General features: G+C 48.0%; 2 protein-coding genes and 1 pseudogene across 3 annotated transcripts; 2 read left to right on the top strand and 1 right to left on the bottom strand.

Annotated features, from left to right (window-relative positions):
* Window positions 1-42,391: 42,391 nt before the first annotated feature.
* On the top strand, window positions 42,392-42,451 carry LOC133757232 (U6 spliceosomal RNA; annotated as a pseudogene).
* A 13,384-nt stretch (window positions 42,452-55,835) lies between these two features.
* Window positions 55,836-93,309, bottom strand: RIOK1 (RIO kinase 1). 2 transcript variants are annotated; one of them, XM_062184343.1, is made up of 17 exons: window positions 93,084-93,309; window positions 87,043-87,250; window positions 85,172-85,262; window positions 83,374-83,443; window positions 82,226-82,268; window positions 76,886-76,978; window positions 75,963-76,075; window positions 75,782-75,862; window positions 73,744-73,830; window positions 73,241-73,378; window positions 72,809-72,912; window positions 72,169-72,275; window positions 67,719-67,784; window positions 66,412-66,531; window positions 65,017-65,070; window positions 63,281-63,433; window positions 55,836-62,836 (listed from the first exon to the last, which is right to left on the bottom strand). In XM_062184343.1, the coding sequence occupies exons 1-17, from the start codon at window positions 93,149-93,151 to the stop codon at window positions 62,726-62,728; spliced, it is 1,707 nt and encodes a 568-aa protein (XP_062040327.1). In that variant the 5' UTR covers window positions 93,152-93,309; the 3' UTR covers window positions 55,836-62,725. The 2 variants fall into 2 exon arrangements, with proteins under 2 accessions (XP_062040327.1, XP_062040328.1); XM_062184344.1 differs by lacking the exon at window positions 93,084-93,309 and having other exon boundaries at window positions 87,162-87,250.
* Window positions 93,310-106,913: 13,604 nt separating this feature from the next.
* On the top strand, window positions 106,914-139,833 carry CAGE1 (cancer antigen 1). The gene is made up of 12 exons (XM_062187099.1): window positions 106,914-106,933; window positions 107,215-107,350; window positions 111,969-113,027; window positions 118,017-118,166; window positions 122,269-122,379; window positions 124,574-124,654; window positions 124,883-124,990; window positions 127,305-127,409; window positions 128,668-128,738; window positions 134,985-135,053; window positions 138,173-138,238; window positions 139,830-139,833. Exons 1-12 carry the CDS (start codon window positions 106,914-106,916, stop codon window positions 139,831-139,833), a joined length of 1,980 nt encoding a protein of 659 aa, XP_062043083.1.
* The last annotated feature ends 3,295 nt before the right edge of the window (window positions 139,834-143,128 follow it).

Raw genomic sequence — 143,128 nt, 5'->3', positions numbered from 1 at the left:
TTTTAAATTTTTCTTTTCCCAACAAGGGACACCTGGGAACTAGGGTCACAATTACTCTAGTCTATTGGGACTAATGCTAATATTGACCTTGCTGCTGTCCATAGGCTTGCCCAACATGGCCCTGAAAGATTGAAGCTGGTCACATTTTTTTTTTAAAAAAAAAGACATGGAGTTGGGGCCGGCGCTGTGGCATAGTGGGTAAAGCCATCACCTGCAGTGCTGGCATCCCATATGGGTGCCAGTTCGAGTCCTAGCTGCTCCACTTTCGATCCAGCTCTGTGCTATGGCCTGGGAAAGCAGTAGAAGATGATCCAAGTTCTTGGGCCCCTGCACCCACTTGGGAAGCCTGGAAGAAGCTCCTGGTTCCTGGCTTCGGATCAGCACAGCTCCGACCATTGCGGCCAATTGGGGAGTGAACCAGAAATGGAAGACCTCTCTCTCTCTCTCTCTCTCTCTCTCTCTCTCTCTCTGCCTCTCCTTCTCTCTCTGTGTAACTTTGACTTTCAAGTAAAATAAATAAATCTTTTTAAAAAAAAAGACATTAAGTAATGTGAGAGGCACCATTTAAATTTTTCTAAACTTGTTCATTTGAGAGGCAGAGAGACAGAGACAGGAGAGCTTCCAGCGGCCAGCGCTGTCACGTGAAGCTGGGTCCAGGTCTCCCATGTGGTAGCAGGAACTCCACTGCCTGAGCCTTCCAGGGTCTGCGTTAGCAGGAAGCTGGAGTCAAGAGCTGGAAGCTGGGATGCAGCCCAAGCTCTCTGGCGTGAGACATGGCTGTGGCACTGGGCAACTTGACCACCAGGTCCAATGCCTGCCCCAGCCATCGCACTGTAATGGTTCTTTCCTTATCCATATCTCTGTGAGGAAATAATGCCTGTGATCACTTCTGCTTCTTCTAGAGCAGAACTTCTCAGCCTCTGTGCTGTCGACACTTTAGGCCGGTAACTCAGTTGTGGAGGCTGTCCTGGGGACCTGGGGTTTTCCATAGGACCTCTGGCCTCTATCTGCCACAGATGTACTGTGACAACCAAAGAGTTTGGACTGTTTTTCTCCCTGTGCTCACCTTTTGAGCCTTCATCTTCACCTTCCCAGGCTGTCTGCTGAAGGCTGGTGCTGGGTGCTGCAAGCAGGGAGCCCAGATGTGGATCCGCAGGGTCTGAGAGTCTCAGACACGGATTCTGGGGGTGGGAAAACAAGACTTTGATGTGTTAATGGAGAAGACCAGTTATGAATGCTCTTTGCCACCTGGGATGCCTGCATCCCATATCACAGTCCTTGGGTTTGAGCCCTGGCTCCACCTCTGATCTTGCTTCCTGCTAATGTGCACCTTGGACGGCAGCAGGCGATGTCTCAAGTAGTTAAGTTCCTGCTGCCCATGTCTTGACCCACACTGAGTTCCTGGCTCCTGGCTTTAGCCTGGTCCAGCCCAAGATGTTGAGGGCATTTGGGAAGTGAACTAGAGAATGGACGATCTCTCTCACACACAACACACACACACACTCTATCTTTTAAATAAGATAAAGTTTTAAAAAATATAGTGCTGGGGCCTGCGCTGTGGCGCAGCAGGTTAACACTCTAGCCTGAAGCACCAGCATCCCATATGGGCACCGGTTCGAGACCCGACTGCTCCACTTCCTATCAAGCTCTCTGCTGTGGCCTGGGAAAGCAGTAGAAGATGGCCCAAGTCCTTGGGCCCCTGCACCCGTGTGGGAGACCTGGAGGAAGCTCCTGGCCTGGCTTCAGATCAGTGCATCTCCGGCCGTTGCGGCCAATTGGGGCATGAACCATCAAATGGAAGACCCCTCTCTCTCTCTCTGCCTCTCTTCTGTCTGTGTAACTCTGCCTTTCAAATAAATAAATAAATCTTTAAAAAATATATAGTGCTGACTAGAGCTGCTAGCTTGCCTTTATTTCACATTTATGTGGGTCTTACATGTGTACCCACGATGTGAGTGTGTGTGTGTGTGTCAGGAAATTATTATTCCTATTTTTTGAAAGTCAATGACAGGGAAGATTGCCCACGGCAGGTCCTAGCTGACCCTTGCCCATGAAGTCTGGTGACTCAGTCATAGCAATGGCTAACTTTTACTGAGTCATTGCTACATCTCAAGCTGGGCCAAGGCTTTCCCGCACCATCTCCTAACAGGGGCATACTGTCATCATCTCCATCTTACAAGGGACGAAACAGGCTCAGCTTGGCCTCGTTCCTGCTTCTTATAAAGTAGTGAAATATGGATTCAAACCCAGGCAGTATATCCACAAGGTTTTCAGTGGTCAGGGGATGTGTGTATATAGAAACACACACTATTTATAAATTTATATCACTTTTCAGCTTGTGATAAAATACATATAAAATTTTACTGTCTCAACTACTTTTTTGAAGATTTATTTATCCACTTGAAAGGCGGAGTGACAGAAAGAAAGAGAGATTTTCCTATCTACTGGTTCACTCGCCAAATGATGACAAAAGTCAAGTCTAAGCCAGGATGAAACCAGGAGCCAGGAACTCCACCCTGGTCTCCCACGTGGGTGCAGGGGCCCAGCACTTGGGCGGTCATTCGCTGCCTTCCCAAGTACATTGGTAGAAAGCTGGATTGGACACGGATCAGCCAGGTTTCTCAAACCAGCATCCTCACATGGAATGCTGTCATGGTAAGCAGTGGCTCAACCTGCTGTACCACAATGCCAGCCCCCATCTCAGTCACTGTTAAGTGGACTATTCAGAGGTATTAAATCCATCCCTAGCTGTGTTACCCCAGCCGTCCATCCACAGAACTCTCCTCGTCTTGCAAAATTGAAACTCTGTACTCATCAAACACTAACTCCCCGTTTCTCCCCTAATCCTAGTCCCTGTTTCTGTTTTGTGAATCTGACTACTGCAGGGGCCTCAGGGCAGTGGGATCCTCCAGCCCTCGCCTTCTGTGTCTGGCTTGCTAAGCCCAACGTCCTCAAGTTTCTCCACACTGTAGCATGTACCTGAACGTACGTAAATCTCATTTTGTTGGCCCATTCACCTGCCAATGGATGCTTGGGTTGCTTCCACCTTTTGACTGTTGTGAACTAAGCTGCTCAGAACATGGGTATGCCATCTCTTCAAGACCCTGCTTTCAACTCTTTTGAGTTAAATACCCAGGAGTGGACTTGCTGATCCTATGTCTTACATTTTTAAAAAAAGTTATTTATCTAGTTTCATTTTACTTGAAAGGCAGAGACAGACGGGAAGATATTGCACCTGAGGGTTCACTCCCTAAATGCCTATGACAGCCGGGCCCAGGAACTCAATCCAGTCTCCCATATGCGTGGCAGGAACCCAACTACTTGAGCCATCATCAGGGTACATATTAGCAGGAAACTGGAATCCGAAAAGGATCTGGGACTCAAACCGAAGCTCTCTAACGTGGATGCTCGCTCTGTCCTGACCGAACCACCTGTGCCTGTTTAACCCTTTGAGGCGTAGCGGAACTCTTTCCCACAGCTGCTGCACCACTTCACGCTCCTACCCACAGCACGCAAGGTTCCAGTTTCTCCACATCCTCACCCCCGCTTGTTATTTTCTGTTTTGTTTTTAACTAGTAGCCATCCTGGCGGGTATGAGGTACATTGCTAAGGTTTTGAAGGTAGTTATGTGTCAAGTCTCTCCCTTCTAGAGCTTTCCCTCTTAATCCAATAGGAGCTTTGTCCTTGCACGTGAGCACACGCGGACACAATGGGAATATCTTGCTGGTGATTCGGCAGCTCCTGCGGATTCGCGCCCATCGCGCTCCTCGCTGCGCTCAGCTTGTTGGTTCTTCACCAAGCTGCTTAGGTGTTGGCGGGAGGGCTGGGGTGGGTAACACAACCCCCCCCTTCTCTCTCTAACTCCAGGCTCCTGGGTGTCAAAGTATCCGTCTTTCACTTCCATCTACACTCAGGGTCTCTGTAAGCAGTTAGGAAACACCTGGAAAAGAAATGTCTCAACCAGAAGACATCAGCCATTCCGATTCCATTCATTTTACCGGGAATGATCTTACGGAAGCCTGTTCCGACTTGATCGAGGGCGCCTGGCAAATCCGCCACCTGGCATCCAGAACTCGGGCAGCAGGTGTGGCTGCAGGGGCCGAGAACAGTGACTCACACCTGCCCGCGACTCAGCAGCGGGCCCTGCCCAGGGCGGGGCCCTGTCTCCTCCTCCCTGTTTTTCCTCTCCGTCTGCTCCACACTCTCGGGCCTTTCTTGCTTCCAGGCGTCCCGGGAAACAGTGGCTGAAATCACAAGGCTCTGAATCATTGTCCCTCTGAGCAGAGCAAGGCCAGAGCAGCTCTGGATGACGTGAGTTTTCTAGGTCCGAGCGCCCGACTCACAGCCATGACCGGATCAGAGCAGCCTGTAGTTCAAAGGCGTCCTGGCCAGAGCTGCTTACCAAGAGGGAGGGCTGCTGGTCTGGGCAGAAGCCAGCTGTCGTCGGATGGCACGCACTGATGCTGCAAGAGAGACTGTCGGAGAGGGGAGGGCGGGTCCTTACTCACTGAATCCATTGTTGCCATCCAAGAGGTGGGGCATGTGAGCGCTGAAGACGACTTACATTTTATTATTATTTCTGAATTCGGTGATTTAAAAGACAGAGGGACACACCTAGAGAGACAGCTCCCATCTGCTGGCACCTGTCATGGCCAGGCTGGAGCTGGAAACACAATCCACACCTCCCTTATGGGCAGCAGGAACCCAAGCACCTGAGCCGCCACTGCTGCCCGCACACCCCCACCGGCCCCGTGCCCAGGGTCCACACCGGCAGAAGGCTGTGGGCAGGAGCCAGAGGTGAGCATTGGAACCCCAGCACTCACTCCAATATGGATTCCAACCAGTGCACCCTGCCCATTAAGCCAGATGCCTACCCTGGATATTGGCTATATAATGGAATTTTAGTATATAATATCATAGAATTTATATATATAATATATGTAATATATTTTAATTACATTTATTATAATAATTATATGATGTATTATATATAATATAATATGGCTATATAATTTTAGCTATATAATATCATAGAATTTCAGGATTACAGTGATGTGTAATATTGATCTTATCCGATGTTAGCCTGGAACTGGCTCACCAGAGCCAACTGTTAAATTTTCAGGAAATTTGCCAGCCAGTTGGTACGAGTTGGCAGTTTGCCTTTGGTAGAGTGATTTACACCACAGAAATCGGCAAACACCGTAAGTCAGAGCTGTCCTCTCCCTGGCTTGCTGTCCAAACAATTGGCTAGGATATATATCATTAATCTTGTCCAAACCCTTCATTTGTATTTATGCCATGGGAAAATTGAGGCCTAGAGAGAGAGACAATGACTTTCTTAGGGTCACACTATTAATTAGGGACAGAACTTGGAACCCGAATCTTCTGCATCCTCTCTCAGCGAGCACAGCCCTGCCAGAAACAGAACCACAAGAATGTTGTTGCAGGACCAGAGGGAAGTGAGGGACAGTTGCCCCGAGGTCAGGGTCTCAAGGGAAAGACCCTCCTGGAAGGCCCTCTAATGGTTTAGGCTGAGTCTTGGGCAATGTCTTTGCCATGCTTCTGTGGAACGCAGCAGGGAGACCTGGCCATGATCATGGTCTCGTAACAACTTCACCAACGAGGGGCTTGGTCCCTGGAGGAAACAAGGTAGGCTTGGAGTGGTCACTCAACTCCCAGGAAGGTGGGGACAGTCCTCACCCCACAGTGAGAGGGGCAACAAGATCTCTACTTCCGTCTGTTCCAATGACTACTCAGTGAGACCAGAGAAGGAGCTGGGAGCAGCCACATTGCATGGATGAAAGAGAAAGCGGTGGATCCCATGTCTCCGGCAGGACTATAGATCCCATGTCCTCCACACCCCCTCTGTAACCCCCTGCGGTTGATCTGGTCAGACCTGCCTGGGACAAGCATACTCCGCCAAAGGCCACCAGTGTCCTTCTCACCACTTTTCATGCCCTCTCCTCCATCACCCCAGTCCTGGCGACACCTGACCCTGAGCACCCTGGCTCCTGTCCCTCCACACCCAAGCCTGCACTTTGTGACTGCCCTTCATGCGGGGGCGGCCCCTGTTATCTCTCTGACCAATCGTTGCCCTCTTGGCCCTGTGTGTAGTCCAGGCCTCTTTGGAAGGCTGACCTAACTTCTAGCTGTCCCTGACCAGGACAAGAGTTCACTCAAGCCGGGCACAGGAACAGAGACACCAGGCCCTGAACCTCCACTCTCTTGGCCATACTCAAGTTCTAGATGGAAAAGCAGGTACCCCAGGGGCACAGAGGGAGCCAGTCAGGTGGAAGTGGCCAAACCCAAGAAGAGGGGAGCCCAGATAAGGACTCAAAGGAGGCAGAGGCGTGGCGAACTCCACTGCCCTTTGGAGACAAACCCATGAGCCCCCCAGAGCAACCTGGCTTCTCCGGTGTTAAAGGGTCTTTCTTGGGAATCAGATATGTGTTGTATTCCCTCTTGTTTTCTGCTACTGCTTAGAAAAGTCTTTTTTTTGTTTTTTAAGTTTTTATCACAGCGGCGCCGGCACACTGGGTTCTAGTCCCGGTTGGGGCGCCAGATTCTATCCCGGTTGCCCCTCTTTCAGGCCAGCTCTCTGCTATGGCCCGGGAAGGCAGTGGAGGATGGCCCAAGTGCTTGGGCCCTGCACCCCATGGGAGACCAGGAGAAGCACCTGGCTCCTGGCTTCGGATCAGCGTGGTGCGCCAGCCGCAGTGGCCATTGGAGGGTGAAACAAGGGCAAAGGAAGACCTTTCTCTCTGTCTCTCTCTCTCACTATCCACTCTGCCTGTCAAAAAAAAAAAAAAAAAGTTTTTATCACAGTAAGTATAAGGGAGAGAAAATGCCAAGGGTCTTATCTATTCTTTAGCAAAATACTGAAGAACTGGTAGCATGCTGAAGAGTCGTGGGATTTGTAGCAATTTTTTTTTCACTTATGCCACTTTGAAATTCCTTTTCCTGACTCCTGGTCCTCACCACTGCCCTAGTTCTCCTCCTACACTGTCTGGGTCACCGTCAATACCTCCTCCTCCGCCCCCAAGGCAGGGCTGTTTTGTAAGGCTGGGCCCCTGCTGCCTTGCTGTCTCTCGCTTCCCTCTGCCCCCAACAGAATCAGCCACCGTACAGACCCCAGCTGTGACCCCACGAGGCTGATGCCAGCCCTCATCCTACCCTTTCCCCAGACCAACTGTCAACCTCATTTTGGGTCACGCTGCCTGGACAGGCAATTGTCGCAACCTAGGATTCTCAAAACAGAATTTATTTTTTCCACCCCAAGCTCAAAAAGCTTAAGATGGCCTTGGCTCTGTCCCTACCCCTCAGCCTCATGCCTAGTGGTAACGCCTGCTGACTGTGTCCTCTGGGTCTTTCCAATCCCCGTGTCCCCACCCAATCCAAGATGCCATTACTTCGTCTAGGCATTATTGCAAAATTGGCCTAACTGGTCTCCCTGCTTCCAGCCCCTACCCATTCATCCATCAGCCCAGCCAACGGTTTCTGTCTCTCTGCCTGGGACACCTGGCTCTGCCTGTCATTCATGGCCACAGGCAATGCCCCTTGACCACAGTCTCCTTCTGCTGCTCCCTGGACACGGTTATGGGGAGGGGGGCAGGAGAGAACCGCTATAAACCAAAAGTTGTACTTTCGAAATGTATAGTTATTAAATAAAAGTTTTCTATTAAAAAGCTCTCTCTCTGTCTCTCTCTCTCCCCTTCCCACCCTTCTCTCCCTCCCTCTCTGTTGCTCTCCCTTTCAAATAAATATCTACACCACCGTGCCTTGGTAGCCACTGTGAATTGTTTCCAGGATCTCCCTCCCCTAGCACATCCCAGAATCTGCAGATGTGCGAGTCCCTTATGTAAAACAGTGTACTATTTGTATAGAAACTTTGCCCATCCTCCCATATCCTTTAAACCATTTCTAGGTGATTTATAACACTTAACATAGTGTGCATCCTACCTAAAAATTCATCACACCATACTGTTTAGGGACTAATGACAAGGGAAAAAAAACTACAGGTTCAGTACAGATGCATTTTTTTAAAAAAACATTTTCAATCCGTAGTTGGTTGAATTGGTGGATATGGAAGGCATGGGTATACAAAGCCACCTGTAGGAAACTCTTCAGAGACCAAGGTTACATTTGATTAGCCTGAAATCAAGCTGTTGCAGAGTTGGTCTCCCCCAAAGTCTCTCCTCTTGGCTTCCAGATGGCTGTTTGCTGTGTCCTCACATGGTCTTCCCTTTGTGTGTCTGTGTGTCAATCTCCTGTCCTACAAGGACACCATTCATATCAGATCAGGGCCCACCGTCATGACCACATTACAAGGTAACTAGCCCCTTAGAAGATCCAGCCTCCAATATAGTTCCATTCTGAGGGTTAGGAATTCAACCTGTGAGACACAGTTCAGCCTGTACCCATGCCTATGCCTGAGATGTGGGTGACAGCCAGGAAAGAGTTGAAAACTGAATGAATTAAGCCAATGGGATTGCTTCGTTTGCAGGTGCAGTGGGAAATCTGTGGAACAGCTGAAGTAGGCAAGGTCACGGGCAATCTAAAGGAGAGAGAGGCCCAGGTCCAAGCTGTAAGACAAGCATGAGAAAGGAACGGCATGGCGTTGACTGCAGTGGGCACATTGGCCTGGTGTGGGTTTGCCCTGCAGCTTGCCCAGAGGCCAGGAGACCAGATGGGAGGCTGCTTCAGCCATTCCAGGTATGGGGTGACCATGAGGGCCTACACCAGAGTGATGGCCACAGAATAAAAACCAGAGGCCGTTGGGTGTGCCTGGGAGTTCATGCAAGCTCCCGCACCGGCTGGTGTGGTGGTGAGGGCCACATGCCAACTTCACCTGAGAACAATGGGTCCTCCAGCACCTGGACAGACAGTGGCATTGAACGTTGTGTAAGATGAGCCCGTAAACCGTGGGAGACCAACAATCCCAGGCAACTCCGCTTGATTCATGGTCCTCTCAACTTGGCTTCACCCTGGCTCTGCAGCCGTGTCCACTTCCTTCCCCAGAATGAGTGGGTTAACTAAAGCAGAGGCGCCCACTGGCTCGCACAGGTGTGCAACACACGCCCCCGCCTCCCATCACATCTCTTGAACCTACTGGAATGTCCTCTCTTCTTCTCTCTAACTATGAAAATAAACTCTGCTTCTAGATTTTTTTTTATTTGAAAGGCAGCGTTGCAGAGAGGAGGAGAGACAGAGCAAGAGAGTGATCCTCCATCCGCTGGTTCACTCCCCAAATGGCTACAATGGCAGAGCTGGGCCAGGCTGATGCCTAGAGCCCAGAGCTCCCTATAGGTCTCTCACGTGGGCTCAGGGGCCCAAGCACCTGGTCCGTCCTCTGCTGCCCTCCCAGGTGCACCAGCAGGAAGCTGGATCGGAAGTGGAACAGCTGGGTCTCGAACTGGCGCCCATATGGGATGCGGGTACTGCAGGCAGTGGTCCAATCCACTACGCCACAGCGCTAGCACTTAGCCTGGTTTTATATACTGCCTTCTCCATGCAGCCCTCTGTGATTACGGCAGCACTGTCTCTGCTGAGCTTCAGTCACACATGTTGTCTATACCACAAACTGTACCATGACATGAAGTGACATATTGTGCCTATGCTTTCAAGCATTCACACGGGACATTCCGATGCCACATAAACTCCTGCATAAGAATCTAAAGTCCTCGAGGTCATGCATTTAGGACTCCTGGTATATTTGTTACACTGCCCAACCTGGAACATACGAGTGCTCAACAAATTCATACCATGACAGTACCTAGTACCCCAGACTCCCAGGAAATAAGGTCGTTGATGGAAACAGAAGGGGGTGGGCAGAGATAGAGTACAAGCACTTTCACTTCAATCTGTAGAAAGGAGCCCTAATTCCCAACCCTGCCAGTTCCCCCCTTGCTCTCTTCATACAGCTCAAAAAAAAAAAAAAAAAAAAAATCAGGAATTCCTGAGTAGAGCTCAAAGTGGATGCATCCTTGCTTGCCTAATGTTGATAAAAGGGCTGCCCAGAGCAGGCTCTTTGCAAGGAGGAGATTAAGCTGTCCTGAAAGGCAGGTAGGACCCACACCAGAGATAAGGATCATACAGAGGGCCTGAGGGGGACTGGCGCCAGCTGGCCTCCAGGGAGGAATGCCGTTGTGGGAACGCTCACTGCAAAGACAGTGGCTTGTGGATTTACAGGGGATCCCAAAGAGCCGGAAGCACCTTGAGCTATTGGAGGACTCACAGATCTTCATTTTAAAACTTTGATTATGGGGTCTGCACTGTGACGTAGTGGGTAAAGCTGCTGCCTGCAGTACCGACATCCCATTTGGGCGCCGGTTCAAGTCCCGGCAGCTCCACTTCCAATCCAGCTCTCTGCTATGGCCTGGGAAAGCAGTAGGAGATGGCCCACGTCCTTGGGCCCTGAACCCACATGGGAGACCCAGAAGAAGCTCCTGGCTCCTGGCTTCTGATCAGCGCAGCTCCAGCCGTTGCAGCCATCTGGAGAGTGAACCAGCAGATGGAAGACCTCTCTCTCTCTCTCTGCTTCTCCTTCTCTCTGTGTATAACTCTCACTTTTAAATAAATAAATAAATAAATAAATAAATCTTTTAAAAAACTGATTACAAAGCTAGAGTAATCAAAACCAGCTGGTACTGGCATAAGGCTCTTTAGTAGAACAATGAAACAGAACTGAGACTCTAGAATTAAATTCACCTGCCTGTGATCAAATCATTTTAATCAGGGTACCAAGTCCATTCAATGGAGGTGCTATGGTTTGCATAGGGTCTGGCTCCCAAACTCACATAGAGGTTTGAAGTTTGAACCGCAAAGTCTTATGTTGACGGTGCTGACAGGGTAGAAGCTCAACGATGTCTAGGAGGTGGATCCCACAGGACGTTCCTAAGTCATTTGGGGCATGCCTCTAGAAGGTAGTTCTGTATTGTTCTTTTTTTTTTCTTTTTAAATATTTATTTATTTATTTGAAAGGCAGAGTTACGGAGGGGGGGGGACAGACAGACAGACAGAAACAGAGAGCAAGATCTATACACTGGTTCACTCCTCAGATGGTTGCAATGGCCAGAGCTGTGCCAATCCAAAGCCAGGAGCCAGAGGCTTCTTCCAGGTCTCCCAAGTTGGTGCAGAGGCCCAAGGACTTGGGCCATCCTCCTTTGCTTTCCTAGGCCATTATCAAGGAGCTGGATTGGAAGTAGAGCAGCCAGGACACAAGCTGGTGCCTGTACGGGATGCCAGTGCAGCGGGCCGCGGCTTTACGCACTGCACCACAGCACCAGCCCCGAAGGTACTTCTCATGAGAGCATGAGCTATAAACGCTGAGTTGAGCCTAGCCCTCCCTCCACCACTTTCCTGCTTGCCACATATCTGTTGTTCTGCACACACAGCACCACTGCCCTCCTCCACCCTTGTTGAATAACCAAAGCCATGGGGTCCATCCAATTACAGGGCCTGCACTGTGGCATAGCAGGTAAAGCTGCTGCCTGCAGTGCTGGCATCCCATATGGGCGCCGGTTTGAGTCCTGGCTGCTCCACTTCTGATCTAGCTCTCTGCTATGACCTGGAAAAGCAGGTATTTGGTATAGCAATGCAAAGCTAAGTAATACAGATAGGAAGAAAAATCTTCTCAAGAAATGGTGCTGAAGAAACTGGATTTCCATATGCAAAAGAGTAAAACTGGGCTCCTGTCTTATACTATATACAAAATTAGCTTAAACGGATCAATGACCTAAATACTTATCAAAGATTAAATCATTAAAGTCATAGAAGAAACCACAGGGATGAATCATAACCTTGGATTTGGCAATGTACTCTCAGATATGACACCAAAAGCACAAACAAAAAGAGAATTAAATAGAGAAATTGGACTTAAAAATCAAAAACTTTAATGCACTTGGGGCCACTATCAAGAAAGTGAAAAGAAAGGGGGCCGGCACTGTGGCATAGCAGGTAAAGTTGCCGCCTGCAGTGCCTGCATCCCATATGGGCGCCGGTTCGAGTACCAGCTGCTCCTCTTCCAATCCATCTCTCTGCTATGGCCTGGGATAGCAGTAGAAGATGGCCCAAGTCCTTGGGCCCCTACATCCATGTGGGAGACCTGGAAGAAGCTCCTGGCTCCTGGCTCCTGGCTTCGGATCGGCACAGCTCTGGCCATTGCAGTCATCTGGGTAGTGAACCAGCTGATGGATGACTCTCTCTACCTCTGCCTCTCTGTAACTCAAGGCTGAATATCCAGAATATGCAAAGAACTCCTAACACTCAACAATAAGAAAGCAAACAACTGAATTTCAGAAATTGACTAAGGGGGCCAGCATTGTGGTGGAATGGGTTAAGCTGCCGCTAGCAATGCCAGCATCTCATTTACGGTGCTGGTTTGCATCCTGGCAGCCTCATACCACTCAAAAAATCTCTCGCCTTGTTTCATGAGGAGTCTTCTGCTTCTGATCCAGCTTCCTACTAATGTACCTGGGCAAGCAGCAGTTGATGGTCCGAAGTACCTGGGCTCTGGCTTCCCATGTGGGAGACCTGGATGGAGTACCAGGCTCCTGGCTTCAGCCTGGCCCAGCCCCAGCAGTTGTGGCCATTTGGGGAGTGAAGAAATAGATAAAAAATTGCTTTCTCTGTCTCTTCCTCTCTCTCTCTGTTGCTCTGCCCTTAAAATATATAAATAGGGGCCGGTGCTGTGGCACAGTGGGTTAATGCCCTGGCCTGAAGCGTCAGCATCCCATATGGGCTCCAGTTTGAGACCTTGCTGCTCCACTTCCAATCCAGCTCTCTGCTATGGCTTGGGATTGCCCAAGTCCTTGAGCCCCTGCACCTATGTGAGAGACCTGGAAGAAGCTCCTGGCTCCTGACTTCGGATCAGCACAGCTCTGGCCATTGCAGCCAGTTGGGGAGTGAACAAGCAGATGGAAGATTCTCTCTCTCTCTCTCTCTCTCTCTCTCTCTCTCTGCACCTCTCCTCTGTGTAACTCTGACTTTCAAATAAATAAATAAATCTTTTTTAAAAATAAAAAATATAAATAAATCCAGAGGACTTGAACATTTTCCCAAAGAAGATATACAAATGACCGCCTACCACATAAAAAAGATGTTCAATGTCATTAGTGATCAGGAAAGCAAGTCAAAAGCACAGCGAAATCTCACTTCACATACATTCCAATGGCTATTATTTGGAAAAAAAAAAAACTAACACAGGAAATAACACGTGTTAATGGAAAAACTGAAACCCTGGTAGGAATGAAGGATAGTGCAGCCACTGTAGAAAATTGGTATGTTCTCCAAAAGCTTACAAGATTGCGGTACAACCCAGCAATTCCACTCCTAAAGCGTCGACAGCAAGGACTCAACCAGATACCCGTATGTCAGTGTTCACTGTGGCACTGTGCACAGTAGACAAAAGGCTGAAGCAACCCAAGTGTTCATGAGCAGATGGATGTGGTACATCCATGCAACGGAAGACAATTCAGCCACAGAAATAGCAGAGTTCTGATACATGTGACAACATGGACCTTGGAAACCTCATACCAAGTGAAATAAGCCAGAAACACAAGGACAAATAGTGCGTGGTTCTTTGTATATGAAACACCTAAAATAGGAAAATTCATAGCTGCAGACAATGTAATAGAGGTTACCAGCGACTGGGGGAAGAGAGGAATGGGGAGTAGCTGCTTAATCGTTGAAGAGTTTCTGTCTGGGGGGTGAAAAGTTTTGGAAACAGATGGTGGTGATAGTTACACAACACTGTAAATATATTTCATGCCACTGACTTGCACACTTAAAATGGTTACGATGGTAACATCTATATTTTCTATATATAAAACCATAATAAAAATTTTCCAAAAAAATGAGCTGACAAATATGAAGAAGAACTTACTGCAAGGTGTGATGCCGATATGGTACTCTTCAGAACAGGACACTTACCAGGAGGGTTAGTGGTGACAACAACTAGCCTTTTATTCCTAAGACATTTTGTTTTAGACACAAAAATCTGCCGAAATACACAAAACTACAGGCAAAGAAGATTTGCTTCAGCAAATACAAGAGAAGCAAGGTTCACCACTGGAGGTAGGAGGCTGCTCCCCAACCTACCTGGGCCACCCCAAATGCTGAGCTAATGACTGTAAACCCCTGCCAGAGTTTTATAATTTGGGTGGCACTTACTTCCTCTGCAATGTTGAAGCTAACATTCCGTATCAAACATGGGACTATAAAAAATGTCTTCATTTAATTAATGAGAAATTTTTAATCTCCCTGCCTCTCTTCTGTAGAAAAAAGAGGGACAGAAAAAGAAGCACTGTGTCTCACATAGCATTTAAAAATATATTTATTTGCATGGAAGGCAGAGACAGACAGACAGACAGACAGATCTCCCATTTACTGGTTCACTCCCCAAATGCCCACAACAGCCAGGGATGGGCCAGCCAGAGGCCAGAACCCAGGAACTCAATTGGGGTCTCCCAAGGTGGTCAGGAAACCAAACTTAGGTTCTCCCAAAGGATGTGCGTTAGCAGCTGCCAGGGTCTCCCACATGGATGGCAGGGAACCAACTGCATCACCTACTGCCACCCAGGAGCTGTGTTAACAGGAAGCTGGAACCAGAAGTGGAGCGGGGTCTTGAGCACTGGCACTTGATATGGAATGTGGGGTCCCAAGCAGGATCTTAACTGCTGTACCCAAAGCCCACCCTGCCTATTTTTGGGGAGAGGTGAGACAGAGACCAAAAGTGATAGATAAAAAGGGGGCACCCATTGATGCACCCCTCCTCCCAAATGCGCACATCATCTGGAATTGGGCGGGGCTGAAGCTGGGAGCTGGGAACTCCATCCAGGTCTTCCAGATGGGTGGCAGGAACCCAATTACTTGAACCATCACCGCTGGCTTCCAAGGTCTACATTAGAGGGAAGCTGGAATCAAGAGCTGGAGCTGGGAATCGAACCCAGGTACCCTGATGTGGGACATGCGCGTCTTAACCAGCAGGCTAAAAGCCCCATTGCCCTTTTAATTTTAGACCAGGCTGTGTCTATTTCCTGTTCTGTGGCATTATGAATTCTGCTATCTTAAGAGAAAGAGATGTAAAGCCACGATGTATCTGCATAGGGATTTGACTCCCAAGCCTCTGCCTGGGATGTGCCACAGAATGGGGCTGCTTTTCACTCCCTAGGGCACTGGTTCTGGAGGGCCGTGGTGTTTAGGACCCAGCGAGGCATGAGGAGGGAGGTCCTGCAGCTCAAGGTGCCTGGCACACAATGGATGTTTGCTGAAATACAGAGGATCCCTCTTCTCTGTCAGACAGCGAGGGGGCATAAGAGGATCATTTGCAGGCGGAAATAACACCCATGGAACACTAACGGTGTTCATGTTCAATGTTTTGACAGTGACAGGTTTAAAAGAGAGCCTGTAGTTCTCCTTTTGTTAATTTTCTCCTTTTTAAAATTTCATTAATATGGGCCCGACGCTGTGGTGTAGCGGGTAAAGCTGCTGCCTGCAGTGTTGGCATCCCATATGGGCACCGGTTTGAGTCCCGGCTGCTCCACTTCTGATATGGCTCTGCTATAGCCTGAGAAAGCAGTGGAAGATGGTCCAAGTTCTCAGGTCCTTGCACCTGCATGGGAGACCTGTAGGAAGCTCCAGGTTCCTGGCTTCAAATCGGCCCAACGATGGCTGTTGTGGCCAGTTGGGGAGTGAACCAGCGGATGGAAGACCTCTCTCTCTCTCTCTCTCTCTCTCTCTGCCTCTCATTTTCTCTCTGTGTAACTCTGACTTTCAAATAAATAAATACATCTTTAAAAATTTTATTAATAAAAAGATAACCAATGCCATGTATTTCATAGATATGACTCCAAGATAACCACACTTGTCTTCCTTCCTCCCTCCTCATCCCCTCTGTCTTTCCTTTTTTTCTTTAATTTTTGCAATAATTTTTTTTATATTTCATATATACAGTTTTAACAGCAGAACTACACTTCCCTCCCTACCTTCCCTCCCTCTACTGCAAGCCTCTTCAGACCCTCTGCAGCACCGTTTGGATGGCTTTAAACCCTCAGTGGGAGAAGGAGCCACTGTTAGGGACACCCACTATGAAATGACAAATACGCTGCCTACAAATTGAATGTAGCCTCAGATACTCGAACTTCCCAGAAAAACACAAAAAGCTGTGACCAACACAGCATTTGGTTGACAATGAAGAGAGCCATGAACTAGATCTACACTGCTCTATAGGTGAGGTCGAAGTTGATAAGACAGCTCTAGTTAGCTCACTTTTGCTTTATTCAAGGTATATTTGCCTATGCACCCCACAGCTGGCCCTAAATACAGATGGCTAAGGGCAGCTCCTGCAGGGAGACAGGTTCAATTAGCATCACGTCTCTAATTACACAGCAAATTATATACTTCACAGGTATAATTATTTATTTTATGGCATCGTGCCATCCTATAGATAAACAAAGACTTTGGGAAAATTTACTGGCTTTTCTGGGAGTGTCCCTCAGATTGGGAGTGTCCCATTTTCTGGGAGTGTAATTGTCACTCTAACCAATAACTAGGATGGGTATAGGCCCACAAGTACATTGCTTGCCTGCTACCGTATAAGTTCAGAAATGCCCCTCGTACAATGTCTTTAATGTAAAATTGTAGAAACTCATATCACATCCACATGTACCAGCGCTGGCCATGGCTCGGAAATGCAAACACAAATGACACAGAGATGTTTGTCTTCCAGGAACAGGAGACTGGCACGTAAGTGAAGAATTTAGGAAGTCTGACAGAGGCACCAAAGGAAGCAAACGAACGAGAGTCAGAGGGGGTGTGGGATGGCTCCACGGGCAGCAGCACAAGGCGACCATGAATACTGAAGAGTCGGTGGGCATTTTCTTCTCTTTTTTTTAGGTTTATTTTATTTATTCGAAGGAGTTACAGAGAGAAGTAGAGCCAGAGAGAGAGAGAGAGAGAGGTCTTCCATCCACTGGTTCACTCCCCAGATGACCACAACAGCTGGAACTGAGCTGATCCTAAGCCAGGAGCCAGGAGCTTCATCCAAATCTCCCACATGGGTGCAGGAGCCCAAGGACTTGGGCCATCTTCTGCTGCTTTCCTAGGCCATAGCAGAGAGCTGGATTGGAAGTGGAGCAGCTGGGACTCGAACCGGTGCTCAGATGGGATTCTGGTGTCTTGGGCAGTGGCTTAACCCACTATACCATAACATCACCCCCCCACACACACACACACACACGCTATAGTTTTAATTGTTAGAGAAGGAAGGAAAGCTTTCTCAGGAGCAACTTAGCCTTTCTGAAAACATTATAAAATGTATTCTTCTCATTTTGGCTTCCGCCGGGCATCCTGTGACAAGAGTAGACGTTATCTTGAGGCCTTGGGTTTCTGACTGATACTCAACAAAGACCCCATGCGGAAAAACACAGCCTTCATTCCGTGTGATGGACAAAACTTCACTCACAGCCCTAACTATCGGGGCTGAATAATGGAGTATCTACACTAATGCCAAAAGTCTGAAAAAATAAAAATCCCAACTTAGTAGCTCTTAGCTTATTTCACTCAGAGTATGGGTCTACGTGAGTCAGAGTCCTTGGTGGGCTTCACTGCTATTCCGGACACCTTTACCAGCATTTTCCCCTCTGCAACCAAGTATGCTAAGCTCTAAGCCCCTTGGAAGAAGCATGTTGCATTTTCCCAAGGGATATCTGCATTGAAAAGAAAGGTGGTAAAATTTTTTAAAGATTTTTTTTTTTTTTTTTAATTTTTGACAGGCAGAGTGGATAGTGAGAGAGAGACAGAGAGAAAGGTCTTCCTTTTGCCGTTGGTTCACCCTCCAATGGCCGCTGCGGTAGCGCGCTGCGGCCGGCGCACCGCGCTGATCCGATGGCAGGAGCCAGGTGCTTCTCCTGGTCTCCCATGGGGTGCAGGGCCCAAGCACTTGGGCCATCCTCCACTGCACTCCCTGGCCACAGCAGAGGGCTGGCCTGGAAGAGGGGCAACCGGGACAGGATCGGTGCCCCGACCGGGACTAGAACCCGGTGTGCCGGCGCCGCAAGGCGGAGGATTAGCCTAGTGAGCCGCGGCGCTGGCCTAAAGATATTTTTAAGTAATATTTTTCATTTACATTATAGTCAAGCTGCCACGTGCGTCATCGGCATCCCATGAGGGCTTTTTACTTTTATATGCTGCACTCTTTATTTTTTACATATGTATTATTTTTAATAAAGGTTTATTTATTTATTTTGAAAGTCAGAGAGAGGGAGAGACAGAAAGAGACTCTCTATCCACTGGTTCATTCCCCAGGTGGCCACAATGGCCAACTCTGGGCCAGGCCAAAGCCAGGAGCCAGCAGTTTCACCTGGATCTCCCACATGGGTGCGGGGGCCCAAGCACTTGTGCCATCCTCCACTGCCTTCCCAGGTTGTTAGCAGGGAGCAGGATCAAAAGTGGAGCAGCGCTGGTGTTGCTGGTGGCAGCTATCCCCACCAAGGCACAACTCCAGCCCCTTTATTTATTTATTTAGAGGTGAATTTTAAAAAAAAAAAAATGTATTTATTGGGCCTGGCACTGTGGCTTAGCGGGGTAAAGCCACTGCCTACAGTGCCAGCATCCTATATGGGCACTGGTTCTTGTCCCTGCTGCTCCACTCCTGATACAGCTCTCTACGACCTGGGAAAGCAGTAGAAGATGGCCCAAGTCCTTGGGCCCCTGCACCCACGTGGGAGCCCCGGAAGAAGCACCAGGCTCCTGGCTTCAGATCAGCCCAGCTCTGGCTGTTGCGGCCATTTAGGGAGTGAACCAGCCAGGGGAAGACCTCGCTCTCTCTTGCTTTCTCTCTCTCTCTCTCTGCCTATCTGTAACTGCCTTTCAAGTAAATAAATAAATCTTTTAAAAAATTTTTATTTATTATCCAACAGGCAGAGTCACAGAGAGAGAAGGAGAGGGAGAAATCATTCATATGCTGATTCACTCCCCAAATGGCTGCAATGGTCGGAGCTGGGCCGTTCCAAAGCCAGGAACCAGGAGCTTCCTCGGGGTCTCCCACATAGGTGCAGGGACCCAAGCACTTGGCCCATCTTCCACTGCTTTCCCAGGCCATAAACACAGAGCTGGATTGGAAGAGGAGCAGCTGGGACACAAACCGGTGTCCATATGGGATACTGGCACTGCAGACAGGGGCTTAGTCTACTATGCCACAGTGCCGGCCCTTAGATTTTTTATTGAGCCATCTACTGCTGCTTTGCCAGGTGCATTAGTGGGGAGCTGGGTCAGAATCGGAGCGGCCAGGGATTGAAACAGCACCCATATGAGATGCTGGCACTGCAGGTGGCAGTTTAACCTGCTATGTTACAACACAGGCCCTATATAAATTTCAAAACAGTCACAAAATTATAGTAGAGGCGGTGGGATTTTTAAGCTGACCTCAAAACATAGTGAAAACTCCCAGGCAGGTTCTAAACTCAGTTTTATAAAAGAATTTGTACACATGTTTCAAATGATCACACCACGCCCCATAAATACATACAATCACTCAGTGTCAATTTTAAAAAGTTTTCAAGTTGTCATCCACGCAGAGTTTAATTGAGCCCGGGTGCCAATAATTTCTCAAATGTAGCTGTGATCATTCAGCCTAATTTATTCTGGAAACGTGACACGGAACACCAGACCTTCCCAGGGCTGTCGCCACTGAGTCTCTTTTCGCCAGGGGCTGAGAGGGGTCCCACGTCCAGGGCCAGCAGCAGCGGTCCTGGCAGTTCACAGACCAGGGTGCCCGAGCGTGGGGCTTTCCCGACAGCCTGCGATGCAGCCCATCAGGACGGAGCCTGCCCCACTGAAATGCCCCCGGGGAAGGCAACCCCTCAATTACTCTTTCCCAGGGCTTCCAGGGAGCTCAGAAGGGAGTGGACACGCCGCTTTCCGAGGGAGAAGCTGTGGGCTTGCTCATGTGCCCTGGATTTCTTCCAGCTTTGCAGTAGGTTCCCTTTCTTGCAATTCAGGAATGGGTGTGGGAAGCAGCCAGCGTCTCCGCCTCACCGGTGGCAGCGCCTTGGTTCAGCACCTCTGCCAGCAGCAACGCGCAGGAGCCAGGGGACACTTTGCTCCTCATTTTAAAAAGATTCGATCCAAAGAAAAGCAGACCCCCTCCCCAGCAGGCTAAGAAGAGGGAACTGTAACTGAAACAAGGATATGTACCCCAAACACATTTCCATCCATCTCCTTAGCCACAGGCCCTCCGTAGAATTGAATTCAAGAATAACCAGTCTTGTCTTTTAAGAGATTAATTTTCCTCCTGGCAAATGAATTAAACTTTAAAGACTATTTTGGGGAGTAGAAGTAAAAATCCTTCAAGTAAAGTCCTTGCTTTTAGGATGTGTCCTGCTCTTCTCAGAGGCATTGGGTCGTTGTCCGGTCACCCCTGACTATGCCACAGGTGTGACTCCGAGTGGCTGCTATTGTGCAGGTTAGGCTGTGGTGTGTGACACCCACAGTCCACATCGCGGTGCTGGTTCAAGTCCTCGCTCCTCTGCTCCTGACCCAGCTTCCTGCCAGTGTGCCCAGGAGGAAGCACAGATGGCCCAAGTACTGTGGCCCCTGCCACCTATGTGGGAGACTCAGATGGTGCTCCTGGCTCCTGGTTTTGGCCTGGCCCAGCCTTGACTGTTGTAGGCATCTGGGGAGTGAATCAGCAGATGGAAGATCTCTCTCTCTTTCTCTCTCTTTGTAACTCTATCTTTCAAATAGATAAATAAATAAATCTTAAGTGTGTGTGTGTGTGTGTATTTAGTGAAAACATTCCCAGTAGGTTAATAAAACCCAGAAGCTTCATCTGGGTCTCCCATGTGGGTGCAGGAGTCCAAGCACTTGGGCCATTTTCTATTGCTTTCCTAGACGCATTAGTAGGGAACTGGATTAGAAGTGGAGCAGCCAGAACTTGAACCAGCACCCATAGGGATGTTGGCATTGCAGGTGGTGGCTTTTTAAATGAAAAGTAATGAACAATCTCTTGTTCTCTCTCCATGAGTCTCTCTGTGTGTGTCACTCTGCCTTTCAAGTAAATGAAAATAAATAAACTTAGGAAACTAGAATTACCATTGGATCCAGCAAAATTCCACTTCTGGATATATGCCCAAAAGAGCGGAAAGCAGGGACTTGAACAGATAGTTAAACACAAACACAAATGCAGAATGAGCCCCACTGACAGGCAGGTTCACAGACACAGAGTAGAAGAGAGACGGCCAGCGACTGGGGAGAAGGGAAATGGGAGTTTGCACTTAACAGGGACAGAGCTTCAGCTGGGGAAGAAGACAAAGTTCTGAGTGCAGGCCTTGAAGATGTACCCAGGGCCACTGCAGTGTGTGCTTAAAAATGGACACCGTGGTACCCAATCGGTACCCAATATGTTGTTTATGTTCCGCATCCAGAAACGGCTCACTTTATAAAGCGGAAGCCTGTGTCTGACCTGGAGAGGGACACCTCCTGCCCACACCTGCTCTGCCGGGGAAGTTCAGGTTCATGTCTGTGAGTTTCCCACAGCCAGGCACACTCGGGCTGTGTTTTATCCTTGCGGCTGCCGGTCCACCATCACTTCCGGAGCGCGATTCTGTTAAGAGTCGCCCACCTACAGACATTCTATTTCATGCTTGGGTCGAGAAGCACTTCTGAAAAGTCTTAGCCATGTGCTCCTGTCCGCTGCTCTGTGTTGAGGCTCAGTGATGTCAGCCTGCCGCTGCCCCTCCCCCAGGGAGGCTGGCTGGGACACACACACACACACACACAGCACTGGTGTGAGAACTCCAGCTCTGGGCAGCCTGCGGCAGGAGGGCGGAGCTCTGGTGAGCAATGGGTCTGCCAGCCGCTAATGAGGCTTCCCATGACTCATCCACGCTGCTTTATCTCCTCACCCCGCCTTCCCTCCTGTCCTCCGGGAGCCAGGAGCTCAGACAAAAGTGGGCCTCCACAGCCCAGCCCTCATGGAGACGCCTCCAGCCTGGCCACGGCTTTCCTCCCAGGCTCTCAGAGCCCTTGGGAACCACGGATAGAGGGATCCTTGCGCAGTCTCAAGGCAATGACCCAGGCTATTTCAGTGTGAAGAGGAGAGGCAGGAGGGGTGAAAATGACCCAGAGGTCCTGCTTTCTCCTTGGGCGTAGTTGGCCGTGGCCTTCTTCCTGCCATTTTCTACAATCCAGTTCCTAATTTCAATGAGTAAGGGAAACGGAGTAACAATTTTATCCAAACCACAATCCACAGATGGCAGCCAGGTGCTCTCCAAAAGGCCTGGATGATCCAGGTTTGTGCGGCTGATAAAAATCTTTTCTTTCTTGAATCTCCCAGGAATGCCTGCCTGCTCTTTCTTTTTACAATATATATATATATATATAGTAAGTTATATATATATATATATATATATATATATATGTATAATTTGAAAGGCAGAGTTAGGAGAGCGATAGAGAGATCATCCACCAGCTGGTTTACTCCCCAGATGGCTACAATGTCTGGGGCTAGGCCAGGTAGTGTAGGACTCTATACAGGTCTCCCACATAGGTGGCACGGGCCCAGGCACTTGGGCAATCACATGCTGCTTTCCCAGGGCATTTAGCAGGGAGCGGATGGGAAGTGGAAAGGTCGGGACTTGAACTGGTGCTCATATGGAATGTCAGCGTTGCAGGAGGCAGTGGCAGCTTAACCCGCCACGCCACAACACCAACCCCTGCCTGCTCCTTCTTTGCACTGTGTTTCTTTTTTTTTTTTTTTTTTTTTTTTAATTTTTATTTTTTTATTTTTTTTTATTTTTGACAGGCAGAGTGGACAGTGAGAGAGAGAGAGAGACAGAGAGAAAGGTCTTCCTTTTGCCGTTGGTTCACCCTCCAATGGCCGCCGCGGTAGCGCGCTGCGGCCGGCGCACCGCGCTGATCCGATGGCAGGAGCCAGGTGCTTCTCCTGGTCTCCCATGGGGTGCAGAGCCCAAACACTTGGGCTATCCTCCACTGCACTCCCTGGCCACAGCAGAGAGCTGGCCTGGAAGAGGGGCAACCGGGACAGGATCGGCGCCCCGACCGGGACTAGAACCCGGTGTGCCGGCGCCGCAAGGCGGAGGATTAGCCTGCCGAGCCACGGCGCCGGCCTGCACTGTGTTTCTTATCATGCCAAGCATCCATTGGGAAGGCAGTGGCTTCAGGTTGTAAGGCTCACTTGCTGTTGCTCCAACTTCCGTGTGCATACAAATCACCTGGGGAATCTTCTTAAAACAAACAAACAAAAAAAGACACAGAAGCTGATTCTGTAGATCTGGGCCACGTTGAAGATTCTGAAATAAATTCTCTGGGGCTGCCACCGTCCACGGGCCACACTTCGAGTAGCAAGGAGCTGGACCGAGACAGCCACTGTAGACAGCACACAAAAATGACATCAGCGAGCCACCCATTCCTTCCCACAGCTCCGGCTTTCCGGCAGCTGGGTTACTTCTGAGTCTTTAATTATTCTGAGTCTTCAGGGCCTAATTTGCAAACCACGCTGATGTTAGGACATCACAGCACTGTACGGGGGTTAGAAGTCGTCACCGTGTAGCTCGTGCTCACCACAGTTAATAGACATGCTCCTCTCTAGAGAAGTCCCGGGTGTAATTGTTTGCTAAGCAACATTCCAATGCAATAGCAGAAGAAAATTAATAGGAGGTCATATGGGGGTGAAAAGAAAATTTACCTTTCAAACCAATCATCCGCCAGGTGTCAAGTACATAGTCCAGGCTCCTAAGAGGTTTTACAGCCTCTTAACAGCCACAGCGCCTGACGTGACCTTTCACCCCTGTCATGTTATCCTTGCCGCTGGCAGTTGTCATGGCAACACTGATAGCCCATGGAATGCCGGACTCATCCAGGCAGTCCAGTGTTTCAAGTCTTCCAAACTGCCATGTTATCGATGAAAAGATGGCTGAAGCTCTGGAGCACAATTTGTGACTAATAAGATGGGCTGCAAAGTCAGACACCTCCCCAGACCCAAGACCTCACTCAACCCAAGGCAGGGCGGTGGCGGGAGGCCATCACTACAGCAGGAGCCTTGTGCGAGGTTCTCCGGATGTGCAGCTCCCAGGACGGCGACAAAGTCTGCATCTGGTGGCACCTTCCACTGCAGCTGTCTGAGGCATCTGTGTGGCGAGCACAGTGGAGACAGCACTGTCAATCCACCCACCAGCTCTGGGGGGAGAGCCAGGAGCTCCCCCGGCTCTGGCTTCCGCTGTGCAGGTTTTCATTCTCTGCACAAATTCCTACAGCCTGACAACAGAACACTGCTCTTTGTTTTTGTTGTTGTTGTTTTACCATTGGAGATATTTTTAAAGGTTTATTTATTTATTTGAAAGGCAGATCTATGCAGGGGGTGAGACAGAAAGAGAGACAGACAGACAGAGAGATCTTTCATCCGCTGGTTCACTCCCCAAGTGGCCACAACAGCCAGGGCTGAGCTAGGCTGAAGCCAAGAGTGTGGAACTCCATCCAGTTCTTCCATGTGGCTGAGAGTGGCGCATATACTCGGACCAACGTACGCTTCTTTCCAAGGCCCAGTAGCAGGGAGTTGGATCAGAAGTGGAGCAGCTGGGACTCGAATCAGCACTCATATGGGATGCAGTGGATTAACCCACTGCGCCGCAAAGCCAGCCCTGAGAAGTATTTTAACTGCACTAATAAGTGTAGACAGTGTTACAAATATGCCTCCCAGGCTCTCAGAGCCCTTGGGAACCACGGATAGAGGGATCCTTGTGCAGTCTCAAGGCAATGACCCAGGCTATTTCAGTGTGAAGAGGAGAGTGGGGGCTGTGGCCAGGCCAACTACGCCCAAGGAGAAAGCAGGACCTCTGGGTCATTTTCACCCCTCCTGCCCCAGCCTTCTTCCTGCCATTTTCTACAATCCAGTTCCTATTTTCAATGAGCAAGGGAAACGGAGTAACAATTTTATCCAAACTACAATCCACAGATGGCAGCCCGGTGCTCTCCAAAAGGCCGTACACCATACGTTACCAGCTGTAACGTATGGACGTTAATTTGTTTAAGGAAAACAAACCTCTGCAGGTGGTACATTTGATCATCTTCCTCCAAAAACTTCTCTTCCTCTTTCCAAAGCTCAGTGCTATCTTGACTCTGACTCCCATGCATGGTTGACACTATTGCTTCATACATCGTATGGTAATAGCAAAACGGGAGCTGGCGCTGTGGCATAGTAGGTTACACCACCACCTGTGGCACCAGCATCCCTGATGGGTGTCCACTTGAGTCCCAGCTGCTCCACTTCCGATCCAGCTCTCTGCTAATGGCCTGGGCAAGCAGCGGAAGAGGCTCCTGGCTTCAGATAAGGCCACCTTTGGCTGTTGTGGCCATTTGGGGAGTGAACCAGCAGATGGAAGATATCTCTCTGTCTCCCCCTCTCTCTATGGCTCTGCCTCTCAAATAAATAAATAAACCTTTAAGGGGGGAGGTAATCAAAAAAAAAAACATAATAAACAGCCCTCCCTGCCCATGGGTCTACATCCACATGTTCCATATTGATGGCTTTCCTTGTCATGATTCCCTAGACAATACAGTGTAACAGTTATTTACATAGCATTTACATTATCATAGGTCATCTAAAGATTTAAAGTATACAGTAGGATGTGCATAGGCTATTTGTGAACCCTACACCATATTATCTAAGAGACTTGAGCATCCCTAGACTTTTGGTACCCATGGGGCAGGGTATCCTGGGACCACCCCTCCACCCACAGACACCTAGGCATGGTTGTGTGTTGTGGTTTGCATATCTTTATATTAATAGCAACCTACTGTATGCAGGTGCTTGCACACTTGATGTTGTTCACACAATGTTTCTGAGAGGGATTCATGTTGAAACACAGGACTCCAGCTGATTAATTTTGTTTGTGGAATGCTAAGCTATTATAGGAAGAAAAACAATTTACCTACCCATTGGCTAGTTCACAGGGGTTTCAGTTGCTTAGAATTTTCTTTCTTGCAAATAAGCTTCCTTGAACATCGTCTCCTCACGCACATGTCCCAGTTTCTTTACTCAAAGGTGGGAGAGTTTGGGCACAGAGTGGGGTGGCGTGCAGTGTGCTAGATGCTGAGAGTCAATTCGCTCTTCCAACGTGCACCAGCTTACACTGCCACCAGCACTTGTACGCACATCTTCACCAACACTGGGAACAGTCAGACCTTCCGCTTCCTGGGAGTCTGCTCGGAAACAGTATCCAACCCCACTTGTTTACCTCTAATCATTGTTCCCGGTTGAGAAAACAACCACCTTGACGTGCATTTGACAAATAAACATTGTATATACAGAGGAGGTCTTGATGTAAGATGTGACAGGTTCACCACAATCAAGCTGACACGTCATCACCTCACTTAAGTTACCATTTTCGTGCATGAGGTCAGGACACAAGATCAGGTCTCTTAGCAAATTTCAAGCACACAACACAGTGTTATTAACGACACTCATGTGCGGAAGGACAAGGACGGACCTCTGACCCTCTCCCTTCTTTAAACAGCTTTATCAACAACTAATTCCTATATCACGCCATTTACCCACCTGAAGTGCGCAGTTCAGGGGTTTGTCGTGTATTCACAGAGGTGTGAGACCACGAGCACAGCTAACTGTAGGGTGTTCTGAGAAGCAACCTGATTCCCATTGGCTGTATCCCTTTACCCCCTACCCCCAGCCCCAGGCCACCCTAACCAACTTTCTCTGATTTTTTTGGACTTCAGCAAGGATCGTATGTTCATTCTCACGACAAACTGCTACAGCCTGAACATCTCCCTTTTTTCCTTTATTATTGGGAAATATTTCTATCTGTGATTAGTTCCCATTTTAATTTTTCTAATTCCCAGTATGTCAGGAATGTCTTCCCACTGCTTACTGCCCACTTGGACTCCCTCGCTTATCAAATGACAATTTCTTCCCTGTGTCTGTAGCAGTTAAATAATCATATAGTAATCCTTTTTAGGTTATACATATTGCAGATAATACCGGGAAGCCTGGAGTTCTGTGTTCTGGCACCATCCAGATCTTTCTCGTCAGCAACGCACTGACACACAAAGATAGAGAACCCTTCCTCTCCCCCAGAGCCACTTGCTCTTCACTTTCCAGGGGCAATAAATCCAGAGCCATTTGCTACATTCCAAAGGGTTGTAAAAACCCAGAGAGCCCCCTGGCCTTTCTGGGAGTGGACACGTGTTTACTCAGAGAGAACAAAGGTCCCTCCCTCCATCTCCAGAGCGGGAGGGAGGGGCAGAGGTGCCAGCAGCGTCTGCCAGTGCTCCGGGATCCACAGCTTTGGAATCCTCCCCGTGGTACAAGCAATGTAGGACAGGGGCCGCCTGGGTCTCCCCACTGCCCACGGGCAATCAGGGTTCCCTTATCAGAAAACTCATGCTCCCCATACAGATGGGAAAACTCAACATATTATCTTCTTCTCCTGCTCTGTGGCTTCTCTCTCCCCTTGGTTTATGCATTTTTGTTTTTATCATGATAAAATAGACATACATAAAATTCAGCCTTTTAACCATACTTAGTGTGCAATGCAACAGCACAAAGTACATTCACATTGTGCAGCCATTACCTGAACTTTTTCACCCAAAACTGAACCTCTGTACCCATTCCATAACCTCTCCCCAGCCCCCCGTCCCCAGTCCCTGGACACCCCCTTCTACTTTCTGTCACTGTGAGTTTGACTACTGTGGGTACCTCATGCAAGTGGAATGGCACAGCTCTTTGTCCTCCTGTGATTGGCCTGTTTCACTCGGCATCATGTCTTCTAGTTTCATCCATGCTATAATGTGTCAATTTCCTTTCTGGGACCAGCGCTGTGGCGCAGCATTAAGCTGCCCCCTTGCGAGGCTGGCATCCCATATTAGAGCGCTGGTTCAAGTCCCAGCTGCTCCACTCCCTGCTAATGCGCCTGGGAAAGCAGAAGATGATGGCTCAAGTACTTTGGCCTTTGCCACACACGTGGGAGACCTGCATGAACTTCCAGGCCCGGCCCCAGCCATTGCAGCCATTTGAGGAGTGAGCGAATCAGCAGATGGAAGATCTCTGTCTCTAACTCTCTCTCTGTTACTCTTTCACATCAATAAAATCTTAAAAACAAAAAAGAATTTCCTTCCTTTTACAAACTTGCAGTCAAATACATACAACATAAAACGGACCACCTTAACCTTTCTTATGTGCACCGTTTGCTGGGGTAAATACATTCACACTCATCACCACACTCAGTGACAGAGCCTTTCATCTTGCAAAACTGAAATCCTGCTCCTGGGAACGGACAGCTCCCTGCTCCCCCTGCCTCCCCCCAGCTCTTTTCTTTGTGAGGCTGAATAATGTTATTCTCACCGCACGTACAGACGGCATTGTTTTCCCCGTCCACCCATTGATAGACACAGGGTGCTTCCACCTTTAGCTGATGGTGAAGACTGTTGCCATGAACACTGTTACACAAACATCTGTTTGAGTTCCTACTTTATGTTGCCTTTGGATGAAACACAACCTTTCATTTTCACCCACTGGCTTTTTCACATTCCCTGTGTTGCCTGTGTTTTGTATGTCCTATGGAAGGTCACTTTTGAAACGTACTGCGATGGTAGCTTCCCTGGTCTCTGGTTCTCACGGCCCGGTGTTGTGATGCTGGGACAACTGGCTCTCGATGTGGTCTGGATCATGGAATCCCAGAACTCGCGGCCTGGTCCCGTGTAAGCCTTGGCCACCGTCCGCTTACTGTGGAGCTTCCTGGGCCCAGCCCCCGTGGAGCGACCCCAGCCTCAGGCTTGGTTCCTGTTGGCTGCGTCCTGTGAGCTCTCACTCTAATGAAAGGAGTCTTGTATCTGGACTCCATCCAAGGGGCTTGGTTGGGTCCTGTGCCTGGACCTCTGGCCCGGGCCAGATCACCTGCCTGCCTATGGTCTGCTCAGCCGACAGCACTTTCTCTGCCTGCTTGTTCCAGGGACTTTCCTACTCTTTCCCCCGAGGTCAGTGTGGTGTAGGTGACCAGGGGCTTGCACTGTGGCCTTTTCCCCACTGCACTGCAGGCCTGCAGTTGTGGTGCCTGCAATACTCCTACACACAGTGCGACACTCTGACATATACAGAGTTAGTCTTCGTCCTCATTTCCTGGTATTCCACTCCCAAAGTCCTGGAATCTTCAACCTGAGAAATGTCTTTCGGGGGCAGCACTGTGGCCCAGCCTGTTAAGCTACCATTTGTGACACCAACATCATATGGGCACCGATTCAAGTCCCAGCTGCTCCGCTTCTGATCCAGCTCCCTGCTAATGCACCCAGGAAAGCAGTGAAAGGTGGCCCAAGTGCTTGGGCTCTGTCACCTTTCTGGAAGAACAGGATGGAGTTTTAAGCTCCTAGATTCAGCCTGGCTCAGCCCAGCCTATAGGGCCACTTGGAGAGTGAACCAGTGAATGGAAAATCTTTCTGTTCTCTTCCTTTCAAAAATAAAATAAGTCCAAAAAGTGTCTTTTTTTATACTACTGAGCTGACTGGCACCTCTTAGGGAACTTCAAGGTCAAGTTGGTCCCTGGAAAGACCCAGGCAGCATCAGAAGGCTGGGACATTTCAGTCTCGTTGCTCAACCTCTGGGGAGAGGGAAGGTTGGGTTGGTCACCAGAGGCCAGTGACAGCCAGTGACTTAGCCATGCCTACGTAACAAACACGCCATAAAAACTGAGCCAGGGCTTTGAGATTTTTCTCTATATATCATCAGACAAAGTAATCATAGTCATTCCATAATTTCTTTAAGGATTTATTCACTTGTTTGAAAGACAGAGTTATAGAGAAAATTCATTTGTTTGAAAGACAGACAGAGAGAGAGAGTCTTCCATCTACTGGTTCACTCCCTAGATGGCTACAATGGCCAGGGCAGGGCCAGGCCAAAGCCAGGAGCTTCATCCAGGTCTCCCATGTGGGTGGCAGGGGCCGAAGCACTTGAGCCATCTTCTGCTGCTTTTCCCAGGCACATTTGAGGGCGCTGGATCAGAAGTGGAGTAGCCAGGACATGAGCCAGTTCCCATATGGGATGCCGGCATCGCAAGTGGCATCTTTACCTGCTACGCCACAACACCGGCCCCTGCTGCATTTCTTCACCTCAATCCCTGGCTTACCCTACAAATGCCTCCACGTGCCCCTTCTCCAGTGAAGACCCCACTACTTGCCTGGTGATGCCTTATTTGTAAAGGGCTATTTGCACAAATCAAGTTTTTATTTATTTTTAGTTTTAAAAGATTTATTTGAAAGGCAAGTGAAAGAAAGAAAAGGAGAGACAGAGAAAGACACAAAGAGAGATCTTCCATCCACAAGTTCGTCCCCAAATAGCCACAATAGCCAGGGCTGGCCCAGGTTGAGGCCAGGAGCCGGGAACTCCATCCGGGTCTCCCACGTGAGTGCAGAGGCCCATGTACTTGGCCATCTTTTGCTGCTTTCCCAGGCACGTTAGAGTGGAACTGGAACAGAGGCAGAGCAGCAGGGACTTGAACTGGCGCCCATATGGGATGCAGGCATCCCAAGTGGAGGCTGGACCTGCTCTGCCACTGTGCTGGCTCCTCAAATCAAGGTTTTTTTTTTTTGTTTGTTTTTTGTTTTTTTGTTGTTCTTTTGACAGGCAGAGTGGACAGTGAGAGAGAGAGACAGAGAGAAAAGTCTTCCTTTACCGTTGGTTCACCCTCCAATGGCTGCTGCAGCCGGTGCACTGCGCTGATCCGAAGCCAGGAGCCAGGTGCTTCTCCTGGTCTCCCATGTGGGTGCAGGGCCCAAGCACTTGGGCCATCCTCCACTGCACTCCCGGGCCACAGTAGAGAGCTGGACTGGAAGAGGAGCAACCAGGACAGAATCCGATGCCCCGACCGGGACGAGAACCTGGTGTGCCTGCGCCGCAGGTGGAGGATTAGCCTATTGAGCCACAGCGCTGGCCCAAATCAAGTTTTAACACTGGGGATCAGACAATGAATAAGTAAACATGGAAATAAATGAAACTGTTACAAGCTAGCATAAGACTGGAGGGTACAAACAACTAGACGGTAACTAGGCCATGGAGAGCAGGTTCTGATAGACGGTAACTAGGCCACAGAGAGCTGGTTCTGATAGGTGGTGACTGGGCCACGGAGAGCCGGTTCTGATAGACGGTAACTGGGCCATGGAGAGCCGGTTCTGACAGACGGTAACTGGGCCATGGAGAGCTGGTTCTGACAGATGGTAACTGGGCCATGGAGAGCCGGTTCTGATAGGTGGTGACTGGGCCATGGTTCTGAGGAGGTTGGGGAAGCTTCTCTGGGCATTATGAGATCTGAGGCCTGATGGAGGTGTAAAGGCTGGAGCAGGAGCCTGCTAGTGTGGAAATAAAAATGAAGATGGCTGCAGAGAGTCGAGAGAGAGCAGACACGGCATTTGGCCTGGTGCTTAAGAGCCCCCGTTCCATAGCGGGTACTGGGCTCAGGTCTGAGACCCGGCTCTGGCTTCAGCTGCCTGCCACTGTGCATCCTGGGAGGCAGTGGGTGATGTCTCCGGGGACTGGGTCCCTACAGCGCCTGCGGGAGACCCAGACTGAGTTCCAGGCTCCCGGCTTTGGCGTGGCCCAGCCCCTGCCATTGTGGACATTTGGGGAGTGAACCAGCAGCTCAGATAAATCTCAGAGACAGGGAGAGAGCAAATCTTCTCTGTGAGCCTCACAGGCCACGTCCGACCTCATCAGCACGGATCCCTCCACCTTTAACCTCCACTGCAGAAGGCTGCTGGGAAGGAACGCGCTTCCAGGCTGCTGACCGACCGACCCCAAAGACTTCTGACAACCTCCCGCGGCACCCCGGGCCGCCGGTCACGGACGCGCGGACTCAGCACCAACTCAGATTCATTCAAATCCACCTGTGCAACTAACAGGGCCAATCCGAAAATAAATAAATAAATAAAAGTTCAGAACAAGTTCCTTCGCCTTCCTGCATCTCTCCTGTTTTCCTCCTTACCCCTGATGCATCACTTGTTTGCTTTCCAACTGAAACCAAAATTGGTTTCTCAATCTGCAAATCTGTCCTGCACCCAAACCAAGCTGTCTTGGCTCTCACTTGAACCTCCCTTGGAGTTCTTGGTTTACAGCAGGCTGAGGCTAGCAGCAACTGCAAAGGGTTGGAAGCCAGCAGGAGAGCCAGCCCCCTGCTGCCTGGGCTGGGTCCCAGCTCCCCAAGCTGGGCTCCTCACCTGCAACCTCTGTGGCTTTGTCCAGGAGTCACTCATCTCCACTTGGGCCTCCCAGAATCTCTCCTCCCAGGATGGGCCTCGGCTGAGCTGCCGCGGCCATTGCTGTTTCCAAGGAAGTCATTCAGCAAGATTTTATTATTATTATTGTTTGAATATCAGAATGAGAGAGAGAGAGGAAAGACAGAGAGAAAGAGAGATCTTCCATCTGCTGGTTCACTCCTCCAATGGTGGCAATGGCTGGAGCTGGATCAGCCTGGAGCCAGGAACCAAGAGCTTCATCTGTGTCTCCCACATGGGTGCAGGGGCCCAAGGACTTAGGTCATCTGCTGCTGCTTTCCCAGGTACCTTAGCAGGGAGCTGGATCGGAAGAGGAGCAGCCGGGACTGGAACTGGCGCCCATAGAGGATGCCAGTGCTGCAGATGGTGGTTTAACCCACTGTACCACAGTGCTGGTCCCTTAACAAGATTTTAAACAGCGCTTAGAGGGTACATGTTTGGTCCAGAGGTTGAAATGCCAAATCCCACATCAGAGCACCCGGATTTAACTCCAAACCCCAGTTCCGGACTCCAGCTTCCTGCTAATGCACTCTCTAGCAGGCGGCAGGTGATGGCTCAAGTATTTGGGCCCCTGACACCCATGTGGGATAGCTTGATGGAGTTCCTGGCTCCTGGCTTCACACCCCAATCCATTATAGGCATTTGGGGGAAGAATCAGTGGATGGGAGCTCTGTCTCTCAAATAATGATAATAACTAAAGCAGCTGTTAATTAAGGATCTAAGGGGGGCCAGTGCTGTGGCACAGTGAGTTAAAGCACTGGCCTGAAGCGCTGGCATCCAATATGGGCACCGGTTCTAGTCCCGGCTGCTCCTCTTTCCATCCAGCTCCCTGCTATGGCCTGGGATAGCAGTAGAAGATGGCCCAAGTGCTTGGGCTCCTGCACCCATGTGGGAGACCCAGAAGAAGCTCCTGGCTCCTGGCTTCGGATTGGCGCAGCTCCAGCCATTGCAGTCATCTGGGGAGTGAACCAGCGGATGGAAGACCTCTCTCAATCTCTCTCTCTCTCTCTCTCTTTCTGCCTATCCTCTCTCTGTGTAACTCTTTCAAATAAATAAAATAAATCTTTTTTTTTTTTAAAGGAGCTAAGAGGTGTCCAGCTCTGAAGATACAAAAGCAAATCAGGGGTCGGTGCTGTGGTGTAGCAGGTAAAGCCACCACCTGTGGTGCTAGCATCCCACACGGGTGCCGGTTTGAGTCCCAGCTGCTCCATTTCCAATCCAGCTCCCTGCTGAAGATGGCCCAAGTTCTTGGGAGATCTGGAAGAAGCTCCTGGATCCTGGCTCTGGCCTGGCACAGCACCCGCCATTGCAGCCATTTGGAGAGTGAACCAGTGGATGGAAGATCTCTCTCTCTCCAACGCTGCCTCTCAAATAATAAATAAATCTTTTAAAAAGAGAAGGAACGCAAATCAACAAAAGAACTGAAAGCAAAGTCCCAGGGGGCGTTTGACTTCCTCCTTCACAGCTTCACTGTGCACCGAGAGACGAAAACAACCCAGTGTCCCATGTGGGTGCATGGAGGAAGAGGAAAATGTGACACGGGAACATGATCCAGGTTTTAAAAGAAATGGGATTTCAACCCAGGTTACAGCCTGGGTGAATCCTGAGGACACAGAGCTCAGCGACACTAAGCAGGTCACAGAAGGACAAATGCTGGGGAGTGAAATTCACGGGGGCAGAAGCAGAGCAGTGGTTTCAGGAATAGGGGAGGGAGGAAGAGGAATTGGCACTGGATGGGCAGAGTTTCTGTTCTGGAAGATGAGCAATTCCTGGAGCTGGAGGGTGGTGACAGTGGCGTGACAGAGCGAACGTACTGAATGTCACTGAGCTGGGAGAGCGGCAAGACGTCTGTCCAGGAAAGATTCCATCCAGAGCCCCTCACCAGAGCCTCACTGAACTCCCGCACAGCTGTTAGCAGCTAGCTACTACTGAGCCCTGGGAGCACCCAGCACCCACGGAGTGCCCGTCTGGAAAAATGCAAAGCAGCCAAAAGAATTTACCAATTGCTCCAGGCAACTCCCTTTTCCAGGGCATTTACTTAAAAGGTCTGACAACTGTCAATCTTTCCTCTGTCCCTTTGAGATGCATGGGGTTCCTTCAAAAAGTCCACGGAAAATGGAATTAGAAGATAAGTTTATTTTGCTGCAAAAAGATTGTGAAATCCATGCATAGTATTTATTATTTATTTTTTCCCCAAAGAAACCTTTTATTTATGAAATGCACAGTTTTTGCATAATGCACTTTTCCCAGGTACTTTTAGGAGTTTCCACATTTATGTTTCTGCTACAACCCAGTAGAACCTATATTGTGTGTATGTGTGTGTGTGTGTGTGTGTAGTATTTATTTGAAAGTCAGAAAGAGGGGCTGGCGCTGTGGTATAGCAGTTAAAGCCACTGCCTGCAGTGTGGGCATCCTATGTGGGCACTGGTTCAAGAAAGACCAGGATGCTCCACTTCCAACCCGGCTCTCGGCTATGGCCTGGAAAAGCAGTAGAAGATGGCCCAAGTGCTTGGACCCCTGCACCCACATGGGAGACCCAGAAGAAGCTCCTGGATCCTGGCTTTGGATTGACCCAGCTTTAGCTGTTGCAGCCATTTGGAGAGGGAACCAGCAGATGAAAGACCTGTCTCTCTCTCTGTCTCTCCCTCTGTCTATAACTGCCTGACAAGTAAATAAAGCTTTTAAAAAATATTTATGTATTTGAAAGGCAGAGTGTCAGAGAGAGGGAGAGAGAGAAAGAGGACTTCCATCTACTGACTCATTCCCTAAATGTCTAAAATAGCCAGGGCTCAGTTGGGCTGAAGCCAGGAGCCTGGAACTCCATCCGGGTCTCCCACATGGATCCAAGTACCCAGGGCACCATCCACTGCCTCCTACATGCACTAACTGGCTTGGGAGCAGAGAAGCCAGGAGTTGAACTGGTGCTCAAATATGGGAGGCAGGTAATGGAGAACTCACCCTAATCTGCCGTTTGTTGACAGGAATCTGTCCCAGCTAAGAAGAATCTATGAGGGTTAGAAAGGAGAAATTATACTTTCCTGCCCGTGGTCGGAACTGGAAAGTTTCTTTTTTAAAAAAATATTTATTTTATTTATTTGAAAGACAGAGTTACAGAGAGAGGTAGAGACAGAGAGGTCTTCCATCCACTGATTCACTCCCCAGATGACCTCAATGGCCAGAGCTGCACCGATCCGAAGCCAGAAGCCAGGATCTTCCTCCGGGTCTCAATGCGGGTGCAGGGGCCCAAGGACTTGGGCCATCTTCTACCGCTTTCCCAGGCCATAGCAGAGAGCTGGATGGGAAGAGGAGCAGCTGGGATTAGAACCGGCAGCCATATGGGATGCCAGTGCTTCAGACCAGGGCGTTAACCCGCTGCACCACAGCGCCAGCCCCGGAACTGGAAAGTTTCTGTTTGAAAGGAGCTGACCAGAAAGGAATTCAGAATGGTAGCTAGCAAGCAAATCAGAAACTGCCTTGATTTGACTCTGCAGGTTGTGGGGAGGGAAGCGTTGCTGGTTGGGTTTTGTTTTTTGTTTATTTGAGAGATGACAGAAAGACAGAGATAGCTCCCATCCGCTGGTTCACATCCAAATGCCTATAATAACCAGGACTGGACCAGAGCCACAGCTGGTGCCAGGGACTCAAGCCAGGTCTCCCACGTGAGTGGCAGGAATCCAGCTACTTGAGTTATCACTGCTACCAGAAGCTGGAATTATAAGCCAGAGCCAGGACTTGAACCCAGGCACTCTGAGTATGGGAGCCAGGCGCCCTAACTACTGGGCTAAATGCCCGCTCCACCCTGCTGGCTTTTAAGGAGAAGATGAGATTGATCCCAGGCACACATCAGGAAAGGAACTCCAGCAGCCCCGTATTAGAGAGAGCGCGGAGGCTGGGGAGAAAACACGGGAGCTAATGCCAGGTCAAAGCGAGCAGAGCAGTGGGAGAGGAGGACAGAGGACGTGGCCGTCCCTAGCAAGCCACTGGGAATGAGACAGAGGCAGGCAGAGGCAAAGCCCGTGCAGGGGAGGAACTTGGAAGACGATGAACACCTGTGGTGTGTGTGGAGGAGGGGGATGGACAATGGAGACTTGAGCTGTTTGAGTCAGAGAGGCCACTGGGAGGTCCGCTCACACATAACGTAACTCTGGTCCCGATCCAGTACTTCCTCCACCGGCAGTGGGCAGGCTCTGCTGGGTGAACGAATCCACAGCCCTTCCTTCCCTCTCCCGCTCTGCAGAAACCAAATCCTCCACACGCTGAGCTCAAACTCCAGACTGAGCAAGGCCAAAAACATAAAACGATATAAAAGCGAACTGCACACCAGCTCTATTTGCTGGAGTTTCGTTACCAGTTCCTGGATGGGAGGGTTTGTGGCTGTGTCTAAACCAGGGTTTCTCAAACTTTGATGTAAACATGAATCTCCTGGGGATGATATTGAAAAGCAGATTCTGGGGCCAGTGTTGAGGTGATGGGCTAAGCCTCTGCCTGTGACATCGGCATCCCATCTGGGTGCTGATTCAAGTCCTGGCTTCTCCACCTCCCATTCAGCTCCATGGTAATGTGCCTGGGAAAGCAGTGCAATATGGCCCAAGTGCCTGGGCCTCTGCACGCATGTGGGAGACCTACATGGAGCTCCTGGCTTCAGCCTGGCCCAGTCCTGGCCACTGTGGCCGTTTTGGGAGTGAACCAGCCAATGGAAGACATCCGACTCTGTGTGTGTGTGTCTCCCCTACCCTCTCACAGTCTCTCTGTGCCTTTCAAAATAAATACATCTTAGGGGAAAAACAGACTTTGGGGGCCAGTGCTGTGGCACAGTGGTTAAAGCCCTAGCCTTAGGCGCCAGCATCTCATATGAGCGCCGGTTTGAGTCCGGCTGCTCTTCTTCCAATCCAGCTCTCTGCTAACGCACCTGGGAAAGCAGCAGAAGATGGTCCAAGTCCTTGGGCCCCTGCACCCATGTGGGAGACCCAGAAGCAGCTCCTGGGTCCTGGCTTCAGACCAGCTCAGCTCTGGCAGTTGTGGCCATTTGGGGAGTGAACCAGAGGATGGAAGACCTCTCTCTCTATGTCTCTTTCTCTACCTCTCTCTGTAACTCTTTCAACTAAATAAATTTTTAAAAAATTGAAAATAACTGCCAACTTTCTAAAAAAAAAAATAATAGCAGATTTTATTGTCTAAGTGGGTGCAGCCTGAAGTTCCGTGTTTCCAACACGCTCCCTGGTGGTCCCCATGCCACTGCTCTGGGGCCCAGAGGGGAGGAAATGGGAATGATGGGAAATGGTCACCTGTGCGTGCCCCTGAGTGACAGGCCTGCCCCCAAGGGCACTTGCACAAGTAGTGGTGAGAACAGGATGGGAAGCGCTGGGAGGCCACGCACACCTCGCTCCAAGCCCAGCTCTGAACTGTATCAGCAGGGGCGGGCGCCTTTGGCAGACAGCGTCTCCCCCCTAGGGACCCTCAACATGTAAACAACACCGGAAAGGCCACTTCGCAGGATGGCATCCAGGGGGTGTCCACTGTGTACTAGGGATTCTGCCAAGCGAGCATGGTACCCTTGAAACCTAAGCCAGTCTAGGCCCTAGCACCCTGACCACGCCTGATTTTGTCTGCCATCGGAGCGCTCTATTGTCACATGACCCTCAGTGGCTCTGTTTCTAGGCTACAAACAAGGAGAGTGGGGTGGGGAGAAGATTGCCTATGGGGTGAGGTATAAGCTGGTGAGCTCTGGACCAGCCTCTGTGGCTTCAAATCTGAGTTCTGTCCCTGAATTGCCACATATCTGCTCGACTTTGTTTCTTTTAAAAAATTATTTGAAAAGCAGAGCTACAGAGAATGGGGGAGACAGAAAGAGATCTTCCATCCACTGGCTCACTCCCCAAATGGCTGGGCCAGAACAAAGCCAGGAGCCTGGAATACCATCTGGGTCTCCCACATGGCTGCAGGGGCCCAAGGACTCAGGCCATCTTCTGTTGCTTTCCCAGGCATATTAGCAGGGAGCTGGACCCATAGGAGCAGCTGGTGCTCATGCGGGTTGCCCGCATCATGAACAGTGGCTCAACCCACTGCACCAAACGCCAGCCCCTGGCTTCTTTCACTTAGCATAATGTTTCCAAGATTCATCCTTTTATTTAAAAAAAAAACATTTATTTTACTTATTTGAAAAGCAGAGTTAGAGAGAGGCAGAGGCAGAAAGAGAGAGAGAGAAAGAGAGGTCTTCCATTCACTGGGTCACTCCCCAGATGGCTGCAATGGCTGGAGCTGCGCCGATCCGAAGCCAGGAGCCAGGAGCTTCTTCAGGGTCTCCCATGCGGGTACAGGGTCCCAAGGACTTGGGCCATCTTCTACTGCTTTCCCAGGCCATAGCAGAGAGCTGGATTGGAAGTGGAGCAGCCGGGACTAGAACCGGCACCCATGTGGGATGCTGGCACTGTAGGCAGTAGCTTTACCTGCTACGCCACAGTGCCAGCCTCCAAGATTCACCCTTATGGTCACCTGTTGCGAAGGCACTTCATTCAAGTTTAAGGCTGAATAATATTCTACTGTGTGTATGTCACCACCTTTTGTTTATCCATTCATCAGGGCACAGACATTTGAGCTGTTTGCACTTTGAGGCTATTGTGAGGCATGCTTTGGAAATATCAAAGCCTGATACACACTGACTGCAAGATATCCTAATGCTCAAAGCCAGAACTGAGTAGCATGCTGTGCCCCCTGACAGAGATCTTCAAGGCATTCTAAGACACATTTAAATACATTCTGATACATCCTTTAAAAAAAAAAGTCAAAATCTCATATAAATCAAATCCTTCCTTGAGGTCAGCCACACGGTGTAGGGGTAAAACCACGACCTGCAGCACCAGTGACCCATGCCGGAGAGCAGTTCAAGTCCCTGCTGCTCCGCTTCTGATCCAGCTCCCTGCTAACGCACCTGGGAAAGCAGCAGATGTCAGCCCCACCATGCATATGGGAAATCCAGGTGGAGGTCCAGGCTCCGGATTTCAGTTCTGGCTGTTACTCAGCCATCTGGGGGGTGAACCAGTGGATACAAGATCTCCTCCCCCACTCTGCCTTCTAAATAAAAATAAATATATAATTTTTTTAGGTTGGTGCAGTGGCTCAATAGGCTAATCCTCTGCCTGCGGCGCCGGCACACCAGGTTCTAGTCCTCGTCAGGGGGCCGGATTCTGTCCAAATAAAAATAAATAAATAATTTTTTTAAATCCTCCTTGAACCTTGCCTGTCTTTCCCTGCTGTCTCCTCCTGCAGCTACACTGAGATGCCCCTCCCCTTCTGCATTCTCAGGCCCTCCCCTCTCTCCCTCCTGCACAACACCTTTTTTACTTCACAGTGCATTTTTCCCCTAACCCGTCTGTTTGCCAAGATGCACAATCAACCCTGCCAAAGTAACTCATCCTGGAAAAAAATGCGAAGGCCTGGCACGCCCAGGCTTGAACTGAATAGTCATTTTTGCCATTAGCTCTTTGCCTGCAGGCCAGGAGGTTTGTTGGAACCAGCCTTGCCCCCCATCTGGGCAAGCGTGCAGCGGGGGTATTTTTCAAGCCCGGGCTTACTGAGTCCCTGGCTCAGCAGTTTCCTGAACAGAGATCAGAATCAGCAGCAGCTGGACAGCCTCTAGCCCCAGACTTGGAGAAGCAGGATGTCTGGAGAAGTCACACACATGTGCACACGCACATAACACGTGCCCCCCCCACACACACACACACCAAACACGCAAACACATGCACACGCCCTCCGGAGAAGTGGCTCGGCTTGGAGTCTGTCCTAAGACTCAGAACCAAGTAAACCAAGCCATTGTCACAGCACTGAGAGCGCCCGACCCCCACAGCCACCGCCATCCGAGTTCATGCAGGGCGTACAGGACTTGTCCACCAGGGTGGGGTCCCAGGGAGTGGAAGGCCAGGGCTCCTGGTCAATTCTCACTCAGGAGCTAAGGCCATCCTGCTGGGGGAATGAGTGAAACTTGTTTGGATGTTAAATGATATGTGTAATTGTCTCCATGGCTGAACGTTCCATCACAGACTAGAAACACTTCTCTTCCTTTCTATTTGCGCTCTGGGCACGGCAGCCTCTGCCCTGAGCTTTTGCGACTCACTCAGCCCCTGTCCTGTCCATGCTACCCCACGGCACGGCTTGCTTTACCTCCCACAGAACCCTGGCAGTCCTCTCCTCCAAGCCATTCTGGGGTCCCCTGGTAACCAACAGGACAAAGTCCCCATTCTTAGCCTGGTGCATGGACATCCAGAGTGTGCCGCAGTTGGGTCCCGACTTTCTTCCCGTGGTTCTCCCACACACACCTCCCACCCAACAGGACAGCTCCCTTTGCTGAGCACCTGGGCACACCCAGCTCCTCCCCCTCTTGCTCTCTCTGCGGAGTGCTCTTCATTCCCTCATTCAACCAACACCAGAGTAGTTGAGTTCATTTGGGTGTAACCGAGGGTGTGTAGTCGCATGGGGCTGGGCCGCAGTGTATGGGAGAGGCAGGGAACCAGCATTGGGGATGGTCAGGGCACAGGAACTTCAGCTACACTGGCTGACCGCTTCCTAACATCTCTGTTCCCTAGGAGTAGTTCCCAGCATCCTAGAGGGCAGCTAGCAGGTGGCCAAGGTCTTTATGCCCAAGCCATTCTGCTACATCTCATGCCAGGCCCCACCTCCCCACTGAAGCAGCCCTGGCCACCGTAGGCCTGAGCGGTCACTCCTGGGGACAGGAATGAAGCTCTGACCTTCGGCATTTGGCCGTGTTCTTTTGAGTGGTTTTTTTTTTTTTTTTTTAAGATTTATTTATTTTATTCATTTGAAAGAGTTACAGAGAGATGTAGAGACAGAGATCTTCCATCCACTGGTTCACTCCCCAGATGGCTGCAATGGCCGGAGCTGCGCTGACCCAGAGCCAGGATCCAGGAGCCTCTTCCAGGTCTCCCATGTGGGTGCAGGAGCCCAAGGGCTTGGGCCATCTTCTATTGCTTTCTCAGGCCATAGCAGAGAGCTGGATCAGAAGAGGAGCAGCTGGGACTAGAACCGGCGCCCATATGGGATGCCGGCGCCTCAGGCCAGGGCTTTAACCTGCTGTGCCACAGTGCTAGCCCCTAAGTGTTTTTAACTTTGTGTGTGTGCTGCATCTTGTCCCCCCACCACCACCCAGGAGGAGTCCCTGTGTGCTGGGAGGGCATTATCTCTGAACAGGATTTTGTACAGAGGAGGCGGTTAATAAAAGTATCAGTGAATGGACCTGCTCATAGCACACACAGCGCGTGCTTACCTATCCAACGTCGTCTGTCTCCCCGACACCTCCACCCCCCAAATTTAGCTCTACCTCCCGGGGTAATGACCCCTTCCTGTTTCCCAGGAGTGATGGAGACGAATCCCTGTATTTCCATCAGAGGACGTGGGCCGTTAAGATGACAACCACGAGGTTTTGCTGGCTACCATTTACAAGACACGTTAGCTACATTGCGCCTGGTATAGGGGCTTCCCTGAACTCCTTGATGTACACGTGACGTCTCCTTATTTAAACTGGAAGGGGAACGTGAACGGTGGGCAGTGCAGATCGAGGGGGAAAACTTACTTTTTGGGATTTATCTTTTCTGCAGAGTCTGGCACGATGCGCGCTGGGCACTGGGCTCAGACGCTGCTGCAAGCAGCGGCCAACTCCGGAGACCCGCGCCAGGGAACCGCAGCTCTGAGCTGGCCTCCGCCTCGGGCGGGCTGCGGCCTCCTCTCGCTCCGCCCTCTTGCAGAAGCTTCCACACCCAGGCTCCAAGCACCCTCCTGCTTTTGTCTCTGGGAGAAAATGCTGCTGAGCACGGACAAATTCTGCAAGGAGATTAAAAATAATTGGAGGAGATGCCCAGGTTAGCACCCGTCCCCCTTCCCTCTGGGCTGTGGTCAGGATGCAAGGTGCGTGGTGGGCGTGGCCTTCCCGGGAAGCATTGGGCGTGGTTGACCACACCCTCCTCTCCAGGGCCCTCCTTCCCTGGTCTGGGGACCCCTAGACTTTTCCACTTCCTCCCACCTCCCTTCCTGGCCAGTTTTCAGACTCTGCCTCACTGTCCCTACCCTTCCTGCCTTTCAAGATTGACAGGGAGTGCTCACTTCGGCAGCACATATACTAAAATTGGAACGATACAGAGAAGATTAGCATGCCAAAATAAATAAATAAATAAATAAATAAATAAATAAATAAATAAATAAAGATTGACAGGGAATAAATTTTGACTTATTCATTTATTTGAGAGAGAGAGACAGGCCTCTTAGAGAAAGCTCTTCCATCCATTGGTTCACTCCCCCACAGGCCTGCAACAGCCAGAGCTGGGCTGGGTTAGTGTCGGAAGCCAGGAACTCCATCCAGGTCTTCTAGGTGGGTGACAGGGGCCCAAGTACTTGGGCCGTAACCCACTGCCGGCCAGGGTGCATAAGCAGGAAGCTGGAATTGGGAGCAAGGCTGGGACTCCAACCAGGCACTGCGATATGGGAAGTGGGGGCCCGAGGGGGCGGCCCCTCTCTTCTCTTCCTGACTCTCCCTCCCCATCTGGACAACTCACTCACTCTGCAGTACCAAGGACCCCTGGGCAGGCGGTCCATAGGGGCAGGTGAGTGGGATTTCAGCTTTCTCTGCCCACCTGTCAGTTTGACATGCCCACCTGAAGAGGAAAGGAAGGGAAGCAGGACTCCCACACAACCCTGGTAAGTGGCTGCTCCCCGTTATCTGGGAAGCAGCTGCCATGATGATCCTGCCTACAGAGGAGAACGCCCTAACCTCTACTTTCTGTAACTCCCATCATAAACCTGTCCTCTCTCTGCTCGTCTCAAGTCAGAAGACTGGTTCCCCACACAGGATCCCAAGTCAGGAAGGCTGCAACTTAACCCCCCTGACGCCATAAGGGTTAGGGCGTGATGCTGAGGAACCTGTAAATAGCATAAGAAACCTGGGCTTGGGGCCAGCGCTGTGGCATCGTGGGCTAAAGCCTCCCCTTGTGGCCCCCACATCCCATGTGGGTGTTGGTTTGTGTCCCGGCTGCTCCTCTTTGATCCAGCTCCCTGCTGTGGTCTGGGAAAGCAGTGGAAGATGGCCCAAGTGCTTGGGCCCCTGCACCAGCTTGGGAGACCTGGGAGAAGCTCCTGGCTCCCAGCTTCAGATCAGCTCTGGCCATGGCAACCATTTGGGGAGTGAACTGGCAGATGGAAGACCTTTCCCTCTGCCTCTGCCTCTCTGTAACTCTGCCTTTCAAATAAATAAATAAATCTTTTAAAAAAATGATACCCAGGTCTGTAACACCCCCCACATCTTCACAACTGTTTACACACTCGCCTCTGGCATCTCGCTCCCTCTCCGTACCTGATTCTCCACCGACTGCCAGTCTCCATTGGTTGGTAACACATGAGCACTCAATCAGGAATCAGAAAAGGAGCCTGAGGAAACACACCACTGTCCCTTCCCCCCAGGGCTGCCTCTAAAACTCCTGCCAGGGCCAGAAACCTGAAACCTATGCTCGAGAAGCTGTTGCCACAAATACTCAATGTGGCTGCCAAAGAACGGTGTGTCAGCCGCAACCTGAGGCTAATTATAATGTAACCAGGATAGAAGCACCACAGCTGACACTCCTCCTCCCATCATGCACCTGAGGTCATGCCGCTCCAGAGACTTCATAAACAGGCTAGAAAACGCGCCTGGAAAACTCCGACCCTGTGCCTCCAGAGCACATAAAGTGATGACCCAAGCCTTGTGGATTGCAGCTTGCTCCACAGTGTGCTTGTGCACGTTTGCTTTGCTAACAAATTTTTCTCCTCTGCTGGCCTTTATCTGTGTTCTCGGATTCTTTTGTGCGTCAGAGAGAACTTGGACCCCTCCTTCCCCCAGCAGAGGGACCACAGTCTACCCTGGAACCGGTGAGCCAGATGCCTGGGTGTCTCGCAGAGGACGCTGGTCCCGTCTCAGCAGCTGCGTGCGTGCTGTGTGCCGTCCTCGGTTCCACCGCACGGCTCCGCTGCCTCCGGGCTCTCTCCCAGTCTAGCTTCTGCACGTTGGCCAAGGGGCGAGTTCTAAACATGCCAGTCTGGTGACGCTCTCGCCCTACTTACGTTCCTCCAGTGGAATCACACTGTTTAAAGCAGTGGTTCCGAAATCTGCCTCGCACAACCTGGAGCTGTTAAACCATGGAGACTCCCACGACTCCCGGGCAGTGAGTCAGGGCCCCCAGGGAGCCCTGGGCAGTCAGCCCCACCGCCGGGCTGATGCTGAAGATCTCTTGCCTGAAGAATCAGTTTCAAGTTCCTTTGAAGGACCTTGGCTTTTGGTTTTGTTGTCCCACACCACTTCCATTCCCTTCCTGAGATATTCTGCCTCCTGGGAGCTCTCTGATGGCCCCAGGCAAAGCCAATTCCATCACCCCCTGGCCCAGAGGATATCATTGGCACAACCTCTCCCACACCGCTTATCATAGTGTATCTGTGTTGCATTTCTTTTTTAAAAACATTTATTTACTTTAAAGGCAGAGTTAGAGAGAGAGAGAGGGAGAGACAGAGAGAAAGGTCTTCCATCTGCTGGTTCACTTCCCAGATGGTCTCGACAGTTCCTGGAGACCCAGAAGAAGCTCTTGGTTCCTGGCTTCAGCCTGACCCAGCCGTGGCCACTGAGATCATCTGGGGAGTGAACCAGTGGATGGAAGATCTCTCTCTCTGTAACTCTGCCTTTAAAATAGATAAATCTTTTTAAAAAATAGATGAAAATAAATAAAAACAAGCATTTTTGAAAATGATTTATTTAAGAAGCTCTGGCTCCTGGCCGTTGCAGCCTCCAGACCCAGGAGCTAAATAACTTCCCTTTATAGATCACCCGGTCTCTGGTGTTCAGTGATAGCAACAGAAAGTGGACAAAGACAGGTTTAACCTGTAAGTCTGGAAAATGACCTGTTTATTCAAACAAACACAAAATAGGCGCTAGTGCCAGCTCATCTGGTAAACACACTGTGGGGTTCCCCAAAGAGGCCGAGGACTCACAACGCCCCAAATCCCGGCTGGCAGACTGTCATAAGTCAGAGGGTCTGGTGTCTAACGCTCTGATGTTTACAACTAACTTTTACCTTGATTAGGACAAGACAATTTTGGGGAAAGTTTTTTTACGAAGTTGAAAACTGGGGCCAGCACTGTAGTATAGCGAGTTGAACCCAGAATTTAACCTAGGCTTCCCATGTGGGTGGCAGGGACCTAACTCCTTGAGCCATCACTGCTTACCCACCCCCATTTCCTCTCTCCTCCTGAGAGAACCCCAAGTTTGTCCAAGTGTACATCCTCCTCTGGGTGGCTGTGGATGGGAGGGGCCCGTTCCTGCTCCCAAGCAGAGAACCACTCCCAGGCCAGCGACCATCAGGCAATGAATGCAACACTCATGGGAGCCTTCGAGGAGCTCTGGTGGATTACAAAGAAGAACAGGAGGGGCGATGTCTCGTGTCCTGCTTCTGAATATTGTCACTGTGCTGAGGTTGGCAGGAGGGGGCCAGATGAAGTAGTGGTCCTTAAGGCGCCCCCTGCACAGCTGCACTGACCGCCAGGCGGCCCCACCTCTAACTTCCAGGGCGAGATGACACGTTTGCTTCTGTTCAGGGCCCGTGTCCAGCGGGTGCAGTCCAGCCCGTCCAGCCAGCTCGGTCATCAGCCTCCTGAAGTATTCCTGTGCTGCTGTGTTCACAGCTGGATCCGGAGCCCCTGGGAGCCTTTCTGTCACCCCTGGAATTTTGGGAGAGCTTCCCTTGATTCCATTCCCATGAACGCTGGGCCCAGCAGAGCCCTCAGCCTGGCTGTATCCCCATGGCCAGGTCCGTGCCGATGGGTCGATCTCCCAGCTGAAACTGTTCTGACAGAAAAAGCAGACCAGACACACCGACTCCTGCCCGTGCCAGCGCTTACGTTACTGGTACTCAAAGGCACATTAATTGTCAATTGTCACACTTTTACCCAATCAGAACAATTCCTCTACAGTCATCTCTGCCGTGCAGCTGAGCTTTCTTTTTTTTAATATTTATTTATTTATTTGAAAGGCAGGATGACAGAGATAGAAGGAAAGAGAGAGTGAGAGAGGGAACTTCCATCCACTTGTCCACTCCCCAATTGGCCACAACAGTTAGAAGTGGGCCAGGCCAATGCCAGGAGTCAGGAACTCCATCCTGGTCTCCCACATGGGTAACAGGGACCCACGCACTTGGACCATCATCCTCTGCCTTCCCAGGTGCATTGGCAGGGAGCTGGATCAGAAGCAGAGCAGCCAGGACTTGAACCAGGGCTCCAGTGCAGGAGGCCAGCATTGCAAGTGTTCACTTAACCTGCTGCACCACAACTCCAGCCCCAGGAAGAAACAAAGAAAGAGAATGAGGGAGGGAGAGATCAATCTTTCATCTGCTAGTCCACTTCCCAAATGCTCCCTGCAGGGTTAGGCCAGGCAGAAGCCAAGAGCCAGGAACTCTTTCCAGATAGGAAGCCTGGAATAGTTTGTATTCGAACCAGGCACTTGGATAGGGGATGCTGGCATCCTCAATGGTTGCACCTCAATGCCTGCCCCATTGCTCATCTTGTAACTCTCCTCCCCACCTCGACTCACCCTCCCTCAGCCCAGCTCCAGTCTTCCCAGGCCCCCTCCCCTCACCACCCCAATCCATACCAATTGCTCCCAGTTGTATACATCTATGGCACATACTACCTGTGTCACATAGTTAGCACACCTGTTATTTCCAAACTGTTTTGTGTATTCACGCGCGTGCACGCGCGCGTGTGTGTGTGTGAGACTGCATCACAAAACATTAAGGACTAGAGATAACATATATTCCTTATATATCATCTGATAATATTTCATCAAAAGGCTTGCAAGGGTATTCAATTTAGAAAAGAAAAACAGGTTAATGAACTATGTGGCTATTGTTGATTTTTAGCAACTTTCTCTTTGCTGGAGGGCTGTCTTTATTTTATTTTGGTGGGGGAATGACTGTTACAAAAAGAGGTATATGAGTTTTGTCTATGGGAAACATTTATTCTGAGCTCTGCAATCTCTGTTGCAACATCCAGCCAGACTCCAGGGGGCAGAAGTCTCTTGAAGGATGATGCATGGACCTAAAGGCAATCTGTAGAAGTGAAATTGACACTTTGAGAAGCAATGACTTTGAACAACCCTTGGCCTGACTGTTGAGAAACAGTTTCTTTTTGTTTTGTTTTGTTTTTTTCGTACTATCTGTTGAACTCTTCACTCAGCATAGAGATGGTCATGTGTGTATAAAGTTAATTGAAAATAGAGCTTAGAAGCCGGCGCCGTGGCTCAACAGGCTAATCCTCCGCCTTGCGGCGCCGGCACACCGGGTTCTAGTCCCGGTCGGGGCACCGATCCTGTCCCGGTTGCCCCTCTTCCAGGCCAGCTCTCTGCTGTGGCCAGGGAGTGCAGTGGAGGATGGCCCAAGTGTTTGGGCTCTGCACCCCATGGGAGACCAGGGTAAGCACCTGGCTCCTGCCATCGGAACAGCGCGGTACGCCGGCCGCAGCGCGCTACCGCGGCGGCCATTAGAGGGTGAACCAACGGCAAAAGGAAGACCTTTCTCTCTGTCTCTCTCTCTCTCACTGTCCACTCTGCCTGTCAAAAAATAAAAATAAAATAAAATAAAAAAAAAAAGAAAATAGAGCTTAGTGGCCGGCGCCGCGGCTCACTAGGCTAATCCTCCGCCTTGCGGCGCCGGCACACCGGGTTCTAGTCCCAGTCGGGGCACCGATCCTGTCCCAGTTGTCCCTCTTCCAGGACAGCTCTCTGCTGTGGCCAGGCAGTGCAGTGGAGGATGGCCCAAGTCCTTGGGCCCTGCACCCCATGGGAGACCAGGAGAAGCGCCTGGCTCCTGCCATTGGATCAGCGCGGTGCGCCGGCCGCAGCACGCTACCGCGGCGGCCATTGGAGGGTGAACCAATGGCAAAAGGAAGACCTTTCTCTCTGCCTCTCTCTCACTGTCCACTCTGCCTGTCAAAAAAGAAAAAAAGAAAAAAAAAAGAAAATAGAGCTTAGTAAAAAATAGGAGTGGGAATAAGAGAGGGAGGAGAAAGAGGGGTGGGAGTGTGGGCACTGTGGGAAGAATCACCATGTTCCTAAAGCTATAATTGTGAAATGCATGAAGTTTGAAACTGAAAACTGTATAGTTTTTTCATACATTCCTACAGACTTACTTCTAAGGGTATAGTTTAAAAACTTACCATGGAACTCCAAACCCCCTTAAACTGGGTGGTAAAAATAGCATTTTAAGTGTTCAAGTGAGCATGCAGATAGGATTAAGTGATAAAGTGATCATATAGATAGGATTGTTAAGGTAATCATACAAATAGGATTAAGTGTTTGGTAATACTTATAGATAGAATCAAAAAGGAGTGAATGCTCTTACATGGCAAGTAGTCCACCCAGCACTCATAGAATGACAATCACTTTAGATAGCACTCTGACCTCAGAATCAGCCCTTAAGGCATTCTGCTCTGGCTGAAAAGCCTATGAGAGCATTTCAGGGCATGGAAAGCCAAGACACTGTGGCAAAAATGCCCTCCATGAAGGACCTCAATGGGTGAGACCCCAGTGGAAAGAAGTGATCATCAAAGAAGGAGGTACTTTTCTCTGAAGGGAGGAGAGAACTTCCACTTTGCTTATGGCCTTGTCTAAATACTAACAGAGTTTGTGGATTCAAAAGTTTTCCATAGCCTTGGCAGCTCATATCAAAAGCCTTAGATGATCACTGATGTCATACATTGTTATATTTATTGTTAAATAATAATAATTTAAATTACTGTTAAATAATAATTATTAAATTAACAACAAGAGTCACTGTGCACTAACTTCCCAGACAGGACCTCTGTCCTCAAAGAGTGGGATCCTGAGAGTTACTAGTAAAACTAGTTCGTAAAGATTTACTTCATTTCAATGAATTAAGTGGAGGATATTTTTTATGTCTCATAAGCAATAGTTATGTCTAAGTGCTCACAAGACATAACCATTCTTGGGTTCTTCTTCAAAGTTAATTAAGTTTCTCAAATATATATATATATATATATATATAAATTACATAATAAATAAATAAATAATATATAATATTTATAAATAAATTATATAATATATATAAATTAAACCTCAGAAAGGTTTACTTTTATTGAATTAAAAAGTACTTTCTTTTCCTTATTGTAAAAATAATCCTTCTGGTGTTCTATTGCATAGTAGGGTAACAACAGTTAACAATAACATACTGCATTTTTCTTTTTTGAAAAAAGATTTTATTTATTTATCTGAGAGGTAGTTACAGACAGTGAGAGGAAGAGACAAAGTAAGGTCTTCTTTCCACTAGTTTACTCCCCAAATGGCTGCAACAGTGGGAGCTGTGCCAATCCAAAGCCAGGAGCCAGGAGCTTCTTCCGGGTCTCCCACACAGGTACAGGGGCCCAAGGACTTGGGCCATCCTCCACTGCTTTCCCAGGCCAAAGCAGAGAGCTGGATTGGAAGAGGAACAGCTGGGGCTTGAATTGGCACCCATATGGGATGCCAGTGCTGCAGGCAGAGGCACCAGCCCCACTATATTTTTCTAAATAGCTAGAAGAAAGACTTTGGATGTTCATACTACAAAGAAATCTTGAATATACGAAGTGATAGAAGCTAATTATCCTAATTTGATCATTAAAATGTATGCATGTATCGAAATATTACATTGTACCCCGTAAGTATGTACTATTATTGTATGTCAATAAATACAAATAATCTAATAAAAAAACCTGCCACCCACCTGAGAGAACTGGATTGAGTTCCCTGCTCTGGCTTCAGGCTGGCCCCATCTTGGTTGTTGTGAGCACCTGGAGAGTGAACCAGTAGTTGCAAGATCCCTGCCAGTCTGTCTGTCTCTGTCCATTTTCTGCCTTGCAAATAAAGAAAATAATTAAAAGTAAAAGAATGCAGCATGGAAGGCGTGTAAGTCAGAGCCAAGGAGGGACACAGATGGCTCCCTGGCTGGCAGCTCATTCTGCTGTTCATTTTTATCTCAAAAGGAACAAAAAGGATCAGAATGGACTGCAGGGCGGCTGAGAGACTTTGACAGCTCTGTAGCCGTGCTGGGCGCCCTGGGCAGGACAGACTGACCACTGACCTCAACACCACAGTCACTGACAGTCACAGCTATGCTCTCATGTTTCCCTGGGCTTCTTAGAACCATGTGGGATGGAGCAAGACCCTCCCAGGCCTTCAGAAAGTGCACGACCATCCTGCCCCCTCAGCTGGAGACCAAGCAAATCTGGACCCTCCTGTGCCTCTTCCAAGGAGGTCTTTGGAAGAAGGAGAGAGCAGTGGGCTCAGAGCAGCCCAGGAGGCCCCACCCCAGCCACCCAGCCTCCCAGGGCAACCCCAGCTGTGTGGGGCTGGCCTTCCTCCCACAGTTTCTGCCTGGTGCACATCCACAGCCACTGGCCACCCACTTTCCTAAAAGCCCTGGGTTTAGGTGGATCCCGCACCCCTCCCTTCTCACACACACTGGGTGGCCGTGGGAGCCTCTGCATTTGCAGACACGTCATCATGTATCAGGTGTTCCGTGTCCTGGCTCCGGGTGCCTGTGGCAACACGTGGGCCTCCAGCAGCACCCCACACCCGGCCTCCATCTACAAGCACCAAAGCCCAGGGAATGTGCCAGCTGTGAGAACACGTGGTCCTGCAGAAGCTCCTGTGCTTGTGGGATGCTGGCGGCAGCTGACACAACCCCGCCCTCTACTCCGCTGCAAGGGGCCCCAGGGAGGTGACTGGGCCCCAGGGAGCCTGCCAAGACTTCTTCCTGGGACCTCCCTTTGAGTTGGTGATAGAAGAGGTTGGAATTCCAAACCCCAAACACAGCCACAATATTTTGGGGACTTGCCTTCTCCTAGAGGTCTGGTTCTTTTCTTTGTTTTGCAAAAAAATTCACTTTCCCACCATTAAGATCTCTGAAGGGGGCCCCCGTGCTGTGGCTGTGGCTCAGTGGGTTAACCCCCTGGCCTGAAGCGTCGGCATCCCATATGGGCACCGGTTTGAGTCCCAGCTGTTCCTCTTCCAAACCAGCTCTCTGCTATGGGCTGGGAAAGCAGTAGAAGATGGCCCAAGTCCTTGGGCCCCTGCACCCGTGTGAGAGATCCTGAAGAAGCTCCTGGCTCCTGGCTTCGGATCGGCACAGCTCCGGCCATTGCTGCCATCTGGGGAGTGAACCATTGGATGGAAGATCTCTCTCTCTCTCTCTCTCTCTCTCTCTGTCTCTGCCTCTCCTCTCTCTGTGTAACTCTGACTTTCAAATAAATAAATAAAATCTTTTAAAAAAAATCTCTGAAGGACTTTTATCCCAATTCCCCCCAGCCCCCCACCCCTCGCCCCTTGCCTGGGACGCCTGGTCTGTAGCAAGCCAGTGCAGTAAGAGAAATGGAGTTGAGTCTTTGGGGACACTGTTAGAAACTTTGCCTGTCACTCCAAACAGGCAAGCCCAGAGGAGCCACCCTGGGTCACCCTAGGGACTCACAATCACTCCTCTGGGCTAGCAGATTCAGCCAATGCTCTGGGACCACTTGCTGGTTTGTTGTTGCAGACCCTTTTTCCCTGGTGGACCCAGACCGAACACAGCAGGCACGACACACAGTTGGCCCTCTGTACCGGCAGGTTCTGCATCTGAGGCTACAACCACCTGCAAATCAAAAATGGTTTTCTTACAAAAAGTCCAGAAAACTTCAAAAAGGAAAACTAGAATTTGCCATGCACAGAACACTGTGCCATACCACATGAAGGTGGGGCTGTGTAGCACACCCTGTGGCGGCCTCTCTCCAGCACCACGGTCTGCACAATGCTCGCCCAGTCTCGGTCACGCACCGTGTAGTTGGGCTTACGATGCTTGGGTCTGCACTGAATGTGTGCAGACCTTTTTGTTTCTTGCTGTTATCCCCTAATCAATGCAGTGCAATGGCTCTATATATCGTCTATTGTTCTAGGAATTAAGGACTCTAGGCACGATGTAAAGTATGCGGCAGGATGTGCATAGACTTTCTGCAAATACTACGCTATTGCGCGTCTTTGGATTTTGATATCCATAGGGGTCCTGGAATTAACCCTCCACCCCAGGGGGCGACTGCACATGCTTGTAAGCTGGGAAGTCAGGGAGGAAGCTACAGCAGGAGGGCAGGGGCAGCCTAACCAGAGCCAGGCTCCGGACAAGAGGAAGCTGTGTTACCCTGGGCTGGGTAATGAATGCTCCCCCAGACAACAGCAAACCCTGGCTCTCCTCCACCACTTGGCTTCCAGGCAAGAAGCACCTGGAGTCCTCAGGTAGAGTGGACCCGATGCTGGGCTGACCTCACAGGCTCTGGAAGAGCAGGAACCTCCACCTCAGCGGGGAAGGCCGGCCATGGACGTGGCTGCTAGGTGTGGGCCACAGCTCCACCCGAGCCCACGGCAGCATGCTCAGGTCCTTGGGGCCGCCCAGGGAGCGGCTTCCCAAGAGATGGGAAGGTGCTGAGAGCAAAGCAGCTCCTCCCGCTGTCTGAGGCTGGGGCAGGCGGGGCCGGTCCCCAAGAAAACTGTGAAGTCAGGATGTTTGCTCTTGGACCTGTCCACCCGCTTTCTGCCTCACTTTCCACCACACCTGTCAGGCACTCTGCTGCCTCCAGTGAGCCAGTCACATTGAGTCTGACCTCATTTCCAAATGAATGAAAGCCCGCAACCGCTCTCCAGGACACATCTCCAGCAGCAGGGTGTTGGTGGTGAAGGTCACTTCCACAGTGACCCTCTCTTCCGAAAGGTGCACTAGGGGGCTGACGCTGTGGCAGCATATGGACGCACCATATGCCGCTTGCAGTGCCGGCATTCCATACGGATGCTGGCTCGAGTCCCAGCTGCTCCACTTCTGATCCAGTCCCTGCTAATGCATCTGGGAAAGCAGCAGGAAATGGACAAAGTGCTTGGTTCCCTGCCACTCACATGGGAGGCCTGGAAGAAGCTCCTGTCTCCTGACTTCAGTCTGGCCCAGCCTTGCCCTTGCAGCCATTTGGGGAGTGAACCAGATGGAAGACCTCTCTCTCTGTAACTCTTTCAAATAAATTTTTAAAAAATCTTTAAAAACAACAACAATAAGGTGTACGAAGTTCTTAAAGACCACTTTGCTGAGAGGGTGTTTGCCCAAAGGCTAGGACACTGCTTGGGACCCCTGCGTCCCATATCACAGTGGCCGGGTTCGAGTCCTGATTCCAGCTTCCTTCCAATGCACCCCCTGGGAGGCAGCAGCAGGTGGCTCAAGAACCTGGGACCCTGCCAGGCACATGGAAGACCAGATGGAGACGCAGGTGCCTACCTTCAGCCTGGCCCAGTTCTGATGTTCCAGGCAGTTAGGGGAGTGAACCAGCAGATGGAAGATCTTTGTCTTGCTCTCTTCCTCTATGTGCCTTTGTTCTTATCTGATAGTAATGAATAGGTTGCTTAATAAGAACCATTTAAAAATCCTTAATAGGTTTTCAAAAATGGGGATGCCATAGTGAAGCAGGTTAAGCCATGGTTTGCAACACTAGCATCCCACACCAGAGCCCCAGCTGCTCAACTTCCAATCCAGGTGCCTGCCAACGTGCCTGAGAAGCAGCATATGATGGCCCTAGTACCCCCCATACGGGAGATCCAGATGGAGCTCCAGGCTCTTGCTTTCCCTGTGGCCCAGTCCTGGTTGTTGTGGCCATTTGAGGAGTGAACCTGTGGATGGAAGATGATCTCTTTCTCTGTCTCTCCCTCCCTCTGTCACTCTGCTTTTCAAATAGATTTAAAAAACAAAATCCTAAAAAACCAAAAAGAGTAGCAGATCCTGGATTACAATTCAGGTTTTCTTAACTCAAACCTGAAACATTACAGAACATGGCTTCCTAGTAACAGCTGTGTGAGTATTAACAAATCTGTGAAGTATCATTGCAATGTTGAGATATAAGGTCTGGTTCTGTGGTGCGTTCAACATTTGCCAAGGTTAAGAAAAAACCCTTTAGCTCCCCTAGCCTTTATTGGAATGGCACTTACTAGGAACTCACTGAAAATAGCATTTATTTTTACCAATACTTCTTGTGCACCAAGTGACTTATCTGCCCTGTATCCCACTCACGCTGAACTGCAACCCAACAGACACCATTGTCCTCCAACGGACACAGTTCCCAGCACCCCGGCCTCACCAGCAATGCCCTGGACGGCACCACTGTGACAGTCCTGAAGTGCCCGGGCAGGCAGGGCTCGATGGTGGGGAACAGGTGCCCGGGGCATCCACATCACTAGATGGCCACTAAAAGCTTCCAAAACAACTCCACAGAAATCACAAAGGAGAAATTTGCCTTTTAGGTTAGAACAAGAGACTTAAACACGATGCCAGGCCTGCAGGGGTGTGGAAGGCAGGGTGGGGCCCTGTGCTCCTCCCCGACTCTGTACCCGTGGCGGCACAGTCTCTGGTAACAAGGTGCCATAAGCTTACTGTCATATCACTGTATCTCAATCAACTGGAATGGCAATTGTATCTCTCCACTGCTCTCATTCTTCAGCAATAATAAATATTCCCAAATCTGAAATTTCAGAAACTACGGACAGAAGATTGGCTTAGAGAGTTTTGGGGTAAAGATGAACATTCGCTCATTCCTTTCTTTGCATGTATCACATATCCATCGCAAATTTGAAACGCTCTGTCCCCAAAAAAGTAAAAAATTGGTGAGCGTCAATGTACGTATCTGATCCAATGCAAATTACTAGTTTACCATGCACTCCCCCTCGAAAAATTACTGTTGCTTTGTGTTCCTTCTTCTCACAACCTTCAGAACCCAGTGTTTTACAGCAGCCACAATGTCAGGGCGCAGTAGTCACATGTGGCCGGCGGCCTCCCCGTGCAGCACTGCATCAATTCAGCATCATCGCCCAGACGCATGGTGACTCTCAGCCAGCCAACTGACCCTCACCCAAGGCCCTCGAGACATCGATTTTTGTTGTTATCCTTCCATTAAAGTATGTGTGCTATCTAAAAGTAAAACCAACAACTCCAGATGAGATGTTACAACTTCTGGAAAACGTTATTGAATTCCTCTGCTCTTCGATGAGGGTCCACTCCAACATCAATCACCAGATATGTGCCAATGTCATCAGCGTCCACAGTCTGATATTTCTTGTAGAGGAAAGCTGAGATGAACTTGGCCATGTGGCCCTTCCCGCTGCTCCCATTGAATCTAAGAACGCAAGTGCACAGCTCCCTCTAGAGGAGCACAAAGAACCGCCAAGCACAAGCAGCAGAATTCCTCCTGCAAAATTAAAGCGGCCCAGTGTCAGAAGCTGCTTCTCAGAGCGATTCCTACAGAGAGCAGAGCCCGCCAGTGTGACAACTGGCACTTCAAACCCATTTATTTTATTTTTATTAAGCAAGCCCTGTGAAGAGATCCAATTTCAACCTGGTCACTTTCAAATTAGGGATCGGACACTTTTCTTAAATAACAGCATTTTTTTAAATTTTAAAATTAAGTTTTATTTACATATTTTAATACTTAACTTTGTTCCTTATTCCTTTATGAACATTTTCTAAAATATTAAGTCTTTATAGCAATTCTATACATTAGTAGCTCTCAATTAGCATTTCAAGAAGTCACAAACATATATACACACACCAAACATTGATTGCCTACACATTTGCTATTTTTCAAATGTAGGTATTATTGTGACCAATTTTAAAAACATATATATATATATATATATTCATTTTTAAACCTATACATTTAAAAGCAATGAGTCCCACTTTTGAAGATGTATTTATCATTTATACTAAAGTACTACCATTAGGTGGTAACTCCTATTTTGTTAAAAACTACACACACTGAAATAGGTGTTCAGCCTAGTGGTGAAGACACCGGCATCCCACGTCGAAAGGCTTGGATCGATTCCCAGCTGACTGTAGCTTACTGCCAATGCAGTCCCTGGGTGGCAGCAGTGTTCTCATTTTTATTAACATGAGATACGTTCAATACATACAAGCAGTTCCTCGTAAGTCTGTAGTTTAAAAACTACTGATAGAGAAGGGGAGAGAGCTCCATTTCTCTCTCACTCCCCAAATACAACAACTAGGACTGGGCCAAACTGAAGCCAGGAACCAGGAAGGTTTCCCTTGGTATTTCCATGGGTATTAGGGACCCACACACTTAAATAAGATTTTAAAGAAAATTTATGATCATCTGACCCCCTTCCCTCAACGTACAGAAGAGGAATTCCCCCCAAAAGGAAAGTGGCTCACCTCGTCCCACAGCTGGTCACCAGCAATGGCCAAGGGATCTTGGATACAAGATGGACTTTGGATACAAAATGGGCTAAAGTTGGGGCTGTGGCCATCTGATCATCTGCAGAGGCAGCAGGAAAAGATCTCCCAGTATGAGGATTACTTAAGGAGAAAGCAGACCGGCAGCGCTGGCTACCACCAACCACACCTCTGGGCCCGTGGTCCTAGTTTACGTCCCGTTGAAGGGAAGGATCATGACCGTGTGACTGGGTGACAATCTGCTTCTCACACAAGCAGAGACCTTGTTAAACTCAGGACCACATCTTGAAATCACCTTTTCTGTTTATTTTTTCAGTCTAACACTTGGGAAAGGATGGCAAAGTGTATAAATATGAGCCTTGGTGTCTTCATGTATTGTGGTTTGGGATTGGGTAATTCACAGCTCACTTTTTTGGTTGATACTAAAAACGGTCTCTCAAGATCAAATTCAAAACAAGAAGGTTATTTTTATTATACAGTTCTGAATACATAGGTCCCATTAGCTTAAGTACTGTACAAGAGTTTGACCAACGGCAGGCTCTGGACCCCCAGTTCCAACGCAGGTTGGTCACCCCTGGTTACCGGGGGCAGGGCTAGAGGATGCAAACAGACTATCAATAAGAAGTTCTCATTTTTATTAACATGAGGGATGCGTTCAATACATACAAGCCTCCTCTCTGTTTCGGAGACACAACATATGTTTATTGAATATTTACGTGTCAGGCACGATTCTAGTGCTGGGATACAAAATGGAACAAAAAGCCCTGCCCTTCTAGAGCTTACAGCCTACTCAGAGGCTGGACAGGAGGGAAGGCACCTGACGATGTAGGCAAATTCAGTATGTAAATTAGTTTGCTAGAATAGCTACAGAAAAATAGACATTTGTAAAATGCAGAACTAACACGTGAAAAATCCCAAAGCACTCAATATACATTGATCCACTTAAAAATATTTGAAAGGCAGAGAGCTAGGACAGACAGACAGAGGACAGACAGACCTTCCATCTGCTGGTTCACTACTCCAATGCCCGTCTCCTGCTGCCTTCCCAGGTGAACTAGCAGGAAGCTGGATTGGAAGTGGAGCAACACTGGTCCCTTGACTCGTTTTTCAGAACTTCTATTGGAAATTTTCCTATACAAACAGTATAATGAATCCCTCACAAGCCTACTAAGCAGCTTTAGCAGTTAACATTGTGCTAATATTTCATCTGCCACCACTTTACGAATAGCAATGCAGTAAAAATACTTTTTAAAGCAGTCCCACTTGGAACGCAATTTTAAAAAATGTAACCATAGTATCACTATGACATCAAATAAAATCTGATAAAATAATTCTATACTACCATCTAATACCGGATTCATCCCTCCCCCGTACCTGCGCCCTGCTGGTTACATGTGGAGGCCACAGGTCCAGGTTCAGTGTTCTGGGGGTGGCGAGGCATTTTCCAGGGGCTCTGTGCCCTTCCTTTCTCACCACAGCAGCACATTGAGGGTCTGGCTGTTCTACTCTCACTGCATGAGCAATGAGTTCAGGGATCATCGACCTGACCCATCCACTGCAAACTCCCCATTAGCTCTCCCCAGCATCCTTTGCAATGAGGCCACGAAGGAGAGGCTGCTATGACCTACTGTCCCTCAAGTGTTACTACGAACCAGGCAACTGATCTGTCCAACTCTGCAATGTGGCTTCACCCAAGGGAAAGTGAAAAATCAGACTTCTCTCCCTACTTTCCGCATCTCCAAACACTTCCACAGTATCCTCTGGAACCCACGCTTAGATGCCAGTGAGAGGGCTCTTTTCCTTCTTGACTTAAACCCTAGCTTTCCTGAGTCCTCCACCTCCTCTGCTACCCCCCTGGTCGCACTGGTGTGCCCCTCTCCCAGCCCCTTCCTCACACGCTTGAACTTTAGGCTTGTGTCACTGACACTTTAAACCCTGTCTGTTGGAACCCAAGCGACTGTGCCACAAGCCGTCCTTCCAGCCGTCAGTGCCTGTATCCGCTGCCCAGCCTTGGCCACTGCACCTTGGGCTGCACCCTAGCCACGCCAGCAAGTGCAGCCCTCCTTAGGCAGCGCCACTCACTCCCTCTCTGTATTCCAGCACCCTGACTTCAGTGTTCCGGCCCGGACAGACCCACCGTGACAACTACCAATGGGATTTGCGAAGGCTAAAAGCTGATAAAAGGTGACTGGCCTTTGAAACAAACCTGTGTCACCATACAAGACATGGGAAGCTATCTCCAAGTCTGGAGACAGCCGTGGCAGAAGCCGCCCTGACCCTGTGAAAAGAGAAAAAAAGGTGTTGTGGCCGCATGCCTACCATGCAAGCTCTCTAAGGCCACTGCCCCCTGGTGAGCAACCAAAGCGATAAAACCCAAGCCAACCACACCACAAATGCAGTCACATTCTCCAAATTCAAGTCCAGCGGCTTTCACAGCACAAACAGGGACTAAGGCTTCAGGAGGGCACAGACGCAAGCGAGCTGTCCCCTCCTTAGTAACCTGGCACCAGACACCGTGCGTTCCTCTGGAACACTCATACCTCCAAGGCAACACAGCCCAAAGGATAGTAAGTTAACCATTCTATCTGAAATGCGGGGAACGTGGGAACCCAATCCAAGTCAAGGGACAACAAAGCAAAGCTGCTATCTATGGCCCCAGTGGCTGAACACCACACCCATACTATGAGCTTACACAGCATCTTCACAGGTGGCTACACTGCCAGGGAGGTCGCTCCTGCTGCTGCTCCTTCTACCAGCAAAACAGAAACTTCAGAGAGTCAAGTAAAGCACACAGCATTCAAGGTTTTTCCTTACTAAGTTGATAGACAAATAAAAATTAGAAAGCTTGTTATGCTTTTGAAAATGAAAAGCATTTTTTTTTAAAGAGAGATCATCCAGGGGCCTGGCATTTCACATTTCATTTTGTTTCTGAGCCAAAAGGTGAGCGACAGGAGAGCCACACAATGAGATGCGCTCAGTCGAGAAGCAGCCCACGGCACAGGTAACCAGTGCACTGGAGCAGCAGGGAGCAGCCCGAACCACTCAGCACCAGCTACAAGCTGCTCTCGGAGTCTGCTCTTCACCAAACTACAGACAGAGCTGAAGAAGAGCTGATGTCGGCCAAGAACCGTGGGCTCCTCCTTGACCAGACCTGGGCAAACAGCAGCCACGGTTCCCACCTCTTCCAAGACCACACTCGAACGCTGGAGCCCACAGGCGGAGCAAGGTTCTGCTTCAAGAATGCGAACTACAGCAGCGTACAGGAAAGGACTGCAACTCTGTGCTCCATTCCGACTTCTCAAAGTAAACCTTCAGAAACACTTGCATAACAAGTATTTGGAGTAATGGGGAAAAAAAAACCAACAATATATGACAGAAAATCAAATACATCAATTGACAAAATGTTTTCAGCTTGGGGCCAAGAGTTCCAAACCTCATCTTTCCAAATGGAAAGTAACTGTACAAACCATAACCCATTAACAGGAAAACCTGTCAGGCGATCAAATTCAACCATAAGACAAGACAAGGAGCCTTCTAAGCAGTCTGCCTCGGCCCAGGTTCTTTCTACCAAGCCTTTGGACAAGAAGATAGAAACGAGGGAAACAACGTCAGACACGTGGTTTGGCCAGCGCACAGCCTTCCAACCCAGAACCCAAATGGGGAGGCAGTGCCCAGCTGCAGAGCCATCCGCAGAATGTGCCTCAAGTGCGAATTCCCCGACAGCCCAGATCCTCACACTCGGGAAACTACTTCCTCCCACCCACAGCAACACAAGAGAATGAACTGCCCCTCATTCCTGTCAATGCACCTCTGGGCCTAGAGTTGACTCCAAACTTAGAAACTGCACTGGATTCAGCGATAGGTGTCTGAGGAGCTTGAGTGCCGAATAGGAACATACGTTGTCACAGAGCAGTCAATGCAAATACTAGAATTGGAAAACCCCAAATGTATAGAGGGTTGCCCAATTTGTTTTGCTCTTCTTGCGTTAATTATAGCCTATGTCATTTGGGACAGTACTTCTGTGTCTCACTGACACTACACTTCATACTCTGAGAGTTTATTCAAGGAGGGAGATTTTACGAACACCATAAAGTGTGATATTTCAGTAACCTACCATCACACAAAATGGCATAAGTTTCAGTGTACATGGAAACTAGGGGTTTAAACAAAGTTTCTGAACACAATGGCTAACAACCATTTCTGACAAAGTATATGGTTAAAAATATAAAAATAGGGATTTGTTTTAAGATTTGTGCTTTGCTGCAACCTAAGCCTTCGTTGGCTCTCACCCTCTTATCCCCAAACCGCCCCACCCACAACACTTCCCATCACAGAATGTGACCATGCCGATCATCTCAGCTGCGTAAGTCGTATGAAGTCACCTCTCTCCCCTCTGCCCATCTCCCTAGCACATCAACCACTTCTCCGTGTCTACAGCTACCATCCTAGACGGAGCCATCAGCATTTCTCACTTGGGTTATAACAGTAAGCACATCCATTTCTCTCTCATCCTGGCTTCCCAGTAGTTCTCAAGGGGTCGGAACCTATCATTCCCCTGCTCAGAACCCTCCAACAGCCCTAGGCTCTTGGATTTCATCTAATTTCTCCCTTAACTATGAGGCTCCAACCCGGATTCTGGACCGTCGAGCCCTCTCCTGCCACGTGGCCCTCCCCCAGCCTGTTTGCTCTGCCTGGAATGCTCTCCCCTTGTGATGCACATACGACTCAACTTCGTCAAGTACTGGCACCTCTCAGGGTGGCTTTTCTAAGAACCCTAGCTTAAACTGCAAACCCCTAACACCTTAATATCTCTTTTCTGAATTATTTCTCATCATAGAATTTATCACCTACTGATATACTTTACCTATTGTTTAATGTCTTCTCAAAGGTAGCAATGCTTATATTTTGTTCACTGTGGTATCACAGCACTTAAAATCCTCAAATATTTGATGAATAAACGTCACACATGTGAATACAAAACTGAGGTGGATGAAGTGTGACACAGGTATTCAGTCTAGTAGTTAAGATGCTGATTAAGATGCCTGTATCCTGGGGCCGGTGCTGTGGCACAGCAGGTAAAGCCACCACCTGCAGTGCTGGCATCCCATACGGGCGCCGGTTCAAGTCCTCGCTGCTCCACTTCCGATCCAGCTCTCTGCTACGGCCTGGGAAAGCAGTAGAGGACGACCCAAGTCCTTGGGCCCCTGCACCCACGTGGGAAGACCTGGAGGAAGCTCCTGGCTTCAGATTGGCCCAGTTCCGGCCACTGTGTCCAACTGGAGAGTGAACTGGTGGATGGAAGACTTCTCTTTCTCCCTGCCTCTCCTTTCTCTGTGTAACTCTTTCAAATAAATAAATAAATCTTTAAAAAAAAAAAAAAAAAAGATGCCTGTATCCCATATTAGGAGTGCCTAGGTCCCTGCTGGCACTGACTCCTGACTCCAACTTCCTGCTGATGCACATCCTGGAAAGCAGCAGTGATGGTGCAAGTCATTGGGTTCCTGCCACCCACGCGGAAGGTCTGGATGGAGCTCTCGGCTCCCAGCTTCAGCCTAGTCCAGTCCTGGCCATGGCAGGTATTTGAGGAGTATACTAGTACAAGAGAGCACTGTCGTTCTGCCTCTCAGAAAAATTTTTTAAAAAGATGCAGTATGAGTACATCACAAATGACCATCAACGAACACAGAGCAGAGGGGCAACAAACGAACACATCAATGGCCAGCTGGATTTCCTAAAAGGAAAATTCCTTTTATACTATATGCCACGGCCTTATAATGAAATAATTTCAGACGGTCTTTGGCATGTAAAAAGAGAGCAGAAACAATCTCCCAGGGTTGTCTGAAGCACACTTACACTTAAATATTTATGATGCTTCCAAAAACGTATCTGCAGGAGACAAAATAGAAAAATAAAAATGTGTGAAGCTCTTCTCTACAACAGTTTAAATGAGTCCTTTGCCAACACCAGATAAAGTGCCTGCCTCAGGGCACCAGGAGCTCAGAACTTGTGCATCCCTGCCCGACAGCTCTCTACCATCTTCACAGTGCTACAGCAACAGTGCAGCTGCAGGCCATCAGCCACCGGCCAGACGCGCTGCAAACGCCCGCTCACGCGGTGGCCCTGTGCTATTTGCCCCTTTTTGTCTTGGCCGTCTTCTCCCTCCTTTTCTTTACGTGTTTAGGAATTTTGTTTTTTCTTTTCTCTCTCTGGGCTTCCTTGACCTTCTTTTTTCTTTCCTGTAAAAAACAAACAAACAAAACACAGATTTTCATCATTCAGTGTATTCGTAATACAATTACAACTAAATAACATTGTATGTAAGAAGCTGAAAGTGAAAGTAGCATAAAAGATGAATGAAAAAAATTAGGGGTTGGTGGTAGAAGCTGGGGTGAAACAGTCTTTCTACTTTTTTTTTTTTAAGATATTTATTTATTCGAAACAATTACAGAGAGAGAAGAGACAGAAGGAGAATCTGATCTGCTGGTTCACTCCCCAGAAGGCTGCAATGGGGATGAGCCAGGCCAAAGCCATGGGCTTCACTAGGGTCTCCCACATAGGCGGCAGGGGCCCAAAATACTGGGGCCATCTTCCACTGCTTTTTCCAGGCCATGAGCAGGCGGGTAGATCAGAAGTGGAGCCAAGAAATGAATTGGAGCAAAGGATTTAAGCTCCTGACCAACCTTTTTATCAACATCAAGGTCAGTGGTGTGTTTCTTGCAGTGGGCGTGGTCGCCCTGCTCTTCAGAGTCTGTGTCGGAGCACTCAGAGCTGCCGGCTCCGTCTGAGTCAGAGTAAGTCTTGTCCTGAACTTGGTTTTCTAGGAGAGCAGGGACCTAGAAATTATTACAGATAATGTTACCCTAACCGATCTGTTATCGTTGTAAGTAAATGTGCTAAGGCCAGAATTCAGATCTCAGCCTTGCAGGTGTACCCAGAACAACACGATGACAAACAACAGAGCCGACACCAGGGAGGGAGCCCAGGGTACCCATGCCACTGCCGCTCACGAGCGCAGCTGAACAGAGCTTTCCTGAGCAGCCAAGCCCACGACACCTGTTCTGCTTTTTTCAGCACCTCAGAAGGGGCTGGCTGGGGTCTGGAAGGATGTGAACATACATGGAGACAAGAACAAAGGCTAGTCTGGCTGACTTTCCAGGTGTTTTCCTACAAATCACATTGCTAGCAATATACTAATCCAATCGAGAGGGAAGAATATCTTCCAAAAAGAAGAAAATTTCATTTTTCCTGTAATCAAGCAGGTTTTTAAAGCAACAGAAACATTTTTTAAGAGGAAGGACTCCTTTTTACAAGAAAACAGATCCTAGCCGGCGCCGTGGCTCAACAGGCTAATCCTCCGCCTTGCGGCGCCGGCACACCGGGTTCTAGTCCCGGTCGGGGCACCGATCCTGTCCCGGTTGCCCCTCTTCCAGGCCAGCTCTCTGCTGTGGCCAGGGAGTGCAGTGGAGGATAGCCCAAGTGTTTGGGCTCTGCACCCCATGGGAGACCAGGATAAGCACCTGGCTCCTGCCATCGGAACAGCGCGGTGCGCCGGCCGCAGCGCGCTACCGCGGCGGCCATTGGAGGGTGAACCAACGGCAAAAGGAAGACCTTTCTCTCTGTCTCTCTCTCTAACTGTCCACTCTGCCTGTCAAAAATAAAAAATAAATAAATAAAAAAAAAAGAAAAAAAAAAGAAAACAGATCCTTAAGAGGCAACTGTACAGAAAGAGTTTCTAGCCAGCTGTCACTAAATATTCCTGCTCTGGAATCCAAGGCACCACTTCCACTTCCCTACAACACCTGTCATTTGTAATGCAGAAATGCAAAACACTGGTGTTCACTCACTTCACTCTTCCTACAGGAAGGACAGTCAACTTTCAAAAAGCAGTGATTCTTCATTTATGCCCTTAAGACTGAAGAAAGAGCGAAGCCTTTATTACTGCCTAAAATGGAATTCCTTAGTCCCACTCCTCAAAAAATGTAAGGTAAAAGAAAACCAGATTGAAGAAAGAACACTGCAGGAACCCAGCACAGGGCTGCCGGGCTCACGGCGCTGCTCTCAACACCGTGGAGTAGACACAGTCCAGACTACTTCCGAACACCGGTTGTAAAACAACCAAGAAGCACAAGGCGGTCACCAGTTTAAACTCCACAAATGAAGCCAGGACACAGGAAAGACAAACGCCTCACATACAAGGGAGAATTTCCAGGACAGAATAAGGAATAAGCCAACAGCTCTTAGTATTATGGTCCGAAACATAAAAGAGCACTTCTGAAAATGTGCATAGGCTTTGTAAGTATTTTATTTAGTAATAACATAAAATATCACTAATAGAATTCCAGTAACACACTACACTTCATGCTCTATCCTTTGCAAGGTTTTCCCCATAACAAAAAGTAGCACATGGGCTCCGTACCTCCTGCACGCCTGACAGGTCCTTCTTCAATCCTGTGACGGTCTGGTACAGGATCTTGTAACCGAGAGGGAAGAAAATAAGAAACAGCATCAAACTAGACACACTACACAATCAAGAACACAGTGGGCTACTTTATCTTCTATGACTGGGTTCATCTCAGTAACACATGGCTGTCACTCTTGTATACCAGGGAGGCCAGGCCCACAGGTCATTTCCAGCCTGGAGATCTACACAGGTGAACATCTGTGATCAATGGGAAGACAGCAAATGCTAACTTGGAACTCCATTACGGAAATGCCATCTATCTACCCTCTTCAATAATTACATTCTTCTCTCATTAGCTGACCTATATTTCAAAAGAATTTTGGGGCTGGTGCTGTGTTGTAGCAGGTAAAGCCGCTGCCTGCAGTGCCAGCATCCCATACGGGTGCCAGTTCTAGTACCGGCTGCTCCTTTTCCGATCCAGCTCTCTGCTATGGCCTGGGAAAGCAGGAAAATGGCCCAAGTCCTTGGGCCCCCACACCCATGTGGGAGACCCAGAAAAAGCTCCTAGATCCTGACTTTGATTGGCCCAGTTCCGGCCAGTGTGGCCATTTGGGGAGTGAACCAGCAGAATGGAAGACTTCTCTCTCTCTCTGCCTTTCAAATAAATAAAATGAATCTTTTAAACATTTCTTTATAATAAGGTGTTTTAAATTTCATGAAAACTGGGGGAAATATTTCTCTCTTGATGTTATGTAAGGCTTACATAATAGCTACAAAATAATTTCGATGCCTGACTTGCAAAGCCTAAAAAATCTCCTTTAACAGAAAAAAGCTTTTCCTGGGACCGGCACTATGGTGCAGTGGGTTAACACCCTGGCCTGAAGCGCCGGTATCCCATATGGGTGCCAGTTTCCCAGCTGCTCCACTTCAGAACCAGTTCCCTGCTAATGCACCTGGGAAAGCAGCAGAAGATGACCCAAGTGCTTGGGCCCCTGCACCCACGTGGGAGACCCAGAAGAAGCTCCTGGCTCCTGGCTCCATATCGGTGCAGCTCCGGCTGTTGTGGCCAACTGGGGATGGAAGACCTCGCTCGCTCTCTCTCACTCTGACTTTCAAATAAATAAAGAAATCTTTAAAAAAAAAAGTTTTTCCCAAAACATGTACGTTAATGAAATATATATGGCTGATGGATCTAGAACAGCCACTTCCAACACTGACATCTACACAAACCTCCCCTTTCCTCTAACTGTAGTCTGTTGTGTCATCCCCCAACAAACACCAACAAACTCCCCTCCCATCCACCATGCACAGAGACATCCAACATCCCAGAGACCGGAAGTCCAAAGGCCCCAAGAGTGGACAGTGCCTTTCTCTCATGCACCTGCCTGCCACACAGACCCAGCTCCTCACATTATCCTGCTGAGCATTCAAGGCCATGTCCTCTTCCTTCAATTTCATCATTATGTCCACATCTCTCTCGTAGTTTTTTACTTCATTCAGGGTTCTAGGAATATATGCCCGCTTAAACACCTGCAAGGGAGGGAAAGCACACCCAGAGCCGTTACCCACATCTCACACTCCCTCAGCATCCTCACCCCCACCAACCACGGAGGGGTTCAGACACATCGCCACCTCCGACACGGTTCGCAGCCAAGCTGTGTGCACACACCGCTACTGCACCTGCTGTGGGCGGCACCGGACATAACCTGCTCCTAATGTAAAACACTAGCTTCTGATAGGATTTAGGAAAGGAAACAGCAGACTCCAGGTTATCCTTAGATAAAACTTCTCTTCCTTCTGCATTCCACAAAGTAGGAGGGGAAGGGATGGAGCTAGTTAGCAGGCGGCAGGCTCTGCCTGAAGGCAGTGATCCCACACGGCACCATCACCCTCCCAGCTACTATGGTCAAAGAGGTCACCTTGTATTTATCTACCTCACTACAAGCTGCATCAATGTAAAAAAGAAACAAAAAAGGCTATTATGGAAGCTGGTGCTGTGGCGTAGCAGGTGAAGCTGCTACCTGTAGTGCTGGCATCCCATATGGGTGCCAGTTCAAGTCCCAGCTGCTCTACTTATGATCCAGCTCTCTGCTATGGCCTTGGGAAAGCAGTAGAAGATGGCCCAAGGATTTGGGCTCCTGCACAGGCATGGGAGACGTGGAAGAAGCTCTTGGCTCCTGGCTATGGGTTGGCACAGCTCCAGCCATTGCAGACATATGGGGAGTAAACCAGTGGATGGAAGACTTCTCTTTCTCTCTCTCTCTGCCTCTGTCTCTCTGTAATTCTGCCTTTCAAATAAATAAATAAATCTATTTTTAAAAAAGCCTATTACAGATCCTTTACCAAAAATGTCTTGATAAAAATATTTCTGGAATCCACATGAAGTCATTTAAGAATTCACATGTGCAGGCTAAAACGGGCCTTTTCTTTTTGACTCACAGAGCCCAACAGGCTCTTCATAAATGTTCTCGATCCAAACAAGGGCTAACAGGCTGCTGGGCGGATGGGCGGACTAACATCCTGGAATGTAAATTACACCACTTGAGCAGCTGACCTAGGTACCAGATTATGTCTCAAGGATACTCATCGTCATTATTAAAAAACTGCTTATCTACTAAGATCATGCCTTTTAGCAATATGGGAAAAAAAAAAAAAAAAAAGAAAGAAATCTCAAAACACCAATGTATCAAGAGCTCAGAAGAAACAATAAAACCCACCTCTTCATCCACATGGTCTTGGTTAGACCTTTCTTCTCTGGTCCTTTGAGATGCTAGTTCCATGGCCTTTAAAAGAAAACAAAGATTCCTTTCAACCTAAAGAAGACATCAACTCCCAGGTGTAGTACAAACCTGTCCTGACTGTGCAGGTGGGACCTCGTCACAGCAATGACAATACTCAGTGACTAAGCACCGGGGTGGGGCTCTCCACCAGACAGCTCCCCAGAAAGAATGCCACACATCTCTGTTCTAGTCCCTGGCACCCTACTTCCACCTTCTTCATCAAAAGTAATTCTACTTTTACTACTTTTTAAATGACTACCAAGAGGGGCCATCGCTGTGACGTGGTAGGCTAAGCTTTCGCCTGCAGTGCCGGCATCCCACATGGGTACTAGTTCTAGTCCCAGCTGCTCCTCTTCCAATCCAGCTCTCTGCTATGGCCTGGGAAAGCAGTAGAGGATAACCCAGGTGCTTGGGTCCCTGCCCCAATGTGCAAGACCCAGAAGAAGCTCCTGGCTTCAAATAGTCTCAGCTCTGGCAGTTGTGACCACTTGCGGAGTGAAATAGTGAATGGAAGACCCCACCATCTGTAACTCTACCTCTTAAATAAATAAATAAATCTGGGGAAAAAAAAAAAAAAAAGACTACCAAGAAAATTTACTGAAGGAAAACAGAGACCCAAGGACCAAAAGACTAGTCCTGGGGCCGGCGCTGTGGCACAGGTTAATCCTCCGCCTGCGGCGCCAGCATCCCACATAGACGCTGGCTCTAGTCCCAGCTGCTCCTCTTCCAATCCATCTCTCTGCTATGGCCTGAGAAAGCAGTAGAAGATGGCCCAAGTCCTTGGGACCCTGCGCCCGTGTGGGAGACCCAGAAGAAGCTCCTGGCTCCTGATGGGCATGGCTCTGGTCATTGCAGCAGCCATCCGGGGAGTGAACCAGCAGATAGAAGACCTCTCTTTCTCTGCCTCTGCCTCTCTGTAACTCTGCCTTTCAAATAAATAAATCTTTAAAAGAAAAAAAAAGTATCATGGAAGGGTGGGAGTTTGGCGCAGCAGGTAAAAAACCCCACCTGGGACACCTCCATCCCAAATGGGAGTGCCTGGGTTTAGTCTCGCCTCCTCTGTTTCTGATCCAGTTTCCTGCTCACACTAACGTGTACTCTGGAGGCAGCTGGTGATAGCTTTAAGTCCATGTGCTCCTGCCACCCATGTGGGAGACCCAGAACGAGTTTCAGGCTCCTGGCTTTGGGCTGACCCAACCCTGTGTGCATTTGGGAAGTGAACCAGTAATGGAAGATCTCTCCCTGTCTCTGCCTTTCAAATAAAATTTAAAAAGCAAAACATTTTTTAAAAATTCAAGTTAAAGAATTCATCAGTTACAGCAAGATGAGCAAAGGCAGAAATGAAAGGCATTCCAGAGAAAGGGAGAAAAGCAGAAGTTAGAATCAAACCCGACAACCTGAGGAGGGGTGTATGTGTCATGTATTCAAACTTCTGTGATTCAGAGGCAATAAAAGTAAACACAGATAAATTGTACTACATCAAAATAAAAAACTTCTAGGTGTGGCAGGCACTGTGGGGTTAAGCCACTACATCCTATATCAGAGTGCCTGGGATTAAATCCTGCCTCTGCTCCAATCCAGCTCCCGGCTAATACACCTGGGAAGCAGCAGATGATGGCCCAAGTGCTTGGGTTCTTGCCACATGTGTGGGAGACCAGGATGGAGTTCCTGGCTCCTGGCTTCAGCCTGGTTCACTGGCTGCTGCAGACATTTGTGGTGTGAGCCTATGAATGAAAGACGGCTCTTTCCACCTTATATATGAACGAACGAATGCTTAAAAAAAACAAAAAAACAAAAAAAACAAACAAGGGGGCCAGCGCTGTGGTGCAGCGGGTTTAAGCCCTGGCCTGAAGTGCTGGCATCCCATATGGGTGCTGGTTCGAGTCCCGGTTGCTCCTTTTCCGATCCAGCTCTCTGCTATGGCCTGGGAAAGCAGTGGAAGATGGCCCAAGTCCTTGGGTTCCTGCACCCACGTGGGAGGCCAGGAGGAGGCTCCTGGCTCCAGATCGGCCCAGCTCCAGCTGCTGTGGCCATCTGAAGAGTGAACCAAGTGGATGGAAGACCTCTCTCTAGGTTTCTACCTCTCTCTGTAACTATGTGTTTCCAATAAATAAAACAAATCTTTAAAAACAAACAAAGTCTGTACATGAAAGGATACAACAGTAAAACGAAAAGATAATCCACGGAATGGGAGAAAACATCTGCAGACCATCTATCAGACAAGGAGTTAACAGCCAAAATGCATAAAGAACTATAATAACCAAACCCAAACAACCCAATTTTAAAATGGACAAAAGACATTTCTCCAAAGACATAAAAATGGCCAATAAACACATGAAAAGATGCTCGACATCACTAACCAAGAGGGAAAGACAACCCAAAGCCAGGAGAAAATCACTTCATAGCCCCTTGAATGGCTACTATCAGAAACCAGAGACCTGGCTGGCGCCGCAGCTCAATAGGCTAATCCTCCACCTTGCAGCGCCGGCACACGGGGTTCTAGTCCCGGTCGGAGCGCTGGATTCTGTCCCGGTTGCCCCTCTTCCAGGCCAGCTCTCTGCTGTGGCCCAGGAGTGGCCCAAGTCCTCGGGCCCTGCACCCGCATGGGAGACCAGGAGAAGCACCTGTCTCCTGGCTTTGGATCAGCGTGATGCGCCAGCCGCAGCGGCCATTGGAGGGTGAACCAACAGTAAAGGAAGACCTTTCTCTCTGTCTCTCTCTCTCACTGTCCACTCTGCTTGTCAAAAAATAAATAAATAAATAAATAAATAAATAAATAAAAAGAAACCAGAGACCAGCACGAGCAAGACTGTGAAGGAACTGGGATCTACTGCACGGCTGATGGGAATGAAAATGCGCTGCTGCAACAGCAGAGTACAGTGGATCCCCAAAAACTGAAAACTAGAAATATCGCACGCTCCAGCAATTCTACCTCTGGGCACATACTCAAACTGAAAGCAGAGCTGGCGTTGTGACATAGCTGGTAAAGCCACCGCCCGTAATGCCAGCATCCTATAAGGGCGCCAGTTTGTGTCCCTGCTGCTCCACTTCCAATCCAGCTCCCTATTGGCCTGGGAAAGCAGTAGAAGACAGTCCAAGTGTTTGGGCCCTGCAGCCACATGGGAGACCCAGATGAAACTTCTGGCTCCTGGCTTCGTCCTGGCCCAGCGCTGGCTGTTGCAGCCATTTGGGGAGTGAACCAGAAGATGAAAGATCTGTCTCTCCCTCTCTAACTCCTTCAAAATACATAAATAAATCTTTTAAAAAAACAAAAAGCTACCAGGGTCTCAAGGAAACATTTATATATCCAAGTTCACAGGTTCACAGAAGCATTACTCATACCACAGCAAAAAGGTAGAAGCAACTTGTGTCCATTGATAGATGAACGAACAAACAGAATGGGGTATACAGATAGAGTATTATTCAGCCTTAAAGAGAAATCTCGTTACATGCTACATCATGGACCAGCCTTGAAGACACTATGCTATGTGAACTAAGCCAGTAACAAAAAGACTACATTGTATGTTTTCACTCTTAAGTGAAAAGCGGTACGGCAGTAGTAAAGATGGAGTAGTAAAGACCGACGGACGGTTGAATGGTGGAGACATGGGAGCTGTTTAGTGGTACAGAGGCTCAGTCCGGGTGGATGACGAAGTTTCAGAGCAGCACAGCAGTGGTGACAGCACAACATGAACGTAACAAAGTCACCGATGCAGACAGGTCCCTGAGAAACAAGCAACAGTTAATGACCAGGGGCCAGTGCTCTGGCATAGCGGGTAAAGCTGCCGCCTGCAGTGCCGGCATCCTATATGGGCGCTGCTTCGAGTCCCAGCTGCTCCACTTCTGATCCAGCTCCCTGCTGTGGCCTAGGAAAACAGTAGAAGATGGCCCAAAGACTTGGGCCCCTGCACCTGCATGGGAGACCCGGAAGAAGCTCCTGGCTCCTGGCTTTGGATCAGCCCAGCTCCAGCCATTGTGGCCAACTGGAGAGTGAACCAGCAGATGGAAGACCTCTCTTTCTGCCTCTCCTTCTTTCTCTGTGTAACTCTTTCAAATAAATAAGTAAATCTTAAAAAAAAAAAAAAACTTAAAGAAAAAAAAGAGTTAATGACCAAAAAACTAATTTGTTTCTTCCTAACCATTCACAAACAATGGGCAGTGACAGTCTACATAACCTTGCCAAGTGATTCAAGTTGAGCAACTTGGCTTCTTGGCTTTTACCGTGGGCTGTTCTGCTATGGCTTTGGTTCTCGGCCTGTGAAAGCGGCAGAAAGGTCTCAGGAAGCCATGGGGATGAATACGATGCCCCCAGCAGGTCCCTCCTGGAGTTCCACCAGTGCACACACTACTGCGACTTTCCGTCTCTCCCTTCCTCAGCCCACCTCACCTTTGAGAGATAAGCGTCCATATTCTCACGTGTGATGGATGGGTCTGTGACAAACTCAAAGAGCTCCCGCACAGTCATGACAGCGACGCTGTGCTTCAAAAAGAAATCTGTCACAGGAAAAACGTTAATGTTGGCCTTGAGGGAAAAAGCTGTTATTCCCATCGCTTCATACAGAAACAAAGACAAAAATGTACACCATCCCCAGCAAATACAACTGAGCAACTTTATACCAGGGGCTGGTGCTGTGGCGCAGCGAGTTAACACCCTGGCCTGAAGCACCAGCATCCCATATGGGTGCCAGTTAGAGACCCAGCTGCTCCATTTCCAATCCAGCTCTCTGCTATGGGAAAGCAGTAGAAGATGGCCCAAAGACTTGGTTCCCTGCACCCACATGGGAGACCCAGAAGAAGCTCCTGGCTCCTGGCTTTGGATCAGCACAGCTCTGGCAGTTGTGGCCAATTGGGGAGTGAAACATTGGATGAATACCTCTCTCTCTCTCTCTGCCTCTCCTCTCTGTGTAACTCTGACTTGCAAATAAATAAATAAATCTTTAAAAAAAAAAAAAAAGACTTTCTTCCAGCAGCTTCCTGAGTGCAGAACCAGCACAAACAAGCTGCTGGAAGGTCCCACCCCCACTCACCGTTGACATTGGCACAGTCTTTCCTCAGGAACTCCAAGGCATGCGGGTGGTCATGCTCCACAGACTGAGACACATCGATGATGTACACGTCCCCAGCGTGGTACCTGTGGGCCACAGACAGAGCCATGGAGGCCACTTCACTACACTTCTCTATTCTTAACAGCAAGGGAAGTCATTTTACAAAATGAGCCTGGGCCACCCTGACAAGAGATGGAATGGAGAAAACACCCAAAGCCCAGCAACTTTCATGATCAGAGTGGTTAACCGTGAGATGAAGGTCGTCCTTCAAGCCAGGGACCACATCTCAACTGTCATCACGCAGAAGCCAACTCTAAAACTGGCACTTGGTGTGAGTGCTTGGGATTGGGATTTTGTTGCCTTAAAGGACATGAAACGACTCCTGGTGGCTCCTGAGGGACACAGCACACTCACAGCATGTTAAATTCACTGAGATCGGCGTGAACAAGTCTGGCATCCTGATACATCCTCCGCATGTACTGAATGACCTGCAGATACAACTCGCGGGCCTTGGATTCAGATAGCTGGACGTTCTTCAGGAGTGGTGCTGGCCTTGAATAAAGAGAAGGCACTAAGACAAAAGGGCCAAGAACGAGCATTCCTGCTTTATGGTGCACTGGTAAGGAGCACTCCCCTTCCACAACTCTTCATGTGAACGGCACGTGGGACAACCTCGCGACACACACAGCATTTCAGGAAGGTACTGCTGAACAGGAGCTTCCCCACACAGCACTTGTGTAAAACAGTGCTCAAAACCGGGGCTTTCTGTTACCCTGAAGCATTTAAAGACTTAAAAAGATAAATAAATTAATGATGTGTGTGCACTCCCGTATGGGGAGGATGATGAGGGAGCTACTCGAAGCACTGAACAGCACAGCTGTGGGCTCCTAATTCTTAGGCCTTCCTCATGTACTCACATGTCGTCTTTACCAATGAAACCCATGACGAGAACATGACTTCTCAGCATGACTGGTTCTGGACATGGTATCTCCGCTGTGTTTAACCTGTGGCATAACAACAGATAAAATGACAGCTCAATAGCTAAAAAGGCATGCAAACAAACTACAATGGCTAAAGTCCATCTGCCATTAGGAAGTGACACCAAGGCCTCTCAATCCTTCTATCAGATTTCATAAAGTCCACGACAACAATATTAAGTGGCAATATTATAATCCACCAAGAATGATAAAACACTGGCAATTACACTATGATATCCCTTAGCCTATAACACCCGATGAAATAACAGTAGGTATGCACACAATTATTTTTTGAGTTGATCAGCTTAAAAATGCTTACTTGCTGAACTCAACTAAGTTGAGCACAAGACATAAGATGTCAGAAGAACTTTCAAAAAAGTAGTAAATGCTTAATGCTAGACTATCCAACAGACATCACATATATATGGCACATACCAAGTTATAAGACCACGGGGTGGGGCTGGCACTGTGGTGTAGTGGGTAAAGCTGCCACCTGCAGTACCAGCATCCCATATGGGTGCTGCTTCAAGTCCCGGCTGCACCACTTCCAATCCAGCTCTCTGCTATGGCCTGGGAAAGCAGCAGAGGATGGCCCAAGTCCTTGGGTCCCTGCACCCACGTGGAGACCCAGAAGAAGCTCCTGGCTCCTGGCTTCGGGCTTCGGATCCACACAACTCCAGTCACTGCGGCCAATTGGAGAATGAACCAGCAGATAGAAGATCTCTCTACCTCTCTGCCTATCATTCTGTATCTGTGTAACTCTGACTGTCAAATAAATAAATAAATCTTAAAAAAAAAAGACCATGGGCCGGCGCCGTGGCTCAGTAGGCTAATCCTCCGCCTTGCGGCGCCGGCACACCAGGTTCTAGTCCCGGTCAGGGCACCGATCCTGTCCTGGTTGCCCCTCTTCCAGGCCAGCTCTCTGCTGTGGCCAGGGAGTGCAGTGGAGGATGGCCCAAGTGCTTGGGCCCTGCACCCCATGGGAGACCAGGATAAGCACCTGGCTCCTGCCATTGGAACAGTGCAGTGCACCGGCCATTGGAGGGTGAACCAACGGCAAAAAGGAAGACCTTTCTCTCTGTCTCCCTCTACTGTCCACTCTGTCAAAAATTAAAAAAAAAAAAAAAAAAAAAAAAAAAGACCATGGGGTAAAAGGAGGGAAAAACCACAAATGTTGGAAACTCTACCAACGAGGTAAGAGGTCATTATCTAATAAAAAGATGTTAGTGCGACAAAGATTGTATCAATGTCCTAAATTCAACTGAAATAAGGAAACTATGATAAAGAGCTTAGGACCTGGAGCCAAAGCTATGGCATAGCAGGTAAAGCTGCCGCCTGCAGTGCCAGCATCCCACATGGGCCCCAGTTCAAGTCCCAGCTGCTCCACTTCCAATCCAGCTCTCTGCTGTGGCCTGGGAAAGCAGTAAAAGATGGCCCAAGTCCTTGGGCCCCTGCACCGGCGTGGGAGATCCGGAAGCTCCTGGCTCCTGGCTTCGGACTGGCACAGCTCTGGCCGCTGCGACCAACTGGGGAGTGAACCAGCAGATAGAAGACCTCTCTTTCTCTCTCTCTGCGTAACTCTTTCATATAAATAAATAAATTCTTTAAAAAATAAATAAAAGAGCTTAGGACCTAACAAGATTTGACTAAAACTCCAACACAAATTAAAAAGTGACACATCATTACCACCACCCGACTGTGTCACTTTCTGTTTAAAACCCAGGAACAGTTCCTTCCTATCCTTCCACCTGTTTTCACACGGCCTACAAGGCTCTTCAGACAACCAGCTTCCCTGAGCAAGATGAATCCCGGCACAACGTTTCTATAGCGGCCTCCGAGAACACAGACTAGGCAGTTTCTGCTTGTCCAGCAATTTACTTCTTCCTTCTACTTAACACAGCAGACCCAATGGAACTCAGTGGCCCCAGCAAGTCCCCACCGGGCACAGCACACACTTCCCCCACCCCCCGACACTGACCTGATTAAGTTCCTCATTTCTTTTTCTGCCCAGGTTTTCACCATTTTTCGAGGGTTTCCTTTACAATAGCCATGACGAAATCTTGAACAAGAAAAATTTTAATCTCAATTATTCCATCATTCTGTTTAAATGTTTTAGGGAATAGAAATTAAATGAACAGGAAAAAAAAGTCTGTGCTCACCTGAATTCCCCACTTACATACTTATCCCGATCTTTGAACACCAAAATGGAAGTTTTATAGATTTTGATTGCTCTACTCTCTCCATTTGCTGTGCTAGCATGGTATACATTAGCCTATTTTGAGTTAAAAACAAACAAACAAAAAGAAGTCTATGTTAAATAACCTCTAATGGTTTCACTTTTTCAATCTATTTGATTTTAACCTCAAATGTCAAGTGAACTAACATGGCTAAACATATCACTATCTTCTGAAGATGTGAATTAAAATATAAAATATTATATCAAAAAGTATAGTAAATGTCTCCAAAGTATCATCACAGTCCTAATGATCGACCACGTCCACGACGGTGGTCCCAGAAGACCGCACGGTGGCCACAGTGTTCGCAGTCAGTGTCACTTCTCAGAGCGTATCCAACTGCTGCGTGAGACGTGACTGCATGCAGGCTGTAAAATACAGCAGGGATGCCCTCAGAGCTTAACATGACATCCTTACATATACTGATTTCCATACAATGAGTTGCTATATTAAACACCACCATGTCTTTCTATATAGGCATGTATGAAGAAAAAACAAAAAGACTCGTTGACTCACAGAGATGAGATCATAAACCCCTTCCCCTATGAGTAATTTTAAAAACGAGGGTTCAGGCCCACAATAATCTGACCATCTAAGCTGAGTGCTGGGCACAACCAGGTGGGCCCCGTGACACAATGCAGTAATTGCAGTGAAAAGGGATGGTCACATACACAGCTCTCGACTACTCACAAAGCCAGTTTCTGAAACATGCAGTGAACTATCTTGACTTACGCATGGCTTTGTTTTCCTTTTCTTTAAAGGCACAATTTGTTACTAAATGCCTTAAATTAATTTGGATCTGAAATAAGGAAACATGAAAATATTCAATCATCCAAAGAAAAGCTCACTTCTTTTCCTGTGCTAATACAGCCATTAATCTCTGATATGATCCCTCTGGTCAACATCTTGAATAAAATCATTCTTGTTCTGGGATCCAAAACCTAAAAGGAAATGCAAAGTAGTAAGTTTAAAAAGCTAACACCAAATGTGGCTCATTCATGACAATAAGCTGAAGGGCTTACCTGTACTATATTAACTTGGTTGACTAAGTGAGATTTGCTATTATGATGTTTTCTGCTTTTTAAGATTTATTTACTTTATTTGAAAGGCAAAGTTACACAGAGAGAGAGAGACAGAGAGAGAAAAGTCTTCTATCTGCTGGTTTACTCCCTAAATGGGTGCAATGGCTGGGGCTGGCCTAGATTGAAGCCAGGACTGTGGATCTCCATCTGGGTTTCCCACATGGGTGCAGGGGCCCAAGCACTTATGCCACTTTCCACTGCCTTCCCAGGTGCCTTAGCAGGGAGCTCGATCAGAAGTGGAGGAGCCAGGATTTGAACCAGTGCTCGCATGGGATGCTGGTGCTGCTGACAGTAGCTTAATCTGCTGTGCCACAATGCTGGCCCCCTATGGTGTTTTTATTCACTCTAATTTTTAGTAAATAAAATGCAAGGTAAAGGCCAAAGGAACCAGAGGTAACAAATCAGTAAGTTTACCTAGTCATGGTAATCAAAGGTCACCTAGACAGGGCTGGGACTGTGACATAGTGGTTTAAAGCCCTGGCCTGAAGCACCAGCATCCCATATGGACGCAGGTTCAAGTCCTGGCTGCTCCACTTCCTATCCAGCTCTCTGCTATGGCCTGGGAAAGCAGTAGAAGATGGCCCAAATCCTTGGGCTACTGCACCCATGTGGGAGACCCGGAAGAAGCTCCTGGCTCCTGACTTTGGATCAGCTCAGTTCCGGCCATTGCAGCCATCTGGGGAGTGAACCAGAGGATGGAAGACTTCTCTCTCTGCCTCTCTCTGTAATTTTTTCTAATAACTAAAACAAACCTTTAAAAAAGGAAAGAAAGAAACTAGGAGCACTTTATAAAAAGAAAAAAGTTCACCTAGTCAAGGGCAGCAGTAACTGACTGTAGACCAATGTTAGTTGAGAGAAATATAATTCAAACCACATAATTAATTTTACATTTTCCAGTCTCTTCATTAAAACTAAAAACCGGTGAAATTATTTTATTTGATCCAATATAGCTAAAACATTCTAATTTCAACATAAAATCAATAAAGTCATTAGATATTTAACATTTTTTAAAACTAAGTCTTTAAATATAGTGTATATTTTATATACAGCTTGTCTCAATTCAGAATAGCCACAACTCAAGTGCTAAATAACAACCATATCAGACAAGCATTTTAAAAAACATTTATTCTATTTATCTGAAAGGCAGAATGACAGAGAGGGAGGAAGAGACAAAGAGAGCAATCTTCCATCCACTGGTTCTCTCCCCAAATAGCTGCAACAGCCAGGGTTGGGCCAGGGTGAAACCAGGAGCCAGAACTTAATCTTGGTCTCCTAACTGGGTGACAGGGGTCATCATCCACCGCTTTCCCAGGCCCAATGAGCAGGGAGCTGCATCAGAGTGGAGCAGCTGGGACTTGAACGAGTACCCCAAAATGGGATGCTAACATAAGCAGCAGCTGAGCCTGCTGTGCTACAATGCTGTCCCCTAGACAAGCAGCTTCAAATGAGAGGTCAGCATCCTACAGCTCATGGCCAAATCTAGACCACATCCTGCAAGGTAAGCATGATCTTCATGTTTTAAAAAGTCGCTTAAAAAAAAAAAAAAAGAATATTCAACCATATGTGACCTAGAATTCTAAATTATCTCTTATTTGGCCATTTTTCCCCCCAAGATTTGTCTATTTGAAAGCAGAGTTACAGGGATGTTGGAGGGGGCAACACAGAGAGAAATCTTTGAACTACTGGTTCACTCCTCATACGGCCACAACAGCCAGGGCTGGGCCATGCTGAAACCAGGAGCCAGGAGCTTTATTTCAGTCTCCTCTGTAGGTGCAGGGGCCCAAGGACCTGGACCATCTGTTGCTACTTTTCCAGGTCCATTAGCAGGGAGCTGGATTAGAAATGGAGCAGCCAGGACAGTCATCAGTGCCCATGTGGGATGCTGACGTTGCAGGCAGTGACTTAACCTGCTATGCCACAACACCATCCCTTTATTTGGCTCTTTAAGCAAGGAGTCTACGTACCCCTAAAGATGAATATATTAAGGCTTTCCTTCAGTCACAGACTCAACCTTGAGTAAAAGAGGATTTCAAGGTCCTCTAAAAAAAAGAAGGTGACAAATTTGAGGTCCGCCCTTGTTCCTCTCCGAAGCTGATGCACTCAGACACGTGTCTGTGACAGCGAAGGACAACAGTGACAGCTCTTCGTGAACTGAGGCAGTGTCAGCTGACCAAGCCTGATTCAGTTCTAGGGTCTGTCTGCCGACAAGGTGGGTGAGGTCATGCCAAAAACCTAAGGATAATTTACACAAAGAATCTTGGGACACTATAAACCACAACCATTTCAACCAGGAGAATGAAAGGCAAGCAGGGTGGGCATGTGGAGAGTGCTGTCACGGCCTGGGACCCCACATTCCCTATCAGAGTGCCTGGCTCAAGTCTCGGCTACACGGTTTTCTGATGCAGCTTCCTGCTAATGTGCACCCTGCAAGTGATGCTTCAAGTACGTGGGTCCCTGCCACCAACGGGAAGACCTGGATCGAGTTTCAGGCTCCTGACTTCAGCCTGGCCCAGCCTGGCTGTTGTGAGTAGTCAGAAAGCAGATCTTTGTCTTTCAAAAAAAATAAAAATTAAATAAAGATTTTGAAAAAGGCAAGTGAGTAAATAGGCAGGGATTTCCATTCCTTCTCGATTTCACAGATAAATAAAGAAGGAGAATAAGCTGGGTGTGTACAGGAATCTAAGTAGACACTTGCACTTCTGAAATATTGGTGAGCTGGGGCTGACACTGTGGTGTAGTGGGTAGAGCTGCCACCTGCAGTGCCCGTATTCCCATATGGGTGCTGGGTTGAGTCTTAGCTGCTCCACTTCCAATCCAGCTCTCTGCTATGGCTTGGGAAAGCAGTAGGAGATGGCCCAAGTTCTTAGGCCCTTACACCCGCATGGGAGCTCCTGGCTCCTGGCTTCGGATTGGTGCAGCTCTGGCCATTGCGGCCAATTGGAGAGTGAACCAACAGATTTAAGACCTCTCTTTCTCTCTCTCTCTGTGCCTCTTCTCTCTGTGTAACTCTGACTTTCAATAAATAAATAAATCTTTAAAGAAGAAAAGAAATATTGGTAGGGCCGGCATTGTGGTGTAGCAGGTAAAGCTGCCATCTGTGATGCTGGGATGCTGGCATCCCATACGGTTGTTGGTTTGAGACCCGGCTGCTCCACTTCTGATCCAGCTCCCTACTAACATGTCTAGGATAGCAGCAGAGGATGGCCCCAGTGCTTGGGCCCCTGTGATCCACATGGGAGACCTGAAGAAGCTTCTGGCTCTAGGCTTTGACCTGGCCCAACCCCAGGCCAATGAATGAACCAGTGAATAGAAAAGCTCTATTTCAAACAAATAAATAAATAATTAAATTTAAAAAAAAGAGGGGGCTGCTGTTGTGGCATAGCAGGTTAAACTTGCAATGCCAGCATTCCATATAGGAACCAGTCTGACCAGTTTGAAACCTGACTGCTCCACTTCTAATCCAGCTCCCTGCTAATGCGGCTGAGAAAGCAGTAAAAGATGGTCCAAGTGCTTGGGACCCTGCAGCCATGTGGGAGACCCGGAAGGAGCTCTGGGGCCCTGGCTTTGGCCTGGTACAACCCTGGCAGTTGCAGCCACCTGGGGAGTGAACCAGCTGATGGAAGATCTGTCTGTCTCTCCCTCTCTGTAACTCTGCCTTTCAAATAAATAAAAATGTATCTTTAAAAAAAGATGTATCTTTAAAAAATATTGGTATTTAAGAAACATTGGTAGTTAGGACAGGTAAGGGGCACAGGAAGAAGTAACACATCAAATGGCTCAAATACAAATAGAAAAATGTAAAAGTTAGAGAGATGTGTATATTTTTTAAAAGACAACTTAAGAGCTGGATCTTTGGTTTTCCAGTGAAGACACCTGCACTGTGTCTTAGGGCGCTTTGGTTAGAGTCCTGGTTCTGCTCCCGATTCCAGATTCTCAAATGAAATAAGATGCCAGTTAAGATGACCATACCCCATGTTGGGGTGTCTAGGTTCAATGCTCAGCTCTGGCTCCTGACACCAAGTTCCTGGTAATGCAGACCCAGGAAAGCAGTGGCGATGGTTCAAGTAACAAGTTCTCGCCACCCATGTGGGAGATCTGCACTGAATTCCAAAGTCCTGGCCCAGCCCAAGCCACCACAAGCATTTGGGGAATCAACCAGCAGATGGGAACATCAGTTATCTCCCAAATAAACTTCAGTAAATATATAGCTAGATAAAACAGTAAGCTTATGACTCAATCAAGTTAAACACTCTAGCATTCAAAATTCCTGCCTTGGTTATTTTACGATTGTTGAAAAGTTAAGGCTGCCTCACCTCTCTCAGCTGGACCATATTTTGTTTCCAATCACAGAAACAAATCACACAAAGCAAATGAGAGGACAATAAAGACACAGGCCCCAGACCCTACTCCTGCCTGCATAGATTCTTCACCTGAACAAACGGTCTGGGATCTAGGTTAGGTGCTAACCTTTAGGGTGGCGGTGGATGATAGAGGGGTGCTTATTAAGGAACCACAGGTGGGAGAGGCTACTGCCCACCTGTGTTGTGTGAAGTATGCGTGGGCAGGGAAAAGGGCAATGTCATAACTATCACTTCTTGCACATCAACCTCTGGCCAATGCTAACGTTCAGTGACATCCCTCAGTAAATGGGAAAACTAGGGGCCAACTTTTCCCCATTCTTGAGTAGAAAGAATACAACAGGTGCAATTTCCAAACAAAGAAAAGGATTTCTAACTGGAAATTTGAAGGCACTGCCTGTCTCTCTCACTCTCAATCCCATACACCTGCCTGTGGCAGTTACTCAACTTGTCTTCTGGAAAGTTCTCAAAGTCCCTGCAGACCTTGCTTAGGAGAGAACCCTGGGTCTACTCCCTCCAAGAAGAGGAAAGCACTGCCTGATGAGTTCTCTGCGCATGGAAAGCCCAGGACACGGACTGATCTACCAACAGCCTACACATCTCTGCAGGGGCAGCTGCCAAAGGGAGAGCTCTTACACAGCAGCAATTTAAATGACGTTAGCATTAAGCAAGGAGGGCGAAAGCAAAGTAGAATCCAGAGAAAAGAAAAGGTAATCAAAAATAAGCTTGCAACACATTTAAATGGTACCTGTTCTACTGTCGCTCTGTCTGCCTTATCCTTGATGCGATACCTAACCAGAAAAAATAAAATAAAATAAAAACAGCTGACATATATTCAAGATTCTGAGAAGCCAAAATAAAAGGCTGCTAAATACATAATCACTTCTCAAAAATTCCTAAGTGGATACTGTTTTTTAGTAACAGATGTCGTAAGTTGATTGTAGATTCTTTACTCTGAAGCTTCCTTCATTTCCCCAGAATATGGAATTCATTGTGTAGAGCAAAAGGAGTATATATGTACTAAGAAAAAGAGAAAAGTCTCCATATTCCAGAAACATAAATAAAATAGCTAGAGTAGAGTGAACCATGCTATGAATGACCAAGAAATACTGTCCCTCAAATCTTCATTTTGGCATAGCTCAGAACTAAAATCAGTTGTAAGACATTGTCTTTAGAGTCACTTTCTACAAAGACACACATTTCCATCATTTCAAGAAAGCCTTCAAATACAGAATCTGGTTTGCTTAAGCTTACACACTGGTGGGCTCAGTCTAGCACACTAGCCTAAACTAATGATGACTGAAACATAAAAATTCAGAAAGACACTACAGTGAAACAAATGATTATGACTGTTTCTCAAAAAGCTGGCATCTCTTGGGCAAAGCAATAAATCAGGATAAATTGATTTTTAAGTTCAATACTAAACTGCCAATTATATTATCTTAGTGTTACTTTCTAGTATATGAGTAATAATAGTAAAGTTATTGACATACAAAAAAAGTCAGGCAGATCTTAACCAACTGACTTTGAGAACAGTTATAGTTTTAGACTTCTCTTTAATTTTTAAAAATACTTCGTGGAAGGAAACAATTTTTAATAAATTCTAAAGAGGGAACATTTTCACATTTAGTTTGAAGATGAAAGCATTCAGTATAAATTGGAATCTACAGTTCCCCACATGAGAGCATATGTGTGAATTCACAAGATTATGGTTTCAGCACCTATTTCTTAAGAAGACTCTTTCAGTATTTCCCGTTTACAAAGACTACATTAGCTACCTCCATTTAAGATTAAAGGACACAAATGAACATCCTTTGCAGAAGAGTTATGACCCGGATGCTACTTGGTCCAGAACTGGTGCCTCGCACGCATGCTGATGATTAAAACATTACTTACAGATCTGCTTCCTTCTGTCTAGACTTCTCAGTGACTTTATTTATGACGGCGTCAGTAACAGTCAGCTTATCTGAAAATACAAAAGACGCACAACGTAAACAATACATAAGACAAAACGGACAGTAAGTCTTTCTGAATAGGACTCCCTCTTTCTGCCCTTCCGTATTTTCTTAACTACTGAGTCATAGTCATAGCTAGATTTCAGTAACGGGGAAAAATTTAATGTACTTAAAGGTAAGTACTATGTTGTATTGTTTCATAAGTTAAAGTTACTGTTACTTTCATGCTACTGTTGTAACTTTTGAGCCACAGAATTCAAGATATGGAATCCCTGGTCTATCAATCAGCTATAAAAAAAGGATGAAATCTTGTTATGTGCAACAGTACGGATGGGCTTAGGGCCAATATGTTAAGTGACACAAGCTAAGCACAGAAAGGCAAATATCAAGATCTCACTCATGTGGAGTCTAAGAAAAAACTGCTCTCACAGAATTAAAACTATACTGGGCCGGCGCCGTGGCTCAATAGGCTAATCCTCCCCTGCAGCACCGCCACACCAGGTTCTAGGCCCAGTCGGGGAACCAGATTCTGTCCCGGTCACTCCTCTTCCTGTCCAGCTTTCTGCTGTGGCCCGGGAGTGCAGTGGAGGATGGCCCAAGTGCTTGGGCCCTGCACCCACATGGGAGACCAGGAGGAAGCACCTGGCTCTGGGCTTCGGATCAGCGCAGCGCACCAGCCGTAGCAGCCATTGGAGGGTGAACCAAAGGAAAAGGAAGACCTTTCTCTCTGTCTCTCTCTCTCTCTGTCCACTCTGCCTGTCAAAAAAAAAAAAAAAAAAAAAAAAAAAACAACTGTACTGGTTACTCCCAGACGCTGGGGAGGAAGCGGGGAGTGAGGGCTGGTGGGGAAAGACTAATTGAGGAATACTAGGTTATTGCTAGATGGGAGTGAGGAGTTCTGGGGTTCCAGGACACAGGAGGGTAGAGACAGGTAATGTTAACTTACGGTACATTTTTCTGTTTAAAAAAAAAAAGTCTAGATGATTTTTGGATGTTTTCACTATAAAGAAACGTTAAATGCTTGAAAGCATAAATATCTGGATATTACACACTATATGTATGTAATGAAACATGAAACATCATAAAGGACCCCATTAACATGTACAATTTAAAAAAGGGAAATCCCTCAAAACTACATCCACATGTTGAATTTCACGTAATGTTTTGAATAACTAATATAGACAATATAACTGCCTGGATTCCAAATTTAATTTTACTTCAAGTCACAGGCCCAGGACAGCAGTGAGGACCCCAAAATACTGACTCATTAACTCAGCGTTTACTGACCCCTTACATGAGACAGTGCGAGGTTCACAATGAAAAGACGACCTTGCATTTTGAAGGTCCATATCAATAGTCTCATAGTCTCATTCACCAGCTCTCTAACTGATTCACACCCGTAAAAGTCTCCAGCAAAATGAAATGCTATATTCAATACTCTAGTATTTTCAACACCCTACTCCAAGGTGCTCCCACCATAAAGGCTAAAACAAGACAGCCACTTGAAAGGGCATCGTAAATTCATACTCCCACAGCAGGTGAAAAAGGAACAGACCTAAGAAGGGGTTCAGGCAAGTCTTCTCCTGAAGCCACGTTTTTAAATAAATCTTTTCTCTAGGAGTTATTACTGAGTCAGTAACATTTGAATATACCCTTTTTGATCTAATAAAACTGTGTAACGCATGGCTTTTTAAGAAATTCTTCATAACCTTGTGATGTAATGTATTTAATAAACTCACCTAAATTAATTTTATTCTCAAATTTCCGTAAGACTTTGTCAGCTGGAGTAGACATTTTGGCTGCAGTGCAGTGGGCAGTCTGTCGATTTGCCTAGAAGAAGTAAGTTCCGGAGTTTCAGGCAACTGGCTGTAAACACAAGCCTATGGCTCAACATCCCGTGTTTTCCCTCGGTTCACAGCTAGTACTGAGCTTCGGGACTTAGAGGAGCACCCTAAGGAAAGGTAAGAACCAATCACATCCGCTCAAGAGATTTTTTACAGGCATTTGGAATAGAAGGTTACGCTACTGGCCGGAACCCTCCGTATGAGCTGCTTTTTTACTTCTCCACATTGTATTCCTCATTATTACAAATGACAAATGTGTTTCTCTAATTGGACTATTTTATAGATTTAAAATTTGAGAATGTTCATTTATTTCCAAAGTATATAACAAAGAGCTAAGAACAACATTAAACTGATTCTAAGAATTTCATTTTGGGCCCAATATCTCAAAAATGGGAAAGATTAAATATGAGGTTCAGTACTTAGACTTGTGCAAATGAACTTTTAGAAAAAAGTTTAATTCATATAATATATGTTGATGGTATAAACCATAGGCAGAATTTTAATCACTATAATCGCAGCACCTAAAGTTAATGTTTAAAAACACACACTTCATCTTTCCCACCAGTGATCACACTGAAATCACTGAAATTCTTTTCCACATAACAACAGAGGAATTACCAAAACAAGACTACAAATAATGCGAAATTTCTTTTTTTTTTTTTTTTTGAAAATATTTATTTATTTATTTGAGAGCTAGAGTTACAAATAGTGAGAGGGAGAGACAGAGAGAAAGGTCTTCCATCTGCTGACTAACTCCCCAAATGGCCACAACGGCCGGAGCTGCACCGATCTGAAGCCAGGAGCCAGGTGCTTCTTCCTGGTCTCCCATGCGGGTGCAGGGACCCAAGGACTATGGCCATCTTCCACTGCCTTCCCGGGCCACAGCAGAGAGCTGGACTGGAAGAGGAGCAGCCGGGACTAGAACCGGCGTCCATATGGGATGCTGGTGCCACAGCCGGAGGATTAACCTAGTGTGCCATGGTGCCGGCCCCTCTTTGGTTACTTTTAAAACGCTCGCATTCTGGTTTATGTGGCAGCTGTTCGAACAGTCAAAGGAATGCTATTTAGTTATTCTCCCCCTCCTCAACCTTCAGGAAGTTTTCTGCACAAGCTACCCCTCAGCTCTGCGTGCTCGGGCCACACTGAGGGCTTCCAGCGTCAGCTGCACGCCCTGCGTGGTTTGGTAACTTGTTTTTGCACGTGGCCGAGGATGGCAGATTATGAACGTACTTCCATCTTCCTAAGACAGCCCTCCACTGCAACATACTTTATGGCTACAAAACACCGCTCAGTCCTGTGGCAAATTTATTCAAAGCAGTCTGCCTTGCTTCTCTGCCACACGCAGTCCAGGAACTCGCTCTCATAAGTCTTAGCACACTCCTAAAAGAACTGCTGGTCAAGGCGCTTGTGGGCTTTTATCACACCGCACTTTATCTTCCAGACTACCTATTTACACGGCCATCAATCATATAGCTTGTGTCTGTCAGTAGCAACCTGCCTATTTGTACCCTTTCCTAATTGAGCTAACTTTTAAGTTCATAATCTATGACACCTTAAATAACTTTCTACATGGACCGATTATGGAAGAATTCCCACGCACGGAATTCTCAGAAATTTGGAAAGCACAGAGAATGAAAATCAATGACGGCTGGAGCTACAGAACGCTATAACCTTTCAGTTACCAATGCTAGAACCACGAAGCCTTTTACTGACAGCGAGGACACGAGTGGGCGACAGGAAGACACACAGGACCATTTATAGAATACCTGGGGGTTATTCCCGCCACTCCAGCCATTTCCCCTGGTGAGCCGTCCCACTCCATCATCCCATTCCCAGTCACTGTCGTCTTCGTCATAGTCCTCGTCCTCTTCATCTTCTATCTCACCTTCGCCCTTCTCCGCAATCACGTGACCTTCAAAGTCTTCAGACAGAACGCCACCTTCCCCTTTGACTGTCTTCAAGTCTGGGTTCTCACTAGAAATAAGGGTTTGGCATGTTTATACATCCTCTAACTGGGCTCAGATACATTTCTCTATGATACAATAGATGAAACACGCATCGATAAACTTTAACTTTCCCCTACAATGTACCCCCCAATAGGCTCCATGGTCTTGATGCCAGTGGCTCCCGTCTCCCAGTTCTGTGGCTCACTCTGCATGCCCCAGTCCTAGCAGGGAGGAAGTGTGCACTGTGTTTCTTTCTGCTGAATGGACCCACTCTGATCAGCACCCCAGGTCTAATTCTAGGAAAACCATTCACAGGGCTGCTAGGAGAGAGGGAAAAAAATAAAGCTTCCTCACAAGGTTTGGGAATAAGTCTATAGCAACCTTACCTTGATCTCAATGCTACTTTGCAACTCAACACACTAGATCAAGATTAGTGTTATACAAAGAACTTCAGATCACCACTGCACACAAAGAGGGGGAATGGTGAACACCAGGGGGAAACCGTGAATCCACAGCCCAGTATTACAAACGAGTCACGTGCGGACTGAGAGACAGTCCACGGTAAAGGGAGCACAACTAACAGGACTTTCTCTTTTTTCCCATATGAGAATTCAGACTGTTACTGGCTTTTTTAGCTTCTCAAGACAGGCTAGCACTGTGTATTTTCTGAAAATATTCCACTTAATTGGCATTGTGAATTTTTATAAAACACTATATCAAACAAGTTCAACAGAGGTACTACAAGCTTTGACTTCTCATGAAGAGAATGAAGACAGAAACGACACAACTGATGATAGGCACTGCCAGCTTAAAAAGTCAGGCATGCATTCAAGTAAATTCAGGCATCAATCCCAATTAATCAACTGATTTTTTTTTTTTTTTTGACAGGCAGAGTGGATAGTGAGAGAGAGAGAGACAGAGAGAAAGGTCTTCCTTTTGCCGTTGGTTCACCCTCCAATGGCTGCCATGGTAGGCGTGCTGCGGCCGGCGCACCACGCTGATCCGATGGCAGGAGCCAGGTGCTTCTCCTGGTCTCCCATGGGGTGCAGGGCCCAAGCACTTGGGCCATCCTCCACTGCACTCCCTGGCCACAGCAGAGAGCTGGCCTGGAAGAGGGGCAACCGGGACAGGATCGGTGCCCCAACCGGGACTAGAACCCGGTGTGCCGGCGCCGCAAGGCGGAGGATTAGCCTACTGAGCCACGGCGCCGGCTAATCAACTGATTTTAACTGGGAGGGTTCCCAATCCCCAAGGAGGGGCTGGGCCAGAGCAAACAATCACAACACACTTGCTACTTCCTAGGATGTCACAGAGCTACCCACACACTGACCCTTTAGTTGTCAAGAACCAGAAGCGGTACGTCAAATTAATGGCAGGCGGTTAGCCAGGTAACCCCGTCTACCGCAGGATGCTTAGTAGCATCTCTGTCCTCTGCCCATACATGCCACCACCCCTAGCTGTGACAACACAAGTCCTCTGGGTGGGAGTGGAGGTGGCACAATCGCCCACAGGGCAGCACCGCGGGCCTCTGCTCCTGACATCCTGTGAGGCTAATGAATGAGCGTACTGTCACCAGTCTGTTCTTCACCAGCCTAGCGGGGGTGATTCTCTCTTCCCACTTAACTTCTCTGAGACCTCTGTCCGCTGATCTGCAACCACAAAACTGGAATGCCCATCTCCTCTCTCTGGCCAACCCCACCCAGCCCACTATCACTTGCTCAGGGATGTCCTCCCATTCTTCACCCACTTCTTTTTTGGACCGGTTACCTAATTTGTCCAACTATCTAATATCCATTTTCTCTGCCAGAAGGCAAGCTGTGTTAGGATAACGTTTACCAACGTATCCACACCACCTAACACTAGACCTCCCACGTAGAAAGAGGTCAACACACATTTATTGGGGCCAGCGCTGTGGAGTAGCCGGTTAAGTGGCCGGCTGCAACACCAGCATACCTTATGGGAGCTGGTTTGATTCCTGGCTGCTCCTTTTCTGATCCAAGCAGAAGAAGTTGGCCCAAGTGCTTGGGCCCCAGCAGCCACAGGGGAGACCCAGAAAAAGATCCTGGCCCACCCCTGGCCTTTGCAGCCATTTGGGAAGTGAACCAGTGGATGGAAGATCTCTCTCTGTAATTCTACCTTTCAAATAAATAAATCTTTATATATATATATATTTTTTTTACTGTAAAAATTCCCAATTAATAAATCTTTACCTTAAAGTATAAATGGTTTTCCTAGAATTCCAAAGTAACTCTTAATACATTTCATTTTATTTTTAAAGAATTATTTATTTGCATGCAGAGTGACTGAAAAAGAGGGAGACACAGATCTTTCATCCACTGGTTCACTCTCCAAATGGCCACAACAGCCAGGGCAGGACCAGGCCAAAGCCAGGCTTCAGGAACGCCATCTGGGTCTCCCACATGGGTGGCAGGGGCCCAGGCACTAGGACCATCTTCCACTGCTTTCGCAGGCGCATTAGCAGGGAGCTGGGTCAGAAGCCCAGCAGCAGGGAACCTCACTGGTAAGGGATGCTGTGACACAGCGCCGGCCCCTCGGTTTGTTTCTAACAGGGGTTATCCTCTTTCCTCTTATTCTTCGGATCCCATGTCTAATCCACCACCAGATCTTGCCTTTCGACATCTAAAACTATCTCAAGGAGCCCCAACATTCTTATCCATCACCCTGGAAAGTCGGAACTTGGCTACTTTTGAACTGGCTTCTGTCCACTCTTGGCCCCTTTACCACCATCTCCTGCACTGAGTTCCTCTCAATCAGAACCCAACGTCAGGCTCTTGCTAAATCCCTCCTACGACTTTCTGCAGTGCGCAGAACAGTGATCTCAACACCGCCCGGTCACTCCGGCTCCAGAGTATCTGAACCCTTCACCCGGTCACCCCGGGCTCCACAGCATCTGGCCCCTTCTCCCGGTCACTCCGGCTCCACAGTATCTGAACCCTTCTCCCGGTCACTCCAGGCTCCACAGTATCTGAACCCTTCTCCCGGTCACTCCAGGCTCCACAGTATCTGAACCCTTCTCCCGGTCACTCCGGCTCCACAGTATCTGGCCCCTTCTCCCGGTCACTCCGGGCTCCACAGCATCTGGCCCCTTCTCCCGGTCACTCCGGGCTCCACAGTATCTGGCCCCTTCTCCCGGTCACTCCGGGCTCCACAGTATCTGGCCCGCCCCTTCTCCCGGTCACTCCGGGCCCCACAGTATCTGGCCCGCCCCTTCTCCCGGTCACTCCGGGCCCCACAGTATCTGGTCCCTTCTCCCGGTCACTCCGGGCTCCACAGTATCTGGCCCCTTCTCCCGGTCACTCCGGGCTCCACAGTATCTGGCCCGCCCCTTCTCCCGGTCACTCCGGGCCCCACAGTATCTGGCCCGCCCCTTCTCCCGGTCACTCCGGGCTCCACAGTATCTGGCCCGCCCCTTCTCCCGGTCACTCCGGGCTCCACAGTATCTGGCCCCTTCTCCCGGTCACTCCGGCTCCACAGTATCTGGCCCCTTCTCCCGGTCACTCCGGGCCCCACAGTATCTGGTCCCTTCTCCCCGTCACTCCTGCCTCCACAGAATCTGGCCCCTTCTCCCGGTCACTCCGGGCTCCACAGTATCTGGCCCGCCCTTTCTCCCGGTCACTCCGGGCTCCACAGTATCTGGCCCGCCCTTTCTCCCGGTCACTCCGGGCCCCACAGTATCTGAACCCTTCTCCCGGTCACTCCGGGCCCCACAGTATCTGGCCCGCCCCTTCTCCCGGTCACTCCGGGCCCCACAGTATCTGGCCCCTTCTCCCGGTCACTCCGGATCCACAGTATCTGGTCCTTTCTCCTGGTCACTCCGGGCTCCACAGTATCTGGTCCCTTCTCCCGGTCACTCCAGGCCCCACAGTATCTGGCCCCTTCTCCCGGTCACTCCGGGCTCCACAGTATCTGGCCCCTTCACTTCCAATCCCCCTAACTGTGCTCCAGGCACAGTGGCCTGTGTTCCTTAGTCAGCTGACCCTGGGGCCTTTGCACACGTCCTCTTCTAGAAAAGCCGCTCCCTCTGCTCTTCTCAGGGTAGCGCCTTCTTCCTGCTCCACCCTTCCCGAATCCCTCTGGCACTACTTAGCATATTAACCGACTTTAATTATTTTTTTCAAAAAAAGTTTAAACCAAAATAAACGTCTTTTAATCCCAGTTTTCCACCAGATTTCTAAAACACCATCGCACATATCTTTTTGTTTAACGGCCTTCCCTCTCTCCCAAATGGAAAATAAAGTTCTACGGTCCCCATTACCAGGCCCGGGTGCTCAACAAACCCCTGGGCAGCACGGAACGCCCCGTGGCGGCGCCCCCCGCCCCCGCCTCTCCACGGCCCCGCCCCCCTCCCCGTGGCTAGCGGTCCCCGACCCCCCCCTCTCCGTGGCCAGGACTCCCCGACCCCTCCTCTCCGTGGCCAGCGCTCCCCGACCCCGCCTCTCCGTGGCCAGGACTCCCCGACCCCCCCTCCCCGTGGCCAGCGCTCCCGGACCCCGCCTCTCCGTGGCCAGGACTCCCCGACCCCGCCTCTCCGTGGCCAGGACTCCCCGACCCCTCCTCTCCGTGGCCAGCGCACCCCGCCCCCGCCTCTCCGTGGCCAGGACTCCCCGACCCCCCCCTCCCCGTGGCCAGCGCTCCCCGCCCCCGCCTCTCCGTGGCCAGGACTCCCCGCCCCCGCCTCTCCGTGGCCAGGACTCCCCGACCCCCCCCCTCCGTGGCCAGGACTCCCCGACCCCTCCTCTCCGTGGCGGCGCCCCCCCGCCCCCGCCTCTCCGTGGCCAGGACTCCCCGACCCCCCCCCTCCGTGGCGGCCCTCTCCGACACCCCCTCCCCGTGGCCAGCGCTCCCCGACCCCTCCTCTCCGTGGCGGCGTCCCCCGCCCCCGCCTCTCCACGGCGCCCCGCCCCCGCCTCTCCGTAGCCAGGACTCCCCGCCCCCGCCTCTCCGTGGCCAGGACTCCCCGACCCCCCCCTCCGTGGCGGCCCTCCCCGACCCCCCCTCCCCGTGGCCAGCGCTCCCCGACTCCGCCTCTCCGTGGCCAGCGCTCCCCGACTCCGCCTCTCCGTGGCCAGGACTCCCCGCCCCCGCCTCTCCGTGGCCAGGACTCCCCGACCCCCCCCCTCCGTGGCGGCCCTCCCCGACCCCTCCTCTCCGTGGCGGCGCCCCCCGCCCCGCCTCTCCACGGCCCCCCGCCCCCGCCTCTCCGTAGCCAGGACTCCCTGACCCCCCCTCCCCGTGGCCAGCGCTCCCCGCCCCCGCCTCTCCGTGGCCAGGACTCCCCGACCCCCCCCCCCGTGGCGGCCCTCCCCGACCCCTCCTCTCCGTGGCGGCGCCCCCCGCCCCCGCCTCTCCGTGGCCAGCGGTCCCCGACCCCCCTCCCCGTGGCCAGCGCTCCCCGACTCCGCCTCTCCGTGGCCAGCGCTCCCCGCCCCCGCCTCTCCGTGGCCAGGACTCCCCGACCCCCCCCCTCCGTGGCGGCCCTCCCCGACCCCTCCTCTCCGTGGCGGCGCCCCCCGCCCCCGCCTCTCCGTAGCCAGGACTCCCTGACCCCCCCTCCCCGTGGCCAGCGCCCCCCGCCCCCGCCTCTCCGTAGCCAGGACTCCCCGATCCCCCCCCTCCGTGGCGGCGCCCCCCGCCCCCTCCCCGTGGCCAGCGCCCCCCGCCCCCGCCTCTCCGTAGCCAGGACTCCCTGACCCCCCCCTCCGTGGCGGCGCCCCCCCCCCCCTCAGCGCGCACGGACTCGGCAAGCGGCTTTCATTCGCGCTGCCAGGCCAGAGCGCGCCAGGAACCACTACGGACTCCCCGAGAAGGGGCCGCACGATCGGAACCGCGGCACCCGATACCTGTCGGAGTCCGCGTCGTCGAACTGGCCGGGCACCACCCGGCCCATCAGGACCCGCCGGTAGTCCATGACCCAGGGCGCCGGGGCGGGAACGCCACGCACACGGCCTTCCCTGCGGCCTTCCAACGGCTTCTCCGCGACCCCCACCTCGCAAACGGTTTAGAATCCCACCCGCGGCCAACACCGCCCGCCCCGCGCCTCGGCGCGCCGGACCCACAGTCACACCGCGCGCCGCGGCACGTGCCCGGAAGTCCCGCCCCTTCCGGAAGCGCGGCTCGCCGGAAGCCCCGCCCCCGCGCCGGGCAGTGGGCCTGGGCGGACGGTGCGCGAGAAGGACCAACCGAAGCGTCAGGTGGGCGGCGTCCAGTGGCCGCCGTTCCGCCCCGAGTGTGTGTGTGTGTCTCTGCCGGCCGAGGCGCGCGGCTGCGGGTGCACGGGCTGCTCGGCCTGGGGGTCTCGCACTCTCGTCACGTCGCTGCGTTAGGACGGCGGACGCCGAAGCTCGCTCGCCGGCGAGCGCGGGTGGCGTCACACAGGCGCGTTCCGGCCGCGAGCCCCGGCGAGTTTGTGGAAGCCGTCGTTGGGAGTGGGTGGTGGGTGTTGTCGCTGCCTCTCGACCTTCGGTGTGGCGGGAGGAAGCCGCGAGTCGCCAGGGTGGGCCCAGGCGAGTCTCTGGGCCCTGGCAGTGAGCACACTGCGGCGTCTTGGAAAGCTTGGCGCGTGGTTTTGGGATGAACGGGAGATAAGCGCTTTTTTTAAAAAAGAGATAAGGTTCGTCCCAGCCCCGAAGAAGCTGTGGCGTTTCGGTCCCTCACTCCCGGGCCTTGTGCTTTCTGACAGCGTTAAATGGCCCTGGAATATCCGTCCGAACATGCCAACAACTGATTTTTAAAAATCTCCCAGGAACCTGGTGAGGACGTAAATGAAAGGTGGACGAGCCGTGGGTCCGCGCAGCGAGGCCAGGGCCCGGGGTCAGCAGCTGGGAAGAAGCCGGTGTTTGCTCGCAGAGCCCGGGGGCCAGGCGCCTGGGCCTCACTTCCGGCCTTCTCCAGGGGTGCAGGGCAAGGGGTCTTAACGCCGGAAGTTGGGGTCGGCTTCTGCCTGGCCCTCGGTGACCCCTCCGCTGGTCAGCGACTTGGAGTCTTTGTGGAGATTCTGAGGATGGCCAAGTGGGCTCAGTCTGGGGGCTCCGTGCAGGTGGTGGGTAACGGTTTGCACAAGGTCTGGGGGATTCCTCAACAGGACCCCTGTAGAGGGGATAGGTGACCTAAGTCCTGCGACCTGGACCCTGTGGGGCCAGCTGTCCCCGCCCCTTCAATTTAGTGAGCTTTTTTTTTTTTTGACAGGCAGAGTGGACAGTGAGAGAGAGAGAGAAAGGTCTTCCTTTTGCCGTTGGTTCACCCTCCAATGGCTGCCGCGGTAGGCGCGCTGTGGCCGGCGCACCACACTGATCCGAAGCCAGGAGCCAGGTACTTATCCTGGTCTCCCATGGGGTGCAGGGCCCAAGCACTTGGGCCATCCTCCACTGCACTCCCTGGCCACAGCAGAGAGCTGTCCTGGAAGAAGGGCAACCGGGACAGGATCGGTGCCCCGACTGGGACTAGAACCCGGAGTGCCAGCCCCGCAAGGCGGAGGATTAGCCTAGTGAGCCGCAGCGCCGGCCTTTTTTTTTTTTTTTTTTTTTTTTTTTAAAGAAGGAAATGGGTGGGTGGAGAGAGAGCTTCCATCCCGTGGTTCACCCCACAAGTGGCTGTGATGGCTGGGCTGGCCAGACTGAAACCAGGAGCCTGGAGCTCCATCCGGGTCCACGTGGGTGCAGGGGCCCAAGCACTTGGGCCGTCATCCGCTGCTTTCCCAGGCGCCTTAGCAGAGAGCTGGGTCGGAAGTGGAGCAGCCGGGACTGGAACCAGCACCCACATGGGATGCTAGCCCTGCAAGTGGCAGCCGTACCTGCCACGGCACAGCGCAGGCCCCTGGCCTACTGACTCTTACACTCTGTGGAATAATGGCGTAGATTCGAAATGACTAATCGTCGATAAACTGTTGATCAGTTCAGTGATTCCACAAAATGATTAGACCAGGCAAATGGGTAGTGACTGAGCATAATAGAAATAAATCATGCAGGATTTGTTCAAATCAGTGCTTACTGTGTACACAACACTGGCCTGATTGTAACAGAGGGTGTCGAGGTGCCTTAGGTGAACCCCGTGAGACATTTATAAATTCTAAATGCAGACACTGACACCCTGCAAACTGCACGGGTAGGCGCAGGGGTGCAAGCTGGGCATTGAGAGGCTAAAGACATTGAAGGAAGTTGAGTGAATGGGCAGAGGGGACGGTTTTAGGAGAGGAGCACATGGCAGAACAGGTTAGGGAGGTGGTCAGGAGCCTTAGCTATGCAGGGAAATGGGCTGATCTCAGAGCAGGGGAGTACTGGGTGGGTCACGAGGGCGCAGGCTCTGCATGGCCAGAGTTGGGACTCGGTCCCCTGCAGAGCTGAGGAGGTCACCAGGGTGATGCAGGGATGGAAAGAAAGCACGAGTCATAGGGAGACATTTTTAGAGGAAAAATGAGCAGGAATTGTAGGCAAATACCTGTGGATGGTGAGGTAGAGGGATGCCAAGATGCCCCCGAATTTTCAAACCTGGGTGCCTGAAAGAATAGATGTGGCACAGGAAATGAGGGAGGAAAACTAAATTTACTCTCTCTGATTTGACTTGATAATGAAGTGTTCAAGTGAAAGGTATTGGTTAAGTAAATGGAAATAGTGTTTTGTGGAAGCTAATAGGTCCACGATAACATTTTGTGAGTATCTATTGGTTGACAAACTGAGAAGTACCTTCACTGCGTGTAGGTCCCAAGCCTTTTACAGAATTATTGCATAGTAGCTGCACATAGGGACTCACTTTTGTCCTAATTGGTGTTTAGTACCAAACCAAGTTACTATGATATACTCAGGCTGAAATGTGTAGTTTTTCTAGCAGCTTGCTAAGTGACGTTTTAGCATTTAGCACAGCAAGTTTTGCTGCCTTCCTGATGGGAGGAGGGGTGGGGGAAACCCCTTTTTGTCCGCATTTACTAACTGACATTAAACTACGCTTTTTTAAAGAGGCCTTCCATCGTTCAACAGTTAGGACAAGCACTGTCAAGCATTTTCGTCATCACCTTCAGGCCCCCACATTTTGAAATGGATGCTTCTCGCGAAAAATTAGCAAGTATATCAGAATCAGATCCCGTGAGCGTCAGCCGTCTTCCCCAGGACTTGACGCGCTTGGAGGACTTGATGCGCTCAGATTCTCCCAACTGTGTGGAAGCCATCAGCACCCTTTCAGATTTGTCCCAGGTGTGCCTTGTGTTCAGCGTCCAGTTCTCTTCCAGCTGAAAACGTCTCCAGAAGCAGGAGAAATAAAGAATCTTCAGTGGACACGTGGGGTGGGGAGTCGGGGTGGATACTGGGCCTGGTTCTCCCAGTTCCGTCAGTGTACAAAGAACAGGGAGAATTTTACAGATAGAGTGTTAAAATCTGGTCCTCGTTAGCCCCTTCATGAAGTCCCAAGAGTGCAGCCAGAGGACATGACCGTAGTACCTCAGTCATAGGGAAAGTGTGAGAGCCCAGGGGGCCTGACCCTTGGTCAGTGCCCTCCCCACTGTGTTGATGTAAGTCGTTTGACACTCAGCATCTTGCATACAAATGACTCCCCATCTCCGTGAAACTTCTACTGCCCCTTCTCACAAAGTAGATGGTCATGTCCATGGTCATGGATATTGTTCTGAATGTTTGATAGTTACTAGCAAGGGTATGGAGAAGTAATCAGACTGTATTAAGTTATACCGTATGACATTGCCTTTTTGTAGTTCAAAATGGGCAAATATTTACAATTTCACATGGTTCATGCTATAAATTTGCAAAGCCATTCTTGAGAGCTGCTTAGTAATGGGAAATCAAGAGTTAAACCATTTTTTAAATATATGTAATCACATTGTGATTTTCTTATTTTAAATTATTTTTTTACAGATTTTATTTGAAAGATAGAGTTACAGACAGAGAAAGGTAGAGACAGAGAAAAAGGTCTTCCAAGCATTGGTTAACTCCCCAAATGGCTGCAAAAGCCAGAGCTGAGCTGATTCGAAGCCAGGAGCCAGGAGTTCCTTCAGGTCTCCCATGCAGGTGCAGGGTCCCAAGGACTTGGGCCATCCTCTACTGCTTTCCCAGGCCATAGCAGAGAGCTGGATCAGAAGTGGAGCAGCAGGACTTGAAGCAGCGCACATAAGGGATGCCAGCACTGCAGGCAGCGGCTTTACCCTCTACACCATGGCACCAGCCCTTGAGATTATCAATCTTCCATCTGCTGCTTCTGCTTCACTCCCCAAATGCCTGCAGCAGCCAGGGCTGGACCAGGCCAACACCAGAAGTCTGAAATTCCATTTATCCCCTGTGGGTGGCAGGGGACCAAGCGCTTGAGCCACCATCTTCTGCCTCCTAAGTGCATTAGCAAGAAGCTAGATCAGTAGCAGAGCTGCTAGAACTCAGACTGGCACTCCTATATGGGATGCAGGCATCCCAAGTGGTAGCTTCACCCACTGTACCACAGTGCCTGCCCCTTGTATATTTTAAAATTCTATCTCTAGGAAGTATTCAAATAGGTTGTTTAAAGATTTGTCTATCATAACCAGCTCTTAGAAAAAAAACCTAAATTTTCATTAGTCTGGGGCTAATTGTTGTACAGTGGACATATAACCTCAGATATAGTAGTATAGGATGTATAAGTACATATTTGTTGACAGAAAAAGTCACATCGTCACATCGCTTCTCTCCGGGTAGTATTTCTAAGCAATGTTCAAGATTCTTTTTTATAATTTGATAATTCTTTCATTTTGAAAAAGAAATATTATTACAGTGTTGAATTGTGTCCAAGATACTAATTTTAAAGAAATGGATGTCTTAAATTATCTAACAGGTTTTTCTATCTTGAATTTCATTAAGCATTATATCCTTATGGACCAAAGGAACAAAAGATATATTTTAATTAAAAACTGGACTATCAGAAAAGACTAGAGTTGGAAGTCATTTTTGAATTTCTATGAGTAGTAGAGTCCCAAGAAATCTGAAATATAAAATCAAAGTATGAATAGTGCTATTTATTTTTCAAGGATATTATTAATACTTTTAAACTCTAATTGAAGATAAATGGTCTGAATTAACTAACAAGTATAAAAAGTTTGCTTTAAATTTTTTTGTGTGTGCCTCAATACACCCAATACATGGAACAGTTAGAAGAAAGTGTTAATGAAGGTTTCTAAAAATTAACTAATGAGAGATAAGGGCATTGTGGTGCTGTGGGTTAAGTGGCTGCAACACCTGCACCCCACATGAGATTGTGGGTTTTTCCTGCTAATGCACCTGGGAGGCAGCTGGTGATGGCCCACGAGTTTGGGTATCTTGGAACTGTGTGGGGAGACTCAGAAGGAGCTCTGGGCTCCTACATTCAGCCTGGCCTATCCCTGGCTGTTTAGGTATTTGGGGGCCTGAATCAGTGGATGGATGATAACTCTGTCTCTCCCTCTCTCTCATTCTGTCTTTCAAATAAACCTTTAATAAAAGAATGTTTTTAGAGTACTTGATGTACTATTAATGATTAAACCAATATTTTCCTCAAATATTTAAATGTCTTCCTTACTGTCTTATTTTACACTGTTAAAAACCCCTTTTATATAACATTAAGGTAACTTTGAGAATAGACTACATGAAGTTTTGTAAATTCCTAGTTCAAGGACTCTAATGTCACTGCATTATTAGAACTCTTGTTTTATGTTTTCAGTATTCAAAGATTACAGTAACAACTACTTTAATGCTGTTTAGACCAGATTTAATAAACATCAAAGAATTATCAGAGATAGTGTATGCTATCATAGATTCCTGTTTGTAGTCACGTAAGACATCAGAAATCTAAAATGTTAAAGTAGTGACGTGTCATTTAATCCCATGACTGTATGAGCATGGTTTTACTAAAAGCTAAAAATGTACAGTGAAGAAAGATACTAGAGAGCTCTTCCTGTGCAACAACAGGTTCTAACAATTACATAGCAGTGCGCGCGCACCTTTGAAAGAAGCTTATGGTGTCCTCTTGAAGTGTTAATATTATTGCCTTGTTTATTCATACAGAATGAAATAATGAATGGAGAGAGGGAAAATGAGTCCAAATTCACACTTTGTGAAGCGTTTTGTAGCACAGTACATGATTTGTTACATGGTGAGTACTTGTCAATATGAGAAACAGAAGCAGGTTTTTTGGTGTGTGTCCTTTGAAGATAATAATACTAATGTTAAGGCACTGTTCTGAGTGCTTTATATACAGTATCATGTTCAACTCACAACTGGAATAGACATTTTTGAAATTTTAACAGGGCTGTTTTTTTTAATCTCTATTTTACCAATGAGAGTAAGACTCAGAGTCGCTTGCAAGATCATAAAGCTTTAAGCAAATGAGTCCCATCTCGAACATCAGGATTTTATACTTTTTAAAGATTTATTTATTTATTTGAAAGGCAGAGTCACAGAGAGGCAGAGAGAGATCCTCCATCTGCTTGTTCACTCCCCAAATGGCCACAACAACTGGAACTGGGCCGATCTGAAGCCAGGAGCCAGGAGCTTCTTCCAGGTCTCCCATTTGGGTACAGGGGCCCAAGCACTTGGGCCTCCTCCTATTGCTTTCCCAGGCCACAGCAGAGAGCTTGATTGGAAGTGGAGCAGCCGGGACTCAAACCTGTGCCCATATGGGATGCCAGCACTGCAGACAGTGGCTTTACCTGCTAGGCCACAGCGCCAGCCCCTTAAGTATCTTAAAAGACATTTATTGATATAACCAAAAATCTCTTATTCTAGTCTTAAGTTGACAGATGAAAGCTACTTAGGAGTTAATTATGTGAAACACATTGATCATGTTTGTTAATGCAAACCCAAATACTGTATAGAAATTTCCTTTTATTTTTAATAATTATTGAAAAAGAAAAGGTTTGACAAACCTTACTGAAACTACAGAATTTACTGTATGTGGTTGTAAGAATTGAGTGACAAGGATTGGTAGGGAGAAGAAAACATGATCATTGCCTGCAAATTGTGTTTTTCCACAAACTATTAGAACTGATAAGGCAGTTTGGAAGAATGCTGGATATAAAATCAATGTAAATAAAAACAATAGCATTGCAATGTACCAGCAAAAGCTGGCTTGAAATGGTAATTTTTTAAAAACTATTATCAGTAGCAGTATAAACTTTAAGGTACCTAAGAATAAATCTAACAGGAGTGGGTGTGTATCCTTGTGGTTAAGATGCTTGCATTTAGAGTACCTGGATTTGATTCCTGACTGCAGCTTTCCTGCTAGAAAGAAAGCAGTGGGCCCTGGAGACAGTGTTACAGCTCAGGTGATTGGATTCCTGCCGCTCAGGTGGCAAACCTGGATTGAATTCCTGGCGCCTGACTTTGGCATGGCTCAGTCCCAGCCATTATGGGCACTTGGGGAATGAACAAGTGGATGGGAGCTCTTTCTCTCCCTCCTACTCTCTTTCTTTTCTCTCCTCAAATAAATAAAACTTTTAAAATAGAATAAATCTAACAAGGTGTGTAAGATTGCTATAGAAGGGGCCAGCACTGTGGTGTGCTGGATAGAGCTGCCACCTGCAGTACCAGCAGCCTATTTGGGTGCCAATTCAAGAGCTGGCTGCTCCACTTCTGATCCAGATCTCTGCTAATGTGCCTGGGAAAGCAGCAGAAGATGGTCTAAGTGCTTCTGGCCCTGTACCCATGTGGGAGACCTGGAAGAAGCTCCTGGCTCCTGGCTTATTCCTGGCCCAGCCCTGACTGTTGTAGCCTTTTGGGAGTGAACCAGCAAGTGTATATCTCTGTCTCACCCTCTCTGTAACTCTGACTTTCAAATAAAATAAATCTTTGAATATAAAAATAATATTTCTTAGGCCGGCGCCGCGGCTCAACTGGCTAATCCTCCACCTTGTGGCGCCGGCACACCGGGTTCTAGTCCCGGTCGGGGCGCCGGATTCTGTCCCGGTTGCCCCTCTTCCAGGCCAGCTCTCTGCTATGGCCCGGGAGTGCAGTGGAGGATGGTCCAAGTGCTTGGGCCCTGCACCCCATGGGAGACCAGGATAAACACCTGGCTCCTGCCATCGGATCAGCGCGGTGCGCCGGCCACAGCGCGCCAGCCGCAGCGGCCATTGGAGGGTGAACCAACGACAAAAGGAAGACCTTTCTCTCTGTCTCTCTCTCTCTCACTGTCCACTCTGCCTGTCAAAAAAAAATAATAATAATAATATTTCCTTGGAAAAGAAGTATAAAATTTTCTGGGAGGACATAAAAAAAGTTTCATGTTCAATATTGTGAAGATGCCAGTTTCCCTCAAGTGTATGAATTAATGTAGTTTCATTTACCCTAAGTTGACCCTAACATTCTCTTTTAGAAATGAAAGAAGTTGGAAAAAAATACCCAGTACATCTTGAAAAAAGAAGAAAAAAAAAAAGACATGAAAACTTGCCCTGCAAGATAAGATTTATTTTAAAAAAAGATTTATGATACAGTTACAGTAATTACAACAATGTGTTGCAAGCAGAAGGGTCACATCCCTTGGAATAAACAGAATACTGTGTCTAAAGATTGTTCCACAACAGTTGGCTCTCTGAATGTAGGAAATGATTAGAACCTGTGGCTTAGTGGGTAAAGCTGCCTCCTGCAGTGCTGGCATTCCATATGGGCACAGATTTGTGTCCCCATTGCGCTGCTTCTGATCCAGCTCCCAGCTGATTGCCTGGGAAAAAGCAACAGAACATGGGCCAAGTGCATGGGCCCCTGACACCCACATGGGAAACCAGGGAGAAGCTCCTGGCTCCTGACTTCAGCTTGGCCCAGTGCTGACTGTTGTGGCCATCAGGGGAGTGAACCAGCCAATGGAAGATTCATTTTCTCTCTCTCTCTCCTTCTCTCTCTCTCTCTCCTTTCTTCCCTTCCTCCCTCTCCCTCTTCTCTTCTGTAACTCTTTTAAAATAAATAATTAAATCTTTAAAAAAAAAAGGTAAATTCCACATGGGTAAAGGCCTCCATGTGAAGCGAGGCTCTCTCTTAGTGAAAATGTAGAAAATGCCTTTATAACAAGAAAGGCCAAGATTTCTTAGGGCATAAAAATACACACCATCATCAGCACATGCGACAACATTAACATTTAAAAAACACCTGTATGGTCAATGGACAATGTCAAAAGAGCAAACCTTAGACTAAGAGGAAATATGTGCTGTGTATATAATTAACAAATAATTGATGTCCGAGATGAGGAACTCCAATAAGAAAAAGACACATAATAGGAAAACAGGCAAAGTGTAGGTATTAATTTGGCTGGCATTACAAAACACCAAATACTGTGGCTTAACCCATAGAAATGTGTCTGGCAGGGTTGCTTCTCCCAAGGCCTCGCCTGCCTTGGCTTGCATGTGGCCACTTTCTTGCTATGTCCCTACATGCCTTTTCTTTTTTTTTTTTTTTTTTTTTTTTTTTGTGACAGGCAGAGTGGACAGTGAGAGAGAGAGACAGAGAGAAAGGTCTTCCTTTTGCCGTTGGTGCACCCTCCAATGGCCGCCGCGGTAGCGCGCTGCGGCCGGCGCACCGCACTGTTCCGATGGCAGGAGCCAGGTGCTTCTCCTGGTCTCCCATGGGGTGCAGGACCCAAGGACTTGGGCCATCCTCCACTGCCCTACATGCCTTTTCTATGTGCACCTGCCTTGTATCTCTTCCTCTTTTTGAGATCGGTCTTACTGCATTAGGGACTATACTGATGGCCACATTTAACTTCAGTTACTGCTTTAAAAGCCTTGTCTTCAAATACAGTCATTTCTAAGATGTGGGGGTTAGGGCACCAACAGATGAATTTGGAGGGTACACAGTTCAGTCCGTAACAGAGTGTGAGACAGATTGTACACTTGGTTGACAGGCAAATTTCAGGAAAGAAACCTGCAATACCATTAGGTCCGTGAAGGGATGTTCATTAAAAAGATGACCATAAAGTACAATTTCATGTATGTCAGTTTGACATGTTTGGGAGGAATGTAGAGCAAAAGAACTGTTTTGCTACTGGTAGAAGTAAATTGGTACAGTCATTTGGAGAATAATTTTATACTATCTATTGAAGATAGGCATTTTCTTGTTTTAAGATTTGTTTATTTGAGAGGTAGAGTTACAGACAGAGAGGGAGATACAGAGAGAAAGGTCTTTCCTTCCACTGGTACACTCCCCAAATAACCACAACGACCAGAGCTGAGCTGATCTGAAGCCAGGAGCTTCCTCCAGGTCTTCCCAGAAGGTGCAGGGGCCCAGGTGCTTGGGCCATCTTCACCATCTTCTGCTTTCCCAGGCCATAGCAGAGAGCTGGATCAGAAGAAGAGCAGCTGGGACTAGAACTGGTGCCCATATGGAATGCTGGCGCTGTAGGCGGAGGGTTAACCTACTGTGCCTTAATACTGGCCCGAAAATAGGCATTTTCTATAATCCAGCAATTCCACTTCTAGATACACAATAGCCTAGACGAAAATTCTTATATTGATTTACATGAAACATGAAAAAGGATGTTTCCTACAATATGTTTGTAACAGCAAAATAAGCAACTTAAAGGGGCCGGTGGTAAAGCCACCACCTGCAGGCTGGCATCCCATATGGGCGCCAGTTCGAGACGTGGCTGCTCGACTTCCAATCCAGCTCTCTGCTATGACCTGGGAAAGCAGTAGAAGATGGCCCAAGTGCTTGGGCCCTTGCAGCAGCATGGTAGACCTGGAAGAAGCTCCTGGCTCCTGGCTTCGGATCTGCACAGCTCTGACAATTGCGGCCATGTGGGGAGTGAACCAGTGGATAGAAGACTCTCACTCTCTCTGCATCTGCCTCTCTGTAAGTCTTTCAAATAAATAAATAAATCTTTAAAAAAAAAAAAGCAAGTTAAATAGTCAACAAAGAGGAACAAAAGTGTAATCTTCAGTAAAATGAAGTACATCTTCATGTTTTCACATGGCTAAGTCTTAAAAATTTTGAGTGAAAGGGGCCAGCGCTGTGGCACAGCAGGTTAACGCCCTGGCCGGAAGCACCGGCATCCCATGTGGGCGCCAGTTTGAGACCTGGCTGCTCCACTTCCTATCCAGCTCTCTGCTATGGCCTGGGAAAGCAGTGGAAGAAGGCCCAAGTCCTTCAGCCCCTGCACCCACGTGGGAGACTCGGAAGAATCTTCTGGCTCCTGGCTTCAGATCAGCACAGCTCCAGCCGTTGCAGCCAACTGGGGAGTGAACCAGCTGATGGAAGACCCCTCTCTCTCTCTCTCTCTCTCTCTCTCTCTCTGCCTCTCCTCTCTCTGTGTAACTCTGATTTTCAAAGAAATAAATAAATTTAAAAAAAAATTTTTTTTGAGTGAAAAGGGCCGGTGCTGTGGCACAGCAGGTTAACGCCCTGGCCTGAAGCACTGGCATCCCACATGGGTGCCCATTCAAGACCCAGCTGCTCCATTTCTAATCCAGCTCTCTGCTATGGTCTGAGAAAGCAGTAGAAGGTGGCCCAAGTCCTTGGACCCCTGCACCCGTGTGGGAGACCCGGAAGAAGCTCCTGGCTCCTGGCTTCGGATCGGCGCAGCTCCGGCCATTGCAGCCAACTGGGAAGTGAACCATCAGATGGAAGACCCCTCTCTGTCTCTCCCTCTCTCTGCCTCTCCTCTCTCTGTGTAACTCTGACTTTCAAATAAATAAATAAATCTTTGAGAAAAAAAAAACTGGTATGAGAAGAATTTTTAAAAAAATTTTGAGTGAAATAAAAAGTTTGGGCTGGCACCGCGGCTCACTAGGCTAGTCCTCCACCTGCGGCGCTGGCACCGGGTTCTGTCCCGGTTACTCCTCTTCCAGTCCAGCTCTCTGCTGTGGCCTGGGAAGGCAGTGAAGGATGGCCCAAGTCCTTGGGCCCTGCACCCGCATGGGAGACCAGGAGAAAGCACCTGGCTCCTGGCTTCGGATCAGCACAGCTTGCCGGCCATGGTGGCCATTTGGGGGGTGAACCAACAGAAGGAAGACCTTTCTCTCTGTCTCTTTCTCTCACTGTCTAACTCTGCCTGTCCAAAAAAAAAAAAAAAGAAAAAGAAAGAAAAGAAAAGAAATAAAAAGTTTGTGTTTTGAGTAAATAGTGCTGGCTATGTAATATTTTAAAGCAGTACAAATGTAGTCATAGTTCACCTTGGGTACTGCTGGGCATTTTGAAACTTTTTTTTAAAAGATTATTTGCTTGAAAGGCAGCTACACAGTGGGGAAGAGAGATACTTTTCATCTGCTGTTTCACTCTCCAAACGGCTGGAGCCAATCCAAAGCCAGAAACCTGGAACTCCAGTTGGTCTCCCACATGAGTAAATAGGGCCCAAATACTTGGACCATCTTCTGCTGCTTTCCCAGGCACATTAGTAGCAGGGAGCTGGATTAGAAGTGGAGCAGCCGGGACTCAAACTGGAACCCACAGAAGATGCTGGCATTGCAGGCTGCAGCTTAACTAGACACATTTTATGATTTGAGAGAAACAACCACACTAGACATCTGTCAGACCCTACAGCTTCCAGTTCAAGTGGCTCACTATTTTAGTAATCCATACTGTAGTCCTTTCTAGGAGGGCTGGTTTGCAAAGCTAGGTTTTTAGAGGTTGCTCTGATAAACAATGAATCCTGTGTGAAAATCAGTGTGGACTTGGGAGTGAGGGTGATGATATGTAGTCTAATCCCAAGGTTTTAAGACGCTGTCCAAATTCATTTTTTTTTTTTTTTTGACAGAGTGGATAGTGAGAGAGAGAGACAGAGAGAAAGGTCTTCCTTTTTGCCGTTGGTTCACCCTCCAATGGCCGCTGCGGCCGGCGCATCGCGCTGATCCGAAGCCAGGAGCCAGGTGCTTCTCCTGGTCTCCCATGCGGGTGCAGGGCCCAAGCACTTGGGCCATCCTCCACTGCCTTCCCGGGCGATAGCAGAGAGCTGGCCTGGAAGAGGGGCAACCAGGATAGAATCCGGCGTCCCAACCAGGACTAGAACCCGGTGTGCCAGCGCCGCAAGGCGGAGGATTAGCCTGTTAAGCCACGGCGCCGGCCCAAATTCATTTTCTAACATTTGTTTTTATCTTCTGAATTTCTGGTACACATTAACTCTGGGTAATTTGTTACGTTGAAGAAAAAGTGTAGCATAGCAGGTAGAAGTAGTGTTTTCAGATCTCAGCTACAATGCTTAGCAACTCTATCACATTAGGCATGACTGAACCTTTCTCATTCCTCAGTTTCCGTATCTGTGTAAAAGGGATAACAACAAAACCAATACCATAGAGTCGTGAGACTGAACAAGGCTGATGTGTGTTTACCTTTATATTCTGGTTTTGTATCCTTTTGAAACATTTTATAATTACTGCATCTAAAAAACATAGTCAATGTTAGACTTTTGGAGATATATTTGAATTTGTTGTACTGGTGTTTCACCATAACGGTGTATAACAAACTTTCCTATAGTAGGGGATTTCTTTCCCTCGTGTCAAAAATTGCTTTGTGGTGTTTGCCAGCACAAAGCTATCCTGAAATCCCTCCAGCAAATAAGGTTGAAATAATTCATGCTTCTTAAGAGGCTGCAAGTTTATTTCATAACTGTAACTATTACCACATAAATCTGTAGTCAGCTCATTCTTCTTTCTCATTTTATTTAAGGCAGTCACACTGGAGGTTGTTACTCAGAGAATGAGCAAGTCCAGCCAGTTGATACCAGCAGTTTTCCCTTGGAACAATGTGATCCCCTCCATGAGGTTCACTGGGCAGAGGTAGCGAATGAGAAAATGACGACATCTCAGCATCTGATGGAAGGCTTTTCTGATGCCAAGAAGCCAGACCCGCAAAGCCATGAGTACACTTACGTAGAAGAGATTTCTATAAAGCAAGACTCATTTGAGGAAGAAAACCCAGTGGAAACTAGCCTTTCTACAGATAATGGCCCGTTTGCTAATGAGTGTGTCAGACAATCTCCCAGCAGCCCAGCTCTGATCTACTGCAATGGAGAGACCTGGGACTTCACAGAAAAGTCCCTGACTGCCTGTACTGCCAGGGGATCTGCCCCCCTCCATCCTCAACCACAAAGCTGCTTCTGTGAAGATGACGTACCCTATAAAGTTGAGAAACCGTCTTACAACAAGGGTAGTTGTAGCTGGTGTGATCTGAGAGCCAATGATAAAACACAGGAGGTAAGATGGTTGATGGTCACTGTCAGTTGTGGACCACTAAGAGATGTGTTGCCTTTTACATGAAAATCATACATGAACACAATCCAAGACTTCCAAGTAGCACTAAATTCTAATCAGTTTGCTCCTCTGGGCAAAATGTATTCTGGGGTCTTAATTCAAGTAGATTTTCCTGATAAAATCAAATCCATACCTAGTGGTTGGCACTACCAAATGGTAGTTTCTGTATGCGGACCAGAACTCTGTCTTACTCATCCTTTGGTGGTCCACAGCATCCACATGGCACCTTGCACTTTTTTTTAAAAGATATATTTATTTTTATTTATTTGACAGAGTTAGGCAGTGAGAGAGAGATAGAGAGAAAGGTCTTCCTTCCATTGGTTCACCCCCAAAATGGCCGCTACGGCCGGAGCCACGCCAATCCGAAGCCAGGAACCAGGTGCCTCTTCCTCATCTCCCATGCAGGTGCAGGTGCCCAAGCACTTGGGCCATCCTCCACTGCCCTCCTGGGCCACAGCAGAGAGCTGGACTGGAAGAGGAGCAACCGGGACTAGAACCCAGCGCCCATATGGGATGCCGTTGCCGCAGGCGGAGGATTAACCTAGTGAGCCTCGGCGCCGGCCCTGGCACCTTGCACTTAATAGGTTTTTGTATTTGTTCACTCCAAGTGGCTGGAACTCATGGAGTGTCTAGGAAAGGAAGGATTGAGCAGGAATGCAGGGGTGGGGGGGAGTGGTGATTAAATTATGAGACAGAATACTAAGATTTTCTATGTTGGACTTCTGTTGACAAGCAAAGAATGCTAATTTTTTTCTACCAAAGTGAAAGTATCAAATTATATTTTTTAATTTATTTTTTTATATTTACTTACTTGTTTGAAAGGCAGAGTTAGAGAGGGAGAGACAGAGAGGGGTCAGTCTTCATCTGCTGGTTCACTCCCCCATGGCCACAACAGTCAGAGCTGGGCCAGACTGAAGCCAGGAACCAGGAGCAGCTTCTGGTTCTCCCACATGGGTGGAGGGGCCCAAGCACTTGAGCCATCTTCTGCTGCTTTCCTTGGCACATTAGCAGGGAGCTGGATAGGAAGTGCAGCAGCCAGGACTCAAATCGATGCCTATGGGATGCCGGCACTGCAGATGGCAGCTTAACCTGTTATGCCACAGCACTGGCCCCTCACATTGTATTTTAATTTAATGATTCTGGGTACATATGTAGTATCCTAAGAGCAGCAAAGATACTAACAGTATAAATTCTGGGTGGTCTGAGCAAAAACAGAAAAGTTCTAAGAATTGATATGAGTGAACAGGTAGAATCTAAGAATGGTGTAAGTGATACTTTTTCAATGTGTATTTAATGAGAAAATTTCTGCCTCTTATGTTTTACTCACAGTTTTGAGAAGTTTTTCTGTTCATTTATGAGGGGGCTTCAAAAAGTTTATGGAAAGTACAGCTAATAGATAAGTTTATTTTCTTGCAAAGATATTTTAAAATCCATGCATATAAGGGCTGTTCAGAAAGTTCAGATACCTTGCATTTGGAAATAGATGGCAGTATTGAAAAGATAGCTTTAAGGACTGGATTGTGGTACCGCAGGTTAAGCCTGCACGTGGGCATGTGCATCCCATGTTGAAGTGTCTGGGACAGAATCCTGACTCTGCTCTTATCCAACTTCCTGCTAATATGCAGCCTGGGAGACAGCAGATGATGGCGCAAGGATGTGGGTTCCTGACACCCATATGGGAGACTCAGATGGAGTTCCTGACTCCTGGTTTCACCCTGGCCCAGCCTCAGCTGTTGTGGGCATTTGGGGGGTGAACCAATGAATGGGAACTAACTCACTCTCTCTCGAATAAAGAAAAATAAGTAAATTACCTTTAAAAAGAGAAATAACCGTATTTCCTCATGTTGATGAGTGGAAAATAGCAGTTTAAAAATCAGCTTGGGAGTGGACATTGGGCACAGGGGTTAAGCTGTTGCTTGGGACTCCCAGACCCATATCAGAGTGCCTGTATTTGAGTCCCAGGTCTGCTTTCCATCCTAGCTTCCTGCTGATGCACACCCTGGGAGGCAGCAGATCATGGTTCAAGTGCTTCCTACCTTGCCACTCTCTTGAGAGACCTGATGGAGTTCCTGGCTCCTGGCTTCACCATGACCCAGCCCTAGCTTGTGCGGACATTTGAGGAGTGAACTATCAGAGGGGAGATCTCTTTTTGTGTCTCTTTGCCTTTAAACAAAGAAAATTTTACAATCTAGGGGCTGGCTCTGTTGTGTAATAGGCTAAGCTCCTGGCTCCTGGCTTCAGATGGACTTAGTCCCGGCCACTGCGGCCATTTGGGGAGTGAACCAGCAGATGGAAAACTTTCCTCTCTGTCTCTCCCTCTCTGTGTCTGTAACTCTACCCCTCAAATAAATAAATCTTTAAAAAAATTTTAAAGTCTGCCTAATTGGGGTTTCCCAAGACGTCCTTCCACTTCCATTGCATTTAGTCATGTTTTTTCAGTCAGTAGATACTTCCAGGCATCTACTAAGTTCCAGACTCTGTGCTATGGGTTCGTTATATAATGGTTAAATAAAAATAAAAAACATGGTTCTTGGTCTCATGAAAACAACATCCCAGCAGGGGAGATAGATGTTAATCAAGCAATACCACAAAATGTGAACTCAGAGCTCTGACAGTGCTGTGAATAGAAGTAGAATGGGTGTCTGTAACGAGGATACTGCCCCTGGTCAGGGCATCTGGGGAGGCTCCCCTGAAGAACTGGTCATTGAGTTGAGCCATAAAGGATGGACAGGAGTTAATTAGGCAGCCATGGCTGGAAGAACCTTCCGTGCAGAACGAACATCTGCAAAATCTGCAGTTGAAGGAGCATAGGACTGAAGGAAGCCCAGTGTGCAGGGAGCCTGGGAGGAGGGAGCAGGAGGTGGAGTGGACGACGATGGAGGGGTGGCGGGGGTCAGATGTCAGGGCCTTGTTGGCCTCGGTAAGGATGGCTGCTCCATCCTAGAGCAGTGCAATGTCAAAATGAGGGGCCCAATCTAAATTCTAGAGACACCGTACAGTACAGCCTCCCGCTATAGGAGTCCCTCGCTAGATTTTTGGTAACATACTCATTTCAGTGGCTCTCATACTTAACTCTCCTTTATCAAGTTACCCTCAAAACCTGTTCTGTGGGCATGAAGTCAATCATGAGGCCTGTTTTTCTGCCATTCTGCCATTCAAAGGAGTCATAGCTAAGTGAGGAATTTCACATTTTTATTCAGAAGAGACCTTGAAGTCTGTAGGGTGACTGGTTCATATATTTGTTGAAATTCATTTGAAGTCAAAGAAAATGTTCCCTGTGTGTCCACAAAAGCGCGTGATAGATGATGACAGCAGTAAAGTTTAATTGTTCTTTTTTTTTTTTTTTCCTCTTAAGATTCATTCATTTATTTGAAAGGCAGAGTTAGAAAAAGGGAAGGAGGGAGAGAGAGAGGACTATCTGCTGGATCCATGTCCCAATAGCCACAACGGCCAGGCCTGGCTGAAGCCAGAAGCCTAGAACTCCATCTGGATCTCCCATGTGGGTAAAGAGGCCCAAGTACTTGGGCCGTCCTCTGCTGCTTTCCCAGGTGCATTAGCGGGGACCTGAACCAGCATTCCAACCTGGAATGCCAGTATCGAAGGCAGTGGCTTAACCCACTGTGCCACAACACCAGCCTCTAACTTTTCTTTTTTCTTTTTTTTTTCTTTCTTTCTTTTTTTTTTTTTAAAGATTTTATTTATTTGAAAGGCAGAGTTAAAGAGAGAGCGAGATCTTCCTTCTGCTGGTTCACTCCCCAAATGGCCACAATGGTCAGGGCTGGGCCAAGCTGAAGTCAGGAGCTAGGAGCTTCATCCTGGTCTTCCACTTGGGTGCAGGGGCCCAAGGACTTCTGCTTTTTCGAGCACACTATCAGGGAGCTGGATCAGAAGCAGAGAAGTCAGGACTCAAACCAGCACCCATATAGGATGCCGGCGCTGCAGTTGGTGGCTTAATTTGCTGTGCCACAGCACCTGCCCCAGCCCCTAGTTTTTCTTTTGTCACACTGAACATGATATATCTTTTATAATATACTTATGTTTGTGCTCTGCTGTGCTGTTAGGTGCTGTGCCTACACTCAGCAGTTCTTAGGGATTAAATTCTGTGAAGTGATTACTTTTGGAAGTAGGTATTTTTACTGTATAGCTGAGAAGCCAAACTAGGAACCTAGAATTCAAGGCCAGCTGTAGCAGGTAAAGCCACCACCTGCAGTACCAGCATCTCATATAGGTACCAGTTCGAGTGTCAGCTGCTCCACTTCCAATCCAACTCTCTGTTATGGCCTGGGAAAGCAATGGAAGATGGCCCAAGTCCTTCAGCCCCTGCACTCATGTGGAAGACCCGGAAGAAGCTCCTGGCTTCTGGCTTCGGATCAGCTCAGCTCTGGCCATTGCAGTCATTTGGGGAGTGAACCAGCGGATGGAAGACCTCTCTCTTTCTCTGGCTCTACCTCTTTCTGTGACTCTGTCTTTCAAATAAATAAATAAACCTTTAAAAAAATAATTCAGGCCAGCTCCACCTGACTCCAAAGTTCATGATCTTTTTTGTTTATTTAATTTACAGACTGAAGTTGCTTCAAAAGAAATACAGAACTTTGGGGAGATTTCTGAGACGTCAGTCCATCCCCAAGAGGAAGTCACAGTGGAGAGCATGGGGAGTTCCGAGATTGCGTCAACCTGGCCCCCAGCAGACGTCTCCTGGCGTGACGGAGCAGCTCGGCAGAAATGCAGGACGCCAGACAAGGAGCAGAGCTTCGAGAGCCTGCAGCCCCTGGAAGAGGACATGGCTTTAAACGAAGTGTTAAAGAAACTGAAACACACCAACAGAAGGCAGCAGATGCGGATCCAAGACCTCCAGTGTAGTAACCTGTACTTGGAGAAGAAGGTCAAAGAATTACAGGTGAAGACTGCTAAGCAGCAAGGGTTTGTGGACATCATAAATAAGCTGAAGGGCCACATTGAAGAATTAATCGAAGACAAATACAGCATAATCCTAGAGAAGAACGAGGCTAACAGGACACTGCAGAATTTGCGAGAGACTTTAGCTGACACACAAAGACACCTTCAGGAATCCAGGAAAGAGAAGGAAGCTTTGCAGCTTGAAGTCAGAAAGATCAAGGTGAGTTTCGTTCACTTACAGGAAAGCTACATTACTGAATTGCAGAAAAAAAGTGTATCTGTCAATCAGGGGACACAGACGGACAGAGTCTTCGGCATCAAAGAAGAAGGAGTCCAGAGGTTGCCCCAGCCCAGAGAAGGACTGGAAAAGGTCACCCCCTCTGCCTTGCACCTGTTGAAAAGGGAAAAAGAGACCCAAGAATTAGAGTTCTTGGCTTTACAGGAGGAATTCCAGAAACACAAAAAGAAAAACATGGAAGAAAGACAGAAATTGAAATCTAGACTTGAGAAATCGGTTACCCAAGTTAAATATTTGCAATTCATGTGTGAAAATGAAAGAGCTAAGAACACAAATCTTCAACAGCAGGTTGACGAAGTGAAAAGTGAGAATGCGAAACTGCAGCAGCAGGTGGCAAGGAGCCAGGAGCAAAACCGTGTCCCTAACTATGAGATGGCTCAGCTGAAGGAGCAGCTGGAGGAAGTCGTGGAGCCAGACGTCACCAAGGTATTGACGCAGTCTCTGCTAATGGTCGCTGCGTATTTGGACGTAACACTTGAGTGTAATTGTTTGCAGAAAAACTTACTAATTTGAAAAGGAAGTATATACAGGAAGGAAAATGCGCCAGAGGCTTGGAGGAGTTTTCATTCGTGGGCACTCCTGTTAAACAACAGCCATCCCTGGTTTCTTGGGTCTATTTTGGTATAGGGGATAGTTAACCTGGGTATTTTTTTTTTAAAGATTTATTTATTTATTTGAAAGCTAGAGTTATACAGAGAGAGAAGGAGAGACTGGTTCACTCCCCAGGGCTTGAACCAGCGCCCATGTAGGATGCTGGCGCAGCCGGCAGCAGCTTTACCTGCTACGCCACGCACCAGCCCCAACCTGGGTACTTCTAAAAGTTACCTTTGAAAAATGGTCTCTAAGTATAGCTCTCAATCTATTGAACAATTACTCTTAATAATATAATTGCATCCTTATGGTTTTGAATTAGGATAAAATGTGCCTTAGCTCCATGTTCCAGTTGTCTGTGAATCTGCCATACCTTCTCAGTTCTGGAGGAACAACACCCAAGAGTCTTGTGGCCCTGGAGGAAGCGAATGGTAGCAGAGTTGCCTTACGCATCCAGCAGCAACACAACCATAGACCTTAATTTTTATGGGTTTTGTCAAATGTTTTTGAAGATTACATAATTCAAGGCATACCTCTACCACTTAAGTGTTTTTCAATAATCAGAATTGGGGCTTTCTGCCAATATTAACTTGGAATTTTTGTTTCAGCTTTATTCCCTGGGAAGGGCACTTGATGGTTAGAGTGTGGCCAGAGAAGGCAGTGTGGAATGGAAAAGATCACTCGTTTTTGTTCTGCTTTCCTAGCAATTACATTGGCGTGACATAGAGAAGGTCCTCTGGTCCCTCGTGTTGGGGCTGTTTAGGGAAGTCCTTGCTCAGTCATTGGCAGTGTGTGGTTTAAAGAAGGAAGTAGCGGCCGGTGCCGCGGCTCACTAGGCTAATCCTCCGCCTTACGGCGCCGGCACACCGGGTTCTAGTCCCGGTCGGGGAGCTGGATTCTGTCCCAGTTGCCCCTCTTCCAGGCCAGCTCTCAGCTGTGGCCAGGGAGTGCAGTGGAGGATGGCCCAAGTGCTTGGGCCTTGCACCCCATGGGAGACCAGGAGAAGCACCTGGCTCCTGGTTTCGGATCAGCGCAGTGTTGCCGGTGGCAGCACACTGGCTGCAGCAGCCATTGGAGGGTGAACCAATTGTAAAGGAAGACCTTTCTCTTTGTCTCTCTCTCTCTCACTCACTATCCACTCTGCCTGTCAAAAAAAAAAAAAAAAAAAGAAGTAGCATCACCTTAGTTCCTTGGTCTTCAGCAGAAATCCCCTGCCCTGTAGCCTTTTTTGTAAAAGGAGATGGCTAAATCTTAGCTTTTAATGTATACCCAAATATTTGTATTTATTCTTTTGATAAAATATATTTTCAGCATTAATACACATATCAATTATGCCTTATTTATTTGAAGAATAAAATTACCAACTTATGCTGTTGTGTCCTGAAACTCAGATCAGTATTTTTTTTTTTTCAATGGGGTGTGGGCATCTTTTTTTTTTTTTTGAAGGTCAGAGTTATACAGAGAAAGGAGAAGCAGAGAGAGAGAGGGAGGTCTTCCATCAGATGGTTCACTCCCCAATTGGCTGCAATGGCCGGAGCTGTGCCAATCCGAAGCTAGGAGCCAGGAGCTTCTTCCAGGTCCCCCACGCAGGTGCAGGGGCCCAAAGATCTGGGCCATCTTCCACTGCCTTCCCAGGCCATAGCAGAGAGCTGCATAGGAAGTGGAGTAGCCAGGTCTTGAACCAGTGCCCATATGGGATGCCGACGCTTCGGGCCAGGGTGTTAACCTGCTGTGCCACAGCGCCAGCCCCCAGATCAGTATTTGAGAAACCTTCAAATTTGTGCTTTCATTATAAAATGATACATTTAGACAAAACCCCAAACCAAGCCATTTAAATTAGGATTCTCTCCATTGCAATTTGTAGCTATGTTATTTCTGTATGTGTAATGGGAAGGCTGAATATCAGTGTTATCAGCTTGGGGCACCTCTACTCCATATCAGAGTGCTTGGGATCAAGTCTTGCCTCTGCTCTCTATCAAACTTCCTGCTAATGCACTTGAGAGGCAGCAAGTTATAGTTCAAGTACTGGTCCCAGCCACCACATGGTAGACCCAGGTAGAATTCTTGGCTCTTGTGGTTTCAACTTAGCTTCAGCCTGGCCCAGCTCTGGCTGTTGCAGGCATTTGGGACATGAACCACCGCATGGAAGATTAATTCATTCTTTTTCTTTCTTTCTTTCTCTCTCTGACACTCGGCCTTACAAATAAATAAAACTTTTTAAAAGGACTTCTTTGGCAGCCAGGAACCTGTATACATGTCCAAGAAGGTGTTAATTCTCTCAATTCAGAGCACATCTATCTCAGTTTTGTAGGACTGCCTTAAAGTATCTAAAATCTTTTATTTTTATTTTTTTATTTGACAGGTAGAGTTATAGACAGTGAGAGAGAGAGACAGAGAGAAAGGTCTTCCTTCTGTTGGTTCATTCCCCAAATGGCTGCTACGGCCGGCGCTGCACCGATCCGAAGCCAGGAGCCAGGTGCTTCCTCCCGGTCTCCCATGTGGGTGCAGGGACCCAAGCACTTGGGCCATTCTCTGCTGCCTTCCTGGGCCACAGCAGAGAGCTGGACTGGAAGAGGAGCAACCCGGACTAGTACCCGGCGCCCCTACCGGGACTAGAACCTGGTGTGCTGGTGCCGCAGGCGGAGGATTAGCCAAGTGAGCCATGGCGCCGGCCAGTATGTAAAATCTTAACTCAGACTGCTTAGAAAGAAGGTTAATCTGAACTAGAAAAATGTGTAAGCTTTTTATATTTGTTGTAATAATTGAACTGAGTTGGTGTGTTTCCTTGAACTCTGATGAATCTGTGATCAGTATAAGTATTTGCAAGTAATTCTATTATTTTTCAGGATTCCTGGGAAAATATTATTCTCTTCTGTTTTAAAAGTTCTAAGATCTCTCTAAGACTTAAAGTATTATGTGGCTGGCGGGCGCCATGGCTCACTAGGCTAATCCTCTACCTGTGCCGGTACTCCGGGTTCTAGTCCTGGTCGGGACGCCAGATTCTGTCCCGGTTACTCCTCTTCCAGTCCAGCTCTCTGCTGTGGCCCAGGAAGGCAGTGGAGGATGGCCCAAGTCCTTGGGCCCTGCACCCGCATGGGAGACCAGGAGAAGCACCTGGCTCCTGGCTTCAGATCAGCGCGGTGCGCCAGCCGCAGCAGCCAATGGGGGCTGAACCAATGGAAGGAAGACCTTCCTCTCTGTCTCTCTCTCTCTCACTGTCCACTCTGCCTGTCAAAAAAAAAAAAAAAAGTATTATGTACATGGCGCAGTAGGTTAAGCATCCTCCTGCCATGCTGGCATCCCTTTTGGGTGCCCGTATCCCATGGGGTACCAGTTTGAGTCCCCGCTGGTCCACTTCTGATCCAGCTCCCTGATGATGGCCTGGGAAAGCAGCAGAAGGTGGCCCAAGTGCTTGGGTTCCTGCCACCCACCTGGGAGACCTGAAAGAAGGTCCTGGCTCCTGGCTTCAGATTGGCCCAGCTCCAGCTGTTGCGGCCATTTGGGGAGTGAATGAGTGGATGGAAGACCTCTGCCTCTTCCTTCCTCTGTCTGTAAGTTTTCCTCTCAACTAAATAAATAAATCTTTGAAAAAAAAAAAAAGAAAGATATAAACCCATAGTTCTCAAATTTGAACGTATTTGGAGGAGAGCTTGTTAAACCATAGATTGGGGCAGGCATTTGGGCTAGTGTTTAAGATACTGCTAAGGATATCCATATGCCATATCAGAAGGCTGGGTTTGCTCCTCAGCTCTGGCTCCAGAGTCTAGTTTCTTGCTGCTAATGCAGACCTTATGAGACAACAAAAATGGCTCAACTAATTGGGTTCCTGCCAGCCATGTGGGAGACCCAGATGGAACTCTTGGCTCCTTGCTTTGGTCCTGACTCCACTAGCTATTGCAGGCATTTGGAAAGAGAATCCAGGTGTCTTATTAATCCAGCATTAAAAATATTTGCAAAAATGTAAAACAAGGGGCTGGTGCTGGGCCTCTGCCTGCAGTGCCAACATCCCATATGGGTGCCAGTTCACGTCCTGGCTTTTGTGGCCTGGGGAATCAGCAGAAAATGGCTCAAATGCTTGGGCCCCTGCACCCACCTCAGAGATCTGGAGGAGGCTTCTGGCTCCTGGCTTCAGATGGGTCCAGCTCTGGCCATTGTGGCCATTTGGGGAGTGAACCAGCAAATGGAAGACCTTTCTCTGTTTCTCCCTCTCTCTGTCGGTGACTCTGCCTCTCGAATAAATAAAAACTTTTTTTAAAAAATGTAAAACAGTGCCACTTTTCAATAATTTTTTGTTTTTGAAAAATATAATTTAAAAATTTTGAAAAGCAGAGAAACAAAGAGCGAGAAAGAGAGAGAGAGAGAAAATCTTCCAAATAGGGGCAGGGGCCCAGGTACTGGACCAGCATCCGCTGCTCTTCCAGGCACATTAGCAAGCAGAGTAGCTGTGGCTCAGATCGGCACTCTGCTACAGAGTGTTGGTGTCACAGTGGCGGCTTAACACTCTGCCACAACATTAGCCCCAGAACAACATAATTTTTGTGATGAAAAACTGTTTGTGTTGATAGATAAGAGCTTTACTATGTGTTAAATAAATTGATAAACATAGTTTAAGGTATTCTAATGCAGCAAATATTGATAGTTATAATCCACCTAAAGAAAAGGTTTTTGATCCTCAGTAACTTTAAGGAGTATAAAGGGGTACCAAGGCAAAAAATTTGAGAACTGCTGCTTGAGGTATTTGAGAATGATCTTGCATTCAGCACTTGCCTTGGAAGGACACTTAGGTGTGCTTTGTTGTGACGAATCTGAATTGTGTGCGTGTAGAATTCAAAGATGCTGCATTCTCCTTTGTTGCTGTCTCGCTCGCCTCACGAAGAAGGGAGCCGGGACCCTCCGGATGTGAAGAGGAATTCGCAGCTGGCCTCCAAAATCCATAGCCTCCTGGCTCTGATGTTAGGACTTCTCACATATCAGGTAACTGCTTGTTTATCCACATTTTTTTAGTAGAGGGGGAAGAAATACTGGGGTTAGACTGAACCCAGAGAGACGGTAAAAGATGGCAGACTTGAGTTGGAGGAGGAAAAAGCAGAGCAAAAGCAGCCTGCTAAACCAGTCCAGCAGCTCCTCCTTCCTCCTGCTTCCTCTTATTCCTCAATACCTAATTCTTCCAAGGCCACGGTAAAATAAAATATAAGAGGCCAGCGCCGCGGCTCACTAGGTTAATCCTCCGCCTGAGGCGCTGACACCCTGGGTTCTAGTCCTGGTCTGGGCGCCGGATTCTGTCCCGGTTGCCCCTCTTCCAGGCCAGCTCTCTGCTATGGCCCAGGAAGGCAGTGGAGGATGGCCCAAGTCCTTGGGCCCTGCACCCGCACGGGAGACCAGGAAAAGAACCTGGCTCCTGGCTTTGGATCAGCGCAATGAGCCGGCCGCAGCAGCCATTGGAGGGTGAACCAACAGCAAAAAGGAAGACCTTTCTCTCTCTCTCTCTCTCTCTCTCTCTCTCTCACCACTCTGCCTGTCAAATAAATAAATAAATAAATAAAGTAAAATATAAGATGATGCAACAAGATAGGCATAAAGATGCCAAGTGAGCCCCTTCCTTTAGTACTTCCTGCGCGGCAGAGCAGTAGTCTTAGGAATAGTGTTCACATTGGTGGGCTCTGACCAACTCTGAGAAGTAGCTTTTGTGGAGGGGGAGCTGTGTATTAGCACAGTGCAAAATGACGTTCATACCAGGCAAGGTTAAATGCCCGGCTTCACCACTTCTCGGCTGTGTGACCTGGCCAGACAGCTTAACCTTTCTCCGCGTTGGTTTCCTCCTCACAGCTGTGGGAAGTATAGCTGCTGCCGCCCTGCGAGCTTGCGAGCACAGCGTTTAGTGAGAGAGCATGTTAGAGGACACACACTTCCTAGGTTCTCTAACTCCCCTCCGTTCTCTTACTACACTTTTCTTTTCATCTTTTTTTTTTCCAGATTATTTATTTATTTATTTGAGAGGTAGAGTTATAGTCGGAAAGAGGGAAGTATAGAGAAAAAGGTCTTCCATTCACTGGTTCACTCCCCCAATGGCCGCGATGGCCAGAGCTGAGCCAATACAAAGCCAGGAGTTAGGAGCTTCTTCTGGGTCTCCCATGCGGATACAGAGACCCAAGCACTTGGGCCGTCTTTCACTGCTTTTCCAGGCCACAGCAGAGAGTTGAATGGGAAGGGGAGCAGCAGGGACACGAACAGGTGCCCGTGTCGGATGCGAGCACCACAAGCGGAAGCTTAGCCCTCTACGCCACAGCACTGGCCCCTCTTTTCATCTTAAGTGCATTTATCAGAGAAATCTGGAGGCATAGATTTGTCATATTCTTGATACGAGAAATACAGTGAGTGAGCAAATGTTCAAGTGAGTTGGGGAAAATTCTCTTTTGTTTTAGCTAAATTTTGTTGAACACCAGCATTTGTTGTGTGTGGAACTGGCATACATACATACATACTCATACTGGTGTCACACAGTGGTAGCCCACAGACTGTGTCTACCTGATTTTTTTTTTTTAATTAAATGTTTTTATTTGGCAGAGAGAGAGCATGAGAGAGTACGAATGAGAGTACTTCCCTCTGCTGGTTCCCTCCCCAAATGCCCACCACAGCCAGGGCTGGGCCAGGCTGAAGCTGGAAACCAGGAAACAATCTGGATCTCCCACGTGGGTGGCAAGATCCTAAGTATGAGGGCCACTGCCTCCCAGAGTGTGCATTCGTAGGAGGTTGGACTCAGGAGCAGAACCAAGTCTTGAACCTAGGCACTCCATTGTAGGATTTAAGCATCCCAGGCCACATCTTAACCAGCAGGCCAAACATTGGCCTCTAAAGTTTTGTTTTTTAAAAAACGTGAATACAGGGCCAGGCATATGGTGCAGTGGTTAAATCATTACTTGGGTGCATCCCAACTGTTGCACCTTTGGAGAGTAAACCAACAGGTGGAAAATCTCTCTCCTCTCTGCCTTTCAAATAAAATGAAAATAAATAAATAAAAGTTTAGAGGCCGGCGCCGTGCCTTAACAAGCTAATCCTCTGCCTTGCGCCGCCGGCACACCAGGTTCTAGTCCCGGTTGGGGCGCCAGATTCTCTCCCGGTTGCCCCTCTTCCAGGCCAGCTCTCTGCTATGGCCTGGGAAGACAGTGGAGGATGGCCGAAGTGCTTGGGCCCTGCATCCGCATGGGAGATCAGGAGAAGCTCCTGGCTCCTGGCTTCGGATCAGCGAGATGCGCCGGCCACGGCGGCCATTGGAGGGTGAACCAACGGCAAAAAGGAAGACCTTTCTCTCTGTCTCTCTCTCTCACTATCCACTCTGCCTGTCAAAAAAAAAAAGTTTAGAATTTGAATTTAAATTTAAATGTGCAGAGTCTTACTTGCTACACACTTCCCCCCACCTCCCACCCCCTTCAAGCATGTGCTCACTCTCTGTGTTTGCTTGGGTTTCTGCTGTTCCTGGTGGCTACTCTCCCTTGGTCGCATGTGCTGGCTGCTTCTGTGTCAGATCTCTCACAGGTAGAGTATGTTGTCAGCCCTCTTCATCGTAGATCACATCCCATCCCAAACAAATATTTCTGTTTTTTTTTTTTAAAGATTTGTTTATTTATTTGAAAGAGTTATACAGAGAGAGAGAGAGAGAGAGATCGAGAGAGAGATCTTCCATCCATGGTTCATACTCCCAGATTGCCATAACGGCCAGGGCTGGGCCAGGATGAAGCCAGGAGCCAGAAGCTTCTTCCAGGTCTCCCACACGGGTGCAGAGGTCCCAGCTCTTGAGCCATCTTCCGTTGCTTTCCCAGGCTATTAGCAGGGAGCTGGATCAGAAATGGAGCAGCTGGGACATAAACCTGTGCCCATGTGGGATGCCAGCATCACAGGCAGCAGCTTTACCCACTATGCCACAATACCAGCCTCCCAAACAAATATTTCTTTGCTTATTCTGTATTTCCTACCCTCACTAGAAATCCACCCGCCATGGTATATTGCATCCCAGTAGCTAATGCCAGGTTAAACTCCAAACAGGCATTCAACAAGTATTTGCTGACTTGCTGACCTGTCTTTGGAGACATTGTTTACTGTACCCAACTTTTTAATTATATCATTCAATCCTTAAACAATTCTTTATATTACTCAGCTTTTTTGTTTTTAATATGGAAAACAAATTGAGCTCAAGGGACAGGTGTTTGGCCTAGCAGTTAAGCCACTGCTTGGGACACCCACATCCCATGAGACATCCGCGTCCTTTATCAGAGAACCTGTGTTCAAGTCCTGGCTCCACTCCTAGTTCTGGCTTCCTGCTAATGCATACTGTGGGGGCAGCAGGTGATGGCTCAAGTAGTTAGGTGCCTGTCACCCATGTGGGAGACCTGGACGAGTTCCTGCTCCCTGCTCTGCCGAGCCCCAGTCATTGCAGGTATTTGGGGAATGTTTCAATGGCTGGGAGCTGACTCTGGGGTGTCTCTCTCTCCCCGCCCCTTCTCTACCTCTCAAATTAATTTTTAAAAACATAAGGTTCAGAATACTTGAGTCTCTTGTCTAAAGTGTCTCATATGGTTAAATGGGAGAACTGAGATACAAGACCATGCATGCTCTTTTGCCCTCTAGATATTGTTGCTAGTACCTTCATTCTCAGTAGCTTGGAAATACCTGCAGTTCTGTGTTGTTGAGGGTGTCCCTTGCTCTGGGGTCAGGTGTAGCAGCTTGTCTAAAATTTGGATTTGTAAACTGATGAGCTTAAGGGGGGTGGGGCGCACACGTGAATGTGGAAGCTTACAGAGTTGCTGTAGAAGCATATCACCTTGGCAGCAGTTGTACTAGTATGTCCCAACTTGTGTACAGTGTGCATCAATGTGAAGTCTCCCTGTAATATCCCTCTGTGAGCTGTCATGGGAGGAGGAGCTGAAGACAGGCATACACTATGATCTGACCCCCTTCAGTTTGGCCACTTCTTTCATTTGCATATTCCCCCTGCCCCTCTTTAACCTCACGAATAATTTTATATGGGTTTTTTTTTTTCATGAAAATCTTCTAATTCCATTTCCCAAACTGTTACCCCTAGGACATCATCAATCCCCATGCTGGACGTTTCAAAGAGAGTGAGAAAGTGAGTGATATAATGCTGCAAATATTGAAGAGCTTCCATCTTAAGAAGAAAAACTTAGATAAAGAGGTACTGTACTTGTTCTTAATTCTAAAAATCTATCAGTGCATGAAGAAAATTTCAAAAAAAGAGTAACTCCTAAAAATTGGATTCTTTTAAGAATTTTTTGTGAGGATCAGATTAGCTTTACTATGCCCCTCACTGAGCAAGTACAGTGTTCAGATTTAATTTATAGTGTGTCTAATTTAAGCACTGGAAAATCTCATCCGTCTACAGGAAATGTGGTGTGGTTTGTTTGTTTGTTTGTTTGTTTGTTTTTTCACTTTTTCATGGCACCATTGAGCCCTGAGGGATAGTTTGACATCCTTTTAGTGATTTCAGACTTGGGATATTGGAAACACGGGAAACAATTCATTTCATTTCACAGGTGGGTGGAAGGGTAAAGACAGAGGTTCCCAGATTTTCCGCAATTACTCTTTTCTTGGCCTGGTGGTATAAAACTTGGGAGATGGAACTGAGAGGGTACGTTACATAGGGAAGATGAAAAGAGGACATTCCATTGTGCCGTGTTTAATCTGAGAGGGACACAGAAGTGACAACATTGTCTGACTAAAGGGATAAGAACTTGTGCAAATGTGGAATCTTGGATCCTATCGGGTTTAGTTCTGTGCAGCTGTGAACTGGCCAGCTGGAACATGTGTTGCAGTTCCCTAGGAAATTGTTTTATCTCCTAACAACATGGAAAAGGACCCTGAGCACACAGGCCACAGAGAAACCTCCAGGAAGCCTGCTCCCACCACACATATTACCGGAAAGACAAGTTCAGACATTTGTGTTGTTTTGGTTAATTTCTGTGTAGTTACTGAAATAGAGACTGATGAACTGATACAGTGTGTGTAGTTTGATTCAGTGAGGGGGCTGCAAGGGAGCAGGGTACATGATACAAGATTGGCCATCAGCTGTTAACTGTTGATGCTGAATGAGCGTTAGCTGGAGTCTCATTCGGCCTTTTCTCTACTTATTTTATTTTTAAAAATTTTTTTTATTTATTATTATTTTTTTTAATTTTTGACAGGCAGAGTGGACAGTGAGAGAGAGAGAGACAGAGAGAAAGGTCTTCCTTTTGCTGTTGGTTCACCCTCCAATGGCTGCCGTGGCCAGCGCACTGCTGCCGGCGCACCGTGCTGATCTGAAGCCAGGAGCCAGGTGCTTCTTCTGGTCTCCCATGGGGTGCAGGGCCCAAGGACTTGGGCCATCCTCCACTGCACTCCCGGGCCACAGCAGAGAGCTGGACTGGAAGAGGGGCAACTGGGACAGAATCCGGCGCCCCGACCGGGACTAGAACCCGGTGTGCCGGCGCTGCTAGGCGGAGGATTAGCCTGTTGAGCCACGGCACTGGCCTTCTCTACTCATTTTAAATATTGGAATTTTTCAATAACTAAAAAAAGTTTGTGCAGCACACTTTACCTCACTGATACTTGTAGAAATTTGTATATTGATACATTAAGATGTTATTATTATACAAAAGGAATAGTGAACAAAGAAGAAACGATTGTTCATTGTATCCAGAACTGGCTATTTTTTTTTCCTTTAAGGCATTGTTAACAGCCTGATGGTGTAACATTTGATCCTTAGGATAAGCTCCTTCTCCCAGGTTTGATGATTTGCTAAAGGACTCACAGAAGTCAGGATGCCGTCATCACTCAGTTAGGATTTAACACCGCTAAAGGATACAAACCAGGGTCAGCCGTGGGAGAGGCGTGTGGGGCACAGCTCAGAGGACATGGGACTCAGGCCTCCAGGATCCTTGGGGAGTCATGTGGGTGGCACTTCACTGCCCCAGCAGTGAGTTGTGAAGTGTTGTCTTCCAGGGAAACTCTGCAGACCCAATGCCTGGGTTTTAACTGGGAGCTGTTCACATAGATACCCTCTGCCTAGCATGTTCCTAAAGTCCCAGAGTCTAGAAGGAAGTCAGTGCTTTCCAAACCCATACACTTTGGGTGAATAGGTTGTCAGGGAATGGTGGAAACTCCCCCACGGTCGCAGTGCCCAGGGACTGGTCAAGGGGCAGCCGCGCTGGCAGGCCTTCCCAGGCCTGGCAGTCCTAGGCCTGCTGTGTGAACTCTGACCAGGCGCCGTGTCTTCTGGAAACCAGAGATTGGATTCTGTGTCATTTGATAATTGTATTATGCTTATAATAGAATTTGTTTTCATGTCTTCTCCTCTGAAATATTGAAATATTAAATGTTTTTTTTCCCCTTAGCTACTGAAACATAAAGACAAAATCACAACCTTCAGGGAGTTAATTGCTAATGAGAAGGCATTTCACGATCATGCTTTTGAGGTGAGTTTAACATTAGCTGTGCGTACAGTTTTTAACATGCAAAAATACAATGTCGGATGTTTATGTTCTTTTGGCAAATTTGTGCAAATCCTTCTGGCTCTAGGTTTTACACTTCTATGATTCCAGCCACTGAAGATCTCTGCTCTTTAAACCAATAACGTGTTTATTCTCAAATGTTGCAAGGAGTATTAAAACATTGAAAGTGAACACAAATGTATTGCATCTCAGGTTACAGGCTGTGATTCAAATGAAGCCAAGAATGTCAGAGATCTGCCTGTCTTGTTGGGAGCCAAACTGGATAAATACCACAATCTGAACGAGGAGCTTGATTACTTGGTAAGAGAGGCCTTTGGTTACCTTGCTGTCATCTTTGTAGCCAACATTATTTTGTGAACAAGTGTCAGAAATTGTTAGTCTCCTAAAACTTTACTCATTAAAATGGCCACACTGTATTATTCAGCCTTAAAGGTACAACATTGAAGTTTTGAAACATTAAATATTGTCCAATATGGTTTCTGTAATCAGATTTATTGGTTTGAAAATGACGAAATCAAAAGGTGTGTGCAGTTTTCCATTGTGGCGGGGCACGGTTATAGGGGCGCAAGTGCTACCCCAGGAGCTGTGCACAACCTGGCTGTCCCGGGAGAGTGCCCTTGCAGTTGACCTTGGTGGCGTGTGGACGGAGGAGGAAAAATGGGAAGATGAGAGGATGGGCTGGTGTCTGCATAGGTACAGAGCAATTTAACCGTCCGGCTGGCTCCCACTGTAATGAAAAATATTTATTAACATAATTGATTTTTAAAAATATTTATTTATTTATTTATTTATTTGAAAGGTAGTTACAGAGATGCAGAGGCAGAGAGAGAGAGACAGGTCTTCCATTTGCTGGTTCACTCCCCAAATGACAGCAACAGCCAGAGCTGCACTGATCCGAAGCCAAGAGCTAGAAGCTTCTTCCAGGTCTCCCACTTGGATGCAGGGGCCCAAGCACTTGGGCCATCTTCTACTGCCTTCCCAGACCACAGCAGAGAGCTGGATCAGAGTGAAGCAGCCGGGACTCGAACCAGCGCCTATATGGGATGCCAGCACTGCAGGCGGCGGCTTTACCCACTATGCCACAGTGCCGCCCCCCCCCCCCCAGTATTATTCTATAAGAAACATTTTGCTGCTGTTTAATCTGCAGTTACCAAATACAAAATTAATCTGTGGGTTTAAAAGGATAATTACTTTCATCCTGAAAGTCAATAAACAAACTCAAAATGTGCCCGTGAAGTCCACAATGAAAACCAGGAAATGAGAAGTCCACATTGCTTTAGTAAACTGTCATGAAGTGTGTGAAGCTGAGAGTGAGCTCCATTCTCTGGCTGTAGTTAGAAGATGCAGTGGAATGGAATGGAAAAAGCCCTGCACCAGCGGTTGGTAAATGGGGACTCCAGTACTTTCCCCTTCTAGACATAGACATATTCCTTACAAAATGTTCAAATTTGCTTCACTTGGGTTATATCTGCTAAATGGAGGCAAAAATATCTGTACTACCGACCTTAACTAATGTATATGGTCAGAAAAGTAAGACCACTGACTTGATGTTGTCCCCAATTAACTTGCATGAGAGAAAGAAAGTTCCTATGTCTACAGCAAATTTGCTTTGTCGTTGCTGTCTCTAGTGTTATGTCACTGCAGACAACTAAGTGCATTTAAGATATTAGATTACTGAAAGTCATGCTTAGCATTTTTATCTGATGGAAACATTTCTGTAGCTTTTCTTCTAAAATTGCTTTCAAAATTAAGGTAACTGCTGGTGGAACATGTGAATCCTGGATGTCACTTTTAGAAACACAATTTTTAATAGTTTTCTTGCAAACATAGATCAGATTGTGAAATACGTTAAGCTGGAACTTTTTAAAAGCTTGCAATCATGGGGCAGTTGTGGTACAGTGGCTTAAGCTGCCACCTGCAATGCTGTTATCCCATCTGGGCACTGGTTCAAGTCCTGGCTGCTCTGCTTCTGATCCAGCTACCTGCTAATGCACCTGGGAAAGCAGACTAAGATGGCTCAAGTGCCTGGGCCCCTGTACCCGTGTAGGGGACCCAGATGAAATTCCTGGCTTCAGCCTGGCCCAGCCTCTGCCATGGCAGCCATTTGGGGAGTCAACCAGCAGATGGTAGCTCACTTTCACTCTTTCTGTCTCTCCCTCTCTTTCTGTGTCTCCCTCTCTCCCTTTGTAACTCTGCCTTTCAAATAAATAAATCTTAAAGAAAAAGAACTGCAGTCATTTGGAGGAGGGAGGATGTTTCTCAAGATGTCTCATGAAGCATGACAGCAGTGCTGCTCACATGGAATCACATGTGCCTGTGCATGGGTTCCACGTGGAAAGGAAGTAGTGAAAATTGGGGGCTGGTGCATATTTTTGTGCATTAACATGTTTTTAGTTATTTGCAAAGCTGTTTCAAACCCATCCTAATTCCTGTACATCTATGTGAAGTGTGGTCTAACCAGGATCTGGTTCATACCATGTCACACTTTACATATCTGACAACTCAGTTTAAAGAAATGTTGGGGTAGAGTAACACTGTTGTCTTTTGTGTTCAGCATCCACATGTAGCTTCCGCAGTGGTTTCGGGTCAGTACTTTTGCTAATGTTTTCCACAGATCACAAAATTGGGATATCTTCTTGAGTCCAAAGAAGACCACTGCGGCAGACTCATGGAAGAAAACGACGAGTACCAAAGACATTTAGGCAGCCTAATAAATAAGGTACAACTTCCTTACAGAGATACTTGCCGCTTAAGAGCTATGCCAGGACCTGGCGCTGTGGTGGAGCAGGTAAAGCTGCCACCACCTGCAGTGCCAGCATCCCATAGGGGTGCTAGTTCGAGACCCGGCTGCTCCTCTTCCAATCCAGGTCTCTGCTATGGCCTGGGAAAGCAGTAGAAGATGGCCCAAGTCCTGGGCCCCTGCACCCATGTGGGAGACCCTGAAGAAGCTTCTGGCCCCTGACTTCAGATCGGCACAGTTCCGGCCGTTGCAGCCATCTTGGGAGTGAATCATTGGGTAGAAGACTTTCTCTCTCTCTCTCTCTCTCTCTCTCTCTCTCTCTAGCTCTGCCTTTAAAATAATAAATAACTCTTAAAAAAAAACTGTGCCAGACGTTAAAATAATAGAATTTTTGAGCCAAAAAGAATCTGAGAGATGATGTGGCACATTTTCATTTATCTCTTTTACTTCAAAATCCTGTTATAAATTGCCTCCATTAGCCTTTTAGCTAGGAACTAGGAAAGAACATTGTGTGTGTCTATCCATTCTGCTACAGGCAATTTAAAGTCTTTGCCCTGCTACTTTACTTTCAGAGTAATAATAAATCTTTCCAAGCTAGTGGTCTAGTTTAGCATCTAAATTTTTTTTTGAAAAATTTATTTTCATTTAATTTACAGGCAGAATGACAGAGAGACAGAGAGAGAGATCTTCCAATCCCTGGTTTACTCCCCAAATGCCTGCAACAGCCAGGGCTGGGCCAGACTGAAGCTAGGAGCCAAGAACTCAATCCGGAGACCTGAAGTACTTGAGCCATATTCTTCTACCTTCTAGGATATGCATTAGCAGGAAGTTGGATTGGAAGCAGAGTAGCTGGGACTTGAACAAGCAGCTCTGATATGGGATATGGGTGTCCCAAGTGGTGACTTAACTGCTGTGCCAAAGGCCCACCCCTAGTTTACCTTTGCAAACTTTCACTGACTTAAACCACGTAGACTGACCACTAGTTGACACATGTCCCACTTCTGTGGAATACGTCTTAGTTACAGTTGACTCATTTTACCTTCTCTGCGTGATGGATAGGCATGCTGTCATTCTGTTTGTATTCATCTTTCTGACCTCAAACTGGAAGGAAGCTGTTTTGCCTATGATAAAACTTTAATGGTAGTCAAATAATTGAATTTGTAGAGATTTTTTTAAGAAGCAAAACATAAAATTAGAGTTTATCCAAGTGTAATCTGTTCAGCTTATGTTTTTCAAGGTTACGTCATATGAAGAAATCATCAGATGTGCTGACCAGAGGCTGGAGATGTCCCACTCCCAGATCGCACTGTGAGTAGAAAAGACTTCATCTTTACTTTTGTGAATGTCAGTGTTTTATTTTACTCTCCGGCTTCTGAGTTCAACTTCTCAAGCTCCTAGAGACAGGGAAGGTATGCATTTTCACAAATTAAAACCATTCATTAACACAGCTGTGTCTGGGCTGCTTGGACAGACTCAAGCAGCAGGTTGTTAGCTGCCTTTCTCAGAGCACCCTCTGGGTTTTAAGGGCGGTGAAAGAATTAGCGAGAAGTGGCTGGCGCTGCGGCTCACTTGGCTAATCCTCTTCCTGCAGCGCCGGCACCCCGGGTTCTAGTCCCGGTTGGGGCGCCAGTTCTGTCCCGGTTGCTCCTCTTCCAGTCCAGCTCTCTGCTGTGGCCCGGGAGTGCAGTGGAGGATGGCCCAAGTGCTTGGGCCCTGCACCTGCATGGGAGACCAGGAGGAAGGACCTGGCTCCTGGCTTCGGATCGGCACAGCGCACCTGCAATAGTGGCCACTTTGGGGGTGAACCAACGGAAAAAGAAGACCTCTCTCTCTCTCTCTTTCTCTCTCACTGTCTGACTCTGCCTGTCAAAAAAAAAAAAGTAGCGAGAAGCATCTCAAACGTGTAGAGGACATTATCATAGTATTCAAGTGAAATAACCTTGAACTTTTTAGATTTTGTTCACAAAAAAAGGCTGCACACCAAATTAAACCTGTTTGGGGCCGGTGTTGTGTGGAGCAGGTTAAACCACCACTTGAGATGCCCTCCTCTCCTGACATCAGAGTGCTGGTTCCAGTCCCAGCTGCTCCGTGTCCCATCTAGCTTCTGGCTACTGAGGCTTGGGTCCCTTCCACGTGCTAGACCCAGGTGGAGGTCATGGCTCCTGGCTTTGGCTGTTGTGGGCGTTTGGGGAGTGACCCAGTGGATGGAACGTCTCTCTAGGTCACGCTTTCAAATAAATAAATAAATAATTCTGAAAACATATCCACATGCAGTAGTATTTCAGGTACCAAATACATTCTCAAATCCAAGATAGCTTGAAACACTCCAAAGTTAGTGTTTTAAAATTTTGTGTCCTTTTCACTGATTTCTTATCCTTACTAGTAATCTGTTTCTTCCTCCAATTTCATTTATTATATTGTGCTGGCTATCACTGGAGCTTAAACAAAAGGTCTAACCTTTCATAGCAATCAGTCCTCAAAATAGTTGTATAGAACTAACTCACCATAAGAGGATTGGGGTGCGCATTTGTAGTTTGGAAAGTTTGATTTTGCTTTTCAATAATGTTTCTAAGCAGAACAAGTGGTAAAACAGTTTTTCCAGATTTTTTGGACTAATGCAGGCAAGTTTTAAATTTGCTCTGGGGGAGGATGTCGTGTGCTCAAGAGAAGTAAAATTAGGCTCCTCTCTGCCTTAAAACCAAGGAAGATATGTGCACAGTGATTATGGCTTCATGCAGTGTCAACATAAAGATAGATTAATATTTAAAAATAGAATCAAAGTGTCATTTTGACCATATTACTTTGGTCCACTTATTTTAAAAATTTAAACTCTTTTCGATATGTATTTCAGGTGAGTGGTTGATCTGGTTGTGCTCAGAAAGAGGTGTGACATCAGAGTTCTATAAGTTTTATTTAAGGTGATGTGTATAGTGGCTGCTTATTAGAATTCCTTTGAATGCATATGTAAAAATACCGATGTCTAGGTACTACTCCTAAGTCAAATATGTTGATATACCAGTGGGACCTGAGCAGCTGTATATGAAGGGGCCTTCAAAAAGTTCAGGAAAATGTGTGTTATGAAAAATCTACACATGGATTTCAAAATTTTTTTACTACAATAAGCTTACATTTTAAAAAAATGATTTTTTATGTATTGATTTGAAAGGAAAAGTAACAGAGAGGGAAGAAGAGAAGAGAGAGAGAAAGAAGAGTGCTTCCGTGTGCTGTGACTCCCCAGATGGCCTTCACAGCCATGTGGGCCAGCCAGCAGCCAGGAGCCTAGCTGCCGCGGACCGGCTCTCGCGTAGACACCAGACCCGAGGGAGAACGGGGGACGAAAGCACAGGAGGAACAGAAATCGGCTAGGGGAATGACAGACAGACACACACTTTTTGAGTATGCTGTTGCTGCAGTCGTCTGCCTGCAGTTGTCTGCCTGCAGTTGTCTGCCTGCAGTTTATTGGCGGGAAAACCAGAGTTTATATAGGGAAGCTTACATTGCTGAAGACAAAAGAAATTCCAAGATTACAAAAACTTGTTAAGGCTAATGGGGTTACATGATTAACTTTACAAGAGACACAGGGAGACATTGTGGTGATGATTCGCAGTCCTACTTTTAAGAAAAAGGTAAAGGTCAGGTTACTAGTTAACCTCTCATTAGGAGAACCTGGGACAGGGGAGTTATCAGATGGTGGTGCTTGTTAGCCCAAGTTCCATATATCACCTATGTAAGATTGAATGTAGCTTTCTCATCCCCATGCTGCCTAAACTTGATAACCCAGAACCTAAATCACACCTCAGCTCTCTAAAGCTAACACCTCAGCTCCCTTTGTTTTATCTTGTCTAGGGTGTGCTGTTTTTTGTCAGTGTTTAATGCCTCCTCGTAAATTGCCCTAATGACTGGTGGGCCAAAGTCTAAAGTGCTTTTTGTTGATTTTTGTGAAATGCTTATTGGCACTACTTGACTCCTTTGTCTCTAATCATGGTGCACTTGTCCTAACGCACTACGTGGCATAACTACTAAATACAAAATCACTATTAATGTTGAGGCACATTGCCTTATTAACCAGCAGTAATTAGGCCTTTCACTTCTCATTACGTGCACCGAAAGTTTTTTACAACCTTGGGCTGCACAGGAACAGCTTTGAGGCCACGCTCCGTAAAAAAGCTCTCACCTCGTCCCTGCAGCGTGGACTTCCAATGTAACATTTTGCTACATGGGCGTCACAACAGCTGCTGGGCCCAGCACCTAGCGCTCCATCCAGTTTCCCACGTGAATGCTAGGGCCCCAGGTACTTGGGCCATTTCCTGCTGCTTTCCCAGGTGTATTAGCAAAGAGCTGCATCAGAAGCAAAGCAGCCAGGACTTGACCCAGAGCTCTGACGTGGGATGCTGGAGTTGGGAGAGGCGACTTAACCTGGTGCGCCTCTGTAATTCCATTTTTCCATGAATTCTTTGAAGTACCACATATTTCCCAAGCCATCCAGGTGATTCTATTTCTTTTTTTTAAGATATCTTTTTTTTTTTTTTTTTTGGACGGGCAGAGTGGATAGTGAGAGAGAGAGATAGAGAGAAAGGTCTTCCTTTTTGCCGTTGGTTCACCCTCCAATGGCAGCCGCGGCTGGCTCATCGCGCCAATCCGAAGCCAGGAGCCAGGTGCTTCTCCTGGTCTCCCATGTGGGTGCAGGGCCCAAGGACTTGGGCCATCCTCCACTGCCTTCCCGGGCCATAGCAGAGGGCTGGCCTGGAAGAGGGGCAACCGGGATAGAATTCGGTGCCCCAACCGGGACTAGAACCCGGTGTGCCGGCACCGCAAGGCGGAGGATTAGCCTGTTGAGCCTCGGCGCCGGCCTTAAGATATCATTTATTTATTTGAGAGGTAGAGTTACAGACAGACAGAGGGAGAGACAGAAAGGTCTTCTGTCTGCTGCTTCACCTCCCAAATGAGCTGGGCCAATCTGAAGCTAGCAGCCAGGAGCTTCTTCTGGGTCTCCCATGTAGGTGCAGGGGTCCAAGCATGTGGGCCATCTTCCACTGCTTTCCCAGGCCATAGCAGAGAGTTGAATCAGAAGAGGAACAGCTGGGACAACAAACCAACACTCATACAGCATGCTGATGCTGCAGGCAGAGGCTTAGCCTACCACGCCGGCCCCAGTGATTCCATTTTCTACAAAAACCAACAACCACTATCAGTTATCATGCGAGTTGATTTGCTTTAAGTGATCAGTGTGTGTGTGTGTTATCAAATATATTCTTACATCCATTAAGGACAATATTTTGAATTGTAGTGAATTTTCTTTAATCTGATTAAAAGATATTTGCTGCATCAAAGATTATCAGATACATCATGAGAGTACTATTTAAACTGTTGCTAGTGTGTTGGTTTGGTTAACAGTTGGCAGTATTGGGGCTGGGGTGTGGCACAGAAGATTAAGCCACTGCATTTGCTGCTGGTCTCCTGTGTCAGAGTGCCTTTCGGTCTTGGCTGCTCCACCTCCAATCCAGCTTCTTTCTAAAGTTCCTGGAAAGGCAGTGGTTTATGGCTCAAGTATTTGGGCTCCTGTCACCCATGTGGGAGAGATGGATGGAGCTCCAGGCTCCTGCCTTTGGCCTGGCCCAGTCCTGGCCATTGCAGCCATTTGGGAAGTGAACCAGCAGATGATTTATTTTTCTTTGTCTCTCCCCTTCTCTTTCTGTTACTATGTCTTTCAAATAAATAAATACATCTTTTTTTAAAAAAAAATGTTAACAGTATTTATATATTGTTCTCCAGATATATTCGCAGGTTATAGTATAATTTTTCAATTCACATGCCTTGGAGTTTATTTTTTTACTTAAAAATTTGTACATATTTATGAGGTACTGCATGATGTTTCAATGCAGGTATATATTGTGTGATGTCTAATCAGGGTGAATATATCTATCTCTTCAAATATCTCACATTCTTCTATGATGAAAATATTCAAAATCCTATCCTCTAGACTTTTTTTTTTTTTTGAGGGAAATATACAGTATTTATTTGAGAGCTAGAGAGAAACATCTTCAATTGCTGGTTCATATTCTAAATGCCTGGAATAGCTAGGGCTGGGCCGGTCTCAAAGTTGGGAGCCCAGAATTCCCATGTGAGTGGCAGGAACCCAGGTACTTGAGCCATCACATGCTGCCTTCCAGAGTGTACATCAACAGGAAGGAGCAGAAACAGGACTGAAACCCAGGCACTGTGATACGAAATGTGGATGTCCCAAGTGGCATCTTACCTGCTGCACCAAACACCTGCCCCTCATATGTTAACGTTATCCAGAGTCATGTACTATGCAATAGAACTGCAGAATTTCTTTTTGTATTTATTTGAAAGTTACAAAAGAGAGGAGAGAGAAAGAGAGACACAGAAAGAGAGATCTTCTATCCACTGGTTCACTCCCTAAATGGCCACAGTTGATGGAGCTGGGCTGATCCAAAAGTCAGGAACCAGGAGCTTCTTCTAGGTCTCCCATGTGGGTGCAGGGGCCCAAGCACTTGGGCCATATTCTGCTGCGTTCCCAGGCACACTAGCAGGGAGCTGGGTCAGAATTGGAGCAGCCAGGACTCAAACCGCTGCCTGTATGGGATGCTGGCATTGTAGGCAGCGGCTTAACCCATAATGCCACAGCACCAGCCCCAGAAAACACGATTTTAACTTCTAAGAGATCACCTTTGTTTTAGACCACATTGGGTGAGATCATGCAATATTTTCTGCATTTGGCTTACTTCACTTAACCTAATGATCACTGGACACCCATGTTGATGTGAATGACAAGATTTCATCCTTCCTGTGGCTGAGTGGTATTCCACAGTGCATACACATCACATTTTTCTAGGCCGGCGCTGTGGCTCAACAGGCTAATCTGCCGCCTTGCGGCGCCGGCACACCAGGTTCTAGTCCCGGTCGGGGTGCCGGATTCTGTCCCAGTTGCCCCTCTTCCAGTCCAGCTCTCTGCTATGGCCAGGGAGTGCAGTGGAGGATGGCCCAAGTGCTTGGGCCCTGCACCCCATGGGAGACCAGGAGAAGCACCTGGCTCCTGCCTTCAGATCAGCGTGGTGCGCTGGCTGCAGCGCGCCAGCCGCGGCTGCCATTGGAGGGTGAACCAACGGCAAAAAGGAAGACCTTTCTCTCTGTCTCTCTCTCTCACTGTCCACTCTGCCTGTCAAAAAAAAAATCACATTTTTCTAAAAAGATTTGCATGAAAGAGTTATAGAGACAGACAGACAGACAGACACAGAAAGAGAGATCATTCATCTGCTGGTTCACTCTATAGATGGCTGCCAATAGCCAGCAACAAATAGAGAATATCAATTGTCACTTTATATATTTACTACTGCTTATACCCCCACCACTGCTTCCAGGAAAAAAAATGGATCCAATAATTTGAGTAGCTCGGGAAGAATCAGCAGTTTCTGCGTGATGAACTGGAGTCAACATTTGAACTTAACCTGCTCAGATCCTCCAGTGACTCTAACAAATATTAGTCTGGAAAATTCCACTTTCGTCCTATAATTCAACTGTTTCTTCCTTCAGCTTGGAAGAGAGAAATAGACACTTGGAAGATTTATTGAGGAGGCCCAGAGAGAGTGCCAGAAAACCAAGGTAATTTCCCTTTTTTTAAAAAGTAGTAGTGTCGTTAACTTAAAATCTCTTTGTAGTTTACAAATCTTGTCCTCATCTCTATGCAGGATAAATGAGCCAGGCTATGTGAGGGAGCATGGTGGTTTTGCTCACATAAAACAGTTGCTGGATAAATCTTTCGGGTCGAGCCCTGCCCTCACAGCATGTACAGTGAGGTGCCGTCTGCAGCAAAGCCGCTTGCTCGGTTCTTACGGCCGAACCTCCCCACACTGACATCAAGCTTTATCATCCGTAATGTTCGCAGCGTCTCAGCAGCAGCTACAAGACTGCTGCACAAAGCCTATGGGGTTGGTTAAGAACGTTGTAGGATGATCCAGGGGACTTCTTCCTGGTCCCATTCCTTAGGTGCTGATAGCACAGCCCCCAAAGGGCGGTACGTTTTCCCCATGTGCAGAGTTACTCCAGAGTCCATGCCGTGACCCCTAGTCCTCGGCTCACTCTAAAGTATATAAAGTGTGGAGATCAGGGAAGCTTGAAGAAGAGCTTGCGTTGACTCTGTTGTGTCATGGGCTTCCCTGCCCCCCAAGTAATTCTGTCTCCTTGACCTAAAGCCTTGTGCGAGGTTTCCAGAGAACTTTGAAGCATGTGCCCTAAAAACTGGGAGTGGCAGATGTTCGGTACAACAGTTAAGACTCTGCTTCCCAAACTTGAGTCCTGGTTCTGCTTCTGACTCCAGCTTCCCACTAATGCACACCCTGGGAAGAGGTAGCAGTGATGTTCAGGTGGCTGGGTCCCTGCCACCCATATGGCAAACCCAGATTGAGCGGAATGAACTCATAAATGGAAAAATCTCCCTCTCTCTCTCTCTCTCCCTCTCGCTCTTGCTCTCTCTCTCTCTCTCTCTCTGCTCTTCAGATCATTAAATAAAAGGAAGCTGGGAAGCAGAGGACTAAGAGCTCCCTTGTGCCTAAGAAAATGAAGGCAGGCTGTGGTGGCAGGACAGCAGGGCCATTCATGGGGCGGCTGTTCTCCCCAGTCTCGTCAGGACAGAGGATGGGTTGGGTTCTCCTGGGCTCTGCCCACAGTGGGGGGATCCTAGCACTGAGGAACCAGAAGAGACTGCTAGATTCATGGAGGCTGAAGGAAGGGCATCAGGTGACCACCTGGAAGGGAAATGGATCAGCCGGAGTCGAGGGAGAGGTCCCTTGCAAGCTCCAAAGAGAAAGACTCCGCTTTAGCCACCGCCAGGCAGAGACCCTGACGCTGCCCAGCCAAGAAACAACTGTCCCTTTGCCTCCTCTGTCCTCCTCAAATGGAGAAGGAGGTGAGCCAGGAGACAGCTGACCCCGACCTCAGTGCCTCTGAAGGCAGGGCGTCCACGGGCCTGAGCTGACAGGGCGAGAAGTCCTGTCTGTGAGTGCAGATTCGAAGATGCACAGTGAGCCTGGGCACCCTGTGTGCCTCACAGTGGGTACTGGTGCTGCCTCTCAGGTCCAGCCCAGGCCCTACAAAGCCTGCGAAATCATTGTGTCTGGCCCTGCCGAGGCAACCGCCGGCGGGACTCAAACTTCAGTGTCTGTATACCATGCTAATTTTAAGTTGATTTTTTATGGGCCGCTGATGATGTTATCAATATCCAAATGGCCCTTGACAGAAAAAAAAAAAAAAGTTCCATCCCTTTTTGCGAAATAAGCAAATAAACACATAAAAAGAAAAATCCTTGGGCCTACTGTGTGTTCTGGCAAAGGAAAAGCTTGCCTTGATGAGAGAAGCCTACAGTGGAAACCGGAGACAAAACCAAAGTTGCGTTTGATCACATTGTGAGTCAGGCTTGCTCGGTACCATCTGCATTTGCCAGAAGATTGGTTTTTCTTCCTAAGAGAAAGAATGTGGTCGTGTTACTTTGGCTAAGTCTAGGTTAAAATCATCTGGAGGCCGTTTTGTGTTCCACAGGTACCCGAACTGAAACTTCTAGTCCAGTGAGTGAGCTGTTATTCCTCCATTCAGTTTATTGATTTCCCCTGATGCATGACAAATCACAAATAATAAATGCTCGTGTAAACTGAACGTGGATCTTCTCTGATTGTGGAGAGAAACTGTTGAATATTTTTGTCATGAGTTGTTTTAAAATAAGAAAATTTGCATATGGATTTGCATGTGTTTCAGCCATTCAGACATCTTGGTTGCTTTGAGGCCCCTTTGTATAGATTTAGGCTGACCTGGAAGCAGGGGCTTGAGATGGAGCGGAAGAGCTGTCAAGGCCCTTTCCCGCTGGTCAGGCCACTTGTTAGCAAGCCCCAGACCAACACAAGCCTTCTGCCACCGGCCCTGCAGTCTCCACTGACAGCATGTGTGCAAGCTATCCTCCACCTCTGTGTCCCCCCGAAACTATCTAGCCACCTTTGCCACCTGTTGGAGGTGGAAAACAAGGACACAGGAGACAATTCAGTAGTCTCACACGTCACTGCTGCCTCCAGTTCTTCATCATCAAGGAAATCCATTAGGTTTTCAAGTCATAGCCACAACCTTATCCTAAGAAAGATCTGTGAGGATGTGAGATGCAATGAACTGTGGCTCGGTATTTTTATTTAAATGCAGTGAGAATGAGCCAGGTGTTACTGAAAAGCTTTATCTTAAGTCTGTAGGGTCTCCTAGTTCTATCCTAAACAATTACTTTTTGAAAGTGAAGGGGGGCCGGCGCCGTGGCTTAACAGGCTAATCCTCCGCCTTGCAGCGCCGGCACACCAGGTTCTAGTCCTGGTCGGGGCGCCGGATTCTGTCCCGGTTGCTCCTCTTCCAGTCCAGCTCTCTGCTATGGCCCGGGAAGGCAGTGGAGGATGGCCCAAGTGCTTGGGCCCTGCACCCACATGGGAGACCAGGAGAAGCACCTGGCTCCTGGCTTCGGATCAGCAAGATGCACTGGCCACAGCGGCCATTGGAGGGTGAACCAACGGCAAAAAGGAAGACCCTTCTCTCTGTCTCTCTGTCACTCTGCCTGTCCAAAAAAAAGAGAAATGTTATAAAAAAAAAAAAAAGTGAAGGGGAAGATATGCTAAGTAATGGCGTACTGTTCACTCTGCTCACTGTTCTAGTCTCTTCTCTCTCTGTCTTCTTTTTACATTATTTTCTATTTCCTGCAGACCAAGAAGATTAAAAAATCATTTGAAGTCCATGACCGTGGTAGGCCATCTTTTTAAAAATTTTTTGTTTATTAATTTGAAAGGCAGACAGACACAGGAAGAGAATGCTTCCGTCTTTGGTTCAATCCCCAGATACCCACAACATCCATGACTGGGGATGAAGTTGGAGCCAGGAACTTAATCCTGGTCTCCCGCATGGTGGCAGGGACCCACTTACTTGAGCCATCACTGCTGCTTCCCCAGGGTCCCAATTAGCAGGAGGCTGGAATCAGGGGCTGGAGGCAGGTACCAAACCCAGGCGCTCCTTCTCTTGTCCCTGCCTCTTGCCAGGAGGGCTGGCTGTAGCCCTGCGCCTGCAGCTTCCTGGCCTAGATGCTCCTCTACGTGGTTCCTAGTGCTCAAGGTGCAGGTGTGGTACCGCCAGCTGCTGGCGGGCTGGAGGGCCAGTTGTGAACGGTTCTGCTTGCCGTGCACACTCCAGCTCCAGATGCCTCTTACTCCCTGAAACCGGCGAGAAAGCCGACAGCCATGTTGGCACTGTCATCGTGGAACCTTGGTAACATGTCCATTAGCAGGAAGCTGAGCGGCGGGGCTCAGACCAGCACTCCACCACAGAATGCCTAACTCACAAGGTGAAGCAAGAAGCTTGACCTGCTGTATCACAACACTGGCTCCTGTTTATGTTGCATTACATTTAGTGTGTCACTTATATTTCAGTATTCCTTTTTTAGATTAGCAATTTTTAAAATTTTGCTATATTTACTTCATCTGTAAATAATATGTATACACACATCCATACTATTTATCTTGAAAGCAGAGACATTAATGCCACTTAATGTGGGATTCAAGAAAAGGACTGTGGAGTAAGAAAAAAAAAGGCATATTATTATGTAAAGGGGATGCTACTCAGATATTAAAAAGAATGAAATTATGATGTCTGTTGCAAATGAATGGTAATGAAGATGTGATGATGGTTTTATAAATACAGGCATTGATTCAACCTGTACAATAAAATTAGGTGTATTTTGTTGTATGCCACTTATACCTCAAGAAAACGATTATGCTGAGATGGTCACTAAAATAGGTCTTTTGGGAAAAATAAACTAGTCCCTGAGTGGGAATAAATGGAAAGGAAGGAAGGAAGGAAGGAAGGAAAACCCAGGCACTCCGATGTGGGATGCAGGTGATTTATGTGCCATCTTATTTTTTTTTTTAAGATTTTTTTTTGTTGTTGTTATTTTAAAGGCACAGTTAGAGAGAGAGAGAGATCTATCTGCTGGTTCATTCCACAAATGGCTGCAACATACAGAGCTGGGCCGATACAAAGCCAGGTGCCAGGAGCTTCTTTTGGGTCTCCCACGAGGGTGCAGGAGCCCAAGGACTTGTGCCATCTTCACTGCTCTCCCAGGCCATTAGCAGGGAGCTGGATTGCAAGTGGAGCAGCTGGGAATCGAACTGGTACCCATATGGGATGCCAATACTGCAGACTGCAGTTTTAACCCATTGCACCACAGCACTGGCCCCCTGGAAGATTATCTTGATAGACATTATAAAAATGTTATACTCCCATGTGATGTGACAGTAATGCACAGTTACATGTAAGTTCCTGAGGTTACATGTTGGTAATGTTCAACTTCCCGTTCCTTTCCGCCCCCAGATGAGGGCCTCTTCTGCCCCTCTCAGTTTGTCCTGTAGCTGGAAATCTCTCCCTCTGAAACTGTTCTTGAATCAGTCCCTGGACCTCATTCCCACTGCTGCTGCTCCATGTGGAGCCGCCACTGTTTCACGTGCCCTGTCACAGTCACCGCCCATAAGTGCCAGTTGTGCCTCCAGCTTTGCACCCTTGCGCTCCAGCCTCCACAGTAGACAGGGTGATCTTCCAAAAGCAGGATAGGATTACACCCCTCCCTTGCAGCAGTCCCTAATCACATTCTCTGTCGAATCCCAGCTCGTTAACATGGCATAAAGGTCTCTGTGCTCTAGTGGCACTTGCGTTTCTATCCAGTCCTGTCATATGCACCATCCGTCTCTAATCACTGGCAGCTTTCTAAATATTCCCTCTTATTTCCGTGCCTTCTTGTTACCACTCATGCAGCTTCCCCTACCTACAGGTATATTCTTCTCCAGTTTCTTTTCTCACACCAGTCCCCACATCAGAACCACCTGCCAGCTGAGGAGCCATCCCTCCCCCATCCCCCAGTGGAGCTGACTTGCTTCCTCCACATGGGCACACTGTCCCCTGTGACATCACAGCACCTGTTAAATGTCATTACTGTTCTCTGCTTACATGTCTTTGCCTTGACTTTTAGTGTAGAAATGTCTGTTTACTGTAGTATCCCTAAGCACTTAGCTCATGACAGATACTACGAAGAGTCTTCAAAATGTTTACAGAAAATGTATGTTACAAAAAAAATTTCATACCTGTATTAGCTTTATGTTACTATGATTTAAATACCCAACGAAAGCTGCTTATGAAGGAAAAGGTTTATTTTGCTCACAGTTTCAGAGGTTCATAGTCCAAGATGAGACAGGCCCCACTGGTCTGGTTTCTGCAAGGCTGGAGGATGGTGCCAGCAGTGTGGAGGAGCAATCCCATGATGAGCCAGGAAGCAGAGAGCTCGCCCAGGCCCAGCTCACGGAGAACTGCCTTCCTGGGACATACCTCCAGGGACCTAGGGACCTCCCACTGCACCCCCACCTAGAAATCCTGATTGTATTAATATTCCATGCCGTGCCATTGATTTAGCACTCTGGAGTCTGACCATCTGCCTAAGTTGGGGAGCCAATCATGTCAAACTGCAGCAGCACCTGCACAAGTGTATCCTTCCACCCCCTTTTCCGTCATTCTTCTGAAGTAGCAGTGACTTGGAGCTAAGGCCAGCACGAGGCCTGCTGCAGCAGTTCCTGACAGGAGAGAGAGCTGCCGCAGCCCCTTTCCCCCACTCCCCACCCCCTCAGGTCTTTATCCATGAAAACCAGTGCCTGTTTGTGACACAGCTTTGTGCAAGAGGGGAACAGTAGATCAGGCATGTCTCCATCTGCTCCTCCCGCCCCGCCCGGAGGTCTAGCTCTTCTCACAGTTGAATTATGAGGGCACAGAATACTATCAGTTCTTCATCCAGATTTGTGCTTTTCTTTTTCTGTAATCTGCCAGCTGGCAAACAGATCAAGGAAGATGAAACTCAATCAACTTCATGCCTCTTAGTGTTCCTTAGTGGGAGAAAGATCGAAACAAACACAAAATTAGGGGGAGCATTGTGGTACAGGGGGTTTAGCTGCCACCTGTGATACTGGCATCCCATATAAGCTTTGGATTGAGTCCGAGCTGCTCTGCTTCTCATCCAGCTCCCTGCTAATGCACCTGGGAAGGCAGCAGATGACGGCCCAAATGCTTGGGCCCTGCCATCCACATGGGAGACTCAGTTGGATTTCCCGGCTCCTGGCTTCAGCCTCACCCAGGCCTAACTATTGTGGTCACTGGGGGAGTGAACCAGTGCATGCAAGATCTCTCTTTTCCTCTGCTTCTCCCTCCATCTTTCAAATAAGTAAGTCACTAGAAAACCCTACAAATGTTAATTAACTACAGAATGAGTATCATCCGTGTAGTTCATCTCCCTTCCTACTTTCTTTGTGTTGCTTTCCCATATGTAATCAAGAGTTGGCTGTTAAGGATTTTTGTCACTGAATGCTCATCTTTCCCCAAATTTAAACCACATTTTTCTTTAATTTTTAGGTATCAAATATTTTTAAAGGAAATATAAGCTAATTTAGATTTTTTAAAAAAGATTATTTTATTTAAAATTTTTATTTAAATTTTATTTAAAATTATTTTATTTAAAATTATTTTATTTAAAAAGTAGAGTTACAGAGAGGCAGAGGCAGAGAGAGAGAGAGAAAGGGAGAAAGAGACAGAGAGACAGAGAGGGGTGTCTTTCATCTGCTGGTTCACTCCCTAGATGGCCATGATGGCCCAAGCTGTGCTGATCCAAAGCAAGGAACCAGGAGCTTCTTCAGGGACTCCCACACAGGCGTAGGGGACCAAGGACTTGGGCCATCTTCCACCACTTTCCTAGGCCATAGCAGGGAGCGGGATCAGAAGTGGAGCAGCCAGGTCTTGAACTGGCGCCATATGGGATGCTGGCACTACAAGGCAGCAGCTTTACCCACTATATCACAGCACTGCCCTTATTTAGATTTTAAAGAGACTAAAAATTAAACATTAATCATTCTGTTGAAGATTCATTTTTGGGGGGCCGGCTCTGTGGCGTGACGGGTAAAGCTGCCACCTAGAGTGCTGGCATCCCATATGGGTGCCGGTTTGAGTCCTGGCTGCTCCACTTCCAATCCAGTGCTCTGCTATGGCCTGGGAAAGCAGCAGAAGATGGCCCAAGTCCTTTGGGCCTGCATTCACGTGGGAGACCTGGAAGAATCTCCTGGCTTCAGATTGGTGCAGCTCTAGCCATTGCAGCCAATTGGAGAGTGAACCAGTGGATGGAAAACCTCTCTCTCTCTCTGTCTCTGTGCCTCTCCTCCTCTCTCTGTGTAACTCTGACTTTCAAATAAATAAATAAATCTCTAAAAAAAAAGATTATTTTTTATTTGATTGGTGGAGTAACAGAGAGAGGCAGATACACACACACACACACACACAGAGAGAGAAAAAGAGATCTTCCATCCTCTGGTTCACTCCCCAGATGTCCACAACATCTAGAATCAGGTCACAGCCAAGAGTCTAGAGCTCCGTGCAGGTCTCCCTTATGGGTTGGAGGGGCCCAAGCGTGTGGGCTATCTTCTGCTTTCCCAGGTGCACAGAAGGAAGCTAGATGGGAAGTGGAGGAGCTAGATGGATATGAGTATGCAGGTGTCCCAAGTGGTCACTCAACCCTCTTTGCCACAGCGCCCACCCCAGCATCATTTTTGTCAATTAGTCCAGGAGGAGTCATTACTAAGTATACT

Source organism: Lepus europaeus, chromosome 3 (assembly GCF_033115175.1).
Source record: "Lepus europaeus isolate LE1 chromosome 3, mLepTim1.pri, whole genome shotgun sequence".
Taxonomy (NCBI): domain Eukaryota; kingdom Metazoa; phylum Chordata; class Mammalia; order Lagomorpha; family Leporidae; genus Lepus; species Lepus europaeus.
This window is presented reverse-complemented; position numbering and strand designations above follow the sequence as displayed.

Excerpts from the sequence above, each read along its gene's own strand:
- RIOK1 (XM_062184343.1), bottom strand. The coding sequence starts at position 93,151 with ATGGACTACCGGCGGGTCCTGATGGGCCGGGTGGTGCCCGGCCAGTTC. Across the intron at positions 76,979-82,225 it reads ACAGAGCGACAGTAGAACAG|GTTTTGGATCCCAGAACAAG; the intron begins GTACCATTTAAA and ends ATTTCCTTTTAG. Across the intron at positions 63,434-65,016 it reads ACCTGTCAGGCGTGCAGGAG|GTCCCTGCTCTCCTAGAAAA; the intron begins GTACGGAGCCCA and ends AATAATTTCTAG.
- CAGE1 (XM_062187099.1), top strand. The coding sequence starts at position 106,914 with ATGAGGTTCACTGGGCAGAG. Across the intron at positions 118,167-122,268 it reads TAGGACTTCTCACATATCAG|GACATCATCAATCCCCATGC; the intron begins GTAACTGCTTGT and ends TGTTACCCCTAG. Across the intron at positions 122,380-124,573 it reads AGAAAAACTTAGATAAAGAG|CTACTGAAACATAAAGACAA; the intron begins GTACTGTACTTG and ends TTTTCCCCTTAG.